General features: G+C 38.0%; 2 protein-coding genes across 3 annotated transcripts; one reads left to right on the top strand and one right to left on the bottom strand.

The window, feature by feature from the left end:
• Nucleotides 1-31,795: 31,795 nt before the first annotated feature.
• Nucleotides 31,796-32,161, bottom strand: LOC307057499 (large ribosomal subunit protein eL31-like; the record flags this gene model as incomplete). The annotated part of the gene is made up of 1 exon (XM_079710692.1): nucleotides 31,796-32,161. One exon carries the CDS (start codon nucleotides 32,159-32,161, stop codon nucleotides 31,796-31,798), a length of 366 nt encoding a protein of 121 aa, XP_079566818.1.
• A 24,077-nt stretch (nucleotides 32,162-56,238) lies between these two features.
• Nucleotides 56,239-138,481, top strand: ITGAV (integrin subunit alpha V; the record flags this gene model as incomplete). 2 transcript variants are annotated; one of them, XM_079710429.1, is made up of 30 exons in its annotated part: nucleotides 56,239-56,423; nucleotides 65,810-65,940; nucleotides 88,731-88,822; nucleotides 91,282-91,396; nucleotides 97,042-97,103; nucleotides 99,085-99,130; nucleotides 101,712-101,837; nucleotides 102,704-102,748; nucleotides 103,503-103,546; nucleotides 103,634-103,690; nucleotides 106,158-106,210; nucleotides 106,611-106,813; nucleotides 111,590-111,781; nucleotides 113,281-113,326; nucleotides 114,908-115,015; nucleotides 117,653-117,711; nucleotides 119,248-119,402; nucleotides 122,570-122,707; nucleotides 126,205-126,272; nucleotides 126,880-127,027; nucleotides 127,555-127,647; nucleotides 129,958-130,037; nucleotides 130,416-130,496; nucleotides 131,007-131,112; nucleotides 131,750-131,908; nucleotides 132,870-132,983; nucleotides 137,022-137,135; nucleotides 137,238-137,345; nucleotides 137,962-138,084; nucleotides 138,345-138,481. In XM_079710429.1, 30 exons carry the CDS (start codon nucleotides 56,239-56,241, stop codon nucleotides 138,438-138,440), a joined length of 3,147 nt encoding a protein of 1,048 aa, XP_079566555.1. In that variant the 3' UTR covers nucleotides 138,441-138,481. The 2 variants fall into 2 exon arrangements, with proteins under 2 accessions (XP_079566555.1, XP_079566556.1); XM_079710430.1 differs by lacking the exons at nucleotides 97,042-97,103; nucleotides 99,085-99,130.
• Nucleotides 138,482-144,179: the final 5,698 nt, after the last annotated feature.

The raw sequence follows: 144,179 nt of genomic DNA, 5'->3' as shown, positions 1-144,179 counted from the left end.
AGTCCTGAGGTACTGAGGGGGCTTGTGCAGGGGAATGAAGCCTACAGTGAGCCTTTACACCTGAGATAGTTAGAGAAAGAGCCCACACAGTAAAGAGCTCATCACCTCCTGCTTCTTAAAATGGCTGAAAAATTTTTGCTGCCTACTGAGTCCTGAATATTACCAGAGATAGTCATCTCCTTTAGCAGTCAATTTAATCAAACCCAAGCAGTAGCCAAGTTAATTCTACTATGTTATGCCATCAAAGAGCCGGGTTTTGGGGCTTCCCTGGTGGCGCAGTGGTTGAGAGTCCGCCTGCCGATGCAGGGGACACGGGTTTGTGCCCCTGTCCGAGAAGATCCCACATGCCGCGGAGCGGCTGGGCCCGTGAGCCATGGCCGCTGAGCCTGCGCGTCTGGAGCCTGTGCTCCGCAACGGGAGAGGCCACAACAGTGAGAGGCCCGCGTACCGCAAAGAAAAAAAAAAAGCCAGGTTTTGATCTCCAAATTGTGGACTTTCCCCCTTACTTGCATATCCCACTCACCCCAGTTTCCTCCAGTTCTTAATGAATTACTCAAAAATAACTTTCAAGTATAGTTTTATTAATGTCTCGGTCTAATATGTTTATAATTCAATAGACATTAGCCCATTTAGAGCATAAATTAGATTTGATTTAATTACATTGACCAAATTCTCTAATATTTATTGAATTAGATAACCCAGAAAAAAAGAATTAAATAATCTCTAATTAACGTGATAAATGAAAAATTTGAAATAATGGATTAAGTTATACATGTCTGGTATTAATATACAAAATTTATTCTTGAATTCCTTCATATATTCAATATTAAAATGAAAAAAATTTATTTTCAGAGTTTACCCAAATTTCAAGTTAGTTTCTATCAACTGTGTAAGTCTTTCAACAATTCCCTTAGGTTTTTCTTTCTGAAAAATAGCAAAATAACACATTGGAGCTTAATATTTCCTGCAAATTGGAAGGTGTTACTATACATATGTTTTGGAGTCCCACGTTTGAACATAAAAAGAAGAAATGTTTCTCTCTCCTTACACAACTCCATCCTTGGCCCCCATACTTATGCACAAGACCACAAACTGACAAAAGTTGTATATCCCAAAACTGGATAAAGAAGAAAGAAGAAGCTTACCTAGAAGTCATGATTCCTTGCTTCTTAGGGTCCCTGAAAATTACCTCATGTCTAAGCACATTCATAGCATCAGATGCCTCACCCAATGGCCAGAAACCATGTAAGCAAGGCATGGTTGCCAGCACTAGTAAGGATTTCTTGAATCTGGACCCAAAGTGGGTTGAAGAGTACAGAAGTGTAGGCACAAGGGCCCTCTTGGTCTCAGAAGTAAAAATTCATAGCCAGTGTGTCATCCCTCCTCCTCCCCCAGCTGTATTGGAGTCTTGTTTGCCAAGTGTTTTTCCCATCTGTTTACAGACACTGCTGTATATGTGTATTGAAAGGTGTGGCTGATTTGGACTTGAATAAACTTTTTCTTGGAATCTTCTAATTGTATGATATAACACCATGAACAACTTCTTTGTTATATGAAAGGAAAGCATGATAACACACTGGTGGCCCCAGATGGAGATTGGCTGCTATTGCAGATTGTTGGGAGAGCAGAAACAAACAAATGTTTTATAGATTAAAATATTATTTTAATTGGCACAGTATAAAATGCTCATGGGGATGAGGACATCTTTAGCAACAAATGAACTGAACATTGACTCTAAAAGGAAAGTAGATATCAAATTAATACAGCTAGAATATCAACCATAAACCTTGGTAGAACAGCTGTCCCAACAAAAACCCCAAATGTAGAGTTTTAAAATATATATGTATTCACAAGCAGTATTGGAAAACTTTTGTATCCATTTCTCAGTATCTCAATACTGGGAATATGTAATGTATTTTGGCATAGATTCAAAGAATAGCAATAAAAATATGTGAGACAGATTAATTTAGAAGACATCTAAAGGATTAAATGGAAGTTGATTATGAAACGGATTGACAAAGAATACCCTGCCCTTATTTCCGTTCTCCTTGTTCCATGAAGGAGGTGAACTGGCCAACCATTTAAATGACTACTTTGTGCCCGGGATATAGCACATCCCAAATAGCTTTTGCATTGCTAACTCACAAAAGAGAAAAAGAAGAAGGATTCCTCAAGGGTTTCTAGGGGCTGTGGACTAGTTTGAGTACACCGTGCTCTCTTTGTACTTAGTATCCAGCAGAGTTCAGAACACAAATAGGCACTAAATAAATAATGTTGACTTGAATGGATTAACTAGGTTTTTTACTGTAGTTTAAAATCAGTCTCTTTTGGGACAAATATCAAATTATCTTTCTTTAAATGTTTCTAATGTTATACTATTTAAATCACAGTGTAAAAGTAAATAATCATAAGTTATATTTATTTATGGCTGTGTTGGGTCTTCACTGCTGCACGTGGGCTTTCTCTAGTTGTGGCAAGCGGGGGGCTACTCTTTGTTGTGGTGCACAGACTTCTCATTGCGGTGGCTTCTCTTGTTGCAGAGCACAGGCTCTAGGCGCGCAGGCTTCAGTAGTTGTGGCACGTGGGCTCAGTAGTTGTGGCACACGGGCTTAGTTGCTTCGCCGTATGTGGGATCTTCCCGGAGCAGGGCTTGAACCCCTGTCCCCTGCATTGGCAGGCAGATTCTTAACCACTGTGCCACCAGGGAAGTCCAATAATCATAATTTCTTAAATGTATGCTATTCAAAAAAACTTGCTCACTGGAAAGCAAGCTCAGAGGCACCCTTAAACCAACCCTTGCCCTAGATACTAAATTTCACTGCATCCGGTAAGAACAGATGAGCCGATATATTCTATTTATAGTTGATTCATATCCTTCTCCGTCATTGAATGGGTTCCAGGAGATAAGTGGGATGGTGTCACTATGTGCAGTAACATTTTATCATTCTCTAGTTCATTAGAAGTGCTGATGGGTAATTTCTTCCTCATACTTCTACAAAGCCTGAGTTGAAAGATTTTAAGCCCAATGGTAAGAACACAGCTACATATTATCACCCTTGACATTTGCAGACTGAAGAGAATTCTTTTTTCCACTTGGTTTCTGGCTTCACTCACTGACTCAATAAACAGGACTTATTTATTGGAGAAAGATTTAAAGACCAAACCCAGCGTGGTGAAAATGGCAAGAGAACAGATTTTGGAGTAACACAGCCCTAGTCACAAATCCTGACTATTCCCCTTAATAGCTAGATGACCTTGACCTTCTAACATTCCTCATCTGTAAAATGAGGAGAAAAAGATTTGTCCTGGGGACGCTGAGTTTTTGAAGAATAAAATGCATGTGAAAAAAGCACTTAGCACAAAACTTGACAGTTTATAACTGTCAGCTCCTTCCCCTCTTTTCTCTCTTCTCTTCATGTTGTACAACATAATAATGACTCCAGAAGAAAAGATCCAGCAATACATTTCTCCATCCTTTATTTAGACAAATTAAAGTTATCCTTCTGCTAATACTCATACAATTCTACCACATTAAAATATGAACAATAAATTATGATTAAATATACTACTGATGATGATATTTTTTATGTACAACACCTTCCAAGTTATTTGCCACATATTGTAATAAGCTCTAAAGGGCATGGTTGCCTCACATAACAGCTCAGGAGTAGGGCTATCATTAGGCCAGGCTTGATCTAGATGCTCAAAGGATGTCATCAAGAACCTGGTTTTGAAGTTTTTACATAATATACAGGCTAGGTCCTCCCCTAGTGGCCCTGATGATGTGGGAGAGAGAGGGAAATTCTTTGAGAGAGATACTGGAGAAGGCACGAGGGGATGAGCAGAGACACTGAGCAGGTTACTTGGTGGAAGGACACTCCAGGCAGAGGGAAATCAAATGCAAAATTAATGGCAAAAGGCGTGTATTTGGTATATCTGGAGAAACAGCAAGGAAGCTAGTGTGCTGAAGCAGAGTGAACCACACAGAGTGGTAAGTGATGAAATCAGAGAAGCAGCAAGCAGCCAATTAATCTAGGGCCTCCCAGGCCATTGCACAGATATTGGCTTTTGCTCTGAGTAAGATGCACAGGCATTGGAGGATTTAGAATAAAGGAATGGCACGACCTGACATACATTTTAAAAGGTTCACTCTGGTTGCTGTGTTGAACTAGGCCAAAGGGAAATAAGAGAAAGCCTGGTAGACAGATCAGCAAATTTTCAATAGGGCAGGTAGAAGATAATAGTACCTCGGACAAGGATATAGTGATGAAATACTGGGAAAGTTTGAATTCTGAATATATTTTGAAGGTAGAACCCCCCGGATTTTCTCATAGTCTAAATGGGGAATATGATAGGAAGCAAGGAGTTAAAGATGTTGAGAAGGTCTACAGGAGTGAGAACTTAAGGGAGAAAAATTGGAAATTTGGTTTTAAATATGTGATGTTTGTGATGCCTAGTAGACAGCCAGCATGTTTTTAGCTGATTATATAAAGTACTTACTGTGTTCCAGACAGTTTTAAGTGCCTGTGTGCATTAACTCATTTAATCCTCATTACAACCCCATGAATTGGTTTTTTTTTGTTTTTTGAGGCATCCTCGGTTATCAATAGTATTTAAAGCCATGAGTCTGGATGAGACCACCAAGAAAGTAAGTGTAGATACAGCAAAGAAGACCAAAGACTGAGTTCAGTACACTCCAGTGTTTAGCATTTAGACATATGAGGGGAAACCAGCAAAGGAGATTAAGGAAGAGTTGCCCACAGGGGAGAAGGGGAACATTAAAAATGGACGTCCCAGGAACCAAGTGAAGGCAGTCTATTGAAAAAGATGAAATTATCACTGTGTCTACAGCTGCTCATATTTCGGGTAACATGAGGACTGAGAATTGACCACATTTCAGTGGAATAGTGAGGGCAAAAGCTTGGGAATAGATCCAAGAGAGATGGGAAGAGGGGAAATAGAGACAGCTAGCGAGTACAGGCAACTCTTTGGAGGAGTTTTTCTCTAAAGGGAGCAGAGAAATAAGGTCGCAGCTGGAAGCGAATGTAGGTCCAGGAAGGTTTTCTTATTTTTGTTTTGTTTTGCTTTTAAATTGACTTTATTTTTAGAGCACAAAATTGCAAAATTGAGCAGAAGATAGAGACGTTTCCCACATGTCTACTGAGCATAGATGTATATACAGCCTCGCCCACCATCAAAGTCCCACACAAGAGTGCTGTATTTGTTACAATTGATGAACCTATATTGACACATCAGTATCACCCAAAGTCCATAGTTTACATTAGGGTTCACTCTTGGTGTTTTACATTCTTTGGGTTTTGACATATGTATAATATGTATCCACCACTATAGTATCCACCAGTATAGTATACTATAGTATTATACCTAGTAGTTTCACTGCCCTAAAAATCCTGTGTTCCACCTGTTCATCCCTCTCTCCCCCAAACCCTCGCACCACTGATCCTTTCACCTTCTCCATAGTTTTGCCTTTTCCAGAACCAAATTCTCTAAAAATCCTCAGTGCTCTGCCTATTCATATCCTCACCCCCACCCCACCCTTGCAACAACTGATCTTTTTATGGTCTCTGTAGTTTTGCCTATTCTAGAATGGCATATAGTTAGAATCATACAATATGTAGCCTCTTCAGATTGGCTTCTTTTACTTAGTAATATGCATTTAAGATTCCTCCATGTCTTTTCATGGCTTGATAATTTATTTTTTTTAGCTCTGAATATACTCAATTGTCTAAATGTACCACAGTTTATTTATCCATTCACTTACTGAAGGACATCTTGGTTGCTTCCATGTTTTGGCAACTATGAATCAAGCTGCTGTAAACATCTTTATGTGAAAGGTTTTGTGTGGATACAACCCTTCAATTCGTTTGAGTAAATACCAAGGAGTGCAATTGTTGGATCTTATGGTGAGACATGTTTAGTTTTGACAGAAATTGCCAAACTGTCTGCCAAAGTGGCTGTACCATATTGCATTCCCACCAGCAATGACAGTTCCTATTGCTCCACGTCTTCACTAGCATTTGCTGTCATTAGTGTTTTGGATTTTGGCCCAAACTAATAGATGTATAGTGGTATCTCATTGTTATTTTAACTTGCACTTCTCTAATGACATATGATGTTGAGCATCTTTTTATATGCTTATGTGCCATCTGTATGTATTCTTTGATAGAGTGTCTGTTCAGGTCTTTGGCTCATTTTTCAATGCAGTTGTTGATTTTCTTATTGTTGAGTTTTAAGAGTTCTTTGTATATTTTGGAAAACCGTCCTTTATAGATATGTCTTTTGGAAATATTTTCTCCCACTCTAAGGCTTGTCTTCTCATTTTCTTGACATTGCCTTTTGCAGAGAAGAAGTTTTTAATTTTAATGAACTCTACCTTATAATTCTTTCTTTCATGGATCATGCCTTTGGTGTTACATCTAAAAAGTAATTGCCATATCAGAGGTCATCTAGGTTTTCTGCTATGTTATCTTCTAGGAGTTTTATAATTTTTGTATTTTACATTTCTATATGATACATTTTGAATTAATTTTTGTGAAGGTCATAATTATCCTTAAAATGTTCATGGGATATTTTGTGATGTCCCTTCTTTCAGTTCTTTCTTCTCCTCCTAGTATTCCCATTATGTGTATGTTACCCCTTTTATCATTGTCCCACAGTTCTTGGATATTCTGTTCTGGGTTTTTTTGTCTTTTTTTAAAGGCTTCTGTTTCCTTTTCAGTTTTGGAGATTTCTATTAACATATGCTCAAGCACAGAGATTCTTTTCTGAGCTGTGTCCTGTCTACCCATAAGCCCATCAAAGGCATTCCTCATTTCCATTACAGCTTTTTTATCTCTAGTATTTCCTTTTTATTCTTTCTTAGAATTTCCACCTCTCTGCTTACATTGTCCATCTGTTCTTGCATGTTGTCTACTTTATTTGTTAGAGCCCTTAGCATATTAATAATAGTTGTTTTAAATTCCTGGTCTGATTATTCCAACATCCCTGCAATATCTGAGTCTAGTTCTAGTGCTTGCTGGCTCTTCAAACTGCATGTTTTGCCTTTATAACCAGACATAATATAGTGGTTAAAAGGCACTGTGGTAAATAGACCTTTAGTAATGTGGTAGTAAGGTGTGGGGGAAGGGAAAGTGTTCTCAGGTCTCAGTCTTTCAGAGAGCCTGTGCCTCTGAACTGTGAACTTCACAAGTGTGTCTCAGTGTTTTCCCCCCAGGTGGGACAGAATTGCTAGAGGGGGGTGGAGTTAGCTACTTCCATTTCCTCTAATGGAAGGCTAAAAGGGATTGGGATTGGATATTTCCTTTCTCCCATGTGGAAAGCTAGAATGGGCTAGACTTGGGTATTTCCCTTCTGATAAAAAATCTCAGTAGTTTAGGCTCTGTAAAATAGTTTCTCTTATGGGCAGGACTTGTTAAGAAAAAAATGCTCTTACGTATTTCAAAATGATTTCTTTTCTCCTCCTCCTTCCAGAAACCCAAGCGAATTTTCCTCTGATATTCACTGCAAGAACCAGTTCAAGCTCCTGGAGATAAAACTCACAAAATTGTGGGGACCTGCTGATGACTGGGTCCCCCTGGAGTTTTTAACTCTCAGGCTTGTGCACACTGAGCCTCCAGCAATTTGTCAATTACAGTTCAGGTTTTCATATCCCAGCACTGGTTCTCATGAAGGTTTCTGCTCCAGTAAGTTGTGATTCTCTGTATTTACCTGTCTCTCCAGTTTGGGAGGTAATGGTTTGCCTATGACCTCACTTCTCTGATGGAGCTAAGAAAAATTGTTGATTTTCCGATTTGTTCAGCTTTTTACTTGCTGTTAAGACAGAATGACAATTGCCAAGCTCCTTACAGGCCAGATCAGAAACCAGAAGTCTGTTTTTGTTTTTAAGATAAGAATATTACAGAATATGTGTCTACTGATGGGAAATGATTTATGGGGGTAGGAAAATTGATGATACAGAAGAGAGGGTATATTTGAAAGAGAGAGATCCTGGAGAAGGTGAGGGGATGGGATCCAGTGCTCAATAAGGAGTTACTGGATTTAGATAAGCACACAGACATTCATCCATAGTGAAAGGTCAGGCAGAGTACATGGGGCCCAATGCAAGGAGGTCAGTAGATGTGGTGTGGAGAGTATGTGGAAGTTCTCTTCTGACTGCTTCCATTTTCTCAATGAAATGGGAAACAAGTCATTACAGAGTGAAGATTGGAGAAGTGGCAACAAAAGTTTGAAAAGAGGTAAGAGGTAAAGTAATTAAGAAATGAACTGACTGGGAAAGTAGAGTAGGCTTTCAGGGCTGTGCCAAAGCATGAATCTGAAGGGAGAATAATCAGCATGGTCATTGTCTTCGGTTATGTTCAGCTTTTTTTTTTTTTTCTTCCTGGGGTAGATATATTTATTTTGGTAACATACATTAAGCGGCACTAATTACACAGTAACTATAAGGTAACTAACATGAAACCACAGAACTGTAACTTTGCCACAGCTGCGTGGACTTGGGCCTTTCTGGCTGAGCACATTTTCAAAAACCTGGATTGCCACCCAGAGCTATGCCAATGAAATCTGTTAAAATGAGCAAAGCTCTCAAGTGGTGGCTCACCAGAGTACCTTGCAGCTGACAGATGATGGGCAGGACATGTTAGTTATAAAGCAGTTACAGCCTAATTCACAAAAGTTACCAACTGTTTCTCTTTCAGAAAGAAGCAAGAAGTTAGGAAATTCCTTGAATTAGCGCCTATAGCACCTAGTGTGTCAGGTGAGAGTGCAGAGGAAGGCTGTCAGAGCAGTGTCAGAAGGGCCCTGGTGGGTCAGGCAGGGAAGTGCAGAGTTGAATTTAACCAGAGAGGAGTTTGGCAGCAGTGCATGAAGGCGAAGAGTATACACTCTGGAGTCAGACTGATTAGATTTAAATCATGGTTCGGCCACTTGGAAGCTAGGTGGTCTTGAACAAACTGCTTACTCTCTCTGTGCTTCAGATTCCTCACCTGTAAAGTGAGTATAGTCTGTTTCCCATTTACAGAGGAACTAGGAGCATTTAGAGGAGATCTTTTACATGCTTCCACCACCCTGTCTCTCAACCTACCTGCATCTGGGCCCACGTACTCTGCCGTATACTCAGAGGGTGTTGTTGAGTGAATAGATGGACAGTTCTAAGCACTGAAAGAAGAGGAGGCAAGGGGAAGGGAGGGGAGGAGAGGGGAAGGGCACAGAGCAAACCCAACAGAAGTGCTTTATTATCTTCTAAGAGGGTAAGATGGAGGAATAAAGTAGCAAGAAAGCTGAGGATATATACAACGGAACGATTAAAGTGATGAGTGACGAGTGAGGTACTGAAATCCTGCTAGTTTAGATCTCAACAAAAGTGCAGGAAACTCCGGTTAGCTTTAGGGAAACCCCTTCATCCGAAAGAACGTTCTGGAATTTGATTTGAGCCTAAATGAAAGTGAGGCAGACTTGAAACACATGATCTCTCATAAAGTTCAATAATGAAAGGAGAAACATGTGCCAAGAAAATGACAAATTCTTAATGCAAATCAGAGAAATTCTACAGCTTTGTTGAAAATGGTCTTTCTTTTTTCTGCTGTAATTACTTTAGTGGTGTAGGATTGACTATAATCCCTGCTCAAAAGCAGCCTTAGAGCAGTTTTTATACTACCAGTTTCAGGAATCTAGAGTTACATGGCGGCTTGCCTCATATCTTAAGTATTTCATGTTCACTGGCCACAAAATAACTTCCATATTCTCATTTGTTGAAGAAAAAGCGGTCTTGATAGCTGTCCTTAAAGAGTTCCACCAGTTTCTTTATTTTCTGTTAATTCAGTGACTATATCATGTTTGTCGTGAGGACCTTTGTTTCCTAATGTATCATAAGGGAGTCTAGTGGAGAAGAAAGAACCATTTTAGGAGATAGCAAGGCATTGGGCAGTCATACAGATGAGCAAGTCAAGTGATATTTAGTGCTTAAGAGTGTGGCCTCTGAAGCCAGACTGCCCAGGATCAGTACCCACCTCTCTTCACTACTATCAGCTGTACATTCTTGGAGATTTCCCTTGGTGTTCTCATTTGTAAAATGGGCATCACAATAGGGTTAGGCGTGAAGATAAAATAAACGAATATATAAAATGTTCAGAATAGTACTTGATACAATATGCACTCAATAGATATTATATATTTCAATTAAATAAATTACACAGAAATGGATTGTAGTTTTCTGTAGTTTTCTTCCTAAGTCCCATGCCTTGGGATTGAGCATGTCCAAACCGCATTTGAATACTCCCATCCTTTTTTTGTTTTTTTGTTTTCTTTTCTCAAATAACCCCGAGCTTGTCCCTACCAAAAAAAAAGTCTGCTATCTTAAAGACAGATAGATAGATAGATAGATAGATATGGAAGAAAAAGGCAAAGCAGAGATTTTCAGGTAGGATCATGAGTTCATATATTCTACCATATACTCATTGGGTTATTGTTGAGTTAGAGTGGAGTTCATATGTGTAAAGTGCTTAAAACAATGCCTAGCTCAAGTGTTTTTTTATCTGCTAGGAGAGAAAGAGGAGGAAGAGAGTAGCAAGGGCTCTGAGGGAGATTAGCTCCAGTGATCCAAATCAATTCTAAATCCTGTCTGTTCTCCCTTAACTACCTTGGGGATGTATCCCCTTACCTCCAACGTCCCTGAACACACTGCGCCCCCTGCTGCAGGACCCTGTAGGTGCTAGTTGTTTCTGCCTGGCATGCTCTTACCACAGGCAACCCACCCCTCTTTCACTTTGTCACCCCTCTTCCTCCTTCAGATCTCTGCTCAGGTGTTGGTTCTTCCGGAGAGAAGTGGGTTTTTTGACTTCTCAGTTAGGTCTTCAGTCCTTTGTTATAAAGAAACTTATCGTTCAGCTGTAATCACGCTTGTGATCATTTGGTTAGTCTGTCTACCTGTGGTTAGCAATCTGTAAAAATCTACTGAACAGTGACTGACCGCTGCTCCCATTCTCACACTTTGAAAGTTTTCTCCTCCTTCCTAATTCCTTCACTGTTCATTCTTGGACAGTGACTTAAAGAAATAGCCAGAGGAGAAAAGGGGCTGGGGCTATATCATCTTGTGGCTACATAACTGGGGCAAAGGCAAAAAAAGCATAAAGTTCATTAAAAAGTGTAGAATACAAGAGTTGGGAGTATTCGTAGACGTTTTCTAGTCCAACTTCTTTGGTATTTGACAACATAGGGTTAAAACCCTAAAGTCAAGGACTTTAGCCAGTTATCTTCCAGACCACAGCTTCATATACAAATAAAAAATATGTTTCAAACTATAAGAGCTTAAATGTGACTCATCAACATCTGCTTCCTTTAAGTATTTTTTTCCTCAGAGACTAAAAACCGCTTACAAGGATAGAAAAAAATTCCACCAACTTAACACATGGCAAAAGAGAAGTCTTTTATGCCATTTTTCTTTTTTAATTCCCTTGTTTTCCATCTGAAATGACTATCACAGGACTCTTTCGTGAGGAATGTTTGAAAGGATTTATTGAATCATAACTGTGGAACTGCTTATTTAAGTTTGCTTTAATTAAGGAAATAATCAAAGTAGCATCTACTTTCAGTGGAAAGTTATCACATTTTGATATTGACCTAGCAAGTAACCCAAATATTAAGAGGACTCTAGCCTAAGGGGAGAAAAAAAAAATCAAGGTTTGTTTTGAGAGTATTCCCTTTTCGTCTTTCTCTTTTCTTCCTTCCTGAGAAAGAGAAAAGTTTTCTTGAAGCTACCTCCTTGCTACCCGAATCCTTCCATAAAATTTCTTCAAGCACATGAGCCATGCACTGTTTCATTCTTTACTTTCCCTGTACATCTCATTCCCTCTGATAAAAATAAATGGCGCGCTTCCCTGGTGGCACAGTGGTTGAGAGTCCGCCTGCCGATGCAGGGGACACGGGTTCGTGCCCCGTTCTGGGAAGGTCCCACATGCCGTGGAGCAGCTGGGCCCGTGAGCCATGGCCGCTGAGCTTGCGCGTCCGGAGCCTGTGCTCCGCAATGGGAGAGGCCGCAACAGTGAGAGGCACGTGTACCGCAAAAATAAATAAATAAATGGCAAAATTTAATCAGAGAGCACAATTATTGTTAATAGGCTAATATCCTGTCTCAACAAGATAATAACATTCTTCACACAGTTAAAGTCCAAGTTCCCAGAAAGTCCCTTGGGAATGACTCAGGTGGGAAAATTCGGACATGTCATCAGACTCATGGACTGAAATATATTTGAGCAGTTGAGCCTTTCTCTCCTTATCATTTAAATGACACTGTGTAGACAGCTTCCTGTACTTGACTTCGGGCAGGGTTGACCTGGAGATTAAACAACTGCATAGTTACTGCCAGTAGTACAACCTAAGAACCTTAAGAATACAAAAAATTTGTGCAAATTAAAAGTTGCTTCCTACAATAGACACCTTAAACAAAGCTAAAAGACAAAAGATAGACATAAATGGCAATCAAAGGATTGTTATATAGTATTTAGACTATATGAGGAATTTCTATAAGTGAAGAAAACATGAACAACCTAATAGAAAAGCAAGCAAAAGTTGTAAACAGGAAACTCATAGAAAATTTAGTGCAAATAATCCAAACATTTGAGAAGCTAGTCAACTTCATTTGTAACCAAGAAAATGCACACTGAAAAAGCAATGTGATAAGTTTTTCATCTGCCAGATTAACAATTATTTAAAAGTTTAATCTTATCAAACTTTGGATAGGAAGTAAGGAAATTTTTTTTGTACTACTGAGTGTGTAAAGTGGTAATGGCATTTGTAAGATTCTGCAACACTTAAAAGTTGCCCTCTGTGGAAGCAATTTGACATCTCCCTATTCATCCTGAAAAATACTTCACATATGCATAATGAGGCATCTACAAGGGTGCTCATTGCAGCATCATTTGTGCAACAAAATGTTAAATGGTATTTCTCTGTTGTCTTATTCCCCAAACTGAAATCAATAGGTGCTAGCCCTCTCACACTGTAGAGAGATCCACTAAACATCCGTCAAACTGAGTGCCTAACGGTACCTGAAACTTCAGCCATGATATTGGGGCCATGTTGAGAAATAGTCCAAGGGTACAAGCCAACAAGCAGAGAAAGCATCTGGGTCTTTCAGGATATCATTAAGCCAATGGCACTAAACTCTGGAGCAGTTCTGCCTGGGGATTTGTTGTTTTGAGGTAGTCGGTATTGTTGAAGGCATTTTTAGTTAGGCTTTCTAACCGTCCTTACCCAATCATCCACTAACCTCTAAAACCTGATACAGTGTCTTTTTCACTGACTTTAGTATTCCATCCATAGTCTTCCTCTCCACTTTAAGCTCTGTCATCCTCCCAAGGATAGACACTAAGGTATGATTCATGAAAATACTGAAAGCTAACACTAAATATTAATAAAAGTATGTTCTGAGCCCTCATCAGGTGTCAAATGTGAGATACTTGGGCCTCCCTGGTGGCGCAGTGGTTGAGAGTCCGCCTGCCGATGCAGGGGATACGGGTTCGTGCCCCGGTCCGGGAGGATCCCATATGCCGCGGAGCGGCTGGGCCCGTGAGCCACGGCCGCTAAGCCTGCGCATCCGGAGCCTGTGCCCCGCAACGGGAGAGGCCACAACAGTGAGAGGCCCGCGTACCGCAAAAAAAAAAAAAAAAAAAAAAAAAAAAAAAAAAAAAAAAATGTGAGATACTTTATATATATTATCCCATTTAGTCCTCCCAACAATTCTAAAAGTTGGGAACCAATATGACCTCCATTTTACAGATGAGAAAAGAGACGTGGAAAGGTTTAGTAACTTGCACAGGGTCACCCAACTGAAGAGTGATAGAGCTGGGACTTAGAACCCAGACCACTCTGACTGACCCACTGGATCGTATTCCTACCCAACTTTCCTCACTGCTTTCTGGACTTTGGAAGCTGAGCTCCACTCCACGAGGTGACCCCCCTGACAAGGCCCCCCTAGACTTCATCTCACTTGGTGTTGCTCCACTTCTAAGATCTTAAAACCCCTGAGAATCCACATTCTAATCTCAACTTCAATTCCTTCCATATCTTCATGATCACCTAACCTGTTTTTAATCCTGATGGTATCCATATGTGTCTTGAACTCTCTCTTTTCTTCAATATATTCTCTCTGTTCTGGGTTCATTTGTCATGTCAGTTATATACCAAGCCATGTTAGTAACTTACTATTAATTACCACATGGCATCCCTTGCCATTTTTATGTTCCCTCATTTCTGCCTCAGCATTATCAAGTTTAATATAATGCAAAATATGCTTTCCCTACTCTTCCTCCTGAAGATTGATCCTTTCTAGGGAAAGTCAATAGACTGGGTCTACAGGATATCATTAAACCAATGGCACTAAACTAATTATCTAATTTCAGCTAAGCTCTCTACTGCCCCAGAAATTATTGAATTCAGCTACAGTCGGCTCTGCACAGCAGCCTTTCCATACGGCTTTCCTTGTCCTTCAGTTCCCACCCACTTCTGGAAATCTCTCAGAAGACTGTAGTCACTTTCTTGTTTACCATTAAGATCCAAGATATCTGATGGAGACCTCTTGCAATTCCATTTGCTCCATCTTATTATCTCTTGGTAATTTTAATCTGCCTACTCCTGTGCTTTACTCTGGCCTCCAAGAGAGGCTTATGTCTCTGCTTTTACAAAGTTCAACCTAGCCTCTATTCCCATTCTTCCCTGTTTCCTCTGGGTCCCTGTTCCACCAAGGATCTCTCTTGATGATGTTTTCATTTGCTTTCCCTTTTTGAGTTTCTACAAAGATTCTCTCTCCTTATGATGATCCTTTTCTTGACCTTACTACTGCCTCAGTTACTGCCCTGTTTTTTCTTCTCTTCTTTGGAAAATATCTTTTAAAAGCAGGCTACCATTGTAGTGTTCAATTTTCCTACTACTCAGTTCCTCAGAATCTGGATTCTACTCTTGATTCTCTTTCTAAAACTGTTCTCTCAAGGTCACCAATTACCCCATAATTGGCAAAGCCTACAGTTTTTCTCAGGCTTTTATGTACCATTTAGCAATGTTGAACATCCCTGTCCTTCCTGCAGTGTTCTCCTTTCTTGGGACTGTGACGGCTATCATTCTACTTCTGCGTCACTCATCTTTTCTTATGAATCCCTTCCTGGCCTCTCTTCCTCCTCCCATCTTCAATGAGCAAACACCTGGTAAGGGTCATCAGGCCTCCTTATTCCCTATACTCCCTCAAGGTTCTCAATTATTATCTCTACGCATGTATTCTAAAATCCATACCTTAAGGCCCCAAACCCTAAGTTCCTAATACACAGAGCAAAGTGCCCTCTAGATATCTTCAATTTATATTTTAAAACATCCATCTATCTATCTATCTATCTATCTATCTATCTATTTTCTAAGTAAAATACGTATTGAGAAAATTCTTTAAAGAACCCACAATTAATAGAGAGGTAACAACCAAATATCTACCTAATGCAATGTAGTTGTAGTAGTAGTATTAGTAGTAGCAATGTAATTATAATAATAGTACCTAACATTTAGAATCTTGACTGTATGCTGAATACATTCAAGAACCTGTTGAATCTTCACAACAGCTCTGTTTGGGAGCTACAAGTGCTATCCTCTTAAGAAGTTCTATGCACAGATCATCTCATAAGTCTTTACAACAACCATAGTTGTGGTAGTTATTCTTATTATCCCCCATTTTAAAGATGAGCAAATGAAGGTTTAAAAAGATTAATCACACAGCTAGTAATGACAGAGCCAGTATTTGGACCTGACTCTGTAAGGGTGATGATGATGGTGATCGCTATCGTTTCTTAGCACCAACTACATGTTAGGACCTGTGTAAGATAGGTACATATGTTATCTAACTTCAGAAGTCTGTGACATAGGTTTTCCTTTTGCGATGTTAGGAAACTAAGGCTGAGAAGGATTAAGGTAAAAGCCCTAGGTTACAGGGCTAATACATTGTAAAATTGGTGTAGTACATTCAAGGTGGCAACAAATTCTTTGCAGAATTGGAGGTGGAGTCTATTTCCCTACCAACTGAAGGACAGAATGGAGCCAGGAGTGACTAGAGTTATTCACTTGAATGTCCCAGTAACACCTCAAACTTAGTATCTAAGTCTGAGCTCATTGTTTTATCCTTCTAACACAAATCTTTTTTTATTTGCTTTATTCGGATAAGTCAAGGCTTAGAATCATACAAATAGGGAATTGAATCTCAATTCCACCTCAGTTATTCCCATTCCCTTATCTCTGAATTGAAACTGCCTTATGTATCACTGCCTGATTCATCTTCTTTAAAAGCAACTCTAAAGTGAGTACCTTGTTCAAAAATTTTCCATGTGTTTCCACAGTATGGTCAAAGCCTGTCCAGCCTCTTCCCCAACTTACTTATACTCTAAGTTTCAGCCAGAATGAATTACTTGTTGTTTCTCCTCAGATATCTCCTTGCCACCCTCCCTCTCCTGACACACATACTCATGCTTTTCTGCCTTTATGGCATTGCTGTGTGTTTAAAATACTCTCTCCCTCCCCCATTCAATCTGTCAAAGTAATAACCACATTAAATACTATCTCTTCCATGAGTATTTTTTCCTGCTGCCTCCAGAAGGAAGTGATTTCTCCCTCCTTTGAATTGCCCACAAAATTTGCTTTTCTTTCTTATTTTATTTATTTATTTATTTATTTATTTATTTATTTATTTATTTATGGCTGCATTGAGTCTTCGCTGCTGCATGCGGGCTTTCTCTAGTTGCGGCGAGTGGGGGCTACTCTTCGTTGCCGTGCGCGGGCTTCTCATTGCAGTGGCTTTTCTTGTTGTGGATCACGGTCTCTAGGCGTGTGGGCTTCAGTAGTTGTGGCACATGGGCTCAGTAGTTGTGGTGCATGGTCTTAGTTGCTCCGTGGCATGTGGGATCTTCCCAGACCAGGGATCAAAACCGTGTCCCCTGCATTGGCAGGCAATTCTTAACCACTGCACCACCAGGGAAGTCCCCCAAATTTGCTTTTCTTATTTTAATTATTCATCCTGTGTTATAGTTACTTATGAAAAGTTATCATTCTGTTTACTAGATTTCAAGCTCCCTGAGGAAAAGAAGTTGCCTTAGTCATTAATGTATCACCTACAGAAACCTCTGCGAACCTTACACATAGTAGGTTTTTTTTTTTTTAATTAGTTTCTGCTTTATAACAAAGTGAATCAGTCATACATATACATCTGTTCCCACATCCCTTCCCTCATGCATCTCCCTCCCTCCCACCCTCCCCATCCCACCCCTCCAGGCGGTCACAAAGCACCGAGCTGATCTCCCTGTGCTCTGCGGCTGCTTCCCACTATCTATCTACCTTACGTTTGGTAGTGTATATATGTCCATGCCTCTCTTTCCCTTTGTCACAGCTTACCCTTCCCCTTCCCCATATCCTCAAGTCCATTCTCAAGTAGGTCTGTGTCTTTATTCCCGTTTTACCCCTAGGTTCTTCATGACATTTTTTTTTTTTTAAATTCCATATATATGTGTTAGCATACGGTATTTGTCTTTCTCTTTCTGACTTACTTCACTCTGTATGACAGACTCTAGGTCTATCCACCTCATTACAAATAGCTCAGTTTCATTTCTTTTTATGGCTGAGTAATATTCCATTGTATATATGTGCCACATCTTCTTTATCCATTCATCCGATGATGGACACTTAGGTTGTTTCCAGCTCCGGGCTATTGTGAATAGAGCTGCAATGAACATTTTGGTACATGTCTCTTTTTGAATTATGGTTTTCTCAGGGTATATGCCTAGTAGTGGGATTGCTGGGTCATATGGTAGTTCTATTTTTAGTTTTTTAAGGAACCTCCATACTGTTCTCCATAGTGGCTGTACCAATTCACATTCCCACCAGCAGTGCAAGAGTGTTCCCTTTTCTCCACACCCTCTCCAGCATTTATTGTTTCTAGATTTCTTGATGATGGCCATTCTGACTGGTGTGAGATGATATCTCATTGTAGTTTTGATTTGCATTTCTCTAATGATTAATGATGTTGAGCATTCTTTCATGTGTTTGTTGGCAGTCTGTATATCTTCTTTGGAGAAATGCCTATTTAAGTCTTCTGCCCATTTTTGGATTGGGTTGTTTGTTTTTTTGCTATTGAGCTGCATGAGCTGTTTATAAATTTTGGAGATTAATCCTTTGTCAGTTGCTTCATTTGCAAATATTTTCTCCCATTCTGAGGGTTGTCTTTTGGTCTTGTTTATGGTTTCCTTTGCTGTGCAAAAGCTTTGAAGTTTCATTAGGTCCCATTTGTTTATCTTTGTTTTTATTTCCATTTCTCTAGGAGGTGGGTCCAAAAGGATCTTGCTGTGATTTATGTCATAGAGTGTTCTACCTATGTTTTCCTCTAGGAGTTTGATAGTTTCTGGCCTTACATTTAGGTCTTTAATCCATTTTGAGCTTATTTTTGTGTATGGTGTTAGGGAATGATCTAATCTCATACTTTTACATGTCCCTGTCCAGTTTTCCCAGCACCACTTATTGAAGAGGCTGTCCTTTCTCCACTGTACATTCCTGCCTCCTTTATCAAAGATAAGTTGGCCATATGTGCGTGGGTTTATCTCTGGGCTTTCTATCCTGATCCACTGATCTATCTTTCTGTTTTTATGCCAGTACCACACTGTCTTAATTACTGTAGCTTTGTAGTATAGTCTGAAGTCAGGCAGCCTGATTCCTCCAGCTCCGTTTTTCGTTCTCAAGATTGCTTTGGCTATTCGGGGTCTTTTGTTTTTCCAAACAAATTTTGAAATTTTTTGTTCTACTTCTGTGAAAAATGCCAGTGGTAGTTTGATAGGGATTGCATTGAATCTGTAGATTGCTTTGGGTAGTAGAGTCATTTTGACAATATTGATTCTTCCAATCCAGGAGCATGGTATATCTCTCCATCTATTTGTATCCTCTTTAATTTCTTTCATCAGTGTCTTATAATTTTCTGCATACAGGTCTTTTGTCTCCTTAGGTAGGTTTATTCCTAGATATTTTATTCTTTTTGTTGCAATGGTAAATGGGAGTGTTTTCTTGATTTCATTTTCAGATTTTTCATCATTAGTGTACAGGAATGCCAGAGATTTCTGTGCATTAATTTTGTATCCTGCTACTTTACCAAATTCATTGATTAGCTCTAGTAGTTTTTCGGTAGCATCTTTAGGATTCTCTATGTATAGTATCATGTCATCTGCAAACAGTGACAGCTTTACTTCTTCTTTTCCAATTTGGATTCCTTTTATTTCCTTTTCTTCTCTGATTGCTGTGGCTAGAACTTCCAAAACTAGGTTGAATAAGAGTGGTGAGAGTGGGCAGCCTTGTCTTGTTCCTGATCTTAGTGGAAATGGTTTCAGTTTTTCACCATTGAGGACAATGTTGGCTGTGGGTTTGTCATATATGGCCTTTATTATGTTGAGGAAAGTTCCCTCTATGCCTACTTTCTGCAGGGTTTTTATCATAAATGGGTGTTGAATTTTGTCGAAAGCTTTCTCTGCATCTATTGAGATGATCATATGGTTTTTCTCCTTCAACTTGTTAATATGGTGTATCACATTGATTGATTTGCGTATATTGAAGAATCCTTGCATTCCTGGAATAAACCCAACTTGATCATGGTGTATGATCCTTTTAATGTGCTGTTGGATTCTGTTTGCTAGTATTTTGTTGAGGATTTTTGCATCTATGTTCATCAGTGATATTGGCCTGTAGTTTTCTTTCTTTGTGACATCCTTGCCTGGTTTTGGTATCAAGGTGATGGTGGCCTCGTAGAATGAGTTTGGGAGTGTTCCTTCCTCTGATATTGTTTGGAAGAGTTTGAGAAGGATGGGTGTTAGCTCTTCTCTAAATGTTTGATAGAATTCGCCTGTGAAGCCATCTGGTCCTGGGCTTTTGTTTGTTGGAAGATTTTTAATCACAGTTTCAATTTCAGTGCTTGTGATTGGTCTATTCATATTTTCTATTTCTTCCTGAGTCAGTCTTGGTAGGTTGTGCATTTCTAAGAATTTGTCCATTTCTTCCAGGTTGTCCATTTTATTGGCATAGAGTTGCTTATAGTAATCTCTCATGATCTTTTGTATTTCTGCAGTGTCAGTTGTTACTTCTCCTTTTTCATTTCTAATTCTACTGATTTGAGTCTTCTCCCTTCTTTTCTTGATGAGTCTGGCTAATGGTTTGTCAATTTTGTTTATCTTCTCAAAGAACCAGCTTTTAGTTTGGTTGATCTTTGCTATCGTTTCCTTCATTTCTTTTTCATTTATTTCTGATCTGATCTTTATGATTTCTTTCCTTCTGCTAACTTTGGGGGTTTTTTGTTCTTCTTTCTCTAATTGCTTTAGGTGCAGGGTCAGGTTGTTTACTCGAAATGTTTCCTGTTTCTTAAGGTGGGATTGTATTGCTATAAACTTCCCCCTTAGAACTGCTTTTGCTACGTCCCATAGGTTTTGGGTCGTCGTGTCTCCATTGTCATTTGTTTCTAGGTATTTCTTAATTTCCTCTTTGATTTCTTCAGTGATCACTTCGTTATTGAGTAGTGTATTGTTTAGCCTCCATGTGTTTGTATTTTTTACAGATCTTTTCCTGTAATTGATGTCTAGTCTCATAGCATTGTGGTCGGAAAAGATACTTGATACAATTTCAATTTTCTTAAATTTACCAAGGCTTGATTTGTGACCCAAGATATGATCTATCCTGGAGAATGTTCCATGAGCACTTGAGAAAAATGTGTATTCTGTTGTTTTTGGGTGGAATGTCCTATAAATATCAATTAAGTCCATCTTGTTTAATGTATCATTTAAAGCTTGTGTTTCCGTATTTATTTTCATTTTGGATGATCTGTCCATTGGTGAAAGTGGGGTGTTAAAGTCCCCTACTATGATTGTGTTACTGTCGATTTCCCCTTTTATGGCTGTTAGTATTTGCCTTATGTATTGAGGTGCTCCTACGTTGGGTGCATAAATATTTACAATTGTTATATCTTCTTCTTGGATCGATCCCTTTATCGTTATGTAGTGTCCTTCTTTGTCTCTTCTAATAGTCTTTATTTTAAAGTCTATTTTGTCTGATATAAGAATTGCTACTCCAGCTTTCTTTTGATTTCCATTTGCATGGAATATCTTTTTCCATCCCCTTACTTTCAATCTGTATGTGTCTCTAGGTCTGAAGTGGGTCTCTTGTAGACAGCATATATATGGGTCTTGTTTTTGTATCCATTCAGCCACTCTGTGTCTTTTGGTGGGAGCATTTAGTCCATTTACATTTAAGGTAATTATTGATATGTATGTTCCTATTCCCATTTCCTTAATGGCTTTGGGTTCGTTATTGTAGGTATAGTCCTTCTGTTGTGTTTCTTGCCTAGAGAAGTTCTTTTAGCATTTGTTGTAAAGCTGGTTTGGTGGTGCTGAACTCTCTCAGCTTTTGCTTGTCTGTAAAGGTTTTAATTTCTCCATCAAATCTGAATGAGATCCTTGCTGGGTAGAGTAATCTTGGTTGCAGGTTTCTCTCCTTCATCACTTTAATTATGTCCTGCCACTCCCTTCTGGCTTGTAGAGTTTCTGCTGAGAGATCAGCTGTTAACCTGATGGGGATTCCCTTGTGTGTTATTTGTTGTTTTTGCCTTGCTGCTTTTAATATGATTTCTTTGTGTTTAATTTTTGACAGTTTGATTAGTATGTGTCTTGGCGTATTTCTTCTTGGATTTATTCTGTATGGGACTCTCTGTGCCTCCTGGACTTGATTAACTATTTCCTTTCCCATATTAGGGAAGTTTTCAACTATAATCTCTTCAAATATTTTCTCAGTCCCTTTCTTTTTCTCTTCTTCTTCTGGAACCCCTATAATTCGAATGTTGGTGCGTTTAATGTTGTCCCAGAGGTCTCTGAGACTGTCCTCTGTTCTTTTCATTCTTTTTTCTTTATTTTTCTCTGCATCAGTTATTTCCACTATTTTATCTTCCACCTCACTTATCCGTTCTTCTGCCTCAGTTATTCTGCTATTGATCCCATCTAGAGTATTTTTCATTTCATTTATTGTGTTTTTAATCGATGCTTGATTCATCTTTAGTTCTTCTAGGTCCTTGTTAACTGTTTCTTGCATATTGTCTATTCTATTTCCAAGATTTTGGATCTGGGAAATAGAATCTTGGATCAGCTTTACTATCATTATTCTGAATTCTTTTTCAGGTAGACTGCCTATTACGTCTTCATTTGTTAGGTCTGGTAGGTTTTTATCTTGCTCCTTCACCTGCTGTGTGTTTTTCTGCTTTCTCATTTTGCTTATGTTACTGTGTTTGGGGTCTCCTTTTTGCAGGCTGCAGATTCGTAGTTCCCGTTGTTTTTGGTGTCTGTCCCCCGTGGCTAAGGTTGTTTCAGTAAGTTGTGTAGGCTTCCTGGTGGGGGGGACTAATGCCTGTGTTCTGGTGGTTGAAGCTCGATCTTGTCTTTCTGGTGGACAGGTCCACGTCTGGTGGTGTGTTTTGGGGTGTCTGTGGCCTTATTATGTTTTTAGGTAGCCTCTCTGCTAATGGGTGGGGTTGTGTTCCTGCCTTGCTAGTTGCTTGGCATAGGGTGACCAGCACTGTAGCTTGCTGGTCGTTGACTGAAGCTGGGTGCTGGTGTTGAGATGGAGATCCCTGGGAGATTTTCGCTGCTTGATATTATGTGGAGCTGGGAGGTCTCTTGTGGACCCGTGTCCTGAAGTTGGCTCTCCCACTTCAGAGGCACAGCACTAACTCCTGGCTGCAGCACCAAGAGCCTTTCATCCACCCGGCTCAGAATAACAGTGAGAAAAAGTAGAGAGAAATATTTAGTAGAAGAAAGAAAGAGAGTTTGAAAGAAAGGAAGAAGGGAAGTAAGTAAGGAAGGAAGGAAGAAAGAAAGGAGGGAGGGAGGAAGGATGGAAAGAAAGAAGGAAAGAAAGGAGGGAGGGAGGGAGGAATGAAAGCAAAAGGAAGAGTGAATGGAAGAAGAGAGGGAGGGAGGGAGGAAGGAAAGAAAGAAAGAAAGACAGGAGGGAGGGAGGGAGGGAGGAAGGAAAGAAAAAGAAAGTGGAAAGAAGAAGGGTGGGAGGGAGGGAGGGATGGAGGAAAGAAAAAGAAAGAAGGAAAGGAGGAGTGGAGGGAGGGAGGGAGGAAGGGAAGGGAGGAAAAAAAGAAAGAGCAGGTAAAGTAAAATAGAATAAAGTATGAAATATAGTAGCGTTATTAAAATTAAAAAGTAATTATTGAAAAAAAACACGGACCGAAAGAACCCTGGGACATATGGTGGAAGCAAAGCTATACAGAGAGAATCTTACACAGAAGATTACACATACACATTCACAAAAAGAGAGCAGGGGGAAAAATCAAAAATCTTGCTCTCCAAGTCCACCTCCTCGATTTGGGATAATTCGTTGTAAAAAGAGGAAAAGGGCGAAAAGTCTGAAATCTTGCTAAGTCCACCTCCTTAATTTGAGATAATTCGTTGCAAAAAGAGGAAAAAAAAGGGGGGGAAAGTCTTAAATCTTGTCCTCAAGGTCCACTTCCTCAATTTGGGATGATTCGCTGTCCATTCATGCACTCCACAGACGCAGGGCACATCAAATGGACCGTGGAGCTTTAATCCGCTGCCTCGGAGGCTGCACAGAGAGATTTCCCTGTCTCTGCTCTCACAGCTCCCGGGTCTCAGCCTTGGACCTGGCCCCGCCTCTGCGCGTAGGTCGCCGGAGGGCGTCCGTTCTTCGCTCAGACAGGACGGGTTTAAAGGGGCCGCTGATTCGGGGGCTCTGGCTCACTCAGGCAGAGGGGAGGGAGGGGAATGCCCTCTCCTCGCGCACCAGGCAACAAAAGGGAAAAAAGTCTCTTGCCTCTCCGGTAGCTCCAGACCCTTTCCCCGGACTCCCTCCGGGCTAGCGCTAACCCCTTCAGGGTCTCTTCCTGCCGCCAGCCCCAGACCTCTCCCTGCGCTCCGACTGAAAGCCGATACCCGAGCCTCAGCTCCCAGCCCCGCCCGCCCTGGCGGCCGAGCAGACAAGTCTCTCGGGCTGGTGTGTGCCTGAGGGCACCGATCCTCTGTGCCGAAATCTCTCTGCTTTGCCCTCCGCACCCCTGTTGCTGTGCTCTCCTCCGCTACTCCGAAGCTTTCCCCCTCCGCCACCTGCAGTCTCCGCCCGCGAAGGGGCTTGTAGTGTGTAGAAACCTTCCCTCCTTCACGGCTCCCTCCCACTGGTGCAGGTCCCGTCCATATCCTATTGTCTCTGTTTATTCTTTTTTTCTTTTGACCTACCCAGGTATGTGGGGAGTTTCTTGCCTTTTGGGGGGTCTGAGGTCTTCTTTCAGCGTTCAGTAGGTGTTCTGTTGGAGTTGTTCCACGTGTAGATGAATTTCTGATGTATCTGTGGGGAGGAAGGTGATCTCCGCGTCTTACTCTTCCGCCATCTTCCTCCGGCCCGTACATAGTAGGTTTTGAGAATTTGGGGACCCAATAAATAAAATATTATTATTCTCCCTCTGAGTCAAAACCAACTGAGAAAAAGCCATCCTAGTCATATGGTGGAGAAATATAAGCTTTGTTACTGCTAAAAAGTAGATTGGAAAATAGGTCCAAATAATGGATATCATAGCTCTAAAATAGTACACTTATCATCTACCTTGTCATGGAAGAGCTAGACAAACTCACATCTTCCCCACAGGGCCAGGCCTAACTGTGGGTGGAGCGCCACACCAGAATGTATCTGGTTGACACAATGACAGATCCCCTGACCACACAGCCCAGGTCCTTCTCCCAAACCCTCTAGGGTGAGAAGTGAGTGACAAGGCAGAGACCTGAGGTATTTGGCAGTTGAAGTCCCTCCACATGACAACTTGAGGATTGGCCTTGATGAAATGATGAAAACTGAAAGGACAGTCTATCTTCAACGAACACCCAACCAGATTAGGCAGATTTATGGAATAAGGAATAGAACAAAAATGATTTAATATAGAGAAACTTAGAGAAGTACATGAAAGTAATAATAATGATAGGGCTGGGGGGCAATATATGCTGAATTTTACAATGAGTTAGGACATTTTTCCAAGCCTCTAGAAAGAATGTACTCATATTCCTCTAGAAAGAATGTACTAATATTATCTCCCCTCTACAGACAAAGAAACTGGGATATAGAGAGGTTTAAAAATTCATCCAAGCTCACACATCCAGTAAGTGGTAAAGCTGGGATTCAAACACAGTCTACCTCTAGAACCCAACTGTTTATAAGCTGAGAAATATTAACGACGCTTTTCATATTGCTGTGCTACCTAAGCCTCCCCAGCTCATACGCCACTTCCCTACCCCCAGCAATTCCAATAACTCGAAGTTTCTCTTTGTCACAGTTAGGTTATCGTTGGTTTGGTAGTCTGCAAATGAAGAATGTCTGTTATTGTGTGATCAAACCGTTAAACGGTTACATCAATAAAGAAACCCCAGATTGGTTTCCAGAATCTAGATGCCCTTCAAGTAGCAAAAGGCATCCTCCAGTCATTCTATTTTTTTACTGCCCTGGTTTTCCATTGTAAAATGTGTCTTTAAGTGATAAAATCTCTTGTCTGGAGATGCCTCCTCTTTACTCTCACTCCCATTCTCCAGCACATGAATGTGTTGGGTTTTTAGAAGTTCAGTTTACTACTAAGATACTTCGCTTAACTAAGAACACATGATAGAGACTGTGTGGCATGTAGGCATTAGCCCGGGAATGAAAAATTCCTTGCTGATTACATGCAGACCTGACAGGCTAGACTGATTGTCTCTTGGGACTTGCTGAGTTAGCGCTACTCAAGGGCAATATGCTATGAAAAGAAGTAGGTGTCCACAGCTCCCAGTTACTGAGGTCAGTTGCCTCCTGTGCTGCAACCAGTCTGAAACTCCAGAAGGACACTGGCACACAAGCCTAACACCAGATAACAAACTCTGCCCAGCATTACTGCAAGCAGGGATGTGGCTGCCTCCACTTGAGAAGTCGCAGAATACCCTAGGATGCCTGAGTAGGATCGGGTAGGGAGGGGAATCAGGGTAAGGTGAAGAGAGCAACACACCTGGACTGATTTTTTTTTTTTTTTTTTTTTTTTTGCTGTACGTGGGCCTCTCACTGCTGTGGCCTCTCCCGTTGTGGAGCACAGGCTCCGGATGCACAGGCTCAGCGGCCATGGCTAACAGGCCCAGCCGCTCCGCGGCATGTGGGATCTTCCCGGACCAGGGCACGAACCCGTATCCCCTGCATCGGCAGGCGGACTCTCAACCACTGCTCCACCAGGGAAGCCCCTGGACTCTGATTTTGCTTCCTGGCATTGTCTTGTATCACCCTGACCTCCATGTTTCCCAGACAGTTGGTCAATTTCCATATGTCTCTCCATCTCTATCTCTCTGTCTCTCAAATACACACACACAGGCTCCTGCCAGAGGATCAGAGCTCAAGTTCAGTGCCTCAGATTTAAATGGATACTTCTCAACCTTTAGATTGATGACTTTACACCTTAGTTCCAATTGAAAGGGAAAAAAATTCTCTGTCCTGCTCTGGAAAAAAATTGTCTGTGCCCAAAAGAATAATAGTATGGGCCTGCCTATCTGCTAAAAAACAGACTGGTAAATGATTAAAATTAATTACTTGAAATTTTGTTTCTATTTAAAATGGGAGTGGTGAATGAGCAATGGTTCTGTTGAAGGACTGTATACATTTTTCCAGTCAGCAGGATGTTGTTCAAATGTGTTTCTAAAGAACACGAGTTACAATGATTTCACACTTGCCAAAAAGAATTATAATTCCTGTTTTGAAGCCAGTGGAAGCTCAAACACTTCTGACTGTGTCGGATCTGACTGGAAACAGAGCCCTTAAGTGAATGAATCAGTAAATAAATCATTTATTAATACTGACATTATGTGGGGCAATCAGCTAGACCCCTGCCTTCTAGCAGCTTCCGGGGTAACAGGGAGACAAATGCGTTGATATGAACAACATCATTGACACTAAAAAGTAGTTTGAATTATATCCAATGAGTAGGATCACTCAGTACTGCTAAGACTCTCTAAACTGGAGTGTGGAACAATTACTAGTGCCCTTTAGCCTCTAAGGAAGTTTCACACTTAATGCCAAAGCAAGGGTATGTTTCTCAGGGTTCCCACTGTATATAATACAGTAGCATTTCAACAGTGCCTACAACACATGGCAAGATAAAATAATGGGTAGTGTAGTAAACATTTTTTTCTGGCTATGCACATCTATTTACGCTACCTCTGGTAACAGCCCACAATTTATGTTTGGGGATTGACCTCCCCTCCCCCCTCAGTCCATGTGGTTCCTGTGCAGATAATTCCACTTTCAACTCCGGAGGGTGTTACGTGACCCAGACTTGGCCTGAGCCAAGTTACTAATTCACAAGCAGGTCAGTCATGCTAATGAGACTCCAGGACTTTTGTTGGAGCCATCAAGGTGGCCGACTTCTTCTTTCCTGCTGGACTCTAACCAGAAGCGTTGTGAGACCGGGGCTGCTGCAGCTATCTTGTCACCAAGGGGAGACTTAGAATGGAGCATGAGCATGTCACACATGAATCTTCATATGGAGATGAAAAAGACAGAAGCCAAGAGCTTCCTACTCCTGGGTTTTTCAGTTATGCAAGCCAGTAAATTCCTTTCTTAGTTAGTTTGTGTTTGAGAATTTTGTGTTTTGGTTTTACCTAATGCAACTGGCAAGTGTGGTTTATTTTCTCTTAGGCAAACAGTGGCTGATTCAGGAGCTAGTCCTTAAGGAAACTCCCTTCGTCTCAAATCCACTGAGTCAGTGCTGTTTCTTCTCCAGAACCCATGACTCACATGGCTGCAGCCAAGGTTGTTGCTCCCCCAGAGAGGAAATTTCAAGTCAGATTTTCTTTACCACCTACTTGACCTTGGAAGTCCCCCAAGAGCCGGTATAGGTGGGATTCTGTCAGCCTCTCCCATCTTCCCCCCTCCTGGTACTGCCCCTTACTTGTTGTGGGGCCTTGGAAAACCCTCTCTTTGCCTCCCCCTTCTCCTCTCTCACTGCCAACCCTGCTGGGGTCCTTCCTCTCAGCACTGATTGTTGAGGAAGTGTCTTGCCTCCCCATGGAAAATGTGAGCATCATCTCCTAACATTCTGTTCTGTGGACAAGTAGTAACTGTTAACATATGTTGAATGCACATTAGGAGACCATGACTGCTAAAAGTTTTACATAGATTATCTCATAATCCTTTCAACAACCCTGACCTGTCAGTTTATTATTCCCACTTTACAGGTCGGCAAGTGGAGGCATAGATCAGTTAAATAAATTTTGCAAGGTCACACAACCAGTAAGCATAGAATGGGGAGGAATATCACATCCTCTTGTGAATCTTGGTGTGCTTTTCTGGACTCCACCCAGATACTGATAATTCATGTACGTCACAGGACTGGAAGGGAATGTGGGAGAAGGAGCCCAGGGTCAGGCAGAGACAAGATGATTCAATTAAGTAGAGATAAAGTAAAAGAATATATGTAAGATCTATCTGGGGTGGAAAAGAACAGAATAATAATGGAAATAACATTTCAATAATAATGGAATAACTTCCAATTTGTAATTGTTCATAGCAAAGACTATTCTGGAAAGATGTGATGCCTCACAAATTCATGTATCTTTTATCTTTGAAAGGCACCTTTCTGGAAACCTTATCTTGTTAGGTGCTCTATCAACATTCTTTTCCTATCACTGCATCCTTACGTGTTTATTTCAACTCAGCAAATGTTTGTTGCTAGTTTATTACGTACCAGGCACCACGCCAGGCATGGGGATAAAATCTCTGGCAAAAAAGGGTTAGTATGCCTGCGTTAATGGAGCTACACTGTTAATCTATATATATTATACAAATATGTATAAGCTTACGAAAGAGAGACAGATGGTCACATCTACAAGAGCCTAGGATAGGAGACGTGCCCAGTGAAGGAGGCCAAGCAAAAGAGAAAGAAAAAAGTAAAAGATATATATTTGGAGGACATTTGTTCAGGCTCTTAGTCCTCACGTTGGTTTCAGTTGAGACACTCCCCTTCATTATTTTCTTTCTTATCCTTAACTTCTTTTTTTGTTTGTTTGTTTGTTTTTTTGGTACGCAGGCCTCTCACTGTTGTGGCCTCTCCCGTTGCGGAGCACAGGCTCCGGATGCTCGGGCTCAGCGGTCATGGCTCACGGGCCCAGCCGCTCCACGGCATGTGGGTTTTTCCCGGACCGGGGCACGAACCCGCGTCCCCTGCATCGGCAGGCAGACTCTCAACCACTGCGCCACAAGGGAAGCCCATCTTATCCTTAACTTCTTAACACTTTTACATCCTCTGCACTGAACGTCCGCACTTTCCCACAACCCCACACTCACAGTGCCTGCCTTTCCATACCATTTCTCAAGCTCCAAGTCTCCAACCTTGGTCCCAATCAAAATGTATGTCTTCATGTCTTTGTCCCATCCCCCAAGGCTTTTTCTGTTTTAAAATCATGTGGTTATGTTTTAAAATCACTGTACAGATGTGGCAAAGGCTGCCAACTGCCTGGCCAATGTTCGCTGGTCCCTTCTTCTTTAGTATTAGAATTTTTACTTTATTTGATTTATTAATGTGCCTACCTGAAAATACTGTATTTCTCAGCCTCCCTTGTGTGTGGCCTTATGACTAAGTTCTAGCAAAGGAGATATAAGCAGAAAGGTTTCATGAAAGCTCCCAGAAGACTTCCTGAAAAGGCAGCAAGTGTGGGCTGTTCTGCCTCTCCTTCTTTCCTATCTCTTTCTCTTTTTTAGCTGGCTGGATTATTGATACTGTAAGTAAAGTTTTTGAAAAAACACACTCCTCTTACTCTTTCTGTGCCTCTCAACTCTCAGTGCTCTACTTAGGCACACTTAACACTTGTAACACCAGATGTGTGGGTTTTCCACATGCCGATCAGTTCTGTGACACCAGCTGTGTGTTCTAAAATATAACTCAATTCTGACACTACCCGGAGATAGCGTCACATCCCACAGGTTAAGGGTTCAGTCCCACAAGACGGCCACTCCCACACCCCCACTGATGCCAGTCGCAAGCCCAGGTTGTCATCTGTGCTTCTGACAGGCAGCTATAAATCAGAGGTTCCCACAACCCACTCCATGCGTTCAATTAATTTGCTAGAGTGACTCACAGAACTCAGACAAACAGTGTACTACTAAATTACCAGTTTATTATGAAAGGAAACACTGCAGGAACAGCCAAGTGGAAGCGATGCACAGGGCAGGTATGTGGGAAGGGGCGAAGAGCTTCCATGCCTTCTCTGGAAAGGCCACTCTCCCAGCACCTAGTCAGGGTTGGTTATCCCGGCAACCAGCTCCCATCGTTATGGGTTTTCCAAAGTCACCTCGTTAATATAAACTCTGATGGAGCTGAAAGGTGATTGTTGTGAATAACCAAAGATACCTTTATCTCTCTGATCACTTAGGAAATTCCAAAGGTTTAGGAGCTCTGTGGCAGAAACCAGGAGGAAGGCCAAATATATATATTTCTTATTATGAATCACAATATCACATGGTGGCTGGAGCTTGAGCAGCTATTTTTATCCTTGAGGTGATCTTGGAATGGAAGTCGCTAGGAGATATCCAACAAGAAAAAAAGGAGACTGAATTTTTGAGGGTGTTTTGGAGCAGAGTTGCCGTAATGACCTTAGGCTGTGTAACTCCCTAAGGAAAACAACTCTGATCCTGTTTAAGCCACTGTTGTTATGCACATCTGTTACACTTCTAGGAATACACCTTCAGAAGAGGACATATCGTTAGCATGCAGCTTTTTTGCTCTTCTTTTCTTCTACTTCTTGCCTGGAACGTGGACACCAGAGCCAAAGCATTGGCAACTATTTTAGCCAACTCTGAAGATGATAAATAGAAAGAGACAGGGTGCCTGATGACTGGAACTGCCTTGCCAGCTCTGGACTTATTTTCTGTGAGAGAAATACAAAATTCTCTCTTGCTTGAGCACTAGTATTTCAGTTCTTTAGTACTCTAGCAGCTGAATAAAATTTACAACATAAAATCTGCAATTCTGTAAAGAATCTTCTGTATCCACCTAACACAGCAAAAGCTTTCGTTTCCTTTATTTTTTATGCCTATTTTTTTTTAACTGGGGTATAGTTGCTTATGTTGTGTTAGTTTCTGCTGTACAGCAAAGTGAATCAGCTATATATATACATATATCCCCTCTTTTTTGGATTTCCTTCCCATTTAGGTCACCACAGAGCATTAAGTAGAGTTCCCTGTGCTATACAGTAAATTCTCATCAGTTATCTATTTTATACATATTAGTGTATATATGTCAATCCCAATCTCCCAATTCATCCCACCACCCTTTACCCCCTTGGTGTCCATATGTTTGTTCCCTATGTCTGTGTCTCTATTTCTGCCTTGCAAACAGGCTCATCTGTACCATTTTTCTAGATTCCACATGTATGCGTTAATATACGATATTTGTTTTGCTCTTTCTGACTTACTTCACTCTGTATAGCAGTCTCTAGGTCCATCCACATCTCCACAACTGACCCAGTTTTGTTCCTTTTTATGGCTGAGTAATATTCCATTGCATATATGTACCACATCTTCTTTATCCATTCATCTGTTGATGGCCATTTAGGTGTTTCCATGTCCTGGCTATTGTAAATAGTGCTACAATGAACATTGGGGTGCATGTGTCTTTTTGAATCATTGTTAAAAGCTTTCTTTTTTGTGGTTTTACAACTTTATTTTATAATCAGCTGTTAGTCCTCATCCACATTGGCTGTAGATATTTGACAGCGGTGATAGGTACGTAGATTACCAACGTATAGAGCTTGCTTGTTTGGTGAATCTTCATCCTCCTTACGCTTTCTGGACAACCACACATGGAAACAGTATGGGACATTCCTATTCCTTTGGCCCAGACAGCTTTGTTGAGCCTGGTGTGAAAGTGCACATCTGGAGTTCCCATCTCCTTCATGGCAAATTTCCAGATCTCTCTGAGTGCCTGAGGGCCCCACTTCTTGAAACCCACTTCGTGGATGAGCTGGTGAATGTCAAGGCTGTATCTTCTGGTCTCTACCTCCTTGATGGCAGAACCACTCTTCTTTGCCTGAGCCATTCTCCGGGCCCAGGTTGGAAAGGAAGAGAGTGAGGTATTATGGGAGAGGGAAAACATTTTTAAGTTATCGAAAATTCTTTGTGATTATTGTTGTTAATGCCAGCATCATAGTTCATTGCATAGGTGCAGCATGATTTAAATATACAGGGCCCCATTTTCAGATGTTCACAACTTTTTCTTTCATTTACTTGCCATTCTAATCCATATTTAGAAAAGTATCCTACATTCAAGTATGATTATTATACATGTCATATCCTACCAATACTCACAGTTTTCATGTTTTCAGTTTTGTCATACCAGGCTATTTCATGAAGAAAGTTAAATTGGGTCTGAATAAATGTAGGGCACCGAGAGGCACCCTCTCCACCTGCTAAGGGATGAGAACGTGGGTACCCTATTAAAAGCAACTGCATTCTACTTCAACAGCCACTCAGTGCATCTCTCTGTGATCTACTACCCGGGTGCTATTTCAAACCTTCTGGTCTAGTATTCCTGATTCCAGACTTTTTCTTGATGACTAGATTTTGTCTATTTGCCAGATTTCTTCTGATGATAACTCATTTGCACTGTCTGCCTGGATTTTCATTTTCCTTTAGACGCTGTATCTCTGTCTGCTGCATTTCTTACAGCCTGGGTGCCAGTCTCAGCCCACTCCTGTGTCCAACATGGGCCATTCCAGGTATAACATCAGGTAATCTCCCTGAGAACTCCTGTAGTATGTTTTACTTACTTGGATGAATTTTGTTCAAGTGTCTCCCATACTTGAATTTTCCAGACTCTCAGGCCTTTAACACCAAGCACGATATTTTGGGGATAGTTTCACTGTTTTCCTATTGGCTGGAGAGCCATATTCTACTTGTTCTGGTTGCTCAAAACTACTTTCCAGGGGCTGGCCTCTTTTCACACTCTGCTTTGCCTTGTTTCCAGATGACATTTCTAGAATATTTGGACTCTGTGTCCTATTTGACCATCATTTATGCTCTGCACTTTGAAAGCTTCTTTCCATTCCCCTAAACTATGACTTTGATTTGGACTTTGCATAACTGGCCTTCATGAGACCGAATCTGCAATATCCAAATTTAGCCTATGATATTTGACCCTTTATCCTGGAAACTGAAAACCTGTCCTAGTTTACCACCAATCTTGCTAGCTTTTTACTAGTTTGCCACCTTTACAGGGGAGAGGTATATTGGTAGATCCCAACCCCTGGGTCTCTCTAGTTTGCTAGGAGCAAACCATGACAACCAAAGCTGCTATTGCATCTAGCAGGGAGAGAATCACCACGGTAATGTGGTGATTTGCAGTAGCCCTGTCAAATTGTTGCTGTCATGAAGTGTCAACAGTCATGTCAGAGATCAATCCCAGGTGAATCCTGACAATACCAGTGATAGCATTCAGCCAATAAAGGTTTACATTATTCAGATTCTGCTACAGTCGGCTCTCTTCTTCTCCTCCCTAACTATTCCACCAATCCTGACAAACAGGCACTTTATAGATGATTACCCCAAACTGAACAACAAGGACAACTGAGAGTTTGCTCAGGTTTATTGCTCTAGAGGACTGTCCATAACCAGATTAAGGAAACACTGTTACTCTGTGCCATATCCAGGTCATGGAGCTAGATTTTTTTTATATCAAACTTCTCTTATGAGGTTTGTTGTATTGGACATTTAACAAATACTTCATTGTTTTCCGATAATACAGTCTCCAGTGTAAGGACCTGTAAAGGTTATTGTTAATAAAAACTTATCATTTTGCCCTTCTTGTAGATTAACATTATTTAGCAGGTATTTATCTCTGCATTCCCAGGATCTCAATGCAGCTATACTCATATTGTTCCTTCCCCACTTTTTGTTATGTCTCATGAAAGCCATCTCATGCATAAAGTGCTTAAAATGTCAGCAAACACAAAGAAGAATAGAATGTGAGAGTTATGTGGTTGATGCCGTATGGTAAACTGTAGTGAAATGAACGTGCTACATCTGTCTTTCTAACTAATCCTGATTACAGGGCAGATTGTGTCTCCTTTCTTCCAAATATGCTAGAACCTCTGAAAAGGTGTTTATTAAAATCTGAATTATGCAACTAGGGGTTTAAGTGATCTCACACAGCTAACAAGGACTGGCCTTGTGTTTTCTGCTTTTTGTATTTTGAGTGTGTGATTTGATTTTACTTTTTGTCAGGCAACCAGAACCTGGGAGAGTTAAGGGCACTAGCTTAAGCTGGGCCATCAGCGTGAAGCTGATCACACAGATAAGCAGCTCTGGAAGAATGTCTGAAGTTAGTCATCCACTAGAGAAGGCAGTTTGGTCACCCTTTCAGGCCATAATTACATTCTATTCCAGTGACCAGTGGTAATTAATTGTACTTTGTGCCCAGTGTAAAAATAGACACATACAGGAGAAAGCGCAGTGTCTGGTAAATGCCACGGGCATTCTTGGAATTCAGAATAGTTTCTTTAAATGGTGCAAATGAAGTGGAAGCCTCGCTTTCTTCCAGAATGATATCAAGTTGTAACAGGCAGCTGACCTGTAATAGTGCCCTCCCCCCACCCCCAAATGAGCCTTTAAGTTAGGTAACCTTTCATAACAAAAACAGAAGCTTTACAAAATAAAGCATTAACGTGGCTTATATTCTCTCAAAAAATGTATGAGTTGTACAGGCTACACAAAGCTTCACCTAGATAAGCACTTTGGAAGAAAGGCAAATAAATGTGCAGACCATTTCAGATACATTGAAGAAAGCTAGAATAAAAGAGCTAGAAGAAACAACTTAATTTGATCTTTTATTTCTTGATGGAGAAACTGAATTCAAGGAAGGTATTAGGACCTGCATAAGGTTAGTGGCAGAGGTTGGATCCAACCGGGAGCCTCTGAAAGTGAATCAAGAGTTCTTTCTACAATATAATACACCCTCATAGCACGGAATGAGGAATAATTAATTTTTCCATAGTCTAGAACTCTAGAATCTAGAGCCTAGGGGAATTCAAAAGCAGTTAACATTCTGTTTTCTTTAGGGTTAGACTTTTCATTTCTTCCTTGATTCAGACATTTTCAAGCAGCTAATGGAAATAAGACTGCAGAGTCTTTTTGGTTTTTTTCTTGTTTTTGTTTTTTTCTTTGCGGTACGCGGGCCTCTCACTGTTGTGGCCTCTCCCGTTGTGGAGCACAGGCTCCGGACGCGCAGGCTCAGCAGCCATGGTTCACGGGCCCAGCCGCTCTGCGGCATGTGGGATCTTCCCAGACCTGGGCACGAACCCGTGTCCCCTGCATCGGCAGGCAGACTCTCAATCACTGCGCCATCAGGGAAGCCCTTTCTTGTTGTTTTGTTTAAAGTATTCTAGACTTTAGCCATCACAGTACTAATGGCATGATTTTTGACATATCTGCATATCAACTCTACTATGTACTTTTTAAAAAAAGTATTTAAATTTTATTATAAGAGGATATATATCCCTACCATAAATGGAAAACAAAAGGAAAGAAAACAGAATCACTTGCCATAAGTAGAAGGCAACATTAGAAATGAATACAAAGCAATGTTACTAAATTCTCAGTAGATACTGTTGTCTCCCCTAGTCCAAGGCCTGCCTTTTTTGTTAATAAAGGAAAATTAATACAAATTAGCACCAATCTGAGACTTAACTTTTTTTATAATCAGAAAGACTGAAAAAAAATTGAAAAGGGAGTAAAATTCTTACTGTGATTCACTTAGATAACACTTCAAATAACCTCTTTAACCATTGGTTTAGTTTGGAGAAAACTACTACAGTAAATGCATTTACTACCATTAATACTTAAAATTAAGGTCCTTTAGGATTCTATTATTCCCTGCAAGAACTATAAGAGGCAGTATCACATAGTGGAGTCCCTGGATATATTTAAATACTTGGTAGCTAAGGTATATGCAGGGTTTCACCTCTAATTTGATTTGTTTGGCTTCATATCCTGGCTTTACTACCAATTATCTGTGTGACCATGGACAAGTCATTGTTCTCTAAGCTTTAGTTTCTTCATCTTTAAAATTGGAGTAGTGGGCTTCCCTGGTGGCGCAGTGGTTGAGAGTCCGCCTGCCGATGCAGGGGACATGGGTTCGTGCCCCAGTCCGGGAAGATTCCACATGCCACGGAGCGGCTGGGCCCGTGAGCCATGGCCGCTGAGCCTGTGCATCCGGAGCCTGTGCTCTGCAACGGGAGAGGCCACAACAGTGAGAGGCCCGCATACCGCAAAAAAAAAAAAAAAAAATTGGAGTAGTGATAGTATTTGTTGGGGTGGTTACAAAGCTTTAAAGGTCGAATGCATATAAAAACACATAGTGAGTGCTTAATAAATGTTAGCTTAGTTATTATTGTATTGTACACTGCAATGCTATACTGTGGGCTCCAGTAAGAAAATGTATATAAGCCTTTCATGGCAGAAAGAGTAAATTACCATAATTTAGAACAAAAACATTGTTAGGTAGCTACTTTGTATGCAGGACAGATCAGGTTAACTTCCTCCTCTTCATGGGAGACTTCTGCTGCCTAAGAGCCACTTTCCACCTTTCCCTCCCCAGGCAAAAGTTCTCTGAAAGGGCACACCAAGAACCCACAGTTAAATGTTTGCACAGCAATTTGCCACCACCCGATAACTGTCTTGTTGTACTTCTTCTGAGCCAACTTTTCATCTCGGCAGATGGGCCCACCCAGGGTCATGGGCATGTGTGGGCTTCTTAAGGTTGTTTCCCCGGGCATGGTGATGACTGCTGGAGCTGGTGAGGGATGCAGGTCAAGTAAAGGTCTGTTCACAGATTCTAGAATGTTTGGGCCCAAGGGAAGGAATGGAGCAGAGAAGTGATGGAGGGTGTAAGCTAGGCATGAACAAGAGAAAAGGATGCATGATGAATCAAGTGGACCAAAACAACCCAACAACAACAACAAAAAGCAAAAACAAAAAAAACCCACCAGGATAAAGTTTTAAAAGGAAAAAAAAAATCTGTCAGTAAACAATTCAGTGTAAGGTACAAGAAATCCAAAAAGCATTCTTGGAGCTAAACAATACTGCAGAAAAGATCGTGATTTAAGGAAGGTGGCATAAAAATTGATGACACTAAAATGACATAATTAGAAGAAAAAAGAGGAGGGTGTTTGGTTAAGAAGCAAGGCTTTTTATAGACATTTTCCACAGCTAACTTTATGTCAGCACCTGTCTGTTTTGTGTAAACATGTGTTATATCCATGCTATATTCTTAGTAGTAGCTGTGAAGGCATGCTTTTATTTTTGTTGACATCTTTGTGTGAAAAACAACAAGAACTTAAAGATTTGTAAAGATTTGATTTTCTTCCCTAAGTCACATTTCCTGACTCTAGCCAAGCCTCACAAAAAGTAATGGACTATAAATTCCAGTTTTTTTCCAAGCCAGACTGACTCTGAGGTGGTGGCTGTTTGGTTTCCATTAGAAACATTAAGAGAAATAAATTATTTTGGACTCATGGGAAAATGTGTGTTACAGATATAAAATTTCCAAATTTGGAAAATATTTGGTGATCTAATAGTTAAAATAATAAAATCTATTGCTCTCCTCAGTTGCTTAGAAAGCATAACTGAAAGTGGACACATTGAAAAGACTGTGGTGACAATCCTTCCACACATCAGTCTCTCAAGATTACAGTTAATGTGTAATAAAGCACCATGTCAATTTAAAATAAAAAAAAGCTTTGCCTTCCAGGTAGTTGATAATAAACATTAACCAACATCAAAGTGGATGCATTAGACAGTGGTTCTCAACACTGGCTGCACACTGGAAGCAACTGAGGAGCTTTAAAAAATACTGACACGTGGCTCCCACCACCCACAATTCGGATTTAACTTGGATGGGATACAGTTTGGGCATCAAGAGTTTTCAAATCTCCTCAGCTGATTCTAATGTGCAGCAAAGTTTGAGAAACACTGAAAACTTTGCCACTGTGGGCCCAGGGACCAGCTATCATCTGCGAGCTTGTTAGAAATGCAGAATGTCAGGCCCACCCCAGGCTGCTGAACTAGAATCTGAATTTTGCCAAGATCCCCACATGGCCTAAATGTACAATAAAGTCTGAGAATCAATGCTCGAAGGAACTCTTGTCTTTGATAATTTTTTTCTTTCTATAATGTTAGACAGTAATTACATGATTCATAAAAGATGAAAGAAAAATGGCTCAACTTTTCTTCTCAAAAACTCAGGAAACAGACTTTCATATCTCTGACATTCTGCGGATAATAAAATGTGGATGATATGAAGTAAGATCCATGTTTGTAGGGTTGCCAGATAAAATCTAGGGTGCCTAGTTAAACGTGAATTTCAGATAAGCAATGTTTTTTTTTCAAGTGAAAGTGGGTTACAGATATTGCATGGAATATACATATGCTAAAAAAGTATTCATTGTTTATCTGAAATCCAGTTTTACCCGGACATCCTGTATTTTTATTTGCTAAAGCCGGTAACATGACAGATATTCCCAGGAGTGTCTCTTTGCTCTCTAGGCTCTCAGTAATAAAGGGGAAATGATACCATAAATGGCCAAGTGGCTGTCTAGACTGATTGACTGTAATGTTGTTTCTCATCCCGCCCAGACAGCCAGGACTGTGACATCCCTAAACTGGACTGATGACTCACCCAACTGGGAGAGTAATGGGAAATTTACTTGCTGATTCAGGAAGACATAAAACTTGGCAAACTTTTCCTTCAACCTAAACCAAAAGAAAAAGATTTCCAAAGCAAATGTTAAATACAGTACAATACATAAAACACTTTAACTGGAGGCAGCAGCAAATTCAAGGGCTTGTAATAGCATGTTTTCCATTCGTTGACTAAAAGACATTTTCATGGTTTGTTCCACCATTGCACTCAGAGTTTGGTATTTTTCTTTAGAATGACTGCTACTTAAGCCCCCTCAGAGGCCACTCTCCAAGAATACATTTTAGATCCGTTTTCTCAATACTGCATGTAGTTTGCAAATAAAGTAGCACATTTTTGAGCAGAGATGGGGGTGTGGATCTGATGGCTACTCTCCCTTTGTCACTGACTCACAACAGGCTTTGCAACTATAGGCAAAGCTGATATATCAGTCCTTCCTCCTGGAATGATTATTTAGTTTTACACTCTGTACCTAATTTCTCAGGTTGTCTTTAATCCTTCTCTATTCTGTCCTATAGTTTTACTATTTTAAATTAAGACCACTTGTTATCAAAATCACTGAAAGATTAGCTTTGGTAGAAGAGGAAACTAAATTTATGTTAGCCAATTCTGACCTTTTGGTTTTTAATTTGGAAAAATTTTGATCAGAAAAGTCTGAATAAAATAGCTGTGAAAAATATGCAATATTAATGATTTTTAAAAAATAATTCCATTGTTGATTTTGAGTAGGTTGAAAACATGAGTGTAGATACCAACACTTTTTTTTGACAATCCTAGTTTCAGGACCTGAAAGCAAATCAACATTTTTCTAGCAAATGCAGGCAGAAACTTCCATTTAAAAGCAAAGCCCAAGAATAACATATTCCCGAAGTTTCAATCTCTGCAGACATGATGAGGAAGGCTGAAAGTATGAAGTACCTCAAATATACTTAGCAATACACTATGGTGTGTTGGGGAATATAGCTATAAATGCTTTGCAACTCTTCTATCAAAAAATGAAATCAATTTCCCATGCTTTGAACCTGGTCTGGCCTTGTAACTTGCTTTGACTAACAGAAGTGGCAGAAATGATGTGCCAGGAAAGCCTAGGCCTCAGGAGAGCTTGCAGCTTCCACTTGTGCCCTCTTGGAACACTGCCTTGAGAATGCCATGTAAAGAAGCCACCCCTAGTTTGAGGAGCCACAAGAAAAGAGAACTGAGGCACCCCACTGACAGCCAGTGCCAACTGACAAATATGTGAGTGAGGCCATTTTGGACCTTCCAGGCTAAAGTGATGTTGCATGAGTGAGCCCAGGAGAAACTGCTGGTCAACGCACATAGACTCACGAGAAGTAATAAATCATTGCTTTAATCCACTATGTTTGGGGGGAGGGGGAGGATTGCTACTTAACAGTAAGTAACTAAAACTCCCAAAGGAAATTGTTAAAAAGGCACATCCCAGGTCTCCTTTCCAGAAATTCTGATTTAGTAGGCCTGGCTTGGGATTCTGATCACACTTTTCACACAAGGACCCCAGATGGAGGTGATCCTCAGACCAGCCTTTGAGAGAATGTCCTGGTGAGATTTTCTTCAGCACAGAGCAGGCCTGAGGCAGGTGGCCACACAAATGTGCGTCAGCCCTGCACATGGTGCTGTTGCCTTTGTGCAGTGCACATTTACATCAACACATGCGATGGCCAGGTGCAGATAGAAACTTTTTTTTAATGTTTGCATAAAAAGATACACACTATATATATGGCTATATATACATATATTTGTTATATATATAACATAAAATAGAAATCAAAAATGTTATTTTTAAGCTTCCCCATTTGCCTAATATGGATTGATTGAGGAGGGGCTTGAATAGGGAAGCAGTAATAGCACAGACCTCCCGGGGGAACAAAAATTTAGTGGGAGATTTTTGAATGAAATTGATATGGGCTAAAGTCTTGAAGTAAGAGGGTAGGTATTTTTTAAAAAGCAGCAAAATTGAGGCAGAAAGAGAAAAAGAGTGTGCAGTTTTCTTAGAGCGTCGTGAAAGGAGGAGGCAGGAGAATAAGAAAGACAGATGCTCAGGGGAGTGAGGGGCAAGACCAGCTTCAGATGAACATCCTGAAGCTGCTCTAGAAAGACAAAGGCCAATCTACTAGACAGAAACAGCTGAGTCTTTTGCTTATGTGTACGTCCCGCGATGGGTGCATCATGAGCCCTAGCAGGTGTGAGTCTTTAAAGCCTTAGCTTTATTCGGTTGTGCTAGATGATGGTGATCCTCAGAGCATCTGGGTCCTGCTTTTATCCGTCTCATATATGTGATTTCTGCTAACGTGCCATTGGAAGAAAGGGTTCCACTGCCAGGAAACATTTGAAAACCAAGGAGTTAAAGCATGAAGGCAATGTTATTTAATTGAAGAGAAAGTATCAGACCAGTGATCTTTTCGTTTCTGACATCGCTGCTTCTCAGTGGCAGATATAGTCAAATTCAGTCTTCTTATGGTTCTCTTTTGTTCTCAGGAGGTGAGGGGAACCCATAAAACCTTCAACAACTGCCATCTGCCCGGGTCCTGTGGTGAGTTCAACCTGCATTTTCTTTGCCACAGTGAGAGTGAAATAACTTGTGGTGAAAACCCCAATTTCTTGTGTAGTAACATAACTTCTCCTCAGAAGTCTCCCTTTTTAGCAGCTGTTTGTGAAACTTAAGTTGCTGAAATAGAGTAAGAAAAAAATCATAGATACGTACAGAAAGTTGTCATTGAAGATCCTTCCTGGCTTTTTATGGGCTTGAAGGCTCTCTGACACTCACCAAATTATGATTTTTTCCCCCTTTCTCTTGGGAAAAAAGTAAAATTAACTGTCACTCTTAGGAAATCACATAAACATACGTGTGTGTTTGCCTAGAACATAAATTATACATATTGTAATAAGGGAAAATATATAGTATTTGTGTAATTACAGTGAGAATCTTTTTGTTTATAAATTATGATAACTTGCAACTTAACACATCTCTATTTATCAGGATTGGCTAGGATATATTTCAGTATCAAATTAACTCACAAATCTCAGTGACTTAACCCAGCAAAAGCTTGTATTTCACTCTATTGCATGAGACACATTTAGTAAAAATATGATACAAACATCAGGTTTTTTATTTCTTTCTATATACCAAGATAGCATGAGTAGAAAATAACACAAATTATGCTTTCTAGCCAATAAAATGCCTTTGAAAATAATGGTAAGTTTTTCTGTCAAGTCTAAAACAAATTGTCTCTAAATATAGTAGCAACCAATGTGTGGTGAGGACAAGAAACAATTTTCAAGCCATCATGACCACAAAACTAAGATTAACTGAGGAAATGACTTGTTAGATTGACATAGTTTTCACAGTGTCTAAAGACAAATTTGTCATTTATCATATAAAGAAAAAGTTTTAAACCAACATTGCCTTTGACCACCACAAAAATATTATTTGTTATTAAAACTAACAAAGCCAGATTTATATAACAATAAGGACTGGGGGAATATTTAAATTTTATAATTGAGATAACTGATTAATATTGGAATTAAAAATTGGGGGCACATGTGGGGATATTTTCCCGTATATAAATACTAAGATTTATATGGGACAAACTCCTTAAGGACAAGACTTGTTACTTATCAATCCACAGTGGGCAGATGTATTTATATGCTTGGTTGTATCCCTTTCTTTGCAGAACTACCCTTCCTCCATCCTGAATCATTAAGAACATCCTATCTACTACAGTGCTATGCCACATCCTTGCTACAGGAGTGATTACGTGACCCAGGCATGGCCGATCCTAATATCTCACTCCTCTGAACACAGTGATTGGTTCAGGGGTAAGTAATTATTATAAACAGAGCCAATAAGAATCATTGCTTGGAGTTGATATACTGGTTTGAGAAGTAGGCAGTTTTTTTACCTAGGATGGGATTGCTAAACTATGACACATAGTCTGAGATCGTGGGTAACTATCTTCCCTCATCAACTGGGGAGCCTGAAGCAGTAGGAGAGGAGAAGACTAAAACAAAGAAGGAAGTAGAGCTGGAAAAGGAAGAGGCAGAAAAAAGGGAGGGTGGGGTGCAGGGAAAACACCACATTCCCTGGGAATTGTGTTGTGTTTGAAGCCAGAACCAACCCTGAGCTTCCTGTTATGTGAACCAATCCATTTTCTTTCTGCTTTGGCTCATGTGAGCTGGATTATTGTCACTTGCAGTTGAAATGGTCCTGCCAAACACTTGATTTTTAGAAGCCCTGTAGGATCTGCCATGTGGCCATGGTATTTTACATATAGTGCTGTGTCAGTAAAGGTTTTAACTCAATGAAAGCATCGATGAATCTATCTTCCGGCATCATTGAAAGGTGTGGTAGGTGCCATCACATAATTTTGTGAAAATAATTATTGTTGTCTACTTGCTTCTTTAACTCAACTTCAAGAAAAAAAATTATTTTCTTCTTTAAAGTTCCATTTCCTTGGTGTAACATTGGATCCTCACAGTGTAACTGAATTCTTTTTTTTTTTTACTTTTTATTGGAGTATAGTTGATTTACAATGTTGTGTTAGTTTCAGGCGTACAGCAAAGTGCATCAGTTATACATATACATATATCTTGAATTCTTAATTAATGTACCCATGGGAAATAGCAAAAGTATGGTCGGTCTCTCTCTCTCTCTCTCCCCGTCTCTCTCTCTATGTGTGTGTATATATATATATATATATATATATATATATATATATATATACACATGTATATATATATATCTCAAGCTATTTTCAATCACTTTTAAAATCTGTACAGTTTTCATTTTTATATGATTTTTCCCCCCAAATGTCTGTGTCTGTCATGCCATTTTCTAGTGCTCATGAACTTTTCCGATTGGAGACCACATTGTAAGTGGTTGTGAGATTCTCATACATGTTTATAAAATCTTATTTAACCCATATTGTTTATGGCTATAATTTAGTGGAAGGATAAATTCTCTTCAAGATTTTTGCCTTCTAGTCGCCATAACACCTTTTATTAATTTTACGACCATGGCCAAGTCTTTTCTGAAACTACTTTATAGTAATATACAGTTATATAGTATATGTAGTTATATGAAAAAGAGAAAATTTTACTTCAAAATGTGGAAGTAGAATCCTTTTTTAGGGTAAGAAGTTTTTTATACTTACTTTTTTATTTGAAATTTTGAGTCTGGCAATATAAATCCCAAACATCTGAAAAATTAGGGCAAAACAGAGAAGACTGAACTGCTCAGAATGAAAAAATGAGGGAGATTTACACATGGCCTTGGCCCAGAGTGAAGAAATGGTGGTTTGGGAGTGAGGCGAAGAGAAAGAAGAGGGCCTGGTGGAGGTGGGTGCAAACATGATGGGAGGTTGGGAATCTGAGAAGGGGACACAGGTAGGAAGAAGCTACAGTAGGAATGCTGAGGGCTTTAAAGAACAGGGTTATTTAATGTTCACCTGTAACACAGTCCCTTCCACTGTTACCCTCCAACTTTCTACAGAATTCTGCTACATGTAACTACCTTGCATTTAGGTTGCTGTGTGGAATCAATGTAAAAGGGACTGTGTTCCATGTTTGCGTGTATATGCAGGGTTGAATGAATGAACAGAACAGATGCAGGACTGAGGTACAAGTGAGACTGAGAACTCCATGTAGGCTGAAACTCCTTTGAGAATCCTGGGAAACACTGGGAAAGAGGCTGGCAATAGTAGGAATTACCTATAGCTCACCAGATGCACGTCTCACGTGTGCACGTGATATCACTTTACTTTAAAATCGACTTGAATCTGATTCAGAACCATTATTGCTCCTGCATGACACCATCAATTCCTGTGGCTTTGCTCCATCCAAGCAGAGAGATCTCTGGTAAATCTGGAAGTTCCAGCATTTAGGTATGGTCTCCACAGCCTGCTACCTAGACATCATATTTGAAGACTAGAGAGGTGTCCCAGAAGGGAAGGGTTATTGAAGGTAGTAAGAGGAAAATCAAGAAGGTTGGAAATATTAATGCCAGAGCAGATTCAGGTTTTTTTTTTTTTCACTGCATTTGGCACACTGTAGTTCTGCAATGACTAAATTAATGCCTTGGTTAATTCCAGATATTAGAAACAGGGAAATTTTGGTGCAGAATGGAGAAGAAAACTGAGAAGAAATAAAGTTTAACTGCTCATTTTTGCAGCTATTGCGATATAAAGTTGGAAGGGAGTTTAGAATCCATCAAATTCAATTCTTTCACCTCCGTGAATACCATCTATAACTACACTATCCAGTTCGGGAGCCATTAGCTACATGTGGCTATTACAATTAAATAAAATTTGAAATTTAACTTCTCAGTCATACTAGCCACATTTCAAGCGTTCAGTAGTCACATGTGGCTAATGTAAGTATTTGAGACAGTAGAGATACAGAATATTTCCATAATTGCAGAAAGGTCGAATATTTCCATAATTGCAGAAAGGTCTATTATATCCCTATCAAATGATCATCCAGCCTTAGCTTAAATTCTTTTTACGAATATCATTCACTATTGCATTTTGGGTCAGACATAATCGTTAGGTTGTCCTTGAAGTTTTCTTCCATATATTTATCCTAGATATTTTACATGTATGAACATATTTATTCTCTATAGGAAGCATTTATTACAATAACTGTTCAAAATTTTTGTTAATGATAAGGATATTCTGAACTGAAATAGAATAACTAACATGAACTATTTAGAATAAAAAAGTTAACTCAGTTTCTTAAAGAATCTCATTGCTGCTTAAAGAGTAGCATCATCATAACTATCTCCTTAATAGTAGTTTATTTTTTCGAAACTCAAAAGAAAAACTAACTATGGAAATGCCTTTATGCTTCACAAAAATGCTGAACATGTACCAAAGCTTTTATTTAATTATTTTATGTTTCTATGAGCTAAACCTAATACAATTATGTGATTAAGAGCTCTGCATCTAACTCCTTTCTGAATGCAGTCATTTCCTATTAAATCCAGATATTTAACATTTCATGAAAATCCCCTGGCACATTTCTGTAATGACTGAAAGGTGGAAATCTTTAATTAGTCTTCAAGTTTTTAGAGGAAGTATGAGTAGAGAGTTTAGAAAAACCCTCAAATGACTCATTTAAAAAGAACAAAATAGGTGAGGGCACCAGCCCATCTAAAAGAGTATTGCTCACAAGAACTTAGTTCATACTTGTTTTATTAATACCAACAGTTGAACGAGCTTCCACAGGGCATACAAAACTCTATTAGGCACTAAAAAAGTGAACAAACCCTGCTTTCTATAAATAATAATAACCTTGTATCATCAAGAAAGCTGTCAATGCTTTTGTTTTAGTTACTTTAAAAAGTAGGAAGAGTGGTCAATATATCTAGAACAATTTCTGTCAAAATAGGGTAAGAATCCAAATGTTTGATACTCAAAATTTAAATCTGTTGTTTGAGGAATTAATGTGGGTATATCAGTTAGGATTAGGTTAATCACAGTATAACTGAAAACCCTTGTAATATCTATTTAAACAAAGATAGAGGCATATTTTTTCTCTCATGTAATAGAGCGGTTTACTCTCTAAGACAGAAATGATGGGTCCGTGATTATCAGAAACCCAGACTTTCTGCTCTGTAATTCTTAAATCATGACCTTCATTACCAAATATACCTCCTCTTGTTTGCAGTGAGGCTGCTGCAGCTCCAACCAGCACACCCATGTCCCAGGCATCAGCTGTAAAGAAACTGTAGAGGAAAAAGGCTCCTGATAGTTAAGCTAGCCCTCTTCTAAGAGGTTTCCTAGTAGCTCCACATGACAACTCCTACTGACATCTTCTGGTCATCTATAAGGGAGGTGGGAAATGCAGGGTTTTTTGTCTTTGTTTTTCCCAGTTAGACACATTATTGCCATCACACAATATAGGAGTATTACCAAAGGGGACAACGAATATTTGGTAGGTAGATAGTGGTCTCTGCTGGAGCAGGTGGTTTATCCCTTCCCTGTGCTATACTTCCATTGTTGAATAGGTCACACTTTATCCAGTTATTTATATAGGAGACAGAGTTGTGTTGCAGTAAAGAGCATAGATTGTAACTAGACGGATCCTGTGTCCCAGTTTGCCCTAGATAGTTCTGGTGCGTAGCTGTTGAACCAGTATAATTATTATCACTATCCCCATTACTCTCTAAAAAGTGTCCCTGTTTGACAATAAATTCTATGATTACTTTAACTATAACTGACTGGCTGAAACACCTCTAACACTTCCTAGCTCTGTGACCTTAGCAAATTACTAACTTCTCTAAACTCTGTGTCTTAGTTATCTATTGCTGAGTAACAAATGTATTGGCTCAAAGCAGCAAATATTTATTATCTCACAGTTTCTGTGGGTTAGTAATTATACCACAGCTTAGATGGATAGTTTCTGGCTCAGGGTCTCTCTTCAGGTTAGATGTTGGCAGGGGCTGCTGGCATCTGAAGAATTTGACTGGGAAGAAGGAGCCACTTTGAAGGTGACTCACTCACATGGCTGTTGGGAAGAGGCCTCAGGTTCTTACCATGTGGTCTTCTCCATAGGGCAACTTGTAAGTTCCCACCACAAGGCATCTGGTTTCCCATCTGGAAGAGCAAAAGGACACTGTTTATGACCTAGTCGACAAAGTTGCACGGTCACTTTTTTTTTATCCTATTCATTGAAAACAATTCACAAGATTCAGACCACACTCAAGGGATGGGGTATTAGGCTCCACCTCCTGAAGGGAACATACTTTAACATCGCCACCCTTGTTTTGCTCTGTAAAATTGGGTAAAATTACCCACATGCAGTAATCGTATTGTTATGAAGAGGTGCAATCCATATAAAACATTTTAATACAGCACTTGGCAAGTTGTGAAATATGTCCCTTAATTGTTAGCTAACTTAATTTACTTGAGTATTTGCCTAATTAAACTGTAGGTTCCTGGCAGGGGGGTTCATGTCTGTTTTGTTTTGGTAATTCAAGCTCCAATTGCAGTGTTGGGCATATAGAGGGCACTTAATAATAAATATTTGATGAATAAATGAATGATTAACTAGTCTTTAATAAGACTAGTTGGGGCTTCCCTGGTGGCGCAGTGGTTGCAAGTCCGCCTGCCGATGCAGGGAGCGCGGGTTCCTGCCCCGGTCTGGGAAGATCCCGCGTGCCGCGGAGTGGCTGGGCCCGTGAGCCGTGGCCACTGGGCCTGCGCGTCCGGAGCCTGTGCTCCGCAACGGGAGAGGCCACGGCAGTGAGAGGCCCGCGTACCGCAAAAAAAAAAAAAAAAAAAAATAAGACTAGTTAAGTGGAATGTTTCTGAAAGTGGAAAGAAAATACAATAGTCATGTGAATGAATTTATGTTTTATTTGTGTTAAAAATCAGATTTTCATAGCTGTTTATATAATAGAACATGAAAAAGTGCATACTAACGTAGTGTGTACTGTTACATAATTTTAATATTATTCACTAATATAAAATGCTATTGTAGCGGGAGTTTCCTGGCAGTCCATTGGCTAAGACTTGGTGCTTTCACTGCCGTGGGCCTGGGTTCGATCCCTGGTTGGGGAACTAAGATCCCACAAGCTGTGTGGTGTGGCCAAAAAAAAATTAAAAAATTAAAAACAAAAAATGCTATTGTAGGATTACCTTCTTATGTGTTTGATATTAAAGTTTCTTCTGCAAAATTGTGTTATGTAGACATATGTCTAGCTATGTCTTTTAGTGACATGGAGATGATTTTTTTTTCGTTATTTTGGAGATAATTTTTAATAAGAAAATAACAATCATTTAGATGACATTACTAAACAATAGTAGAATTAAATCATGTATCTAAGGAAAAGAATTTCAGGACCTATACATACATATGTATTATACAAATACTGTGTTTTGTCATTAATGACACATGTTTTTGCCATTTTTTCCAAGAAATAAACATATGCGTGACTTTGTAGACTTTATTTTTTAAAGATCTTCTGATTATGATTGTTTAAATTTATCATAAATCTGATGGAAAAAAGAATTAGAGGTTTTGGGAATTCCCTGGCGGGCCCTGGTTCAATCCCTGGTCGGGGAACCAAGATCCCACAAGCTGCATGGCACAGCCCCCAAAAAAAGCAAAAAAAGAATTAGAGGTTTTGGTTTATAATCTCCATTAAAGTAAGGCTACATTTATACTAAATGTTTAGTAGGAGGAAAGCATTAGCAATCATCTATCAAGGGCCAAAAACATTTAAACTTATACCACGATTCCTTCTATGACTCATGACATTAAAAAAAATGGTGATTTATCAAAAATTCTATGGTTTTTATGTGTTATTTTTTAAAAATATGTTTGCTAATTCTGAATATACTACAAACACTTTGCTCTCTATATCTAAGCCTCTAATTTGACTTTCCAATGATTGAAGAGTAGCAGACAGCATTACCCTCTTCCACACATGGATTTTTTTTCTTGTATTATATGTGCTGTCCTGAGAAGTGTGATCTATTTCTCAGCACACATCAGAGTACACATCAACACTTTAAGCCTTAAAAAAAAATTAAATCCCCTTAAGTAGTTATAATGTAAGAGGAGTCTGTAATATTTAATTAGTTTAAATGGAATAATATGCACGATCTTCCTTTTACATTTTTACATGTTGATCATTTGAAGGGAAATTCTGAAAACCATCAGGCGTGTCCTTGGAGTAAAGAATGCGTATCATGAAAGTAAAGTGGTTTTTCACAAAGAGATGCAGAGAACTCCAAGAGTGCACAGGACGTTTCTTGCTATTCATGATTAATTTTTATCTCCTTCATAAGCTCCATATCCTAATTCCAAACTGCAACAAGGAATGAAAAACAGCTACTCTTCTAGATGAAGTTAGTAGCTTAATCCCATTTCCTTGCTACTTATAAAATGAATCTATTAGATATCCTTGGACTTTCCTACTTCTTGAAAAGTACATCATTCATTCATTTATGCAAGACTATTTATTGACTTATTACCTTCGTGTGTTCAATTTAAGGTCACAATTCCTTTTTTATTCACACTTTCATTCATTTATCCTTCAACAAATACTTCTTGGTTTCTTTCTATTCAATAAGAACTGTGCTGGGCACTGGGCATTTAATGATGGGTAAGGTCAGCATAGTCATTGCAATTTTATTTGTCAAGTATACCTCAATAAAGCTGGGGGGAAAAAGATCAACATGTCTGCTTCTCCCATGGAATTTACAGACAAAATTCATCAACAGGTTCTTTGTGATTTTTTTGAAATATAAATTCAGCACCGTATTCAATGTTATAGAAGAATATATAAATTATGAAAGCATAGCTATTTTTAAGGAACTGATCATCTCACTAGGAAGAATCTAAGATGCCTGAATATATCAAGAATTAATATTAAATAGAATTATATTCAAATACTGTCAAAAATACCAGGAAATTAACACAGGAATAATTAAATGCTAAGTTGTGAGTGGATTAGACTTGGAAATACAAGCCATTTTAAAGAAAAGGGAGACAATGAAGCCATGTAAAGCTCCCTGGAGAAGTCTTGCGCTGAATGCTGAAGTTTGGGTGGAACTGCGTTAGGAGAGCAGGTGAAAGAATGATATTCCAGGGTGAGGAAAACAGAACCTCAGGAACAGAGGCACAGAGCAAGGGGTGAGTGTGGCATATATAAGACTGGAGGAGATCTGCACAGGTGCGCACCGACCGTACTGGTGCCGAAGCTTCCTGCCCAAAGTTCTCTGCTCCCTTCAGGCACAGAACAAGAGCTTGTTCTGTCCACAGGCATGAAAGTTACCTGTTTTGTGATTTCGATTTTGGTGCTTTGAATCTCCGTTTTCTAGGATATCTTCTATCATAGGTTATTCAAACCCTGAAAGTTGTTTGAGAAAGGACTCTTAAGGCAATAGAACCAGGAAAAAGGTGCTCAATAAATATGCATTTTCAGGAGGAAATATGGCTGGATATTTTATTTTATTTTTTTAAATTTATTTTATTTATTTTTGCTGTGTTGGGTCTTCGTTTCTGTGCGAGGGCTTTCTCCAGTTGTGGCAAGTGGGGGCCACTCTTCATCGCGGTGCGCGGGCCTCTCACTATCGTGGCCTCTCTTGTTGCGGAGCACAGGATCCAGACGTGCAGGCTCAGCAGTTGTGGCTCACGGGCCTAGTTGCTCTGTGGCATGTGGGATCCTCCCAGACCAGGGCTCGAACCCGTGTCCCCTGCATTAGCAGGCAGATTCTCAACCACTGCGCCACCAGGGAAGCCCCCTGGCTGGATATTTTAAATCTAAGTTTGAATCTAATAGAAACCATATGCTTTATGTATAGTTTCTTAATCCATTCACTAACTTTCTCTTCACACTTGAGATTATGTAGTGATGTCATTATTCTCAATTTTGGCATTCATACATGTACATTCTTAGGATTTTTATACAAAAGTAATCAATATGGTCTTTTCAGTTTGACCTTTAAGTCCCATGATATTAAAAAGATGAAAATTTAAAAACCAGATTGCATAAGTGAGATGAATAAACTAAATGCATGTTGGAGAGAAAAGAAATATATAGATGGTGAAATGTTACCTATTAATCAGGCCAGATCTTAATCTTTTGACAATACATATTTTCTTTGGCTTACCAACATACTCAGTCCTGAGTGGAAAAAATCCAAAGAAGTTTCCTGTATAGCAAATATTTCTATTAAGCAATAGTCCATTTAAGTTAAATCCATTAAAAAAAAAAGAGTTTAGAGAAGAGCTGCATTTTTTTTTTGAAACTTCGAAAGATTAGTTATCCATGTCTTGTTCTTTAAACAAGGGAATGAAGATATTTCCACATTTTTCCCAGCATTTATCTCAAACTTCTCAAGTTTGTAACTAAGTTTTCCTAGTACATGGAAAAAGTGTTCTAAATGCCACAAATAATTGATTTCCTACTGTTATGAAAATATAAATATATTACTTATAGATGAGGATGAGAAACAATTCTCCTCCTTGATATTCATGGATGTGAGCCAATTTCTCCTTAGTGGACATCATTATTCTGCCTAGTGTGGGGGAAGGAGATTTGAATGAGACCAGATGACTTTGTTCCATGGGGGCTGTCAACAGCCACCCTAGTTACTCTGGGGAGGTCACTGAGGCCCCAGGTTCTCAGGGGTGGGGAGGACCTTGGAGATCATCACCAGTGCCCTTCCTTGACCACAAGGATATGGAGGTCAGAAGACGTGAAGAGATTAGAAGATGGAATATACATACAAAATTGTCTCTTCTCTTTCATATTAACATCACAAAAAATTCACTTAACAACTATTTTCTTCATAATAAAACTTTAATAGATTAAGACGATTTCTAGTCTTTACTACCATTGTTCAGTTACTCTTTTATAAGTTCTTCTTAGACAAGCCTTGCCAAGTTAGTGATGAATACAACCAATGATAAAGTTTGATTAAAATATTTTCTTGGTAAACATGCTACAGCATAGATTAAGGGTAAAGATAATTTAAGTAAACTTTCAGATCACTTTGAATATATTACTCTTTTATCTTTGTTATCCTCGTATTGTTATATTGTGTATCTTTATACCGTAAGAGGCAACTTAGTGCTAATGGGTGTGAGCTTGGAGTCTGACCATCATGCATTCAAAATCTGCCTCTGCCACACTACCTTTGTGGCCTTGGAAAAATTATTCGATCTAGTAGAGAATCAGTTTCTTCGTCTTTAAATTGGGCATATTAATAGTAACTACCTAACAAATGACTTAATATATACACAAAATACTTAGCACAGTTCCCAGTACATAATGAATATACTTAATAAAAATGTTAGTTATTATTGTCTCTGAACAATGGAATTAATTCCATTGCTGTGCTCAGTGTTGAGCTCAGAGGATACAAAAGCAAAGGCATGGTTCCTGATAGAAGGCTTCCTAGAGGACATGATGATGCCTGATACACATCTTGAAAGAGGAGTAAGAAATAGCCAGGTAGGGCCTCCCTGGTGGCGTGGTGGTTGAGAGTCCGCCTGCCGATGCAGGGGACACGGGTTTGTGCCCCGGTCCAGGAAGATCCCACATGCCACGGAGCGGTTGGGCCCGTGAGCCATGGTCACTGGGCCTGTGCTTCCGGAGCCTGTGCTCCGCAACGGGAGAAGCCACAACAGTGAGAGGCCCGGGTACTGCAAAAAAAAAAAAAAAAAAAAAAGAAATAGCCAGGTAGAGGGCATTGTGTAGGTTTGTATGTGGCAGAAGGATGAAGGCTGATTGAGCGGGAGGGCTAATGTTTTCTAGGAAGATAGAGACCTGTGAACAGAGATGGCATTCTGGGGACACTGTAAATAAATAATTTAATATGTAATTGATTTAATATGGCTAAAAGTACTTTGTGACGTGGGGAGTGGTAAGGGCATGACAATGAGTAAGATCATGCTGGGGATGTGTCGGATGAGAAATGCAGTGAATCAAACACAGACACCAGGACAACCCTAACACTGAAGGAGTAGATTAGGAAACAAAGCCCAGAAAGGAGACAAGTTTTCTGCCTTCCTTCTCTTCTCTTCCACACACCCAAGGGCTGGCTGGGGATCTTTTGTGACAGAGAGGAAAAGGCAGCTCTCTGGAGGGTACACAGAAGTAGAAATATAATTTTGTACCCATGAAACTTATATAATGTAATAAACCAATGTTATCTCAATAAAAGTAAATATAAAAAAGAAAGGCAGTACTGGGGGTGATGTGGCCAAGTAAATCTCCCTAATAAATAGCTGGGAGAGGAGAGGCAAGCAAGAGTTGGACAAAAAAGCAATGCAACAAACACTGTAGGGTCTGTTGGGTTTAGTGGATTAAGGGCTCTAGAGAAATGGAGAGTGGAAAAAGGGGATTTCAGAAGGGTTTCTGTGGATTATGAACTGAATCCTCCTTGGTGTTAGCTGAAAAATAAAAATTTGAAATTCCTCTTAAATTATTTTATGGTAACTAGACTGAGCTCCTTTGATAAGAAAACTGAGGCACATAATGATTGGAGTCATTTGCCTAGGGTCACATAACTAATTGAACTCAGGCATTTGAATTTATAGAAATCAGTAGAATCAAGATTTTAATCATAGGATAAAGCAGTAGGGGGTAAAATTCAAAGTCAAAATCCTTTTACTATTTACTATTTTATTTTCTCTGTAAAAAAGTGATTATACTTAATGTCAATATATTATATAGCTGTCTGAAATTGGAAAATTGTTATAATGTAGTTTAAAGAGGGCCATGGGAATGGGGGAGGGGCACAGGTTTTCATCTGTAGCATAAAATACACTCTTTCCCTCTCCTATGCATAGAGTACCCAGCACATTGTGGATTCTGAATAAGCGCTGGCTGAATTGACATGTACTGTAATAAACTTCCTCAATTTGCAAGGTGCTGGATAGATGACTGCTCAAGCCTGACTACTCTGTTACAAAAATGCCTGCATTTACAACCCTGGGTGCCTTAAGATACTGGCTTATCCTGGTTCACAGTCTCCTCATAGAAATGTGGTCCTCATTCACTCAAGTTTCAGGGGGCACATGCATGTTGCCATGGCTTTGGCTTTTTCCTTTTCCTGGTTTTCTCATTTCTTCCCTCCACTCCTCTGGTCTGTTGGACCTCTATCCTGGATCAGATGTTGAGGAGTGAGAGGGCTTACTGGGTCCAGCCAGCGTTCAAACACTCTTCTGCCCTCCCTATCTGGGTGGATTTCCAAGGGGATTGGTTCTCAGGCTTTTAAGGCATAAATAACCCTTTGGGTTTGTGTGCACATACCCGTGGCCTCTCCGTGTACCACAGAACATGGTGAGGACAAAGGTACACTTGTATTTATGTGTAAGTATTTGTGTAGGGTTGCCTGTCTCACATGGTAATTTCCTTTAGGCAAGTGCTGGACCATATCTTGTAAAACATGCCTGAGGTTTTGCTGCATATCTTTTAGTCACATTTAAAAATCAAAATATATGATGCAATGAAGTACTATATATTCAAATTAGAGGCTTCAATTTACATACATATCCCTTCACAGGATTAAACTCAATTAATGTGCATTGTAACTGAGTGTTAATAGTTACATTCGAAATTACTGTTCTAATACTTGTAAGTTTTTAAGATCCAAAAAGTGCCATTTATACTGTTTTGTTCACCAAATTCTTTAGCACGTGATACACAATATGGGGAAGTCACTTCTCTGGGCAAAGTTTACTCATCATTTCATCTCCATTCATTCATTCAACATTTTAATGATTGCTTACTGTCTGCCCAGCAAGGTGCTAGCACTTGTGAATATAAAGGAAAAGATTAAGGTTCCTTCCTCAGTCCCGCTGGCGGGAGCCTGGGCGGCGTGGAAAACACCAGCAGCAAGCAAGCCCCAAGGGACCCCAAGGTGCATATTCCTTCTTCCAACCCTAGAATCGTATTTCTACCCAAATGTCCTAAATCAACCAGTTAGTTATCCGAATCATGCGACTTCCTCTAATAAACTAGGAATAAGGTTTCGATTAATCTGATGTGCTTTAAAACGATTTCTGCTGATTCTTTGCCTTGCCCATCCTTTCGTGGACGGCTGAAGTTCAGCTTTAATACAACTTGCCTGGAAGAGGCTGTGCTAGCATTCTGAAAGTTTATAATTAAGTTCAGTGTTTGCGTGTGGGCTAGAGTGGGGAGGAAAACGACCATAATTATAGAGTTTCGGTTGTGAGTGCCTGCCAGGCTTTTAAGTAGCAGAAACACGAGAAACGGATAAAGCTTTCCTCACTTTTAAATAAAAGTCGCACAGGAGTTGCCGGCGGCATTCGGGTGCCCTTGGCGCTCTGTTGGACGCGGGCGGGTTGGAACGTTTGAGCATCTCCCCCCACCCCGCCACCTCCCTCCTCCCGGTCCTGGGCCTGAGGCCCTAGTCCAGGAGTGCTCCCAGAGGGCTCTGAGGGTCTGGGGCCTCGGTCCAGGAGCTCCGTTCTTGGGACAGGAGGCGACAGCGCGCACGGAAGTGCGCTTGACTTGCCCCAGGCCGAGGCCGACTCTCCTCCCCCACTTCCTCCTGCGCTTTGGCTCAGCCTCCGGGGCGGCTCCTCCTCCTGCTTTGCCTCCTCCCACTGGCCGCGGCAGCGCTCTGGCTGGGGGTGCGGCGCCCAGCCCTGCAGTCCCGAGCCCGAGGTGCGGCGCTGAGCGGCCGACCGAGAGAGAGACGAGGGGCCGCCCGCGCTGCTGTCCCCGCCCCGCGCGCCCTGCGCCCCACTTCCCGGGCGGCTGCTTGGGAGCTCAGCCCTCCTGCCTCCCCCGGCGCTGTCCGGGACTCGCCGGGAAGCGAGCAGCTGGCAAGTTTCGACGCGCGCAGGCGGCGGGCCGCGGGCACCGTGCGCTCCGGGCGGGGTGGCCGCGTCTCCGGGCTCGGCGCCCCGCGCGCACTTCGGCGATGGCTTCCCTGCCGCGGCGGCGGCTGCGCCTTCGCCCCCGCCGCCTCCTGCTCCTTCTCCCCGGATTCCTGCTGCCTCTTTGCGGCGCCTTCAATCTAGATGTGGACAGTCCTGCGGAATACTCTGGCCCCGAGGGAAGTTACTTCGGCTTCGCGGTTGATTTCTTCGTGCCCAGCGCGTCTTCGTAAGTGGCCGCACTTGGAAGGGGAGTCGGCCCCCTCCCCCATCGCGCGCACCCACCCTGCGATTTCCCACAGGGAGAGATCTCTGCAAGAGATCCCGGTGCCTTTCTATACGTTCCCTCTAACCCTCCCTCCCCCCACTGGGCGATTTAGGGTCTGGGGGGATGAAATGCTTGGGGGAGGTGAACCCGCGCGCCTCCCACCACCCAGTTCCGCCTTCTCCTCTCCTCAGAGGGAGCGCTTTGAAGCAGACCTGTGCTTGAAATTAGGGGAAAGTGGGAAACCAACAAAGGCTGGTCTGGCTGGACACCGCGCCGCCTTTGCCGGTGTCCGGGACTTGGTCAATTTCATTCCCGAACTTCTTTTTCTCCCGTACCAGAGACTCCCTGGAGTCTTTTTGTTTTTTGGCTTCACAGACTTAAACACCCATGTTTTTCGCTCTCCCTAAACAAGCCTTCCCCCATTCTTTACGCCTCTCAGTCTGATTCTGTTTCTCCTCATCTCCTTTTCCAGACATTCTGATGACTAAAATGACCATTCTGTCATAGTAAATTCATTGTGTCTTATCTCTGAGACTGTCAAACCTTTGCACATTTGAGGGTGAACAGATGAATTGGATGTGTCATCTGTTCTTTTTATACTGATTCATTATTTAGGTCATTGTTCAGAAAGAACAAGCATGTTTGCTGAGTTTTCACTCACTAAAGGTCATTTGAATACTGTAGTATTTAAGAATTCAGTTATGTTTCAAATTGCCAGCGTTTCGCGTTGCACGTTGCACAGGATTTGGAACAGAGTTATTGTCATTATTGGATTAAAAGTTGTCTCTGACCTTACCGAACGCTGACGTCATTCTCACCACACCACCCCCTTTTTTAGCGTTAGAAATACTGATTTAATGTGTTCCCTGGATGTCTTCTGATGTTTAAATCTTGTTTCCAAGAGGGAGAACTGTTCTTAGAGTTCTTTCTAAGCTCTTAGAAATTGTAACAACGTATTTTTGTTTTTAATTTTTTTCTATACTTTAAAGTATTGTTTTTTTGGGGGGAGAGGGAGGATAATTTTAATGGTCAGTACTTTTAGTACTATTTTTCCTGTTCATACATGCCTAATTTGAGGATGATCTAAATATTTTTCCATGACTGTTAAAACATTCGGCAGGATGTATGCCTTTATAGTGCAGAGGATTTTAGTTGCTTCCAAGGGTGCTCTTTCGGATTTAATTTCTACAGAAATTCTAATAATTTTGAAAATATATATTGTCTTTTGTCAAGAGTTGGTACTTAGAGTAGCCAGAGTAGCACTTAAATACTTCCAAGTTGATGGAGTGGTTTGCAAATGTTGCTCTTAATTCGGTGGCAACCCTCTGAGTTCTGTAGTGTAAAGATACATGACAAAATGATAAACTTTAAGTGTTTTTACTATGGAAAATGCAGTAATACTGAGCTGTTAGCATGAGATATTTCCTATTTTTGGTTGCGAGGCTGGATGGCTAATTTGTGATTAGTCATTGTGGTTGTTGAATATACTATGACCTCACAGGTTTGTTTACATGACCTCCCACGTGGGCCTTTAATGGTAAGGTAAAATTGAACTTGGTTTGGTTTCATATAACATTTTGAAACTTTATTCAGTGACTTTGTTACTGATACACTAGTGAGGTCTAGGTATAGCCTAAGATAAAAAATATAAATCAACTTTGAGATTAAAAAACCCCGAAATATATGTAAACAAAGGTTTCTACTTCTGAGCTTTTCAGATTTAACAAAGATTAATACAAACTTATGCTTAATTTTGTAAAAGGGTACTTTTAAAGTTAACAAGCATTGGAATCCAGGGTGCATGGGGATGCCATTTACAATATTACCAGCTGCATTTATTGTTGTTGTTTGGTGTGATAATAAACTTCTAAAGGGAAAAAAAATTCACATAATAGAAAAGTGCTAATTAAAGTTTCCTTTCTTCGGAAGGAAGAGTGCCTGCATTAATGAGGAAGCAAGAGTAATGAGGTCTCCTGCTGCTTCCGGTTTCTATAGGTGTCTAAATACCTCTGGCAAGCTATAGAACTGTTTTCTGTCTCATTTTTCTTGTTACAGAAAATTGTTATTGAATTATCTCCATATTGTTGTGAAAACGAATGAATCAATGTTAATTAAAAAGAAGGAAAAAGAAAGTACTAAGCAAAAATATTAAGGTGACTCCACAATAAAATTCCTCCAGAAATGAGTCTTAGGTTTGAAGTGAAAAGTCACAAAAATTATGATTTGAAAAATATAGAAAACAAACATGGTTACCAAAGAAGAAAAGTGGGGGGGGAGGGCTAAATTAGGATTTGGAGATTAGAAGATACAAACTACTATATATAAAATAAATAAACAACAAGGATTTACTGTATAGCACAGGAAACTATATTCAATATCCTGTAATAAGCTATAATGGAAAAGAATATGAAAAAGAACATATATATGTATATGAATATGTATGTATAACTGAATCACTTTGCTGTACACCAGAAACTAACACAACACTGTAAATTAGCTATACTTAAAAAAGGAAAAAAATTGTGAAAAATAAAACATTAGCACTCCCTATTATTTTTCCTGTATGAATTAATTTATGGTGACTATATTGCCAAACTTACATAAAATTTAAATACTGTATACAGGCAAAGAAGTAAAGGCATGTTTTTCTTGTGGAGAATAATTGGAGAAATTAAAAATTACACCCTAGGCTTAGTTATAACAATGATATCTTACATTGCTTGACCTATTTTATAATTTACAAAGCACTTTTACTTATGATATCTCATTTTACTGTACACCACAGACCATCAGGGGAAATAGGGAAGCAGATAAATTCACTCTTACAGAACAGGAAACTGAGGCCAGAAGAGTTTGCAGCCTTTAGTTGTTTGAGTGGGATGGTGTGGGGTAAGGGAAAAGATGGGAACAAAGCGCAGAGGAAATGAAATTCAAATTCCGTTTAATTTTTGTATTCAAATTTTAAAATTTTAAGAAGAAAATGAATAATTTTCTTACTCTTAAGATATGTTATACAGTTCTCATTTTACGTATATATTTATTTTAAAATAATGCTATAGTGAGCAGCACTGGATTACAAGGCTTGCTTTTTCCCCTGTTAAACACTATTGGAGCCTTATTTACAGTTACTTCATGTCATATGACCCCAAAGACAAGGTGTGGGTGAGTGTGCCCTGGTCTCAGAAGGTCCCACAGAACATACAATGGTTCTCAATCCTAACTTCCTATTTGCAACACTTGGAGAGCTTTTAAAACGATACTGCTGCCCTGGCTTCATCTTCGATCTAAAAGTAGAGCTCTAACTATATTCAACAGCCTGTGGATCATTTCTTCTTGACCAGCCTGTCTTACCTCAGTTTGACAAAAAATGAACTCTTTCACCAAGTGATGTCAGTTGTACCTCTGTTTCTATTAATGGTACCATCATTTTCTCTGTCGCCCTGGAAATAATTTCATATTCCTCCCTGTCATTTTCTATTTTTCTTTGTCTCTCCTACTGGACACCCCTAATATTAGTCAGTGATTAGTCACCAGGCAGAAGGTCCTAGAAATTCTTCCTTGTTAATGTTTCTTTTTTTTTTTTATTAATTAATTTATTATTTATTTTTGGCTGCATTGGGGCTTTGTTGCTGGGTGCAGCTTTCTCTAGTTGCAGCGAGCGGGGGCTACTCTTCGTTGTGGTGCGCGGGCTTCTCATTGCAGTGGCTTCTCTTGTTGCGGAGCACAGGCTCTAGGCACGCGGGCTTCAGTAGTTGTGGCTCGAGGGCTCTAGAGCACAGGCTCAGTAGTTGTGGCGCACGGGCTTAGTTGCTCCGCGGCATGTGGGATCTTCCCGGACCAGGGCTCGAACCTGTATCCCCTGCACTGGCAGGCAGATTCTTAACCACTGTGCCACCAGGGAAGCCCTTGTTAATGTTTCTTGCATCCATCTCTGCTTTCCACTTGTAGTTTGACCAGTCGTTACAAGCGTAGTCTGTGGCACTCAGGTCATCACCCCTCTGCCCATCATTTAGCTCTCAGACCTGCAAAACGTCTTACATGTTTCTAATTGTTTTATCTTTCTGAAGCATCTTTTGATCATGGTATTCTGCTGCTAAAATTTCCTCGAAAATGTTCTCATGTCCAGAGATAAAGTCCAAACTGCTTAAACTGGATGAAGGCCCCTTTCAGTCTGTCCCGGTCTGCATCTACTTTTAAAAGCTTATGTCCCGTTTCTCTCTTCACCTTTGTAACTATCTTCACAACCCTTTACAAGGCGACACCAGCTTATTTTACTGTGGCTCTGGCTATATTGGTTCTTCTTTCTTTTTTTTTTAAAATTTATTTATTTATTTTTGCCTGCGTTGGGTCTTCATTGCTACGCGCAGGCTTTCTCAAGTTGTGGAGAACGGGGGCTTCTCTTAGTTGCGCTGCTGGGCTTCTCATTGTGGTGGCTTCTCTTGTTGTGGAGCACGGGGTCTAGGCACATGGGCTCCGGTAGTTGTGGCTTGTGGGCTCAGTAGTTGTGGTGCACGGGCTTAGTTGCTCTGCGGCATGTGGGATCTTCCCGGACCAGGGATCGAACCCGTGTCCCCTGCATTGGCAGGCGGATTCTTAACCACTGCACCACCAGGGAAGCCCCTGGTTCTTTTTTCTTATCATAAATAATATATATGCATAGATTCTATCATCATTATATATTTAGAAGGCAAATCCTAGGTTGATTTCTCCTGCTTAAGGCCCAAGGTTTATAGGATATTATACAAGAGAAGGGAAAATGTATAGGATTTATAGTTAATGCATCTGTTTTACATCACATAAATGTTGACTGTAGCTTTTGTTTTTTTAGTGAAAGGTAAATGAGACGAATTATAGCTCTTAAGTAATATTCAGTAACACGTTTCTTTCTATATACGTATATGATAATTTTTCAGAATTTCCTTTTGGTGAAGCCTCACTGGTCAGCCAGAGTCAGCCAAAATATATTAACCATGCTTTATCTTGGAAAAGTCAGTGCCGAAAGCAGCCAAATAACTTAGTTCATTTGGAGAGTTTAAAAAATGTACTTGTCATTGTTTGGCTGGTTGTCTCTCCTTGGTAGTCAAGGTCATGTTCCCTGAAGCAGCTGCCCTTAAAGTACACTTTGGTTGAAAGTGCATCCGAAGGGCATCCTCCTGGTTGGCTTTTTGAATCCTCCTGTCTCTCCCATCCTCTTCCCCCTCCTCCCCCTCTCCCTTACCACCTCCCCTTTCTTCTCTCCTTCCCCCTCCCTTGCCCTTGCTCCTCTACCTCTCCTCCCTCCATCATTCTGTCCCTCCCTCTCTCCCTTCTCCCCCACTTTCCCTCCCTCCCTCTTTCTTCTTCTCTTACCCCCTCTTCCCCCAAACACACGTTGCTACTCTTTATCTTTCAGAATTTCTTGGCATGATATTAACGGCTTGCTCATATATGTAAACCTTAATTTTAAAGTCATTTAATGAAAATGATTCGAATCATTTAAAAAGAATGGTGAGGATGGGGATCCTGATATTGTTCTTGGGCAAACTTTTTGGAAGGGAGATGGATTCTGTCAGGAGGAAGTTGCAAGCATATGAAACTAAGTTGCTCAGCTTCAGATTTTTGCTGCGTCCCAGAGAAATCTCTGTCAGCCTCAGCTAACTCTGTATATCTTCCCCAACTCTCCACCATTGTCAGGAAATGTTGCAAGCCAACTATTACCTATCCTTTTTTTTTTTTTTTTTTCTTTCTTGAGAGCTTGCGTTTGGGTTAATTAATGGCCCTTGAAAACAGATTTTAACTTTTATTCCTACTTTATTAAGGAGTATTTTATTGTTTTTAGTTCTGCTGTCATCATCTAGTATTTTTATGATGCGTTCACATTTTCTAAGTTTACTTTTATCTATACTATCCACATTCAGAAATTTTCTTTTTTAAGTAATTATAGTGGGCATTGTTATTTCCATTCAATAGAACAGGAAACTGAGGCTCAGAGATTTAAAGTGGCTTTCTCAATTGATTTATATGGTGACTGGAACCTTTAGTCCCAAACTGCCTATTAGACAATGCTGCTTATATTGGGAAATTTTTTCTGGTCTGTCACTTCTTTTACTTTAATTAAGCTGTTGTAGACATTCATCAGACATTCCTAGATGAACTTCAAGTCGTAATGATTTAATATTTTTGTAAGGCGTTTCATTAACAGGCTGTTTTTTGCTATTGTGGCAGAAAGACACAAGACATAAAATTCACCCTCCCAACACATTAACAGGCTTTTGTTTTCTGTAATATGTGTTGCTTTTATAGCCCTTAATTTTCTCATATAGCATCTTTTACCATTCTGTACTCTTTAATCTCTACAAATACTTAATTTTTCTCTCCACACCTCCCTCTTAGGACTTAACATTTGTCTAAGCAGTCTTACTGTCTTTATCTCTCCATTTTTCTCTTTTAAAACTTTCTGTAACACTCGTAAAAGGAGCTTAAATATCATGTTGACACTTCACACGAAGAACTTTATTTCTCAGCTTTTCCCCTCATTAACCTATAGCACTTCGAAACTGAGAATGCTCACACATTCCTTTTATATTATTCTACCATTTCTGTGGCATTTCACCAATGTGCAAGACTGCACATGAAGGTATGCTTAGGAAAACTTGATGAACACCCATATTAGTACATCTAATTACCATCATTTCATGCCTATAATGTGCAAATGGTCTGATGAAAAGCAGCAGCCTTGTTCCTGATCCTGTCCAAGGAACTAGAGCTCTGTGCTGCCAATAGTGAGTGCACTTTCCATTCAGAACTCTCCCGCGACGCCCTTTTTTCTGTCTTTGCTGAAGTCTGTGTCCCCTAATAACTTTCCAGCCCTCTCTGTCTTTAGTGCCAAGTAAAGAAAGTATCTGAAATCCAAAATTAAGAAGAGAAACGTTACAGAAAGAAATTATTTTAAGGATAATTTAAATAATCAGATGTTTATTAGAGGATGATTTCTGCGTTCTACAGGGGTTGGTGGTAGTGGAGATGGCTTTTTATGTATGGCTGGTTTTTTTTCTTTTTTTGCGGTACGCGGGCCTCTCACCGCTGTGGCCTCTCCCGTTGCGGAGCACAGGCTCCAGACGCGCAGGCTCAGCGGCCATGGCTCACGGGCCCAGCCGCTCCGCGGCATGTGGGATCTTCCCAGACCGGGGCACGAACCTGTGTCCCCTGTATCGGCAGGCGGACTCTCAACCACTGTGCCACCAGGGAAGCCCCTATGTATGGCTGTTTTGATTGAGACTTATAACTATCAAATTTACTTGCTACTCAGTTGTCAATTTAAAAAGCTTTTCTTGAGTGCTTGTTATGTGGCAGCACAAAGATGACTGAGGGTCCCCTCCATTCAAGGAAGCAGTTTATCATAAGGTAGGAAGAAGTACTTTGACAAAAAATTATTAAAGATTCTGTAGTGTGCTATGTGAGGACAGTCCAGAAATGAGTTTGCTTGTAGGTTTCTAGGCAAATTCTGAGAATCAGCTCCTCTGTCCTGATCTTCTAGAACTGGCCGTTATCCACAATATGAAAATCATACACATGCCTGTGCTCGTATTACCCTTATTAGGGCTATTGCAGGAATGAGCCTATGTCTCTTCAGATGTAGACCTGAAAAGTATACTTATCTGAAATATTTTTTTTTTGCCTATCATGTACTAAAAAATCATTTAATCCAGATGAGAAGGGGCAGTTTTGTGATTTTGTGGCCAAATTTTTGACCTGTTGAAAAAGGTAAATTTCATATATGTGTGTGTGTGTATGTGTGTGTGTGTGTATGTGTGTATAATTTAGCTGTTAACTAGCTCTGCTGTTCTCTTATTCATGGGGGCTGAGGGCTGTCTTACTCAGCTTTATTTTCTTTCTTGCTGAATGAAAACTAAGTTGGCTATGAGGAGAAAGAGCCAGCATTGGTGTTTTACTGATGCCAACTATGACTGCATAAAGCTTTATTAAACAGGGTGTGGTTTGGTTGGGAGTTTTGTCTTTATTTTGAGTATGGAGTTTTAAGATAAGTGTACGAAAACAGGGTTCCAGCATTTCATGCAGCCATCTTTCGACTGGTCTAAATATGATTTAGCAGATACATCCAGAAGAAATGAAATTGATAAATAAAAGTTAAAACGAAAGCATTCCATATTTAAGATGTAGGTTTGTTCATAACTTCACAAAAAAGTGAAAAGCAATTATGAGTGTTTTGTTTGCTAGAAGAATGTAAGTGGCTTAGTGTTTAACAAGGAAATGAAATGATAATGGTGATAGCATTTATTGAGGGCCTTCTGTGTCTGTCTGTATCCTGCTTTCTTCTCCTATGTTTCAGTTACCTTCTTCTCAGCCTCTTTTTCTCTATCCTCTTTCTCTGACTCTTAAATGTTGTTGCTTCCTCTCTTTCCTCCCCTTCTCTCTGAAGCCTCTCCCTGTGTGGACCCATCCATTCCAAGTTGACATTCTCAACACGTTATCTCTCAGGGCAGAACTCTGCTCAGAGCAACAGATCACCAGTGAGGTGTCTCACAGGTATTTCAAGCTAACATGTTGGGAACTGAACTCTTGGTTTTCCTGTAAATACTTAGTCTGCCTTCTGCTTCCCTACTCTCTGGGCTTTTCTAGCACAGTAAGTGGTTCTCCCATCCCTGCACTCCAGAAAGAAACCTAGGTGACGTGCTTTGTTCTAATCTTCCCTTTCTGCCTCATTCAAGCGTCCAGCTGTTCCTGTTCATTCTACTCCAGATATTTCCCCAATCTGCCCATCCATCTCTTTCCCCATCTGTCCTCCCAACCTAGTTTACTGATGATTTTATCCACAAATATTCTTTAAAAACCACCTAGTTTACCGTCACCTCCTCTCTCAGGTGCTCAAAGTCTCTCGCTTTTCTTTTTTTTTTTTCCTTTGCGGTACGCGGGCCTCTCACCTTTGTGGCCTCTCCCGTTGTGGAGCACAGGCTCCGGACGCGCAGGCTCAGCGGCCATGGCTCACGGGCCCAGCCGCTCTGCAGCATGTGGGATCTTCCCGGACCGGGGCATGAACCCATGTCCCCTGCATCAACAGGTGGACTTTCAACCACTGCGCCACCAGGGAAGCCCCAGCATAAATTTTTAAATGACATGTAACCCTGAAGTTGACTTATAATGTGTTACTAGGATGAGTAAACTATATTGAATAATGTATGTATGTAAAAGAGCACCAAATGAATAATGAAGGTGGATTATGCTCTTAGTGAGTGGTTTTTAAAGAATATTTGTGGATAAAATCAAGAGAATGATTGCTCTTCCTAAATCATAAGATATTGTTTATGCTTTGTGTCGCTTAAAGTCTTGTCTTGCCTTTTGTATTTTAGCAGGATGTTTCTTCTGGTGGGAGCTCCCAAAGCAAACACTACCCAGCCTGGGATCGTGGAAGGAGGGCAAGTCCTCAAGTGTGACTGGTCTTCTCACCGTGGGTGCCAGCCGATTGAATTTGATGCCACAGGTAAATGTTGATGCAGTGGTCCCTTTTCTTAATTTCTGTTATTTGATATTTTCCCCCTACCTTTGCCTCTCCCCATTTGAATAGAATTTTATTTTTTTAATAAATTTATTTATTTATTTATTTTTGGCTGTGTTGGGTCTTCGTTGTGGTGCAGTGTGCGGGCTTCTCATTGCAGTAGCTTCTCTTGTGGAGCACAGGCTCTAGGCTTGTGGGCTTCAATAGTTGTGGCACGTGGGCTCAGTAGTTGTGCTCGCAGGCTCTAGAGCACAGGCTCAGTAGTTGTGGTGCACGGGCTTAGCCGCTCCGCAGCATGTGGGATCTTCCCAGAGCAGGGCTTGAACCCGTGTCCCGTGCATTGGCGGGCAGATTGTTAACCACTGCGCCACCAGGGAAGTCCCTCCCCATTTGATATGTTTCAAAATATGATTTAATTTTTGAAAGTGCTTGCTTTAGCTTAAATGTAACAATTTAGTGAAATAATATGTATAAGCACTTCAGATCCCCAGAGAAAGTTATATAAAGACAAATGACTTATTATATGATTTTTTGGTACAGTTTCGTGGCATATAAAAGCCTTAAAAGTATATTGTGTTTCCACACTGCTTTGGATGTCTTCAACTTCCCTGATAATGTCAATCTGCAAAAGTCTGGGGAAAATCTGTTAAAATGTTTTTGCACCTCTTCTGAGAAAGGCTTTTGTCCTTTCTCTTGTCAGCAAAATTGACTCACTGACTCCTTAATTGTGAAATAATCTAAAGTCTTGGGTTGTGCTGTCAAAACCAGTTGAGGGGGCCTCCCTGGTGGCGCAGTGGTTGGGAGTCCGCCTGCCGATGCAGGGGATGCGGGTTCGTGCCCCGGTCTGGGAGGATCCCGTGTGCCGCGGAGCGGCTGGGCCCGTGAGCCATGGCTGCTGAGCCTGCGCATCCGGAGCCTGTGCTCCGCAACGGGAGAGGCCACGGCAGTGAGAGGCCCGCATACCACAAAAAAAAAAAAAAAAAAAAAAAAAAAAAAAAAAAAAAACCAGTTGAGGAATATTTTGTATTCAAGTAGATTTGGTTGACTTAAAAAACAAATTCTTATCCAAAATTTATTGGGAAAATAATATGTTATGGTTCTGATAACATTGAAGTTTTATCTAACAGAGACAAATTCCAGTGTCAGATTGTGGTGGTAAGGAGGAAAATAGCATAAGGAAGATAAGAAATAAGAAATAAGTTTTACATTTACATCAGTAAAATAAAATATATGTAATCCTGTATACGTTTGTATTGATATATTTATCTACATTTGTGAAAGTTTAGAGACTCCTCAAAGAAATAGTGTGACATTCTTCTGGTACAATAGTTCTGCAAAATTTTTTACCAGTTTTGATTTGCTGGCTTTGACAAAATATTTTAAGATAAGCCTGAAGAAAATTAATATTTTTTTCCATATTGTTATTTCCTGCTAGTTCTAAAACATATTCATTCTGGGAATTATAATACCAGTGAAACAGAAATCATGTTGTGGACTGTTGTGGACAGTTGATATCATGACCAGTACCAAAATGAGTGTTGTTAAGCCAGTTTTTCATAGGGGTTGGGTCACATGTTTGCTTTTTTCCATTTGAAACTATCTACATTAAACTTTGTTGTTTTTTCCATATATGGCCGGCATTTGGAAAACCCCAAGAGAATGTAAATAGGCTCAATTTTACCACAAATAGAGAAATATACCTGTGATTCAGGATATTATGGGTCAGGGCATTTATATCTTCTAACAACATGTGTACACTAATAAAAAAAATGTTGAACTGTTCAGATATATTTCTGTATTCAATACCACAGATTTTGCGCAGTACCAGATAATTTATTACTGGTCTTTTTTGAAATTTGGCTTTAGTATTATTTTTATTGAAAAAATTTCAGACAGTCCAAGAGGGTAGACAATGAAAAAATAGGACTTGCTCACATTAGCCTGCTTAGAGGCAATCACTTTAAATAGTTTCTTTGATCTTCCTAGAATTTTCTTATTCCTATATATCTGTATATCCTTAAAAAAAAAAACAACTCACAAATAGGAATATACTAAATATTACTATTAGGTACCTGACTCAGCCCCCGCCCCTCCCTGCCCAATATAATCTCTCGTAGACATATATAGATTTACCTCATTCTTTGAAAACCACTGATAGTATTCTGTTTTATAGTATATATAGCCTAAATTATTTAACTCATATTTCCTGTTGATGGACATTTAGATTGTTTCTGGGTTTTTTGTAATTTTAAACACTGCTATAGTGAAAATCTTATACACAGGTATTTGTGCAAGTGTGTGAATATGTATGATAAAGTCCTAGCAGGATCTTTAGATCAAAGTATATGTATTGTTTTAATACTACAAAGCTACAGTAATCAAAACAGTGTGGTATTGGTACAAAAACAGACATGGATCAATGGAACAGAATAGAGAGCCCAGAAATAAACCCACACACCTACAGTTAATTAATCTTCGACAAAGGTGGCAAGAATGTAAAATGGGAAAAAGACAGTCTCTTCAGCAAGTGTTGCTGGGAAAGTTGGACAGCTGCATGTAAATCAATGAAGTTAAAACACACCCTCAACAGATATATATGTATGACTGATTCACTTTGTTATAAAGCAGAAACTAATAAAAACAAAAACAAAAAAAAAACCACACCCTAAAACCATGCACAAAAATAAACTCAAAATGGCTTAAAGACTTAAGCATAAGACATGACACCATAAAACCCCTAGAAGAGAGCATAGGCAAAACATTCTCTGACATAAATCGTACCAGTGTTTTCTTAGGTCAGTCTCCCAAGGCAATATAAGTAAAAACAAAAATAAACAAATGGGACCTAATCAAACTTACAAGCTTTTGCATAGCAAAGGAAACCATAAAAAAAAAAAAAAGACAACCTACAGAATAGGAGAAAATATTTGCAAATGATGCGACAACAAGGGCCTAATCTCCAAAATATACAAACAGCTCATACAACTCAACAACAAAAAAACAAACAACCCAATTGAAAAATGGACAGAAGACCTTAATAGACATTTCTCCAGAGAAGATATACAGATGGCTAGTAGGCACATGAAAAGATGCTCAACATTATTAATTATTAGAGAAATGCAAATCAAAACTACAATGAGGTACCACCTCACACTGGTCAGATTGGCCATCATTAAAAAGTCTACAAATAACAAATGCTGGAGAGGGTGTGGAGAAAAAGGAAACCTCCTACACTGTTGGTGGGAATGTAAGTTGGTGCAGCCACTATGGAAAGCAGTGTGGAGGTTCCTCAGAAAACCAAAAATAGAATTACCATATGATCCAGCAATCCCACTCCTGGGCATATACCTGGACAAAACTTTAATTCAAAAAGATACATCCCCCCCATGTTCATAGCAGTACTATTCTTAATAGCCAAAACATGGAAACAACCTAAATGTCCATCAACAGATGAATGGATAAAGAAGATGTGGTACACATATACAATGGAATACTACTCAGCCATGAAAAAGAATGAAATAATAACATTTGCAGCAAGATGGATGCAACTAGAGATTATGATACTAAGTGAAGTTAAGTCAGAAGGAGAAAGACCAATACCATATGATATCACTTTTATGTGGAATTTAAAATATGGCACAAATGAACCTATCTACAAAACAGAAACAGACTCATAGACATAGAGAACAGACTTGTGGTTGCCAAGGGGGAGGGGGCTGGGGGAGGGAAGGACTGGGAGTGTGGGATTAGCAGGTGTAAACTGTTATATATAGGATGGATAAACAACAAGGCCCTACTGTATAACACAGGGAACTGTATTCGTTATCCTGTGATAAACCATAATGGGAAAGAATATAAAAAAAGGAATGTCTACATGTGTAGAACTGAGTCACTTTGCTGTATGTATAGTAGAGATTGGCACAACACTGTAAATCAGCTATACTTCAATGAAAAAAGAAGTATATGTACTGTTTTGATAGAAATTGCAAATTATTTTTCACAGAAGTTTACACCCCTCCAGTGTTTTCTGACATCCATGCCAATACCATTTATCACCATATTTTTTATCTTTGTCAATTTTATATTATATATATCATTATTCTATGTATTATATATGTATAATTTATATATGTAATGTATTATTATATTATTTTATATTATATTAATTTGTATTCCTTTAATTAACAGTAAGACTTATCATCTTTGCATTTGTTTGTAAGCCATAGTATTCCTTTTCCTCTGAGCCACTTTTAATATATTTGCACGTATTTTCTGTTGATTAGTGGATTAAAAAAAATGAATCTCAGTTGATGGCACTCCATCCTTTTGGTTAGTTAGGCCAAAATTTGGAGTCATGCTTGACATAAAATCTCAGCAAGTCAAAGTCTAACTGCTTCTTTGTCCTTCTGCTGCTAACATCCTAGTTCAAGTCACCATTGTCTTTCACCTGGACTGTTGCCCTGGGCTCCTGAATTAGTAAAGGAAAGAGATGGCACACTTAAATTGGGATAGTTTGAGGAGCTTTTAATAAGGGGACTATTTACAAAGTAAGTGGGCACTAGTTAAAATTTGGCCTCTGAGCCTGAAGGGAGAAAGGGAAGGGGGCAGTTACCAGAATCCAGGCAGTGGGGAGAGCCACGTGAGGGAACTGTGGCTTTTGTCAGAGGACAGTAGCCAGCCCAAGGTGACTGGAAGGAACATGGGAATAAAACCCTGGCCTCACTCTCCTTCCTCCCTTTCATCTCTGTGCGTGCTCCCCACTGGCTGAATCCAAGTGGGAGCCAGCGGGCCCGGCTGCCCATGAGTTCACACTGGTCAGCGTCCTGGGCAAAGAGCAGGGTGGGGAACAGTGGAGAGGAGACCTGGAGGGGCAGAGGGACGAGAGCCGGCACCCCCCTCGCAGTTCTCCCCGATTCTGCCCTGGGTACCCCCTGCTGTTTGTTCTCTGGAGCAGCCAGAGTGATTCTTTTAAAATATTCAGATTATGACACTCCCATTCAGATTCCCCTAATATCTCCCCATCTGTCCCGCAGTAGCCGAGAGGACTGAGTATTCCAGCCCACCATTTCTGTCTTTACCTTCATCTTCCAGTGTTCCCCCCTCCTTCATGCTCTTCCAGCCTCACTGGACCTCTTTGCAGTGGCTTGTGAACAGTAGGCACATTCCCACCTCGCCTTGCCCTGGACTGTTCCCAGTGCCTGGAGCATTGACTGCCCCCCCGCCCCCGCCGTGGGAATTACTCAAGCGTCATCTTCTTAGTAATGCTCTGACCAGCTTATTTAAAATGCCAGTTCCCCCTTTCCCACTTTGTGCTTCCATCCACTTTTCAGCTTTATTTTTTCCTTAGTATTCACTTTACTATAGAAGTTATTTATTTTTAGTTAATGCCTCTTTCTTTCAATTAGGATATGTATTCCACCAGGATAGTTTTTATCTGTTTTGTTCACTGCTGAAATCCCAGGGCCTAGAACAATGCCCGGTGCCTGGCACAAGTGGTACCCAATAAATTGAATAGATGGATGAATGAATCATAAGAGCTTTTTCTATAGTGAGGAAATAACTAAAGTCCTTTCGTTATATGTTTACAAATACGGATTTTTTGTTCTATTCTCTTTTTGTCCTTGCTTATGATATTTCTCTAATCATTTTGTATAACCTCTGAGACTTCTCTTATGAAAAGAATATACAAATTGACTGCATTTTTTACATTGGATTTTTTTATCCAAATAGTGTTTGAATTTAAGAGGAGAATATAGTTTTCAATAATCTAGTCATGAACATGTACATATATCTGGACACAGCACCATTAGACTGTGTCTTGACTGTGGAAGAAATGATTACAACTTACAGAATCCACCTGAACTTTTCTCACACCTCTGTCCCATCTGAGCCCAAACACATAAACATCTCTGCCCCACTGATGCCTTTTATCTTCTCAGTTATCTCGAGGGAGATAGTGGCTTTTCCCTCTTTCTCTCCCTCACCCCTGTCTTGTGTTGGGAGACAGTAGCTGAGTGGATAAATGTGGTTTCTGAAGGCAAGCTGCCTGGGACTTAAGCCCCAGCCCTGTCCTTTACAGCTGTTTAACTTGCACAAGTTACTAACAGGTTACTACCCTCTCCCTGACTGACGCATCAACCCTGCTCCATAGGAATGCGTTAAATGGAATGAGTTGATTTACATGTGTTAAGACATGTAAAGTGCTTAGTGTAGGGACTGGCACACTATCATGGCTCACTTAGTATAAGCTGTTTTTTTTGTGTGTGTGTTTGGTACGCGGGCCTCTCACCTTTGTGGCCTCTCCCGTTGCGGAGCACAGGCTCCGGACGCACAGGCTCAGCGGCCATGGCTCACGGGCCCAGCCGCTCCGCCGCATGTGGGATCTTCCCGGACCGGGGCACGAACCTGTGTCCCCTGCATCGGCAGGCGGACTCTCAACCACTGCGCCACCAGGGAAGCCCCCTCCCAACCTTTTAAAAAAAATTTTTATTGAAGTTTAGTTGATTTACGATATTGTGTTAATTTCTTCTGTACAGCAAAGTGACCCAGTTATACATATGTATGTATTCTTTTTCATAATTCTTTTCCATTATGGTTTGTCACAGGATATTGAATATAGTTCCCTGCCTCCTAACCTTCTTGATACTCTTGTGGAGTTTACCTTTTAACTCTTCTTTCTTCATTCACTCCATCCATATTTGCTATGCATTGTTGTGTCATGAAAAAGAAATAGGCCATGGAGTCACACAGGCCTGAGTTCAAATCCAGACTCTGCCATTCTTCCAATGTTACCTTGGGAAAATTACCTACCTTTTCACAGCTGTACTACATTCCAAGGGTGATAATGAAAAGTTTCAATTAGTTATTTTATTTTCTCTACTTTATTGTGTTTCTGAGTCCAGAGGAGACTTTAGTGCTTAAAAGGGCTCCATCCTTATGTTTTTAGTATTTGGGAAGTAAAATTTATAAAATTATTTTATTTAAATTAGCTCTTACATGATATGGTAGATATTACAACTATTCATTAGTATCATATTTCTAGGAATAACCTCAAATTTAGGTAAGCCCCTGTGACTTTTTCTAGCCAATGAAACATGAGCAGAAGTGTGTCATTTATGGGTGGAGGTGTTTAGGAGTTGGGGCATTGTTCTGCTTCTTCTCTTACCAGATGCCATGTGAGTAGTGATAGTGTAAATAATAGAACCTCCCTCAGCCTGGGTCCCTGAGTGAGGAAGACATGAAGGTTAGACTCTTACTGACCCACAATGTATTTGCATAAAATAATCCTTTGTTATTTTTGACTAATAGATATTGGGGATGCTTGTTACTATAGTGTAATGCAGCCTAACTGAATAATACTCATAGGGATATTAAAGTTGAGTAAAATTATCAGTAGTCAGCTTTTGGAAAATGGTTATTAAAACCCTTTCCTATTCTGTATGCCAACTCGATCTTCTGTTAAGTTTCTTGTTCTGTTTTACCGGCCAACTCGATCTTCTGTTAAGTTTCTTGTTCTGTTTTACCGGGTCCTGAGTGGCTAAGTGACTAGGTATCATTGCTTATGCTAAGAATAAGCCCCTGGTTGGTATATTGCATTTAGACTGGAAGAAACTGTAAATAGACTAATAAATACCTGATGGGGAAGCCATAGCTTTGGAGTTCCCTGAGTGCAGTGACTCTTACAACTGGCATGTCCTTTGCGGGAACTCTAAAAGCTCTGGCTATGGGGTCATTACAAGAGATACCATTCCTTTGGGGCAGGAGGCTTTGAAGCATGGGTAGCTGCTGTACCCACCAGGTCTTGTTTCTGCATATCTGAGCTGTCTCCTGATGAGGCAGAGAGAAGAGCTCTGGACAGCTGTGTGTACTGCTGCACAGGGAAGTTCATGTAAGGACTCTCATCAGGGAGGTTTATGCCTGGTTCTGTCCTATAGCCTCTAAATAGACTGGTGCTGTGTGTGGCCTTTGGTAGTTTTGTGAGTCTGAAAGTTTAGTTGAGCCCCGAGAAGCCTTCCTGATAGTTGTTGCATCAACATTTGAAGTTTGTAACTGTTCGAAGTACTGCTCTAGGCTCATTTGTTTCTTGGGCTATTTCTCTTTAGAAAAAACAGAATAATGACTTTATCCCTTCCTGTAAAAAGAACAAACTTCAGCTAGCTCCAGGATCACAATAAAATTTTTTACAGTAAGGTACTTTTTGGAGATACTATAAATGCTTGGCGTTAAATAGTGTATTATCAATGTCCTTTCCCATTTCCTTCTTCTTCCTTTTAGATCGGGTTCTGCTATACAGGCTGTCAGTGCACTAAGTACAGCTCTTTTTCTTCATGTAGCTGAAATTTATACTTGTTTTCTTTTCTTTTTTTTTTTTTTTTCTGGTTATCTTATGATGTGTTTGTTTTCCTGATTAGACTGTAAACTCTCCAGGGAGGGAACAGATGTGTTTCTGCTCACCATTGTGTGCTAGTGTATGGAGAAGTGCCTGGCATATGGTAGGTTGTATATGTGTGTTTATTGCATGCAGGTGTTGGGTTCTTCGTGCAAAGCAATAAAAAGTGACTTTGGCTAAATTTTGCTGAATAGGAATATATTGGCAGGATATTGGTAACTCGATAGCTTTCTGAAAAATGGGCAAGAGAAGCTAACAGAGGAACCAGTAGTGTAGGGTTTTATTGCTATTGGAATTGCTGTTACTGACTATGGGGCAACACCATGGGAATAATTTCTTACCCACCCCTGGCTCTCTGCATCACTTGCTAGAGATTCAAAGCTTTTATGGTAGTATCTGACTGAGTCTAAGCCATATGCCTGTGAAAGTCAGAGAAAGTCTATCTTATCTGGCACAGCTAAGAAATGATAGATTAGAGCTTGTTTAGAGAACTAAAACTTAGGGTCCTTCAAAAGAAGAAAATGAATAGTAGTAAGAGAGTACCTTTTTCTCTTTTGGGCTGGAAAAAAAGATAATAGTCAGAAGACATCCTTTACAAATCCAGTGTGTATCTGTTACTGATCAATAATTCATGGACCAATTTTATGTTCTGTTTACCAAAGATATACCTAGATATTAGACAATGTATAATTTATTAGGCCATTGTACTGTGGGTCGTCACATGCATTAAGACATGTAGTAGTAGCTAAGGAAGAAAGTCTGGATTTTGGTATTAGGATAGTGTAACACTTAGTTTCTTAGCTCTTAAAGAGGAAAGATGAATACTTTCAGTGTGCTTTTCTTCTGACTCCAGGGCATGATTTTGGGTAGAGGGAGAGGAAGGAAGATTTCAGAAATATGTTTGGAAGACCAATCTAAATTTACTTCATTTTAACTCTGAGAAGTAGACACAAATAGATTTATACCAAAATAAAGGAGGCATACCTGGAAAGTATCTAACTCTGCTTGGGGCCTTTGAGGAAGGCTTCCCAGATTGGTTGGTGATATTTTAGGTAGCTAATAAAAGATGAGGTAGAATTCACCAGATGTGGAAGAGGGTTCCAGGCAGAGGAAACAATGTATGCATAGATTAGTAGAAGATGTTTATGAAGGAAAATCAATAATTCCATGTGACCTACATATATGCATCTACCTATAAGATTTATATGTGCAATGTGAGGGAGTTGAGAGCATGTTGAGAAATGAAGCTGGAAGTAAACTGAGGGAAGATCTAAATGAACTTTAAAGAGATATTCTAAACCAGCAGTCCAATCAAATAAATTCACCGTCAAGCCTAACGCACATAAGAGCATTGTATTAAAAATAAAAGGATCTAGAGCTCTGGGTAGATCTTGGTTCCTTGCCATGCTAAGTAGATTTGATGCGACCGTTACAGAGAAAGTAACACTTTCAGTACCCATTCTATTAATTTTCTTAGTCATTATTTTTGGTAGAATTATGCAAGTTACATGAAATAATGAATATTATCATATGGATATCTCCAAAATATTGTAGACATGCCTTTTAAACAATTAAGGGAAAATGTAGGGTTCTGCGACGAACAGTTTAATTTAGCAGAAAATTCAATCCAAGATGGTAAGCTTACTTAGTGCTTTGATGTTTGAATGGTATTTGTGCATTACTGAGTCTGCAGGAACAAAAGGAAACCTCAGTCTAAAATTTCTTATTTCATGGATTTGTGAAACTTAGTTCCCAGACATACTCTTTGTTAATTTTCTTTCAAGCTTTTGACTTTTGCTTATCTTCTTTGTTTTGTTTTGTTAACTTCTAAACATAAACTTTATTATATTTCTAGTTGTGTCCTTTTGTGTGACTTGTCTTCTTTTTCTTTTTCCTGCTTTCTTGATGTAATGTGTACAGAAAACCACAACTAGGATGTAAAAAGGAAAACCTAGTGTCTTATTTTACATGCCTGTATAGTGATTGAAATATTATATGTTGCTTCAAAATACTAGTTGCCCACTTGGATTTTTAAACCCCTTCATCTAGTGACTCCACAAAATTTGTAGGTTTTAACCAAGGTTTGCATAATGGCTGAAAACTGATTTTCCCCTAAATTGACAGAATAATCTGAACTTGGAAACATTGTTGAATTAGTGAAAATTAAAAGGTCATTTTAGAGTATGATTTGTTTGTTTTGTACTATGATGATTTTTTTTAAAAACATTAAGGTATAGTTGATTTACAATATTATATATGTTTCGGGTGTATAACAGTGATTCACAATTTTTAAAGATCATACTCCATTTATAGTCATTATAAAATATTGGCAATATTCACCGTGCTGTACAGTATATCCTTATAGCTTATTTATTTTATACATAGTTGATTGTATCATATTTCCCCTACTCCTAAAAAAAAAGATGATTGTCATGTAGAAAACACAATTTATCTGAATGTAGATGTGGAAAAGTAGAACTTAAGCAAATCTGCTTTAGTTTAAGGATTAATGATCTATGTATTTTAGGAAGTAAAAGTATTCTAAAACTGTATTATGTTGGTATGCAAAACAATATCAAGAATATTTATGTAGCAGGCTAGGGGTAGTCTGTTATCTCAATTTTGTCTTCATGCCTCAATTAGTTTCTTATTGTTGTCATAACAAGTTACTATAATCTTGGAGGCTTAAAAACAACACAAATTTATTATCTTCAGTTCTGAATGTCAGCTGTCTCATTGGGCCAAAATCAAGATGTCTGCAGTGCTGCATTCCTCTTGGGGTCTCTAGGGAAGAATCTGTTTTCATGCCTTTTCTAACTTCTAGAGGCCACCCACCTTCCTTGGCTTGTAGCCCCTTCCTCTGTTGTTAAAGCCAGCAGTAGCTGGTTGAATCTTTCTCAGGCTACACCACTCTGACACTGACTCTTCTGCCTCCCTGTTGTGACTATATGAGACCTCCCGAGAAAATCTGGAGTAACCTTCCATTTCAAGCCCCTTAATTTAATCCCACCTGCAATGTCCCTCTTGCCATGTAAGGTCACATATTCAAATGTAAGTTTCCAGGGGTTAGGACTTGGACATCTTTGGGTGGCGGGGTGGGGGGGGATTATTCTGTTACCACGGTGCTCTTTTAAATATTTTGTTTGATATTGGTTATACTATAAGCTACTTTAGGCACAACCATGCTTATGTAAGTCGGCCTTGTTCCCTCTCTTGTTGTTTTTGCTTTGGTTCTGTGGTTATGGGGAATGCAAACTAGAAGGTGAAGGCTCAGATTCAAGCTCTGACACGTACTAGATGCGACCTTGGGCAAGTGATTTAAGTTTGGCAGCCTCACTTTTTCCCATTTGTCAAATAAGCATAATACCTACCCTTCAAGTTTGTCATGTGCATTTAATGAGATAATGTCTATGAAGGTACTTTATAAGCGATGAAGCTGTGTACAAATGAAGAAAGGATAGTTTACATCATGCCCGTACTACAGTTGTGGGGAAGTGAATGATTATGGAAAAGGAAAAAAACTAAAGATAATTGTGGATATTCTTAAATGGATTATATCTTGGTTTGTGTTGTAACCTCTGTTATGGTAGCATTTGGGAAAATCTTCTCCTTGCAGCATGCTTTCCTTTTTTAGGGAGCAGATGTTCCTAACAGACTGACCATTGCCCAGTTTTCTTAATAGTAAGTCTTTTCTCAAAAGGTAGACTGATGATGTGCACTGACAGAGAACATGTAGCACCTGGCACGGTCAAAGTCTCTTTGTGTAGAAAGACGGGCTTGCCTGCATGATTGTTAAATATGTCCCTTAATAAAAGGAGAAGCACCTATGTTTATGTTCCAAATTCAGTGAATGGATGTCCCTTCTCTCCCACAATATCTGTTCTAGAGAAGGTCAGAAGTCAGATCACTGCCCTGCCACCCAAATGGCTTGCTGGAACACTTATTACCTGTTCCCCTAAGGGCTTGGCCATAGGCTGGGCAAACCCTGGCCATGCCAATTTTCCAGTCAAGAAAAATACTGTGGAGTATTTTCTGGATATTACTGCGCTTTGTATTTAATAGAAAATAGAAAACTTAGCTGCTCTCTGGCCTCTCTGCCATACAGTTGCCAGCTCATTGCAATTAAAACAATCAGACCATCTCAAAAACAGCCTCCGAAGTTTGCTTTTGTCCTCTAGGTGAATTTTCTGTCTTTCAGAGTGGTGTCTAGATATCTGTCCAGTTGCAACAGTCCTGCAAATTAGAAAGTTAAAGAACACAGAGAAAAATAGTCTCCCTTCCCTTGTTAATACAAAATAAATTTATACTGAAGAATTATATATATGTGTGCTTTTTTAATGAAACTGTTTCTCCTGATATAATCTGTTGTTCCCCAGTAGAGAATTATACAATTGGAGAACTGGCAGGCAACCTAGAAATCAGTTAATCCAATTCCTTTATTACTAGTTAGTTGTTATTTTAACTCATGCAGTTAGTTGGTATTTTAACATTTTAAATGTTTTACCAACACTGAGTTCATATATTCCTTTAAACTCATCCTCTTCCTGGCCCATTTTGACCTGACTCACACCCATTATTTTAAGACTTAACATTGACTTGGGTTTTGTTTTTTTTTCAACTTTAGTAAAGAGTTTTTGTTTTAAAATGTTAGATGCTTTCAGGATCATTTCCTTCTCATCACTAGGAGGAAACAAACCAGCATTGATGGAGCAGTGAGTGTTTTCAAAGGGCCTGTATTCTTTGTGCTGGCTCCATGAGAAGCATCAGAATTGCTCACGGAAGGAGAGGGAGATTTTGATTCTCTGTTCCCTGTGGTGGTAATAATTCAGTAAATAAATAAATGCCAGTCCCTAGTGAAATGAGCTTCATCATATTTTCTTCTGGCTCTACTTTTCTGACTCTTCTTGTTTGCTTTTAGAAAACAGTTATATCTAATTTTATATAAAAGATGTCCTTTATCTCTTATTTTAAGTCAATGCAATTATGTTTCTAGAGACATTTAAAGACACTTTAAAGTTATACAGCAAATCATCGTTGCATTAATACTGATACCTAACCACTGCATATTGTCTTTCAGAGTTTCTTAAATTAAGAAACTGTATTTTCTTACTAAGTCAAAGAAGTTATTAACCTCCATTTTGATCTTCAGTAATATCTGGAATTTTGATTTTTTTAATGAATTATTTTTCACAGTATTCTACTCTAGTAGTTTGAGTACTGGGAAGTATAATGCTTATTGAATATAGGAAGAATAATGCTTATAAAAATTGCTAGGAGGAGCATGCTCAATTTAAATGTTCTTGAATTTCATGAACTAAAACTCTTTTATGTGTGGGAGATGAAAATGTAAACAGAGTTAATTAAGAGGGGATGAGGAAGCTCATAACTAAGCTTTTGTATGTGAAGATTATTGGATACGTATCCACACTACTTTTTTTTTTACCTTTTAAAACATGCAAATAATGCATATTCATTGATTGAAAAAATGAGAAAACTTCGAGGGGCCAAAAGGAAATAAAAATCTCCCAAATCCCATCACCCAGGAAATCAATGGCCATAGGATATATTTGGATGGGTGTGTATAACGTGTTTATGCACGTACCTTGTGGCCTTTGTATATACTGTTTGTGTGTGTGTGTGCGTCTGTGTGTACAAATATGTAAAATTATAATTTACTCAATTTATGTCCTATTGTGTTGGAGATAGATTTTTTTTTGCTGTTTTTAAAATCTATTATAACAGTGCTTTGAACATGTTTATTAAGTGTTTGTTCATATTTTAAATTATTAGGATTAATTTCTAAAAATGAAATTTGGAAGTCAAAGGGATGTGTGTTTTTTAACGTACATTTGATAGATATTTGCGAAGTAGGAAAACATTGATACAACCTATCTCTGAACCAAACTTGATATAATCTTTCTTAGTTTGGCGGGTGAAACATTTATCTTGTCTTAACTTGCATTTCTGATTTCTAATGAGGTTAAGTCTTTTCTCATATGTTTATCAGTTCTTTCTGTGTTTTTGTTTTATATTGTCTATTTGTATTCTTGGTCTATTTCCCTTCTGAATGCATGTGTTTATTTTTTTTGTTAATTTTGAAAAAGTCGTTATTATATACATGCATTTCTGTTATGTGGCAGCTACTTTTCTACCTGACAAGTTTGTCATTTTTTAAAAACAGTTTTATTGAGATATAATTTATCATAATATTCACCTGTTTTAAGGGTACATAATTATAGAGGTTTGCAGATATTATTATAATCTAATTCCAGAGCATTTCTATCACTCTCTAAAAAGAAACCTCATGTTCAATGCCAGCCACTACCCAATTACACCCCCACTGATGTTAAAATGTGCTATTTAGGTACTACTGAAAAATGCTGCTAGTTATAATTATGTCACCATTGACTGTAATACACATTCATATTTCAAAGATGTTGATATCTGAATATTTGCAGCTGAGTCAATGAAATACATTATTTCACAATAGCATTATGTTACAAATACATGATACTAGCAGCTGTCTGACTACTTTTTCATTTTCTCTCATATTTCTTTTATAGTATTTGTAACTCTCTGAAAATATCTTATGTAATTGTTTATTATTTCTCTCCCTTGAAAGCAGGGACCTTATCTGTCTCATTGAACTGCTATATTCCATTCATTTAGACATAGGAGTTACCCATGATTTATTTATTTAAATGAATGATCAAAGAGATTTCTTTCTCTGTCCTGTTAATTTTCACATAAATAAGTAAACCACATTGGGAGAGTTTTCTTTCAGGCAAATTTGTTATAGGAAGTGTGACTGAGCAAAAGTGATGTTTGAGGTAAAAAGCTGCTTAAGGAAGACTGCAAATTGTCTATTTTATTAAAGGGTGAATATGGGATGGCATTTTTTTTTAATTGAGGTATAATTGACATACTAGTTTCAGGTATACAACATCATGATTTGATATTTATATATATTGCAATATGATGAGCACAATAAGTCAATTAACATCTATCATCGTACATAGTTACAAAATATTTTTTTCTTGTGGTGAGAACTTTTGAGATCTGCTCTCAGCCACTTTCAAATATGCAATACAGTATTATTAACTATAGTCACCATGCTGTACATTACATCATTTTAATAGCCACTTCTTGGGGGCAAAATATAAGCCCTTTGAGGACCTACATCATTATTTGTAAAGTAACAAATGGGAGCTGAATGACTAAATACACAGGTCACTTCCAAATAAAAGTTTACTGTTTTGCTTTTCTAATGTTTTGGCATTCTTCTGGCCTTTGGCCTTTTCAAAAAAGGTGACATAGTCTTGTTGTTCCCAAGGATACTCTTTGTTTTTTTTTTTTTGCGGTACGCGGGCCTCTCACTGCTGTGACCTCTCCCGTTGTGGAGCACAGGCTCCGGACGCGCAGGCTCAGCGGCCATGGCTCACGGGCCCAGCCGCTTCGCGGCATGTGGGATCTTCCCGGACCGGGGCACGAACCCGCGTCCCCTGCATCGGCAGGCGGACTCTCAACCACTGTGCCACCAGGGAAGCCCCCAAGGATATTCTTTAGGCATGAAAAGAAGAAATTTAAAAAATGTAGCTTTAGGGTGATAAGTTAACTTTGTCTTAAAAATAAGCACCTCCTGTAATTCTCCAGCAAGTTGAATGTTCAACAGTATCTTTTCAAACACTTGGAGGAAATGAGAAAAAAATGAGAGGAGCTGGTCACTAATCAGCGGACAGAGTCTAAAGCTAAGACAGTTTGCGTTATCCAATATGCTTCTGTCCTGAAGCCTTCAACCATGGGAGTCTGATAAAGTTCAGCTGGCAAGTTTAAAAGCCGACCAAAATAGGTGTTAAATTTTCAAGTCTCTGGTGATGTACTTGCTAATTAACTTTAAGATTCTCTAGCAGCATTTTCTTCTATGAATTTCCGAAAGTGCTAGTATGGAGTCTTATGTTAATTTACGTAATACGGGGCAATTTCTTCTCATTTTTGCCATTGTGTGAGACACTCTTTTTCCTTTTAATTTACTTGGGAGATCAGAGCTAATATTTCAAGGTGTTTTACAGAATTATGGACAGAAGTCGTTGCTCTTTCTTGACTGTTCCCTGAGGAAGCATTTCCTTCAGCACTGGAATTTCTGCAGTTGTCTGTATTCTGTATCCCTTTCAAGGTTGGTGGCGTGGTCCAAGCAGCCTGGGGAGTTCCGGCATCACTCGAAATGGTGACTCAGGGCTGTGACTCAAAATATTTACTTCCGTCATTTGCCCTGGATTAGCCGCCAGTTTCAGCCAGGTCATGAATGAACTTCTTGTCAGTGTGTTTGGAGAACAGGCTTTCCTTTTCTTTCTCCCCACCCACCTCTATTCACACTTCCTCTGAGTGAAACTTCTGCCTGAGGTTGAATTGGGTATTTTAAGACTTGGTCTCTGGAAAAAAAGTTCTGATTGGTAAAGAAGAACTTCCCATTGAGCAAACTTCTTAAAAAGATGGTAATTTGAGGTTGTGACCCTGTTGAAGCTGAAGGCGTTCAAAGCAATGGGTGATGACATATTTTTTGGAAAACTGTTGACTAAGTTTTGGATGCCAATATATGCCAATGTGTTATAGCCAAATACATTTGACTTCTTGTGTTTGTTAATGTAATTGAAAACACCTTTAATCACTTGATGCTATAAGATATGGCTGTTGTCTTGGTTTTTCAAATGTACTTTTTAATCAAAAAGAGCCATATTGCCTGGTGCTTTTTCACCTTTGACTGGTGCTGCTTCATTTTTCTTAAATGCTGTGGGTAAATTGCTTGCCATATTGGAAAGAACTATGGATTTTTGTGCTCCATAATACTTGATGATAAAAATAAAACCAAAATATATGTAAAATTTCTACTTATTTTCCAGGACAGTTTTTTAGCTTAAGCTAAACCTGATGTCCACAAAGGCAGATAACCATAATCATAATGGTAGGGGATGTTTTTGATGCTTTTTTTTTAAAAAAACAGGACATAGAACATGGTAGCAATGAGAAGCACATAGTACTTGACCATGCCTAGCAGCGTCCTATGCCACCACTTACAGATTTAGAGAAAAGTCCATTTGTTTAGGAAAAAAAAAAAAATCTATGGAATCAGTTTTTCAAAGTAGTAGGAAGAGAATGGGATAACATTTTACAGAGGAAACTTCTCTTCCTCCTTTCAGAAACATAACTGAAGAAAAATTGCTTAGCATAGAGGGCAATTCAGAAATGCCATGAAGTCCACTCTTAGCGTTGCATGAAAGCTCTTGACCACTGTTCCCCTCTAGACCCTTTTCTCTAGTCACAGTGACAGCTCACAAGTCTCTAAAAAATCCACTAATATCCACTCCTTTGTTTCTTTGCACAGGATCTTCTCTTGGCCCAGAAAGCATTCCCTCACTTGTACTCTGCCACCCTTTTTCCATTACTCTTTACACTGTCCTCTACCATTGCTCCACTGTAATTACTTGTTCCCATGACTGTCCGTTGTATCAGATATTTCCTTCAGGGGCAGACTACCATTTCATCATGCATTAGGGTCATGGACAGCTACACCTGACTTTTCAGTTAGGGTTTGGATCAAACATGGAAGCAATAAGGTTTTCGAGGTCAGAGGCCCTTGGGTACAGAGGCCTACAGGTGGGAATGAGCAGGGCTTGTGTAAGGGACTGGGGACTCAGGGTAAGGGAACTCTTACATATAGAAATAAGTTTATCTTGGAACGTTGATTAAAATTTAGCCATTAGAATAATATTCTTTATTACATACCATTTTCCAGAAGGTTTATCATCTTCATTTAGCAAAGAGCTCATGCTCAGATAGCTTATGATGAACTTCCGTGTATATTGGAAGAGGAAGTAGATGTGACTTTGAGGGAATATGTAAGTCTCTTAAATCAAAATAGAAATATTCCTAAACTTGAAACTGAAGGAGATACAGGGGGTTGATTAAATAAACTGCTCTACAGCTGTGTAATGTTGTACTCAACGACAATGAAAACGGTGCTGTAGGTCTACTCTTACTGACATATTGTTACAGGGAAAAAAGTATATACATTTATATATATAGTAATAGCTTGAATTTTTGTTAATATTGGCTTAAAATATCTACTTTGCATAAAAGGATATGCATGTATTCCTAAAACAAGTGTTTAAGAATAGACACCAAAATGTGAGCAGAGAATATTTCTTTATGGTGCGATGGTGGTATTTAGATTCATCTTTACATATGGCTTTATTTTATGTTTTCATTTGTTTTGTAATATTTTTAATGATTATTATTAGAGTAAGTATAATAAAGAGTGCAAATAAAGAGAAATAGAAGATATTCTGTTGTTGGCCTTATAGTACATAATATCTGTACTTGCTAACTGCTGTACTTTTATCTTGAAAAATTTTAAACTTACAGAAAATTTGAAACTGTAATACAATGAACAATATACCCTTCACCTAGATTCAAGTGTTCTTGCAGACATTGTGAAACTTTCCCTCAAAACACTTCAGCAGGCAGTTCCTCATAACTGGGACTTCCCCTTATATAACCACAGTACTATCATCATCACATACTAGAAATATGTCATTATTACAATATTGTTATCTAATAAAGTCCATTGTAACTTGAAAAATTTCTTCAGACACAAGATTCAATCGAGGATCACATCTTGCATTGGGTTGCCATAGATTGTTCTCTTTTAATTGTGAATCTTACTTTTTTTGTCTTTCATGACATTGATATTTTTGAGGAAACTATACCAGGTGTCTTGTAGGCAGGAATATTGTATTTGCAAGAATATAGTGATGTTGGGTCTGCGTGTCTTTTTTTTTTTTAAACAAATTTATTTATTTATTTATTTATTTATTTATTTATTTATTTATTTATTTATTTATGGCTGTGTTGGGTCTTCATTGTTGTGCACGGGCTCTCTCTAGTTGCAGCAAGCGGGGGCTCCTCTTCGTTGTGGTGCATGGGCTTCTGATTGCGGTGGCTTCTCTTGTTGCGGAGCACGGGCTCCAGGTGTGCAGGCTTCAGTAGTTGCAGCATGTGGGCTCAGTAGTTGCGGCACGCGGGCTCTAGAGTGCAGGGTCAGTAGTTGTGGTGCATGGGCTTAGTTGCTCCACGGCATGTGGGATCTTGCCAGACCAGGGATAGAACCCATGTGCCCTGCATTGGCAGGTGGATTCTTAACCACTGTGCCACCAGGGAAGTCCCTACATCTCTCTCTCTTTTTTCTGAATCGAAGTTTTAGAGTATGAGGAAATACATGGAGTCTTAAATTAGTTTGAGTACCACCTCTCTAATATGGTACTTTCGTTCATGGAAGATTTCCTCTAATGTAGAAAAGTTTTGCTTCTGCTTTGACATCTTTAGGGTCTTGCTGAAAAGGCTGTTTTAAATGAAAGCAGAAGCAGGAGGTAGCAGTTGTGATAATGCTGTACTTTTTGTTCAGATACATTAGATCATAAAGTCAGTTCCCTCAGGCTAAGCTTACCTGAGTTTATCATGATGCTTATGGTCTCAAGGGACAATGAATAGAAGTGAATCCCTCCAAGCACCGGCTGTTTCACTGTATTTCTCCTGCTTCATTAATGTAAGGGGGGAAAATGCCTTTATTTCCTTTGTAGAAAAGAATAGAATAGAAAGCCAGTAACACAGTGAGAGAACACAGTTAGCTTGCAGTGGAATTTTTTAAAAATCCTATTAAATAACTTGTAAGCATATATTTTATGGCTAAAATCCTTGAAAAAACTATTAATTGAATCCAATTCTTCCAAGGGCTGAGCTTCTTTGTAGTTGTAGATTAGTCCATTTTGGATATAGCATTTTGTTTTTAGAACATATATTACTCAAACTGTGCTAGGCTATACTGCAGTAGCAACATGGTTTTGTTTTGTTTTTTAATATACAAACAAATACCCAGATCTCAATCACTTAAAAAAGGATAATTTCTTGCTCATGTCATCATCTTGTGTGGGTCATTTGGCTATTCTTGGTGGTTTAGAAACTTGGACTGAGGCTACTTCCATTAAGGGATTCCACACCATCTATTCTTTCAACCTCATGGCTGGGAGAAAGAAAACATGGAGAATACGTATCCACTGTTTTTGTTTTATTTTGTTTTTTAAAATGAAATTACAATTTGAGATTTCACATGTAAGTGATATAATGAAGTGTTTGTCTTTCTGTGTCTGGCTTATTTCACTTAGCATAATGTCTTCTAGGTCCATCCATGTTGGTGCACATGGTAGGATTTCTTTTCTTAAGGTTGAATAATATTCCATTTTAATTATATACCACATTTTCTTTTTTTCATTCAGTTGACCATAGACATTTAGGTTGCTTCACACCTTGACTATTGTGAATAATGCTTCAGTGAACATGGTAGTACAGAGATCTCTTCAAGGTAGTGGTATCATTTCCTTCAGATATATACCTGGAGTGGGATTGCTGGATCATACAATAGTTCTGTCTTTAATTTCTTGAGTAGCCTCCCTACTGTTTTCCATAATGGCTGCACCAATTTACATTGCCAGCCAACAGTGTATCAGGATTCCCTTTTCTCCACATCTTCTGATAATAGCCTTCTTAATTGATATGAGATGATATCTTACTGTGGTTTTGATTTGCATTTCCTTGATGACTACTGAACTCATATCCACTCTTAACTGACTTGAATTGGAAGGGAGACATGCCACTTCTGCTCTTAGCAGAACTCATTTTATTGATAAAAATGAGTTATGTGGCTTTAACCTAACTATGGGAGGATGGGAAATGTAAGGGAGCACGTGAACTGTTAGGTGATCTATAGGTCACTGATGTGTGAGGTCGGCATGTGAACACAGGCTTCAAAGGCAAGCCAGCTACTGTTGGGAAACCTTGATTCACATGGTAAAAGGCATGTACTAGCTAGTTTGTTCCTCCTTCCTCCCTCCCTTTACTAGTAAATGGTGCCTTTGTGACCACTGACAAAAAAACAGTGAGTGGTGTTTAGACTACAGATAGAGGACTTTGGAAATAGACATGTTAAAATTTTTTTGCAAAACAATGAAAATGTTCAAAGAATAGCACAACTAATATGTTAACACCTTGCATCTTGCCTAGATGACGTCTGGCATTATTGAAATGATCATTAATTATGTATAACTCTTTAATTGGTCTTAAGTCCTCAGAATGGAAATGAATAACCATAAGCACTTCCTTAGATGGGTGGGGTTTAGGGAGTAGATTTAACCAAACCTTTTGATGATATTAACATGTTGGCTGGCATTCTTAAAATTGACACTTGTCTGATGTATTTGTCCAATACAGTTATTGAAATATATGTTTATAAGGAATGATTATTATAAACAGATTTTAAGAGGAACAGACTGGACTTTAAAAATAGTCTCTCCTTCCCCAAATACTTTATGCATATATTTCTGTAATTTTTTCATTGACCAGATCAAGAGCTTTCTCATGGAAAAGATTTTTTTTTTTTTTTTGCGGCACGCGGGCCTCTCACTGTTGTGGCCTCTCCCGTTGCGGAGCACAGGCTCCGGACGTGCAGGCTCAGCGGCCATGGCTCACGGACCCAGCTGCTCCACGGCACGTGGGATCCTCCCGGACCGGGGCACGAACCCGTGTCCCCTGCATCGGCAGGCGGACTCTCAACCACTGTGCCACCAGAGAAGCCCTGGAAAAGATTTTTATCTTTATCTTTTTAAATCTACAGTGCTTTACATGAGTACCTGGTATATCAGGAATAATTTCCTCAATAATGTAGGCTGAAAAATAAATGTTTGCATGTAGTGTGCCAAATCGAATTCTTTTTCCAACCAGCCAAATCATGTCTTCTGGATTCTGACTCACGTTATAATGTCATTGGTAAGATCTTAGTCTTTTACTAAGTGTTAGTGTAGTGTTAGCTAAGTGTTTTACTAAGTCTTTAGTCTTTTACTAATGTTAGCTAGTGTTCTGTAAAGGTGTTTCATAGCCTTCTATTTTTGTAAATATCTTCATGCCACAGAAAGAACTTCTGGGAGTACAGAAGGTAATCATAAGTGTTTGTTTAATAGTTAATTTTCTTACAATTTAGCAACTGGAAAATTTCACATACTCTTTCACTTCTGCATTATGATAATTGGTAGTATTAATAACAAATCTGAGACACTTCTAAGTCATCCTGTACTTTATTTTTTCTGATTAGTTGAAAATCCCCAATGTGTGTAAAGTATATGAGATAAATAGCCAGTGTACTATTTGATTAATCAAAGGCACACTAGTCATAAACCCAGTTGGATTGAAAGAAACTATGTTATACTAAGTAAGAATATTTTGTTTCTCACCCCTCACAGTTTTTTTTTAAATTATTTTTTAACTTAATTTAATTTTATTTTAGGCAATAGAGATTATGCCAAGGATGATCCGTTGGAGTTTAAGTCCCATCAGTGGTTTGGAGCATCTGTGAGGTCAAAACAGGATAAAATTTTGGTAAGTGTTTTAGATATTTAATAAGTTAACTTTAGTCAATTTATGTGGGAACACAGGAAGTTTTATGCTTGAAAGCTGATAGTAAAATTCAGTGTGCTAAAGGGCAGAGAGTTTAATCAGATAACTTAGCTCTGATCAAAGGCCACCCCTTCTAAGGATACCCTCTCTCTCACCCTTCACAGACTTGGCTTTTGCTACTTTCACCTTCATTCCTACATTGTCCTTTTTTTTTTTTTTGCCCTACTCGATGGTTCCCATCAGTTTGTTTCTATCCAGCCAGGTTTAGGAATAGTGTGCCTTTGTTAATCAAGTGCCCTAGTACCTCCTCTTCTTACGAATAAAACACCCCTGCCTTTGCCTCATCGCCCCTCTGCTATAGTCCCCTTCCTTTGCTCCCCTTTTCAAACACTTGTTGAAAGTGGTTTTTATAGTAACCATCTCCACTTCCTCACTTCCCATCTTCTTCCCAACCCCTCCTGTCAGGCTCAGGTAGGCATGGGCAAGGTCGTCCTTGACTTGCAGGTCAAGAATACTTTTCTTGCCCCCTCAAAACCGTTCAACAAGGTCATTTGACCCATGCTTTTTGAAATACTTTTCTTTCCTTGCCTCCTGGGACTCTGTACTTTTTTGGTTTTCCCCTTTACCGCTGGTTGCTCTTTTGCCATCTCCTTTAATAGCTCTACTGCTCAGCTTCTAAATGTTGAGGTGTCTCTGAGCTTTGTTCTGGGCCCTTGTCTTCTTCAACTACACCTTTTACCTAGCTACTCCTATCCTATCCTGTGGCTCTGAATAAAATCTATATATCATAATTCCCAAATCTATAGCTCTAGCTGTTAATTCTCCTTGGATCTTTAGAAGTTTTATTTCCAAACTACCAATTTGACATTTCCATTTGTGTATCTCATATATGATTCAAAATGAATGTGGACCAAAATGGAACTATTACCCTCCATCATAAAGGAAAAACCACAAAAATAAGTAGTTCCATATAAACTTCCCCGTCTTAGAGGCACGACTGTACCCCAAACACCAGCAAGCCCTGTCAGTTCTGTCTCCAGCTTCCGGAATATATCCCACGGCCCTCAGTAAACCATCATCTCCACTATTTCTACCCTGTACCAAGCCATCGTTCCTCACCTGGGTCAGTGCAGTGGCTGTTCTCATCTCTCTGCTTCCTCTCTTGCCCCAGGTACAACCCATTCTTTATAGAAGGACCAGAGTGAACCAGAGCATTTCACCTACCTGATTCAAACAGTCAAGCAGCTTTTCATCACTCTCAGGGTACAGATCTCATGCTCATCCTGGTTTTTATAAGCATCTGCGTAATCCAGTCACCAGCTGCTGTCTCTTTGGTATCATCTCACTCCACCTCACATGCGTAGCTATACTAGTCTTTTTATTCCTTCCATGCCAAGTCATTTCAGTTAGATCCTTAGTGTTTGTCCCTCTGCCTATCTTATGCTCATCTTACTGCTTTTCACTTGGGCTGGCTCCTTGTCATTCTGATTTCAGCTCTACTTTCATTTCCTCAGAGAGCCCTTTCCTATTTTAACTACTTGCATAGTATTTATTATTTTCTTCTTTTTTCCATCGGATTGTGGGGCATCAGGGAAGGATTTGTTTAAGAAGTGAAATTTCGGCAGAGCTTCAAACGATGTGTCAAATTTTAGCAATTGGAGGTGAGGGGAGAGGTTGAGAATGGTGGCATTCTGGGCAGAAGGAGGTACAAAGAAGCAAAAATATGCAGAAGTGGCAAATACTCCACTCTGGAACATCAGGTACATGTAGAGAAGTGGCAGTGATTTCTTACTTTTAGTTTTTAGGGTAAATATAAAATAGCCCAGTGTTATCTGCGTGTTTGTATTAAAATGTTTTGCTTCAAAGCATATTATAGAGAATTCATGGATTTTTTTCCAGCAAATTAAATCGTTATACTTTGGTAGATTACTATGCTGTTAAAAAACATGCATTCTACCACTTTTACATGGTGTTGAAGTCTATAACTCTGAAAGTAAAAAGATCATAGTTTATTTGGAAAGTAAATAAAATAAGCACTGCAAATTCTTTTACTCTCTTCTTACTTGATAAATTATTTGCTTTATAAGTTAGGGATATACTCTACACACATGAGAGTGTTATTTAGTTAAAATATTGATTTGGTCTGTGCCCTTCAGTTTAGCACCTAACGTCAAGAAGGGTGCTACTCAAAATAATGATTTTGCTATTTTGAAAAAAAAAAAATACCTAGACTACAAATATGGCCTTTAGAAGCACATGAGAAGAGTGCTTTAAAAATCTTTATCCACTACTGTGATAAGGAATTTAAGGTAAAGGATAGATTTGATTAATTTTTATAAATGTTTATAAAGGGATATTGTAATCTGAGGTAGTATAGATTATATGAAACACTAATTTTTTTCAGAGAATTTTTATGTGTGGACTACCCCCTTTGATTTCAGGCCTGTGCCCCACTGTACCACTGGAGGACTGAAATGAAACAGGAGAGAGAGCCTGTTGGAACATGCTTTCTTCAGGATGGTGCAAAGACTGTTGAGTATGCTCCATGCAGATCAAGTATGTATAGGAAATTGACCAGCTTTTACAAAGAGGTTTGGGAAGCCTAGGCTGTTAAAAAAGTGTGTGTGTGTGTGTGTGTGTGTGCGCATTAAAATTTGTAGACATACAGTGCTGTTTGATGACAGCAAAATGAAGGCAATTTTATTAATGTAAAGAAATTTAGAATATGCAGTCAACAGGCTTATCTTTCTCCCTAAGAACTAGTTTTCATCTTCCTTGGTCAGTAATAATTAATATTTGATTTTGGAAATCTGCATTTTTAGTCACTATTAGTCAGAAGGTGCTCCCTTGAGCTTCTCTGACAGAGATGCAGACCTCACAGCTAACGATTCTGATTCAGCAGGTCTGGGTCAGGCCTAGCTACCTTCATTTTTAACAGACTCTACAAGGTAATTCTGATGGATACCAAAATTTGAGAACTGCAGCTCTATATTAATAATGATGTTAAAAGTAAAAAATAATTGTCATAAGGAGCCAGAGTTTTTATAGGAAGGTGAAACATTGGGCTCAGGAGTCGGAGTCTGAATTTCCTTGCTTTTAACCTGTCTCTTTGTCAGTCTGTCGACTAAGCTCACTCCTCTTGATCTAAAAGATCTCACCCTGTTCTCTAATATTATTTGAAATTTCCAATGAAATTTATATTGTGACTAAAGATGATTTTGAGCACTTGTAATTCTGTTTAAGCTTTTCCAAACTCTGTATACTTTTTCCTTCTTGGAGATTGCAGTCCTTTTGCTTCTCCACTATTGTTGAATTGGCCACCACTCCAGATCCTCTTTATATCAGAAACATAAAAATAGCTTCTTGAAATGCAGTGTGGTGTTTATACCTGGAGCACTTTTTAGGCCATTACTTTTTCTGTTCCACTGGTCAACAGGTAGTGTAGTAGAGAGAATTAATAACAAAAGTACAACATGTAAGACTCTTATTGCTAGACTTTTTTTCCATGTTAGGCAACTTGTGACACCAAAGGATCTATTTAGTCTTCAAAATTCTAAGCAGTTGAACCTCTGAGAAATTACAAAATGATTTCATTAAACACTTATTTCTTAGCCCACTGCCCTGGCCCTACTTGTTGTAAGTGGGAGGTAGATATGAAAAGAATGATACGTACCCATAACCACTTTATTAGAGTAGGTCAGAAAGCACACCCTGCGAGAAGGGAGGAGGTGGGCAGCTGTATCCTTGGTGTCTGACCACACCACCTTCTGTTGGTGTTTTTCTCATAGTACTGTTGTCTTTGGTGGCATGTGGAAAATGTGAGGACTAAATTTGTGTTTTTAATTTCTGTATTGCAAAAATGTTCCTATGGTGAGAAGATAATTTCGTAGCTCTGAAGGATGAGCTAACCCTTGTGTGCCAGGCTTGTAACCTATTGTTTATGTGATGGACACACCTGTAAAATCACCTTTATTCTTTTCTGATACATGTGGGAACTGAGATCCAGACAATTGAAGTCATTTTTTCCCCTACATCTTATGGTAGTGAGTGATCGAATGAGGATTTTAACCCAGGTCTGTCTTATTCCAAAGGAATCTTTTCCCTGTATTACTAACAATAGAAAATGTTTTCCATTTCTATTTACTCTGTATTAAGCACAACTTTTCTACAGAGAATACTGCTTTCAAAAGTGCAGGTTTGGGGCTTCCCTGGTGGTGCAGTGGTTGAGAATCTGCCTGCCAATGCAGGGGACACGGGTTCGAGCCCTGGTCTGGGAAGATCCCACATGCCGCGGAGCAACTGGGACCGTGAGCCACAACTACTGAGCCTGCGCGTCTGGAGCCTGTGCTCCGCAACAAGAGAGGCCGAGATAGTGAGAGGCCCGCGCACCGCGATTAAGACTGGCCCCTGCTCGCCGCAACTAGAGAGGGCCCTCGCACAGAAACGAAGACCCAACACAGCCAAAAATAAATAAATAAATAAATAAATTTATTTATTAAAAAAAAAATAGTCACAGGACAAGGCAGCTCCCATTTTACCATTTAACAGCTTAGAATACTATTCACATGTCATGAAAATTGCTAAACATTAAAAGGGAAACACTTTAAAAAAAAAAAGAAAAGAAAAAAGTGCAGGTTTGGATAATTCCTGATGTAAGAGGACAAGAACCCTTCTGAAAACAAGCATTCTAACGATGATCCCTTGAGGATATACTGCCATGTTCAGCTAGTAGTTTTCATCATTTTGCCTCTTCAGTAACGACCAGTTCTCTTCTTAACATGTATTTAAAGGATTAAGACTGCGTGATGTAGCTGCTCATAATGCTTTCACTTATTTGGTTTAAGCACAGACATTTTAACCTTATTTTCTGAAGTATTTAACATCCAAATCAGATCAGCAAACTATGGCTTGTGAGTCTGTTTTTGTAAATAAAGTTTTATTGGAACATAGCCACACCCATTTGTTTACATGTTATCTATAAAGGGAGAGTTGAGTCCTTGCCACAGAGACTGTATAGCCCCTAAGCCTAAAACATTTATTACCTGGCCCTTTACAGAAGATGTTTGCTGATCCCTGATCTCAATAGTAATACCTCGAATATTAGAAAAAGCAGAGAGAACAATCTTAAAAAAATCAAAGTGAATGCCTTTCTTCCTAATAAGCTGGCTTTCGATATCTCTTGATCATTGTATGTACTTTAGGGCTCAACCTTTGAAGTATTAAGCTACCTGCAGGCCCAAAGTGCAAGGGGAAACCTGCCCAGAGGAGAACACCCAAGAGTGGGAATCTCAGAACTTGGGTTATATTCTTGCACTCTGCCAGCAACCTGTATATCTATAGTCATGGGTGATTCATCACTGGTAAAACGCTGATTTAGGCAAAAGACTTCAGAGATGCAATTTTTGTATTTTATGTCTTCTTCATACTTCAATAAATTGTGTAACCCAATGGCTGATTTTACACGAGGCTGCCAGTTTTGTAGGGCTACCTTGCCAACTTCTTGATAACTGCTTGTTTTGGTGGTGGTAGTTTGTGGGTTTTGTTGTTCATTTGTCTGTTGTTTGCTTTCCTTTTTTTAACACCTTTATTGGAGTATAATTGCTTTACAATGGTGTGTTAAGTTCTGCTTTATAACAAAATAAATCAGCTATACATATACATATACATATATCCCCATATCTCCTCCCTCTTGCGTCTCCCTCCCACCCTCCCTATCGCTCTAGGTGGTCACAGAGCACTGAACTGATCTCCCTGTGCTATGCAGCTGCTTCCCACTAGCTATCTATTTTACGTTTAGTAGTATATATAAGTCCATGCCACTCTCTCATTTCATCTCAGCTTGCCCTTACCCCTCCCCGTGTCCTCAAGTCCATTCTCTACGTCTGTGTCTTAATTCCTGTCCTGCCCCTAGGTTCTTCATAACCAATTTTTTTTTTTTTAGATTCCATATATATGTGTCAGCATACGGTATTTGTTTTTCTCTTTCTGACTTAACTTCACTCTGTATGACAGACTCTGGGTCCATCCACCTCGTGCTTTTGTTTTTAATGTGACCTATATGGATCTGTGGAACATCACTCTATAAAAATTTACCTTATTACTGATTATGTTTGCTTTTGGCTTCTCATTACTGTATCTATGACCATTCTTGGCATTATACAATAGGCTAAATGTCTTTCTGTTCTAAAAGCGCCTGAACCACAAATCATATGATTTAAATACTCTTTCATCTCCATGCTCAGACTGAGTCTTTGTTCTTTCTGTCTACTTTCTGATGATAATGTTATTTGCACGTAGATTTTTCTCAGTTGTGATTTCTAGTTTGTTTTTTCTTCCCCCTGATGGTTGCTTAGGGAATTATAAATGCACTGCTGGCTTGAGATAGTGCAGCCTAGTTTTGTAGACACTCCTCACCTCAGATCCATGCTCTTTTGTTTACTAGGTGGTTTACCATAGTCAAGTTCCTTAATTTCTGTGAGCCTCAGTTTTCTTATATGTAAATTGTGACTAATAATAGTATCTCTCATAGAATTGCTGTATAGATTTTAAAAGATTTTAAGTGCTTTAGTACGGTACTGGGCTCACAGTAAGGGCTTAATAAACATTAGCTGCTCTTACTATCATAACCAATAACATTATTTATAATATTGCCAGGCTTAACAAATAGCAGAAATATTAATTGTCCATAGAAATAAAAACAAAAGCCTTCACTGAAATAGATTATAGTCAACATAAGAGTCTTTACATTTGCACTGTTTAATAGGTACCTGTTAAAATTTTAAAGGACAGTTGTGTTTCTAGCTGGATGTTCTGGGAAACCAAATAAAGTAGATAATTGTACAGTATGATAATCAAAAAAGGATGTCTTTATAAATAGCTTGAAATAGTTCCCCAGAGGCAACTCGAATAAAGGAAATAAACGGCTGACTTGAGGTCAGAGCAGAATTCCTTAGTATGATTCACCAGACACTGGAAGCCCCAGCCCTGCATTTTCCCATTGCCTCTTGGTTAGAAAAATTTACATTGGGGTAGCATTATACTCTTGAGGCTATTTTCTAAAAAAAATTCTAAATTTAGATATTAAGTGTGTAATCTTGGGGCAGTTCCCAGGTTTTAAAATGGGTTCAAAATTTTAGATGGGAGTATTTGACAAAAATTCTTGCAAGTTGTCCTCATGACTGAAAGTAGATATTTTTGGTTCCTGTATTTGGGTGGCAAATACAGGAATACTATAGCAAAATTATTTCGATATTGTGACATTGACTACAAGAATTCCTTGATGACTGAAGAGCAGCTGCTTTTCACTGTTGCTTATTATCCTCAAAATAAAACGGAGAAGAGTCTTCAGGCTCACTGTTACTTCTAGGTACAGTATTACTCATGATTAGAGTTAATTTATTATTAATTAGAGTTAATTATTATTGGCCAATTTAATAATTGAGTATAAAGGAGTAAAACAATTGAGTCTGTTATCATTTGGAGAATACTTAAAAGTGTCATGTTTAAAAAAGTTGACTTTCTAAATGTGTTGTGAGAGTAGTTTTCATATTTTGCTCATTGCAGAATATTAAATTAGGGTCTGGCCATCTCCCCAAATTCTGAACTACTTTTTTTCAGGTTTGTTGTTGTTGTTGGATATAAATGTATATATAGGAAATGTATGTATCAGGAATGTAGGTATCTCCTTATAAGTATTCATAATAACTTAGTGAAGACCTAACAACTGTAGGAGAGTAATAGTAAGAAATAGAAATTTCAGATTGGAGTTTTTAACTCAAAGATTACAACTCATCATTGTTTTATGAAATCAAAGTATGAGTCATAACCAGTAATTTTTAAAAAATGGAATGAAATGTGTGTATGTTGGGTTGTACGGGCTATGATATAAACTATAATCTTGTGGGTTGTGGTTAAAAATAAAAAGTTTGAAATCCACCATCTTAGGTGATCTTTCTGTCCCCTGCTGACTGGTCCAGGTACTTTCATCTCTCTCTGTTGCCATTTCTGATTAATGGGTGCTGGTAAACATGCATACTAACTTTTTTAGAATGTGTTAATAACTCATTAAGTGCCTGAGTGAATGAACACTCTCAGAGGCCAGTACATTAGCTTACAGTTACAGTGATATCAGATTTTTCTCATATTTTGTTTTGTGTTGTTTGTTTTGGGGTTTGTGTATATTTCCAATCTTTTTATTTTAGAAAATATTGATGCTGATGGACAGGGATTTTGTCAAGGAGGATTCAGCATTGATTTTACTAAAGTAAGTTCTCATTTAAGACTGAATGAGATTCAGATCTACCTTATTATCTAATTACATGGTTAAAAATTAACTGGTTACTACTTCAGATTCTCTATAACTTTTACCTGTTTTATGAAAACAGCTAATAAAAATGACCCATGCATTTTGATATCCATTGCTTTATATTATTCTCTCCCTAGGAGACATTGCTTGTTTGAAATAGACATCAAAATGGAATGAAAGACAGTAGAAAATCTCCTGAGTAGAAGATAGATAGCTGTTATGACTTAATATTAATATTAGAATTTCCAGTTGGATAAATTTATAGACTATTAAACCTTTCTATTTTTGACTGAAATTGAGTTTTTGTAAAAGCTAGCAATGGGAACTTTCTTACAAAATCAGAGTTTAGTTATATAAAAGTTGAAAAACATGCTTATTTGCCATCTATTATGTGCCTACAGGCAACAAGTTGAAGCAATTTAATTATTGTAAGAGATCTCATATGCAGGGCTCTGTGTATTTTTAACTACACTGATATGTTCTCTAGAGTTGATAGTTTTTAATCTATTTTTTAAAAATAAGAATTCCATTTATATTTTCAAAGGAAATTTTTCTTAAGTACTTTTCTTTATGTAATTTTCTTTTGTGTGTGGGTTTTTTTGTGGGATATATGAACATTTTGAATATCAAATTGAAACTATTAATTACTCCTAGAGAAGTCTCAAAAATACATTGCTTGGTTAAAAGTAGAGCTTCCTTAGAAAGCTTAATATGGCATTCTTAGAAAATGCAAACAGAAGTGCCTTAAATTTATTAAAACAACAGAAACTATAATCATGATTCAGAAAAACTAATAAAGCATTTTATTTTTTTAAATTTGTATTTTATCTCTATTAAAATTTTTTTTCTAGATTAGGTACTGGTAATTATAGTTGACTCTCCTTATTAAGTAATTGATTTTAATTCACTCAATTTGAAATTCATAATTCAAAACTTATTCATAATTATAATTTAAAATTTAAGGAAGCAAAACAAAGAGAGGTAAAGTATATTAATGCATATTAGGTTTCAACTCATATGATGTGTTTTCAAATAGGTGTTGTATTAAAGCAAAAAGTGTCCTTATTTTCTGTACTTATGCCAGTACAACTATAACCCCAGAAATATTCCCATACTGTGAACAGTCATTGCTATATTAACTGTTTGCTTTCTTCAACTCATTTCTGAAAAATGGTGTCATTTTAAAGCAGACAACTTAGAAATATCTTTTACATAGCCATGGCCAGAGGTTGTTGAAAACTTGAAAGGCTATATGTCCATTTGGAGAGAGAAAAATTTTCTCTTACCTCCAGCAAGAGGAAATTTTAAAAATATTATGTTCAAACACTAACTACCTTGAATTAGATACTTATAATTTGTTACAGATGTAAGAAATGCTAGTCAAGTATAATTTGTATATATAATATACCCTGAAAAATTTACCCTCTAACCTCACTCTTGTTTAGATATGCAGGACACTAAAATTTTTCCTTTAGCTGAAAAATTTTTAATGATTATTAGAAAGGAAATTTGCCTATGTAGTCACAAAGGTAATGTACAGAATTAAGGAGTGACTTTTTTTCTTACTGTAACCAATAATACTGTGCTGATGGCACTTCATACCGAGTGTGTGAAGCAGCCAAGATCTACACTTCTATATGTATATATATGTTTGTATATTTTCACATATTAAGTGAACAAATTATAAGTTTCCTTTTTGATATTTATTGCATTGTGTTTTAGAAAAAGTATAGTGAAAATTACTGAATTAGATGAGTTTAAGACTTATCATTTTGTTTGCTTTAATATATACATGTTTAATATATGCATATAATATTTGCATATATATGTCATATATACATATATACTTGTATATGTAGCTTTTATGTTTATTACATTGCTCTCCATTTTTAAAGCTACCTGTTTTAAAATATGTATCTTTTTGTTTGATTTAATCTAGGCTGACAGAGTACTTCTTGGTGGTCCCGGTAGCTTTTATTGGCAAGGTAGGTTAATCTTTTAAAAACTACCCAATAATGACTGTGTTTCAGACTCATCTGGCTTATCATGTGCCTATGAGACTTTTCAAATTATTTTAAATAAAGAAATGGAAAAATAAAATTTAAATGTATAATCACTATCTTTGTATAAATTGTATAAAAATTGTATACAGTTTTTTTTTAAAAGGACTATAACATCATATAAGGTGTATGTAAAATATATAAATATATAACATAATATATAACATATATTATATATATATATTCCTAGTAGAAAATAAACTGAATAGTTTAAAAGTAAATTATAAAGTAAATTAATAAAATAATTTATTTTTATTGTTTATGATATGTACTTTTTCATCTCTGTACTTTAGAGGAAACGATGTAATTAAGCATTAGGAAGTGTGTGAAACTGATTTGTAATAGGTAAATTGTGGCCTTCCAAAAGCTCATGGTTTTAAACTTAATTTGAATTTGCACATTAAAATATTTATATGGTTATTTTCTCATTAATCACTGACATCAAGAATGATTTCTTTGTGTTTGGGGAGTTTTTAAAATAGAGGATCTTATTAAGTTTCAAAAGAATATATTAAACTGGCATTGACGATTGATATAAAGATAAAACACTACATTCTTTAGTCATTTTCTGAGGACTAATAAAATTACCATTTGAACAAATGTATAACAGATCATTATTTTCTGACAGTTTGAAAATAGGTAACTATATCTGCTTATTTTCTTAGTTTATGATTCATTTATCATTAGAGACACATTTATTTAATCAATATAGTCACATGTTTATTTTCTGCTAAAAAGTGCCATTTACCAGATTCTGTTATTCAAGCATTGGCAATATTTGGAAGAACTGGCAAATCTATGACTATATTGATTTGCAAGTACTTTCTGATTCTGAATTTTACTTCTGTATTCTGCACTCTGCTTTCTTTACTTGCTTCCTTGTAGGAAAACCCGTGCTTTTGCTTTATAGAAAGGGAAACTAAAAAAAGAGATTTGCTGAAGGAAAACAGGATGGAAGGAAAATACAAAGGAATGAGAAATGGGAATAAGTGAAAAACTGGAAGGGATGGCAAAGGAGAAAAAGAAAAATCAGGCAAAGAGGATCAGTATGAGAAACATACTAAAACTGAAAATTTTGAATTTCTATGAATTGTACCTCTATTGGAAAATGAAATGATTTAGGAAAATTATACTTGAGTTTTACAGTTTTACAATAAAAATTAAAATAGCAGTTCTGACTCTGTGTAAGAAAATAGATATTAATACTTTCTAATTAGCTATAAAACATGGATTTATTTTTCTTCTTTACTGCTAGGTACGTCATTCAGTGGAAGGGAGGGAAGTGTCTGATGAGCATGTGAGGGAACCAAAGATAGATTTTGTGATTCTCAGTCAGGACTCCTTGTTAACTCTGCCTTTTTAAGAGACACAGCTGTGAACATGTTTAAATGACTTGTTCTTTTAATACCTTGAGTATGCACAATGTATGCATTCCTGTTTATTATAAATTAGGACAGATACTATTAATATTTTATTCACTAGAGATTTATTATAAATGGTATATAATATGTAACTGAAAACTCAGTGACTGGGCGGAGAATATTTTGTTTTAATAAGATTAAAATCAGCACGTTTCACCGTGAATAGGTAAGATATTAGGATGAATTTTTCTATAGATCTCAGAATTGTCTCTGTAAGAATAGAGAAAATGATAATGGTGTTTTATTCCAAAGACATGATAAATTTTCCTGTGTTCTTTGATTCAAGAAATATTTAATGAATCCCTCCTATGTGTTAGGTACTGTTTAGGCACACAGGGTAAAGTAGTGACCCAGACAGAAAGTGTTTCTGTCCTACAAACTCGGCTTATGTGACTGGAAAAATTGGAACAAGATTAATATCTTTAGCTATTATGATTTTCTTTCTGAAATAGCAGAAATGAAGAGATTATTTTTCATATGTTATGGAGATGGCATTTGATAAATCAACCTTTCTTGGGGCAGGGAGGCAGTCGATTTTTATGTAGTTGTCTGGATTTCTTGTGTACTTAATAACTTAAGGTTGGGAAGAAAAGTGAACTCACTCATTCAGGCTGCTTTCATAAAAGTGTCCAAATAACTTGTTAAAAAAATCAGTTTAACAAATTATTATGAAGGTAAAAGTGATTATTTCAGTAGATTTTTCAAGTTCTAATTTGGTTTGGAAATAATCTTTGATTTTATGATTCCATTTATTGATTGATTGATTGATTGATTGATTTTTTTGAGTGAGTTAAAACTAATTCTGCCTTTATAAATTTTTGTTTTTTAGCAGAGATTAATTTTAAGTACTAGCTTGAATAGAAATAATTGTGACTTAAAAAATAATCAAATTTCAGTTTTAGTATTATGAAAAGAGTTATTTAAGGCTAATAATTAGAAAGACATATCTAATCTATTTTCTTTCATGCGGGTGCTATCCATCATCTGCGTTATAAAGTTCCCATTAGAAACTTGTCATTTATTTTATATATTTTTTTCAGGTCCACACATTTCACATTATAATTTATTTTATGTATTTATTTCAGGTCAGCTCATTTCAGATCAAATAGCAGAAATTGTATCTAAATATGACCCTAAAGTTTATAGCATCAAGTATAATAACCAGTTAGCAACTCGGACTGCACAAGCTATTTTTGATGACAGTTACTTGGGTAGGTAAAATCAAAATATGGATTCATTTTCTGGTGTTGTGGTGGATTTGTCCTGTATTTACATATGCTGCTTTCAGTAGGAAAATCTTTTATGTGAAATAGATTAAGATTTTCTTAAAATATAAGGAACATATTTGTTATGAGTACTTAGGTTATATTGTATGTCAGTAACTGAAATTTAAGAGCATGATTATTAACACAATGATAATAATAATAGATAACCTTTAAGATATGCTTGGTCCATCCTGGGCATTGTTCTAAGTGCTTACTTGTATTAACTCATTTAATCCTCACAACAGGTCTATGAAAGTGTACTACTGTTTTACTCCCATTTTATAGATAAAGAAACAGGCACAGAGAGGCAAAATAATTTGCCTAAAGCCCCTCATTTGTAACTTGCTTTTCTGAGATTCCAACCCAGGCAGTCTGACTCCTGAACTTTTATTCACTATGTTAAACTACAGTTTGGTTTAGGATTTATTAACTTTTGTTCTCTCTCTTTAAATTTCTCATATTCATTAAACCAAATATACATGACAGAAGTAGTATTTTGCTGATTGAGAAAACCTGTTATTTGTTGCTTCTTTATGATGAATGCAGATTTACCCTGTTTTTAACTGACTCCTTTGTAAAGTTGATAAAACAGGTTTATATTTCTAACAGAGATATACTGTTTAAGTATTTAACTCCATTATTTTCTTTAAGATGTATTTATCATACACATATGAATCTATTACTTCTAGAGGACAAAATGTTACATAATTAAAGGAATTACTTGAAGATATTTTCCAGGAAAGCTTAGTCAGCAAGTACGCTGAAGATAACCAGTCCTGCCCTGATGGTGTCTTACCTTTGGTTCCCCTTAGGTTACTCAGTGGCCGTCGGAGATTTCAACGGTGATGGCATAGATGGTATGACGCACTTGAACTATATTTAATCCTCTTTTAAAAAATTAGATTAAGCATTTGAAACAAGTGGCATAGAAAAATTTCAGCAATTAAAGAGTTTTGAAATTGAGCTTGTTCTCTGGTAAACTTTCTCTAGCAGCCAAGGGGGCTGAGGGCCTCAGTGACCTCTTGTCTGCTCCTTTCCAGCCCTCAGCACTTCAGTTATTTCTTCAGCTCCTTCATTCTTGATTTCAGCAGATTCAGTTCTCTTGGAGAGGCATAGTTTAATAGTTTCTTCTTTCTTCAGGCCCATAATTTGTATCCTTCCAAGCTCTGTCAGTGAGGCTGTTACCCCATCCTCTCTCTGTTCATCTTCAGAGCTCAATCTGGGGATCCTAGACTCTACCTGATTTTAATCACATTTCTGTGCCACCTCTACCCTGTTTCACTTTGCTCTGAATTATCTTTCATTACTGTATGTTTAGCTTTTCTTCATTCTTAAGCCCTTTTCTCTTGTCTCTTCTCTTTCACAAGGCTGTGAATGCCTTGAGGGCACACATGTATTTATTTGAGGTTCTCAAGAATCTTTCCATGTTTCGTAAAGATTTGATTTTGTGGTTAAAAAATGCTGGGGTCATTTATTATGGAGTACCAAGTTTTTAAAATCTCTTGCTCATTGTCTACTGAAATAACACTTAAAGCTTTCTGACATAACCACTTATTCCTGCAGTTGCCAATACTGGCCTTAAAAATGAGTAATTAAGTTTTTTCTTTTCAGACTTTGTTTCAGGAGTTCCAAGAGCAGCAAGGACTTTGGGAATGGTAGGAAAGTTAAAAGGTGTTTTCTAAAAATATCTGGGTTGTTTTATATTTTACTCTATTTCATATGCTTTTGTTTTTCCTGCGCAGGTTTACATTTATGATGGGAAAAACATGTCCTCCTTACACAATTTTACTGGAGAACAGGTATGCTTTTAAAGTGTTGTGTTGTGTTTTGTTTTGTTTTCTCACTTAACATTTTAACACCAGCACTTCCTAATGTGTTTAAAACTTTTCCTGGTAATATTCTGATGGTTTAATAGTCAATATATAGTACCTGTTTAATATTTGATATTATAGATGTAAAATAAGCTTTAAATATTTCTCCTTTGTTTTAACCGAAGTGATTTGTTGAGGTAAAGACTTTTGTAATTGCCCTAGTAGCTTTTTTTTTTTAAAAGGAAATGCAGAATCAAATTGCACACATACAAAACCAAAAAATTCCTTTTTCCTTGCTGATGACATTAAATTCTCTTTTAAAGAATGATCTATGCCTTTTAATTTTATTAGATGTAAAACAAAGCATGGCCCAGATGTGTTTACTATAGATATTACAAGTAAACTTCATTTGTGCTACAAGAAATAAAACATTCTTCAGTTAAAACTTAGTACTAGACATTCTCTACAATTACAGGCATTTTATAATATTCTGTATTGTATGACTCAAAGATTGAAGTGGTAAATTAGTAAAGACATACCTTGTTTTATTGCGTTTCGTTTTATTACACTTCATAGATTCTGCATTTTTTACAAATTGAAGGTTTGTGGCAGCCCTGAGTGGTCAGATGATGGTTAGTATTTTTTAGCAATAAAGTATTTTTAAATTAAGATATGTACATTGTTTTTTAGACATCATGCTATTGCACACTTAACAGACTATATAGTATAGTGTAAATGTAAATTTTATATGTATGGGAAACCAAAAAATTTGTGTGACTCACTTTATTAGGCTATTTGATGTGTTGTGGTGGTCTGGAACTGAACCTGCAATATCTCTGAGGTACACCTGTAATGATAAAGGAAAAATTAATCAATAGGTAGAGAAAAAAGTCTCCTAGTTTGCGGATCTGGGATTTAAGCCCACTTCTTGTTCAGTTGACTCTGTTGGGCTTTGTGAGAGGATTGATAGGATGGGAAACTAGACCCGAGGTCCCCAGTAAACCTCTTCCCGTTTGTGTGGTGGTCAGGGTTGACACCTGCAGTTGACAGCCATTAGGCTTGTGGCAGGGGTGGCTGTCCCTTTGTGCTGTTGTGACTTCTTCATCTCAAGCAGCTTCTCCTGTCAGATGACCACTTGTGTCTCTGGATCTCATTGTACTTGATCCTTTCTCTGTTCCTCCTCAGCTCTTTTGTGGGGGGAAGCGCGGGCTTTCCATTAGGACAGACCTGGCCTCTCACTACTCACTGCTACATTGGGCAAGGTGTCTCCCACTGTAAATCTGGTGGCTCATGTATAAAAATAGGGATACTGGTACCTTGCTCATGGGGTTGTGGTGAGAATCAAAGGAAAATATTTTAGTGATAATACCCAGGCCAAGACTTGGCTCAGTAAATGCCATCCTTTCTTTACAGTTTCAGGCCTGATGCCCTGAGAGCCCAAGGCCCAAGAATAGTATTCTGTTAAATTCCAGTCAGCACTTCATCATGGTACCCCAAATAGAATGCACTTGATTACCTTGTGATTGAACACAGATTGCACTTTTCATTTTCTCAATTACACTGTATAAATTCAAAATAGATTAACATATTAATCTCCCATATCATTCCCTCCTGATAGCTCAGCTAATCAGATTTTGGAAGCTTTGCTAACTTTACTTTTTTTGTTTTGTTGACTCATCCTTCATTTTAGTTTGTCTTTAATCTGTCACCTCTCCTAGTTTTGTATGTCAGAGTCTCTTTAGAACTTTCCTTTTTCACGTGTATTTCCAGCCAGGCTGCTCTGTCTGTGATGGCCAGCAGTCTCCTGTGGTGGGGAGAGGACATTCTTTCTCCCTCTGCAAAACAAGCCCAGGATAAAACCAAGTACATTTGTACTGTGTGTAATTCAAAAGCAAAACCACTGGCACATAGTTGATTGAGATGTGAAACAAAAATGAATTCCAGTCTCTATCCTTCCGAACAGTAATTTCTTTAGAGTTGTAGTGGTTTCACATAGGAAGAACCATTTATGACCTATTAATAATTATTATTTATTATTTTTACTGCATAGGCTTCATTTATAACTTCTTGGGTTCAGTTGAAACGTCTGTTTGTGACTGTCTCTCTTTCCGGTAGTGTGTTTGTCTGGAGCGCTTTGGGTAAGTGGAGAGGAAGGGAGACAGTAGGTGGGGCCCTGGAAGGAGGCTTGATTGTACTTGGACTTAAATGGCATGTGCTGAAGACACCGAAATGATATCCATGGGCTATGTCTTGCCAGTAAATCTAGGAGAGTATACAAGCCTCATTAACTTATTGTCATTGTTTTGGTAGGATAAACAAAAGAAGAAATTTAGATTGAAGCACTATATGCAGAGAAAAAAAATAAACCGTTCTATTTGATAAATATACAACAAATATTAACTGTCTCAACGAGTTGGATGAAATGTAAACATTTCATTTTCATCTTATTATCCAGATGGCCGCATATTTTGGATTTTCTGTCGCTGCCACTGACATTAATGGGGATGAGTAAGTTTAACAAAATGTTTCCAGAAACAGTTTCCTCTGTGTTTATGAGCTTTACTAAAACTAAACATTTTTTCTTCTGTTTCTTGCTCCCCTTCCTGCTAAGCTTTCTATTTAAGGAACCGATTTGAAGCAACCTTAATCACGAATACTAGAAAACCTTTATGTTGTTAATAATTTCTTTCAATAGCTTTTATAATATGAAGGAATAAAGTAACTTTATAAACTACTCATAGTTTCTTAAAAGAGCTGAAGGCAGGTTTGAATTAGAAATGATCATTTCAAGTGTGGCTATGCGAGCTGTAGAAAGAGGAAAACCTGAGTTTTAATAAGAAAGAAAATGATTATTAGTAGTCACATGGAATTCGATCTTGCTTTTGGTGAAACAGATTATGTTTTTTAGTTACGCAGACGTATTTATTGGAGCGCCTCTCTTCATGGATCGTGGTTCCGATGGCAAACTCCAGGAGGTGGGGCAGGTCTCAGTGTCCCTCCAAAGAGCTTCGGGAGACTTCCAGACAACCAAACTGAATGGGTTTGAGGTCTTTGCAAGGTTCGGCAGTGCCATAGCCCCTTTGGGAGATCTGGACCAGGACGGCTTCAATGGTAAGGTCAAAGTTTATAACATCTGTGTGTCCTGATTTTCTGTGTCCGCCTGGAAAAGTCCTGTACCCCACCCGTAGAAGTTCACATGAGCAAACCTCCTTCCTGGAAAGAGGGATTTGAGTGACACACCAGGTTCAATGACAAGTTGCTCGTTTTCCTTAAAAATCAGAGCAAAAGGGCTTCCCTGGTGGTGCAGTGGTTGAGAGTCCGCCTGCCGATGTAGGGGACACGGGTTCGTGCCCCGGTCCGGGAGGATCCCACATGCCGCGGAGCGGCTGGGCCCGTGAGCCATGGCCACTGAGCCTGTGCGTCCGGAGCCTGTGCTCCGCAACGGGAGAGGCCACAACAGTGAGAGGCCCGCGTACTGCAAAAAAAAAAAAAAAAAAAAAAATCAGAGCAAACTTTTCAAAAATTGATTCTCATGAGTTATTATTCATGCAGCCTCAAATTAGAGCATCAGAATGGTTAATTTAAAAAAATTTTTTTATTGGAGTATAATTGATTTACAATGTTGTGTTAATTTCTGCTGTACAGCAAAGTGAATCAGTTATACATATACATATATGCACTCTTTTTTAGATTCTTTTCCCATATAGTTCATTACAGAGTATTGAGTAGAGTTCCCTGTGCTATATAGTAGGTCCTTATTAGTTATCTATTATATATATAGTAGTGTGTATATGTCAATCCCAATCTCCCAGTTTATCAAAGTGTTTCATTTTAGAAAGGAGCTTGCATTCCCAGGGAGCCCAGTGTGAGCTGGTGATTTTCTGTGTCTCTGTCCTGCTTAGCGGCAGTGCCCTCTGCTGTCCATTTGGATACAAGTGTAAAAAATGCTCCCAGGCATATTGTCAAGGCAATGCTGACCCTAATGCATCCCTCAAAGGTATTATTTGCCACTAATATTTTATTGTTGTGGCTGTCCAGAATATTCTGAGGGAGGTTATATCTCCCTTCATGGGGACAAGTAAAAAGGTATAAGCTCAGTGTTTTATAATAGTCCCATTTAAAAATTTAATTAATAGCTGTAGATATCTTTAAAAATCAAAGTTGGCTTCTACGATAGAGTGAAATATAGATTACAAATTACCAAGTTTTTTTTTTTAAAAGATTACCAAGTTGTTTTTTTTTTTAAAAGAATACTGCTAAAAGCCTTTCTAGAGGTCACAAAATGAAGAATTGAACTGTTGGTGTGTTTGTATAATCAACAATATATAGGGATATGCCCCTGAAAATGTAAAGAAAGTTATAAATTAAGATGAAAGCTTCAGAAATGCAGATGACTCTCAAATCTCCCAGTTAGTAGTAGAAAAGGGAAATGTTTGTTTGGTCTCGAGACCCCACTCCTGCCTTGTGGGTAGTTTTATGTCACACTAGATGTGTCATCTCTCACCCTAGAAGTTTTCATTGTTAGTGAAAAACTACTCAAGGGGACATTTTGCTTCCTAAAATAGTCTTAAAGATTTTTTACCACCAAGAGAACTTAACATAAATCAAATGGAATTCTGGTATAAAGTTCAACATAGAACTGTAAAAGAATACTATAGAACAGACCAAATCACTACTTATTGATAACAAAGACTACCTAGAAAACACAGGGCCAGATTCGAGGTTCTACCTTGAACACATTTGAGTTTGTTGCTATAGCTGGGCCTGTCTCCAGGTGTTTTGGTAAAGCCTGGACGTGTTTGCTGTCACCTTGTCTTGAGGATATTCCACACACTTTAAAGAATGTTTCTTTAATATCAGGATCCAGATAACATCTCATCCTGTTTTCCCTATTTCTATTAAAATGTATTATCTGTGAACACAAAAATTATAAGCAATGACAGCTAAAAAATATCGAAGTTTTACAACGATTTTACAAAGAGATTTTACTTTTAGAGATAGATACCATAGAGGATGATTTTATTCTCCCAAAGTGTCTCCTGGGGTCTTATTGTCCCAAAGAGTAGATTGTGAATGACAGTGTCTTCAGGAGAAAATGATCTGAGCTGTTATTTATATAACTATATTTATATAGTTTATATGTGTATATATATGTATTTGTAGTTTATATGTATATATAGTTTATATATACATATAATGAAGTATTGGTTGTAACCTGGATCTTTTCCTTGTTCAGACCTGATGACATTGACTCTCTGTTATGTCTTTGCTGCTGTTTTCCTCCCTTTCCACTTACACCCACTGGAAAAACCCTAGATATCATCAAGAGGGTTGCCGAAAACAAAACAATAAAATTATGTTCCACAATTATGTGGAGTTTTTGTCAATACTTCTCCAGAAAGGCAGAGGGAAAAAACACAGAAAAGAGAAACTAAAATGATCAAAGGAAGAGACTGATGACATGGAAAAGTAGGGCTCTCCAGACTAGACAGATACCAGCCAAGAGAAAAGATGATTAGAATGTACAAAATAATGAAAGGTTTAGAAAAGGTAAGGAGAATTTTTTAAAACCATCTCTCAACAGTAGAGCCATATTCTGTTGGAAAGTTGTATTTTAATAAAAACTTTCTTAATGCACATGTCAATTTAGAAGTTATATTTATCTTTTGAAACTTGAAAAAGATAAGGAAGGACTCTTACATAATTTAAATACTACTTTTTATTTAAGGATAACAAATTCTTAGTTGGCGCTTACTGCAGGCCAAGCACTGTTCTAACTGCCAAAAATGAGAGGATAACTTAGAGCCCATCCATGTCCTTAAGGAATTTAGCATGAGTAGGAGCAAATTTAATGTGAACAAGTAAACACTGGAATGTAGTCATCACAGTGTTTGAGATATTCTTGGGCATAATGGTCTTAAAGAAAAGATGAGTGACCAAGGTATGTTTGATGTCTCAGGGGTTGCAGCATTGAGGGGCTGAAAACATTTCGGGTATATTAAGTAAATTGAGTCAGTTTGGAATGGCTGGTACATAGGGGCTGTCATAGGCAAGATGGACACATCCTTGCTCTCATGAAATTTATGTTTTGTGGAGGAGCCATAGAGTAAACACATCAAGGGGAAATTCAGATAGTGATAAAGGCTGTGGGTTTAAACAAAAAAAGGCAAGGTAACATGATAGAGAGTACCTAGATGGAGAGGGGAGAGTGCATTGCTCCATAGCGTGGCCAGGGAAGACCTCTCTGACAAGATGACATTTGAACTGTGATTTGGACAAACAGAAGGAGCAAAGCTTGAAAAGCTCTGGAGCAAAAACTGTTAAGGCAGAGGGAACAGCAAGTATAAATCCAGAGATGTGGACTCGCTTGCTGAGTTTAAGAAACAGAGAAAAGGGCCGGGATTGGTAGGAAGAGTGAGTGAGGGTAGACTTGGGGTTGGGAGTGAGGTGATGAATGGACAAACCAGGTAACACGTAAATGCTTTGGGAAATAAGGATTTTAAGAAGGAAGATAACATGATATTAACATTTGGCAGGGGTTTTTTTTGTTTGTTTGTTTTTGTTTTTTGTTTTTTTTGCAGTACGCGGGCCTCTCACTGTTGTGGCCTCTCCCGTTGCGGAGTGCAGGCTCCGGACACGCAGGCTCAGTGGCCATGGCTCATGGGCCCAGCTGCTCCGCGGCACGTGGGATCTTCCTGGACCGGGGCACGAACCCGCGTCCCCTACATCGGCAGACGGACTCTCAACCACTGTGCCACCAGGGAAACCCAACATTTGGCAGTTTTGAAGAGAATGGATTATAGGGGCAAGAGGAGAAGTGGGAGGCCCCTTAGGCTGCTTTAGGGGTCCAGGCAAAGAATGAGAATGGCTTGTCCAGGGTGGGACCAGCAAAGATAGAAGGAAGTGGGCATAGTTATTTGTAATATATTCTAGAGTTAGGAAAGATCATAGTGACTATTTGGTGTACTGTTTTGTTTTTAAAGCATTTCAAACTTTTTATTTGTTTATTTCATTTCAGTGTAAGTTGAGCAAGATAGAGATGAAATCATAACTTTCAACTTTCTGAGTCAGGTTGACTTCTCAAAAAAACCTGAAAACCATGTCCAACTAAATTAACTAGAATTTTAAGAGCTAGAATGAGCCTTAGATGAATCTTTTTACATGTCCCTTCCACTCTATTTTAAGGATGAGGCATTTGAGGTCCAGAAAGTTTAAGTGATTTGTCCAAGGTCATACCCGGAATATCTGGCTCCAAATTTTAATGTCATTTCCATACAGTTTTGCTTGAATCTCCTTGAATTTGGTTGTTGCTTTTGAATTAAGAGTACCCTACTGCCACCACGCATGGCTGCTTTGCCTGAAGTAGAGAGCCTGGCTGCCCAGAGGACTCATTCCTTCTTGGAGGGCTTCCTACTTTGAGTAGCAGGCTGTCATCTTGGACAGCACCACATGAGGGTGCCGTGGGACCACAGCTGCCTCTGCTTCCCATGCAACTCCCCGCCGCAGGAAGTCTCCTAGGTCCCATGGGGTAGCCCAGCCAAAGGGAGAGGAGAGAATGGCCAGGATGTGTCCTGGAATGGGGAATGGGAAAAGTTCTTTTCCAGAAAGAGAAGAGAATTGTACATGCGATCCCCGTGGAAATAAAGGCTTTATGGCATTGGTTAAAAAAAAAAAAGAGTACCCTACTGAACTTGGAATTGATAAACATGATACATGGGTTCTAAAGATGTTAAGATCTTTTCCACAGAAATAATGACGAGCACTAAGACTTCCTTCCCTCCATCCTTGCCCCCCTCCCTCCCACTCTGCTTTCCTTCTTTATTCCTTACCTTCTCCCCTCCCTCATTTCCCTCTCCTCCCTCTTCCCCTCTTCCTTTTCCCCCTCAGATATTGCAATCGCTGCTCCATATGGGGGTGAAGATAAAAAAGGAATTGTTTATATTTTCAATGGAAGACCCACAGGCTTGAATGCGGTACCATCTCAGATCCTTGAAGGGAAGTGGGCTGCTCGGAGCATGCCACCAAGCTTCGGCTATTCAATGAAAGGAGCCACGGATATAGACAAGAATGGATATCCAGGTGCTTTCCTAGAAATACAAAGAGCGTCTTAGATTTTTCGGTCCTAATAGCAAGTAGTATTAGTTACTGCTCTCTTGATTTCTGTTATAAATCATTTAAATTCAATATTTCAACTACTGTTCAAGCCCTTGCCGTTGTTCAAGGCACTGTTCTCGTCATTGAGGGGATACAAAGCACAGACAGCTGTTTCCTGGGAGCTTCCAATATAAAGCACGTACTCGTAGTTCTTCTTTTATTGTCTTGAAGTCTGTAATGAAATGTCAGAATGTGGAAGCTATAAACAAAAGCTCAGTCTAAGTTTTCGAATGTCAGCCATCTCTTTTTGTTTTTAATGGTCTAGCAGTTTTATGGACTTGACTAATCATCATGATTTTTATGAAATATTTTATCTCAGTAAATTCTCACAATAAGGCTTGTTTACTTGCATATATATATTTACTTTTGTGAATTTCCTTTCTACATCTTTTTTTCTCCATTTCTATTGGAATGTTGTTTTTCTTTCATTCGTTTTTTTTTAACTTGTGGCAGTTCCTTAAATATTGAGGGTTTTACGTGTATTTCTCAGTTTTGTCATGTTTTCTTTTTGGGCATAAAGAAATTCTTAATTTTTATGTAATCCATTGTACCTGTCTTTATGGTTTCTCATGTACTTTTCTGCTTAGAAAGGGCTTCGTCAAATTTAGCTTGGGTATACTGAGAGAGAGTGTTCTGATTTCATTTTTTCCTAATTGTGAACCAGTGGTACCAGCTACGTATAAAAACTAATGCATTCTATTTTTGTTGATTTGGATGCTATCTGCTGTCATTCTAAGCATTCTAAGTACAGTTGACCCTTGGACAACGTGAGGGTTAGGGGTGCCAACCTTCTGCACAGTCAAAAATCCACATATAACTAACTGTACACTTGGTCCTCTGTATCCACAGTTCCACCTCTGCGGATTCAGCCAACCTCAGGTTGTGTAGTGCTATAGTATGTATTCAGTGGGGAAAAAAGTCCACTTATAAGTAGACCCACTCAGTTCTAGACCCACGCAGTTCAGACCTATGTTGTTCAAGGATTAAGTGTATATGTATTGTGCTTTTTTTGTTTTGTTTTGTTTTTGAAACAAAATAAGTAAATGAAAAAAAAGAGAGAAATTTTACAATGAAATTGTAAAATCCACAGGCATCTATAAAGCTTTTTCCTTTGGGGATGTGTGTGTTTGCATGGTATACACTTCCTTATTGTTGCTGATTTTTACTATGTATCCATTAAAAAGAGTCTTGTCTACCTGGATGGATGAAAAAATTAGTTTTATGATGAGTGTTTGCCATTGATGATAGCATATTTAAAGTTTTCATATACATTTTAGCCTTTTAGGTGTTGTCTTACAACCACTTAATGAAGAATAGTTTTGAGACTATGTCTATATCTTTATTATACGCATTGAGAGCTTTATGGAATGATATGTGAATTAAAAAATAATTATTATTAACATATTTTTCTGCTCTCTTTTAAGACTTAATTGTAGGAGCTTTTGGTGTAGATAGAGCTGTATTATACAGGTAAGCATTTCCATATCTGGTAATATAGGAATATTATGAATTATATGAAAGTTTTATAGTTAAGTACCAGTATTTGAATTTCAGTTTAATTTTCTTGAAGTAATGATAAAATTTGTTCTTTCTATTCAAGATTTGCTTCAGGCAAGTAGTAATGATACAAGGAGATCCCAAAGTAGAGAAAGCTATAGATTTTTTTTTTTTCTTTTTTCTGTGGTACGCGGGCCTCTCACTGTTGTGGCCTCTCCCGTTGCGGAGCACAGGCTCCAGACGCGCAGGCTCAGAGGCCATGGCTCACGGACCCAGCCGCTCTGCGGCATGTGGGATCTTCCCGGACCAGGGCACGAACCCGTGTCCCCTGCATCCGCAGGCAGACTCTCAACCACTTGCGCCACCAGGGAAGCCCTAGATTTTTTTATTTAGGAAAGCATTCAGAATTTTCCCTTTTTGTTCTTTAAATTATGTTCAAAGATGCTCTCCTGTGTTTTAGATTATATGAGTTTAAAATTATAGGAGTTTACATTTTCCTCTAAGAGACAAGAACTTGGTGTTTGTGCCACAGCATTCTGTGACCACAAGGGCAGTATGTAATGATGACCCAAATGAATATTTTTATTAGAGCAATATGTATAAATCCCCATATCTCCATTTCCCAGGTTCATACATAATCCCAGTATTTATCTGAATTTCATCAATTCCTCATGCCTTACAATATCAACTAACATCCCAAGTAGATTAAGATGTTTACACCTCTATGGACTGTGCTTGTACATGGCAGGAAAACTAACACTGGTACTGTGTAGTGGAGGTTGTGATGGGTCAACTTGATTGTGCCTCTCGGGGCAGCTTGTGTCTGTACAGATTCCAGGATTTATCATGATTGAGACAAATACACTGCCCTGAGGCTACTGTATTTTTGTACAGAGCGTAAACCTGTGCATCTGAACTTTGGAAACTATTTTAATTTATTGTTTCAGTTTTTAAAATTGCTATTAACAAAGTAATACATACATGTGGTAAAAATTCAAGCAATGTAAAAAGGGCATACAATAAGAGAAATATACTTCCTCTCACACCAGTTACTAGTTTTATTAGTATATCCTATCAGAAATATTCTGTGCACTAAAAAATTATGTGTGTGTGTGTATACATCCTTTGTACATGGTGTTTTTTTTCCTCTCATTATGTCTTGGCTAACATCATCCTATATTAGCACAGATGGCTTTACAGCACTCATTTCCCCCACTGTATTGCACTGCATTAGGTAGATATCCCACAACTTGTTTAACCATCTTGCTTTAGTGGGCTGCATTCAGATAGGTTGTGACCAGTGGTCCTGCTTTGCCTGGAACTGAGGGGAATTTACCAGGTCATGGGACTTTCACTGATAAAAGTCAAGACAGTCCTGGGCAAACTGGAATATTTGGTCATGCTAAGTTTAGGTTGTTTCTATTCTTTTTGCTATTATAAACACTGCTTTAGTGAACATCACACTGTGTATGCAATGAATGTGAACCTGAAATGCTTAGATCAATCTAACATTTTAAATAACTTTTTTTTTTCTTTTCTTTTTTTTTAAACCAGGGCCAGGCCAGTTATCACTGTAAACGCTGGCCTTGAAGTGTATCCTAGCATTCTAAATCAAGACAATAAAACCTGCCCACTGCCTGGGACAGATCTCAAAGTTTCCTGGTAAGGATGTTTGTTTAGTAATAGTTATTATTGTGATTGTTGGTTCAGTCATTATAAAAACAATTGAAAATGGAGGGGGAGGCTGAAATATTGCTAAAGCAGTTTCTGTGGGTACACCCTATTTTCTTGTCATAGACTGAATTATAGAAATACTGTTCCAAAGAAGATATGTAGAAGGCTCTAGAAATATGCTCTAAACTAGTATAAAACTAATTTTAAAAAATTATGCATGCTCAGTGAATATATTCAAAAATAAAGCCAGTAAGATTTTAGAACTCATATTTAATGCTAAACAAGCCTGTGAACATTTTGATTTTAATTTTTAAAAACTAATGGTCATTTTTAGATTTAATATCTGTGACTAGCTGTACGAAAAAAACAGTTTGCTTTAACATATTGGTCTTCTATTTGTTCTTTTACTAGTTTCTAAAGAAAAATATAGTTTTTGTAAGCTTCAGGTCTGAATTCTTCTCTAGTCCAGTATTTAAGTTTCCATTATTTGTATGTTACTTTTCTCTATGTTGTATGATTTTTTGCTATGTTTTCATTCTCCCTGTATTTATAATTTTCTTAAAGCTTTTTTCTTTAAACTGACTCGTGATTTACTTTAAAACATATTAAAATAAAATAGAGAAACCAGTGTCTTTCTCATACGTGTTAAAATAAACATAAAGTTAATAATGAAAAGTCTTAACCCATATATAAACTCACCATGGGGAATTCCCTGGTGGTCCAGTGGTTAGGACTCTGCGCTTTCACTGCCACGGGCCCTGGTTCAATCCCTGCTCGGGGAACTAAGATCCCGCAAGCCGCATGGTGGAAACACTGTTCACTTCATGTTCCTTGCTCACATAGAAAAATCAGAGAGAATTTACATAAGAAGGGTAAAATGATTGGAAGCTGGGAAAATTTTCCTTCAGAAGAGCTAATGAAAAGATATTTTTCTGATTTTGTTTTTGAATTATGTATTATTGTTATTAAAATCATTTTTCAAAATTTTGTTTATAATAATATATATTAAATAAAAAACATGTATATAATAAAAATTTTATTTCTTTCATTGGATTGCATTAAAAATTCAGTAATATTTAGTCTTCATTTTCATTGACTGGCAGTGAAGTTGTTTTCAAGATTTTGTAAGTTTTACTGACTTTCATCCCTTCACTCACCCTTTGTGTCCTGGTGAAGTTGCTGCACATTGCTGATGATGTGCTTATGATTATGGCAACAAGGTGAAGGCTTCGAATACACTAACTAGAGCAGTAGCTTTCATATGTTTTCGAATATGGCGTGTAGGATGAAATACATTTTACATCATAATCCAGTAAACACATGCATGTAATTAAAAGAAAAGTTTCATGAAATCTTACCCTTGATACTTAAGTCAATTTTACATATTCATTTTTTTAAGATGCTGGACACACCCATTAAACTGATGTCATAACCTAGTAATAAATTGTGAAAATACTGTTCTAGAGGAGCTTGCTAATTAAAGGTAGCTTTATGGGGTTTTTTGTTTTTGTTTTTGTTTTTTTTTTTTGCGGTACTCGGGCCTATCACTGCTGTGCCCTCTCCTGTTGTGGAGCACAGGCTCCGGACGCGCAGGCTCAGCGGCCATGGCTCACGGGCCCAGCCGCTCCGCGGCACGTGGGATCCTCCCAGACCGGGGCACGAACCCGCGTCCCCTGCATCAGCAGGCGGACTCCCAACCACTGCGCCACCAGGGAAGCCCTATGGGGGTTTTTCATAAGTGAGACATTTATTTTAAATCTGGACTGTCATTTCCCCCATTTAAATTTATCAAAAGATTCTGTAAGCTTGAGAGGAGGTTAGGAAATTCTTTTCTTTCTCTCTTTTTTTTTGTCTCATTCCTTTCCATGAAAGGAAACATGCCTAAATTACTGAAGGATGAATTAGATTATTCTGTATAGCTTCATGTTTTAAAAATAATATTAAGACATAAAGATATAAGGCTTCACAATGTGAACTAAGTATTAGAAATATGAGATTTAAAAAAAAAGAAATGTGAGATTTAGGTGATAATAAAAAAATGTCTAGCTAAATAAATATTATCAGTGTAACAAAAGTGTAACAACAACAAAAGTTTTAGAATCGTACAGACCAGAGTTTGTATTCGAATTCTGTTCAATATGTGTTCCATGAAAATGGGAAAATTAATACCATCCAAGCCTCAGTTTTTCAATCTGTAATATAGGGATGATAGCTTATCTAATAGGTTATTATGAAGAATGAGAGTGTATTAGGTATCCTAAACTGGCATAGTGTAAATATTTAATTTTTTAAGCAATATACTATAATTTCATCTACCTTGTATATTTTGGGGGGAAAGGGAGAAACTGTTACATGGTAATATCAGATTATGTCACCTATAGTGAGTTTTTCAAATAATAAATAAGAGAATAAGAGAGGCATAGATAATCTCTTTTACTGTCTTTTTAAAAAAATTAATTGTAGGCATTGTGATGAGACTTTTTGGTATTTTAAAGTTCGAATTGTAATTCCAATTCCAAGATAAATAAATAAACAACCAAACAAATAAATAAATAATGCTATATAAATGGGAAAAATGTCTAACCTGGATTATGGGATTTGTATGTATTTTTTATTTTTCTACAGTTTTAATGTCAGGTTCTGCTTGAAGGCAGATGGCAAAGGAGCACTTCCCACGAAACTTAGTAAGTGTTCTATGGAAAAATTATATTATTTTAATGATGCTGCATACACAGCACTTAAAAAATGTTTTAGGACATTTGAATAGCTATTCAAATAGTTGTTATTGCTTTTTTATTTGAACGTTTATGCTTAAAGACATTTAATATTGCAACATAATTATTGTGTTTGGCAACTCAAGCCAATTCAGAAATAATACATTTATTGACATTGTGAACAATTAGTGGTAAATATGGCCTTCACAAAGATAAACAGTTATCATTGTGAGACAGATGAACTCTAGGAGAAATAAGTATCATTGTTTATAAGTCAATGACCTACTGAAAAGTTTATACTTTATGTCTTAGAGAAGCCCCAGTAATCTCCAGAGTAGAGGTGGTTTAGAAATAGAGAGAAGGAAAGTTAGACCACTAAATTTAGCACACGCAGCAAATTCTAACTTGACTCTTCCATTCCAGAAAATGGTTTATGTGATTCTGGGATCAAGGTAGGAGAATTAAGTAACTGTTGTGGAGATTTGTCGGTATATGTGCTAAGGAATAACAGTAAAGCTCCGGACAGAGGACTGAGTCTGCTGGGGGTGTGTTTGTGCATGAAAGTTCACATAGAGTAGCAAGAAAGGGTCTCTCTGGAAGGTAACTTTTCAGTAAAGACCTGAAGGAAATGAAGGAGCTAAGCGATGTCTGGAGGAGTATTTTGCACAGGCGAAATGGCAATTTCAAGAGGCCAGAAGCAGGAGCTTGCTGTTTCTCACAGGGTGGGTGGAACAGAACGAGAAGCAAAATGACCCTGGCTTTTCACTCAAATTTGACATGAAGTTCAACATTTAGAGAAACTTAGAGATTTGTGGTTTTAAAGATCTGCACTCGTATCTCCTTTGAAGAAGCTATTTAAAGAAGAACTGATGTTAGAAGGCAGTAGTCTAGCAACTGTGCTTCAGACTGTTCACTGGCTGCACATTCATTTTAAGGTGATTCTTGACCCAGTCAGCTATATTTGGTCATTTGCTTCATGAGGGACATATTTACCTGATAGTTTGATACAGTAGCTTCATTAGAAGTAGGAGTTGCAAGTGATGCAAACCGCTCATTCGTCGTAATGGTGAATGTAATGGTATGGGGTATGGGTGCATATTAGTAAACATTTCTTAATCACAGTCAGCAAGAGTCCTGCTACCTGCATTAGTGATAAAAGTCTTAATTCATACATTTTATTTCTGAACTTCCTCCTCTCAGCTTAAATTAAAAGAAAAAATTTCCCCTCTATCTGATAGTTGTTTTATTACCATCATTATCTATTGTCTCAATTTAATAGATGACATTAATTTGGGGATAGTTGGATCAGTTATTTAATTATTAAATATTTATTCAGAATTAATATGTTGTCCTCTCACTACAATGTATAGACATTTTTAATGAATTAGAAGCAGATTACTTCTTAAGGGATAAATGTGTATCTCTGTTTAAATGAAAACTTGAGATATTAGGACAGATAGGTGTCCATAAAGATTATGTTGGTTATAAATCCTTTGGTTTGTATAGACTTCCAGGTGGAGCTTCTTTTGGATAAACTCAAGCAAAAAGGAGCCATTCGACGAGCACTGTTTCTCCATAACAGGTCCCCGGGTCACTCCAAGAACATGACCATCTCAAGGGGGGGACAGATGCAATGTGAAGAACTAATAGCATATCTGCGGGTAAGAGATTATCCATTATCTCTTCTTTCTACTTATTATTTTTTCTTTTCATCTAAATGATTTTCACTTTCTGTAAATTTTTTTGGTAGTAAATCAAAAAGAAGACAGAGAAATGCATTTGAGGAAGTTGGGCTTTTTAAAGAGTCAAACTTGAGTAATGGACTTCTACGCTTGTCAGACTGGATATTGCACGTGGCCTTTCCACAACAATGCTACTGAATAAATTATGACAAACATATTTCTTAAATATTGCTGGACTCTCAAGACAGTAAAAGAAATCCACCCCATCCCCCCGCCCCCCACCATAAGCAATCAATGAAAAAACTACATTGGCTAAACCTGACTTGTGAGTTGTAAACAAGTGTGTGAGCCAGGATGGCTAGGGAGGGAGGGATGGAGCCTGGGCGGAGGGTGAGCTGTACTTGCAGACACCAGCACAGGGGTTCAGGCTCGCCTGGGGCCTTCTGCAAACCAGGAGTCTGACCTGAGCCTCCTGCATTAGGTCCAGAGTCTTCCACAAGGCTAAAGTGTTCCCAAAACAAAGATGCGCCCTGACTCCTGCAAGAGTAAATACAAGGTCTCACTGGAGCAATCTAGTATGGGTCCCATAGGTTAAGTTCAATCAAATAGGAATTCATTTCTAAAAAAAGTACTAAACATACAAGGAAATAAGCCATTAGAAGACACAGCAAATAAATCTTAGTCCTGCAAAAGCTTGAGATGTTAGAATTATCAGTTACAAAATATGTGTGTATAAAATGTTTAATGAAATGAAGGATGAAATTTTTTTTAAAAGACAAAAACATCAGGACTTCTCTGGTGGTCCAGTGGTTAACACTTCATGCTTCCACTGCAGGGGGCGCAGGTTCGATCCCTGGTTGGGGAACTAAGATCCTGCATGCCCCATGGTATGGCCAAAAAAAAAGAAAAAAAAAAACCAAAAACATCAGTAAAGATTTAGAAAACTCAACATAATTAACAAGCTCGATTTAGTAGACCTATATACCTGTATAGAACTTGACATCCAACAATTAGAGAATATAAAATTTCCCCATATATACATATAAAGGAAGTCTGAACAAATCTGAAACAATTGGAATCATAGAAAATACGCTATTTGATTACAGTGCAATTTTTAGAAATCAATAACAAAGATAAGTTGGGAATTAGGAATTGTGATTTTAAGTAACTTATGGATCAAAAAAGAGATCATATTAGGAATTCACTTAGAAGTAAATTATAATGAAAATACTACATATCAAAATGTGTAGGATGTCCCAGAAGCAGAATGTAAAGGTAAATGTATAGCCTTAAATGCTATTTAATTTAAATGAAAGATTGAGAAAAAGATGAAGGAAAAACAAACCCCCAGAAACCTCCACAAAACTAGGAATTGAAAAAGGATGTACCTATAGATAATGGAGAAATTAAAGTAATAAAATATTATGAATAACCTTGTGCTAAGACATAGAAAAACTGAGAGAAAGCAGACATTCTTAGAAAAACACAACACAGCTGTCATTTGAAGAACCCGAACAATTCATTTAACCATATAAGCCATTAAAAAAAATTGAACTGGCAGTTAAAAATCTTTACACAAAGGAATCACAAGACCTAGATGGTTTTATAGGCAACATCTACCAAACTGTCAAGAATGAGACATTCCAATGTTAAACTCTTAGAATAGAAAAATAAAATATATTTCCAGCTTATTCTGTGAAGGTAGTGTAACTGATACCCAGACTGACTGAGGCTAGTATAAGCAAGGAGAATTCATGACAGTGTTATACAAAGGCATAGATGTAAAATTACTAACCAAATATGAGCAAACTAAATCCTAGGAGTTTATAAAAAAGATTAAAAAACAGACCAACTTGGATGTATCCTAGGGTGGGTTAATATTGAAAGTACAGAAATGTAACTTTACACATGAATAGACTGAAAACATGGCCATCTTACTTAAGTGCAGGGAAAGGTTTTTGATGAAATTAAATATCTATTCATGATGTGAGCAAACAAGACAAATACCTCAAGTTACAGTTATGAAGAAATACCATTTTACACTCAAAGTCTGCCAGTACCTATTGCTTGGTCAAGATGTGAGTAATCAGAATTCTTACACATTGCTCATGGCAGTGTAAATTGCCAATATGAAGAATTTGGAAAATAATATTGTATCTTACAGAGCTGACAAATCTCCTTGCCACTATGTAGAACAATACATTACAACATTTTTTTTTGTAATAGCAAAAATAAACCAAAAACCCAAAGCAGTCCAAATAACCTTTGACAGAAGAATTGATAAATAAATTGTAAATAAATTATTATATGATAAATATTACTCAACAGTAAAAATTAACTTCACTACATGCAACAGCATGAATGAATCTTAAAAAGTGTTGAACAGAGAGAGCAAATGACAGAAGAATACGTATGGTCTCATTTTAAAATAAACAGGAATGGGCTTCCCTGGTGGCGCAGTGGTTGAGAGCCCGCCTGCCGATGTGGGGGACACAGGTTCGTGCCCTGGTCTGGGAAGCTCCCACATGCCGCGGAGCAGCTGGGCCCGTGAGCCATGGCTGCTGAGCCTGTGTGTCCAGAGCCTGTGCTCCGCAATGGGAGAGACCACAACAGTGAGAGGCCTGCATACCGCAAAAAAAAAAAAAAATGGGGATGGCCAAGGCTAATCTCATGTGAGAAATCAATTAAAATAAACAGGAAAAGCAATCTGAAGAACATATTGTTCAGGGACACACACACTAGAGTAAAACTGCTGAAAGCAAGCAAGGGAATGGTTACCTCTGGAAGGAAGACAAAGGGATGAAAAGAGAAAAGAGCATGTGGGTAGCTTTAGCAATATAAGTTATGTCCTAGTTATTATTTATATTGGGTGTGTGTTTGAGTGCTCATTTTATTAACATGCCTCATATATTTTTGTGTGAATCAAGTATTATAAAACAAAGTTGATTAAGGGTTCTCACTGGATAATGATAATCTTCTTTTTGGATATTCTATTCTTATGTAAGTGTAGTTTTTCAAAGAGTTTTTGTAGAATTTGATCAAGGGGTGAATACAACTGGCTTTGTATTGTGCACTTATGGATTTCTCCAGATAGCTTGATGTCATAGGTTGATGTCAACATTAATTCAAAGCTTTTCCATTTTTAGGATGAATCTGAATTTAGAGACAAACTCACTCCAATTACTATTTTTATGGAGTATCGGTTGGATTATAGAACAGCTGCTGATGCGACAGGCTTGCAGCCTATTCTTAACCAATTCACTCCTGCCAATATTAGTCGACAGGTACTGTACTTTATTAATTTATCATTAATTTTATACTTTTATCTTTTTTAAAGTCTTACAGTTCATATTGTTAAATAGCATAAGGGATTGCTTTTATAATGTTGGGTCAGAGAAGTCAGAGGAGAAGGAATCTGGATTTTCAGGTCAAAGACATTTAAAGCCACCCAGAACTTAGAGATATGCAGAGGAAGACAGGGTCGCATTTCATACACATAAAACAGTAAAATAATTCAAGGAAGACAACAAAATGCCAATTTATTTACATAGTATTTTATATTTTACTAAACAAGTTTCTTTATATTACCTTTGACTTATATTTTAATTGTAAAAAATAGTATATGTACACACATATGCATATATAGTACATAAATCATTCTTTTCATAAAACCAAATATAGGAACATAAAATTTTATAAAGACTATATTAAAATATTTTTAGAAAATCCTATGTAAAACCCATGCATTCAAATATTATTGTATTTCCTATTTTTTCCTCTTTTATTACATATTCATATTTTTAGATTAATATTTCTGCTGTCATAGAATGCTTTACCCTACATTTAGGTTGTTACTTCTTTGTCTAACTTGCTAAGATCTCATAAACTATTTTTTTTTTCGTAATTTGAGAAGACTATACATGACAGCAGCATAAGGCAAATTAAAATTTTTTTAAGTCTTTTGTAATTTTTATATTTTAACAATTTATTTTATATTTCACTTTGCACATGAATAGTATACATGCTACTTTCTACTACCTATTAATATAGAACTTTAAAACATAGCTCTGTGTTTATATTTCTTACATTTTTTATTTTTAGGGGATATACAATATTATGTTGATTAATAATTTAATAATGAACAGCCAAGCCTCTTAGAGTCTGTCATTCAATTTTACATTTTTTAGAAAAGTTAATTGTTACTTGTCCTTTTACATTATGTGTTTTGTTATAGGAGTTATGATTATTTTCTTTATAATTTTAGAATTTTTTGGAAACTATTTATTAGTGTTAACATTACTTTAGTTTACTGAGATCACCAATCTCTTTAATACCAATACAGTTTAAAGCCAGCTAATCAAATTGGTTAACTTTTGAAACCACTTTGAGGGAATAATAACTTCAGTAATATTTGGTTTTCTTCCCTGTCCCCACCCCACTTTCTTCATTATTTGAATCTTTGTTTCCTTTGTGTTCTACATTTGTTTCAGCACTGACATTACCTACTCTTAGGCATCTTTTTTTCTGTTTTCTTAGCTTTATTATGTACTCTCATTTCGATGTTAATTACCTATCCCATCATTCTTATTTACTTCTCTCTAAAATGGCCCTTTATTTCACTGGTCATATTACAAACTTTTTTACTGTACTCTCTCTACGAAGTACTGCTGTCTGTTAGAAATATAATGTTAGCCACATTTGTAATTTTAAATATACTGGTCAGTAACATTAAAAAAAACATAGAAAACTGGTGACATTAATTTTAATAATATATCTGTATTAGTTTGCTAGGACTGCCATAACAAAATACTACAGGTGGCTTAAATAATAGAAATTTATTTTCTCACAATTCTGGAGGCTTAAAGTCTGAGATGAAGGTGTCTGCAGGGTTGGTTTCCTCTGAGGCCTCTCCCATTGGCTTGTAGGTGGTCATCTTCTCCCTGTGTCTTCACATCGTTTCCCCTCTGTGTCTATGTCCTGATCTCCTTATGAAGTGACAGTCGTATTGGATTAGGGCCCGCCCTAATGATGTCATTTTAACTTAATTACTTCTTTAAGACCATATTTCCAAATAGTCATATTTTCTGTGAAATTTTTTAAGTTCTGTTTTTTACGGTCTTCAGAATCCAGAGTGTATTATATACTTACAACACATCTCAATTCAGACAATTCAGATGCTAAAGCTTCATCAGAAATATTTTTTCTGTATTTAGAACTCATATAATTTATAATTGAAGAAGTAGATTCACATAGCCAAGTTGTTCTAAACATACTAAAAGTTTTTCAGTAGCAGAATCAAGTATCAGTTTTTAAATTTAAATTAATTAATATTAAATGAAATATAAAACTCAGTTCCCCAGTGGCGTTAGATACATTTCAAGTGCTCAAAAGCCACATGTCCTCACTAGTGGCTACTATATCAGACAGGGCAGCTTTTGAGTTTCCCTTTCTGTACCCTAATCCTTTGGAGTTAGAGATTTCATGCTTCCTGAAGAAAGAGAGTTTTGTTTTTCCCACCCTCCATTTATTCATTCAAATTTGTATTAAGTTCTTACTCTGTACAAGATATTAAGTATGTAACTGTAGAGATTTAGTTCTCTGTGAATGGAAGACATTGCTTTGTCTTTTCCATCTCTGAAACTATCTTTCCTGATAGCATATTGTAAGGCTATAGCTGCACCAATGCCAGTTTAATCCTCTCTCTTCAATGTAGAGTGGTAGTTAGTCAAATATCCCTTTAGCATAGTTTATTAATATTTCATAATAAAGGGTAAGCTGGGAGAAAGTGAGAGAGTTGTGTTGACATATATACACAAAAGCTCAGTGATTTGTGTTCACCTAGAGGGGTGGGATAGGGAGGGTGGGAGGGAGACACAGAGGGAGGGGATATGGGGATATATGTATAGCTGATTCACTTTGTTGTACAGCAGAAACTAACACACCATTGTAAAGCAATTATACTCCAATAAAGATGTTGAAAAAAAATATTTCAAAATACTTTTCACTCAAAACTTCAGATGCTCATCATTCTAACTGGGACTTTTAACACACACCATATCACATATCATTAAATCCGTTCTTTGTTCATGAACTAAATTAGCAGTGATTGTATTTGGTATCACTTATGGAGTCACCTCAGATTTCTTCTACTGGTCCTGGCCTTTCCCCACATCTTCTTGAAGCGCATAGCAACTGTTTACATCTAGGTCATTGAATTAGTTTACGTGTACTGTTGGGTTTCATCCCAATTAAAGTGACAGTTAAGATCTCTACCATACAATTCTATTCTGGGGAGCTGTGCCTCCCTTGTGACTTGGAAACATACAGTTTTTGTTTTGTTCTGTTTTGTTTTTTAAGAAAGCCTGTCACTGTTTTTTCCCTTTAAGATCCCTCTTGATCCCTCTAAGATCACACAGCTTAGCTAGCAGCAGCTGAGTAAAGTAGAACCCTCATTTCTTGAATATTACTTTCTCTTCTATACTTCATTCCAAAATCATAACAGCTTAATTTGAGGTAGAACTAAAAGGTTCCAACTAATTGTATTATACCCTATAAATCTTTTCCTTCCTTTTCATTCTTACTAGCTAAGACTGACCTATTTAAAAACAGGCAGCCATGATCCCTTTTGAATTCAGGTATATATACAATTAGAGTATATATAAATATATACATGTGTGCATAAATATATATTCATATACATCCACACGTATATTGGTATACACTGCATGTGTGACCTGTACTGGTATTTATCCATGTAGAGAAAAATAAAATTTTTTTCTAGGCTCATATTCTGCTTGACTGTGGTGAAGACAATGTCTGTAAACCCAAACTGGAAGTTTCTGTAGATAGGTAAGTTTTGCTCCAAATAATAGACTGTGTAATAAGAAATTTAAATGAAAGAACACATTTTTCTATTAAAGTAATAGTAATGAGAATTAGTTATGTTGGAGGATAATGCATGGTTTTCAGTAAAGCTATAAATATTGAGCTTTAAAAAAATAGGTGCTATGTTTTCACCAGCTACCTAGGTTAACAGATCTCTTCCTATTCAGCATTGAGTAGCGTCACAAAGTAACATTATATCCTCTTAAAGATACTCTTAACTAAAGGACTCATTACCATTTTATATGATGTATAAATTATAGCGAATATTGTTGAGTATCATGACAAAGGATTAATTCAACCTTTAGAAAAAAATCAGGGGATTAATAAGTACAAAGGGATATAAAATTACTTCCTTAATACATATGAGAGATAGTGATATGCTAAAGGCATCAGTGTTCTTTTACTGGGAGAAGCATTGGATTTGCACCCAGTGTGCTATTTCCAGTTTTCTGTTGAGCTGTAGAGTAGTCTTAACAAATCTCGAGACACTGTTGAACATGTCAGTGCTTTGAATAGTCATGCTCTCGCCGTGCAGTCCTTTTTCATTGTCTAGATTTGTATTAACTCGTAGTGATCAAAAGAAGATCTGTATTGGGGACGACAACCCTCTGACCTTGATTGTTAAGGCTCAGAATCAGGGGGAAGGTGCCTATGAAGCTGAGCTCATCGTTTCCATCCCACCGCAGGCTGATTTCATCGGGGTGGTCCGCAACAGTGAAGTAAGCAAGCTGCCTCTTCAAAAATCGAAATGCACTCATAGTTCTCAGTAACATTAATGAGCTGCTCCCCCATTTAGTGTCGTACAAGCTGAGCCGTTCTACCTAAGGCTAAATTGCTAGACAATAGAGTGCCTATCTTACATAATTCCTTTCAAGCCTAATAACTTTGCATAATGCATTGATAGGACATTTAAAAAACTGCTAGCTACGTGCCTGAAACAGGGTCAGATGGATAAAGTGTCTAAGCCTGGCCATCAGATAATTTTTCAGAGGTAATATGGTTATGTATCTGTGTCCTCTAGGGATCGTTCAGAAACACTTGGACTTTACATGTGGTAACTGTACACAATTCTGGTTTCCCCTGTACCCCTCGTTGCTCAAATAGATGCATTTGCTTTGTAAAGCGAGAAACCTAAACATCCAACTGCATGATATTGTCTAGGAACTTTAAAGTCTTATTATGGCTTCTGCATTTTTTTGGTCATTAATTTATTTTCCTTTCATTCCTTTTTCTTTGTCTATCAAAGGCTTTAGCAAGACTTTCCTGTGCCTTTAAGACAGAAAACCAAACCCGCCAGGTGGTGTGTGACCTTGGAAACCCAATGAAGGCTGGAACTCAAGTAAGACATTTAATAAAATGGATTTTTTTTCTTTTATAGAGAATAGCATATTTTTCTGTGGGTTTGTCCATAGAAATTTTTTTTTTTTTTTGCGGTACGCGGGCCTCTCACTGTTGTGGCCTCTCCCGTTGCGGAGCACAGGCTCCGGACGTACAGGCTCAGTGGCCATGGCTCACGGGCCCAGCCGCTCTGCGGCATGTGGGATCTTCCCGGACCGGGGCACGAACCCGTGTCCCCTGCATCGGCAGGCGGACTCTCAACCACTGCGCCACCAGGGAAGCCCCATAGTAATTTTTTTATAAGCACTTCAAAATAGCGTCTAAACTGGCTTTGATTTAGAATGTAATGATTATCAGAGTTTAGTTTTGATTAAGATACTAAAGTAATGGGTTGTGTTATTACCTGTATTCAGTCAGCTACTCTTCACCTTCAATTTGGTGAATGGATGAGAACCTGGTTGAAACTAAGGACTGAGATTGTAACTTTGATGTTTTCAACTAACACTTTAATGCATCCTCAAAGCTACTCTGACAGATACCAAGACTGTCATTCTTAAGTGAGTTAGAATGATCTCATTAACTTGAAACCTATATGGTCACCCCAATAGGATCCAAGAGCACAGTGGTTGGATCAGGCTCCCCTTCGGGGGTGGAGAAGGGAGCCCAGGAGCTTGAGAAGAAGCACTCAGTGCGTTGCTTCCCAAATCCTCTAAAAAGGAAACAAAAATATACCTTGTAGAATTCCTATTATCAAGGGAAAAAAAAAAAAACAGCAGTATATTTCATGTTACCTTTTTTTTTTTTTTTTTTTTTTTTTTTGCGGTAGGCGGGCCTCTCACTGTTGTGGCCTCTCCCCTTGCGGAGCACAGGCTCCGGAGCACAGGCTCAGTGGCCATGGCTCACGGGCCCAGCCGCTCCGCGGCATGTGGGATCTTCCCAGACCGGGGCACGAACCCGTGTCCCCTGCATCGGCAGGCGGACTCTCAACCACTGCGCCACCAGGGAAGCCCTCATGTTACCTTTTCAATAGAATTTAATTTAATAAGCACATAGATATTAGTAATTTGAAGATCTATGATAATATGGGGCTGAATATCCCATATCTACCCATATAAACAACATCTCTCCTATTAGATGTTGTTTAAGGGTACAGACTTGCAAGTGAGTCTAAAGCTCTAATGTGCAGTATAGTGATTATAGACAACAGTAACATATTATAATCATCAAACTTGCAAGAGACTAGGTCTTAATAATTCCAACCAGAAAAAAGAAATGATAATTATGTAATGTGACAGAGGTGCAATTATTGCCACAGTGGCAATCATATAACAGTGTATAAATGTATCAAATCAACCTTAAATTTACAGTGTTATATGTCAAATATATTTCAATAAAAATAAATATTTCATATTTCTTTAAATATGTTTTGCATTAAAAGTCATTATTATTTCTAGATATAAGGTCTCTTAGGGAAAAGGGCTTGAACAAAGTACCCAGAGTTGCATTTTTTCACATGTATTTAACACAGTGTTTAACTACAATGTTTCATTAACAAGTGAGCATGCTTTTTATTTCCTTATATTCTCGTTCTCTCTATCTTTCTCACTCACTGCTCACTCAGTATAGATAATTCCAGGTTGATTCTTGTGGCCGGCTCCAAACTTTGTAAAGTGGGAGGCAGTTTCACAAGGTCCCCTAGAAGGGCCATTTTTAGATGTCATTTATGTGACCCCCCAAGAAGGCTGCTTTCCCTTACCTTGTAGCTCAGTTTTTTCTTTAAAATAACAGTTTTCCTCCTGCAGAAGTTAAGATGTTTGTTATTGATGGAGTTGTGGGTGACGTGGAGAAATTCTGCTTCTGGCCCCACATCTGTCCTTTTTAGCCAAGTTCTCTCACTCTTGTAAGCCATCTGTTTCTTCCTTCCTGCCCCATTAACACAAGTTCATGTGTTAACTTCCTGTCACCAAATTATTGTGCATAACTTCTATACTGTCATTGGGTCAACAAGCAATTCCTCTTGCATTTTTCAGAAAGTTAATATTAGTTAATATAATAAGGAGATAATTAGTTAATATTATAAGGAGGTATAATTATGGTTGATCATTGTTAAACAGGCTCCATTATGGATTGGCCCAAGTATCTGAAATAATAGAGATTTGATAGAAGATCAGACTTAATTACCTTTGCTAGAGTACTTTCAGTTTTATTGTAAGTTCAGAGAAACACTTTTCTTTTTTCTTTGGATGCTGGATTTGGAATTTCACGAATTTGACACTGTTCTAACTAACATTGCCATCTTTCCCTCCTTCAGCTCCTAGCTGGTCTTCGTTTCAGTGTGCACCAGCAATCAGAGATGGATACTTCCGTGAAATTTGACTTACAAATCCAAAGGTATGAAAACAACTTTTTTCCGTTTATAATAACTATGGAGGAAATATTATTCGTTATAAATATATTATGCAATATACTTAAATATTCTGGAATAGGATAGACTAAAATTTTAGTACTTAATTATAGCGTTTTAAAATCAATATTTACATCATAAGAATAATTTATGTTGCTTTTGAGTTTGTAAAACAAAACTAAAACTTAAATAAAAATCATCTTCTTGGAATTAAATGCTAATGAAAATAATTATTTTGATTTTTAGTTTGTCATTTCTTTACTGCTTTTAATTTGTTTACTTTTAGTTTCACTGCATTTGCCTCTGTATGCTATTGATGACCATTATGCTCAAGTCAGTCCTAAATATAATTTTTTCTTTTTCAGCTCCAATCTTTTTGACAAAGTAAGCCCGGTTGTATCTTACAAAGTTGACCTTGCTGTTTTAGCTGCTGTTGAGATAAGAGGGTCAGTATGATTACCCAGTTGAGTATCTCATTCTCATGATTTAAACTACTTTAAAAGTAGTTACTTCTTAAAAGTAAGTCCTAGGGCCCCTAGCTTCTTTTGGATAGTAGACACTCCATGTTTCAGTGTCGTTTTACTAGAGCTGTAGCTTCTGTAGAAAGAAGAAGGTCCTGGGTGTATTCCAAAGCTCCAAATATTTATTTGATAATCCTTTGGAAATAAACCAGACATGGCAAAAGTGGCACAAAATAAATTTATTGAACTTTTATGCAAAAGTTCACCTGTTATCAATTCACCTATTACATTAGATTCAATAAAGAGTAGTTTGTGTGTCCATCTGTGCATGTACACATACAAGTATAGTTTCTGTTTTTGTTTTGTCTGTTAAATGTATGGTGTTTTTTTTTTAATTAATTCTGATTTTATTCATTTGGACACTAGGTACTTTTGAAAATGAACTGACCATATCATTTTGATATTCATGGTAGGTTTTCTTTGGTCATTGTTTAGAGTCTCAAGTCCTGATCATATCTTTCTTCCGATTCCAAATTGGGAGCACAAGGAGAACCCTGAGACTGAAGAAGACGTTGGGCCAGTTGTTCAGCACATCTACGAGGTTTGCAGCTGTTGGATTTAACTGATACCTGGTAGACAGCCAACAAAGAGAGGAATAGATAGGCTCTTTTTAAAAAACAAGTCTATTTAACTTTTATGTAAACTCTGCATAATTTAAGTATGTACCAGAGATTTCTTTGAATTTTTTCCCTATTCTTAAGTTCATTTTTATTAGACAAGTAGCTTCCAGTAGTAAAAGAAAGCTGTTTATACAAATTGTTGCTTAAAACCAATTAGTAAAAAAAAAATAATAAAAATTAACTTAAAAGTAATTTTATTATTATTATTTTAATAATAAAATAAAACCAGTTAGTTCTACTTGAGTAAAAGGAATAGGTCACTGAGTAAAATTTTGGTTCTGTAGGAAGAAAATTTTCTATGCCACTTATCAGTAACTTTTTCACGTTTTCCTCTTTTGTTTATATATTCATCCTGACTTATACTGCCCTACGCAGAGGCAGATGTTGAGTTTGATTCTTTTGCATAATAATGATCATGTTGTAATATTAGAGTAACTATGGAAACTGTTATTCAAACTGTTATTCAAATCGTGTTGCTTAATGATTCCTAAAGTTGTAGGGGAAGGATTATAGAATAGATTTTTGCCCTAAGTATTTACATTTCCTTCTCCTCATTAGCTGAGAAATAACGGTCCGAGTTCATTCAGCAAGGCAATGCTAAATCTTCAGTGGCCTTACAAATATAACAATAACACTTTGTTGTACATCCTTCAATATGATATTGATGGGCCAATGAACTGCACTTCAGATATGGAGATCAACCCTTTGAGAATTAAGGTAATGTACTTAATAGCAACCATTTATTATGATGATATTTTATTGCTTTTCTTTCTAAATCTATAAAAGAAATGCATGAAATAAACAATTGTTTTAATAATAAATCTATTCTGCAAAAATATTTTAGTTCATAACCAGTACACTATGAATTAAATTGTTTATTTGTGTAGTGAGTAAGGATGAATTCTGTGAAGTCCTAGTAAACCATTTATTTATGTAGTGTTTAGTGAGCCTCCGGAGATACTCTTTGTTTTTTTTTCTGGCCGTGTCTCGCAGCTTGCGGGTTCTTAGTTCCCTGACCAGGGATCGAACCCACGCTCTCGGCAGTGAAAGCATGGAGTCCTAACCACTGGACCGCCAGGGAATTCCCATCCGGAGATATTCTTAAGTGACCCAATTTGACTTTGGTTTTATCGCAGAGTGGTTTATCCACACGTAATATGTGTCAAGGGTGTTTGGATGTGAAATTTTTGTCTTTGGGATAAAATATAACATTTTACTCTTGGCTCTTTTGACTTGACCTAGAAGAATGTCATTTTATGGAATTCTACTTGGATATAGTCTTCTCCATCCTAGCACATATGTTTGGATAAGAAGCTATTCACAGTTCGGAGTAAGGAAAGTTAAGAAAACAAAGCAAAAAATGTATACTAATGATTGACATACATCACAGATGTATACTGTGAAATTTCAAGCTGTTTCTCAGTATTTTATCAGTTTCCCCTCTAGCTATGCAAGGGGAGAAAATGATGGCTAGGTAGAGGTAATTTTTTTCCCACATATTAAGGACTCTAATCTTTATTTCCTTTGCTTAGTTTTAGCCATATATTAAGTGGTGAATTTTCTGTCATACCAAATTTTTAGTCACTATATTTTAATCATGTATAACAGTTTATGCCAAAATGTCAGTGCAAAATATTTTCCATTGTTATTTACCACCAGTTTATTTATGTAATCCTAGATCTCAAATTCGCAAACAACTGAAAAGAATGACACAATTGGTGGGCAAGGTGACCGGAACCATCTCATCACTAAGCGGGATCTCACCCTCAGTGAAGGAGATGTGCACACTTTGGTAAGTGGAGTTTCAACAACAAGCACTTTAAATATTTTAAAATATGTGATTATAGAACTGATGCCAAAAAACATATCAAAAGTAACAACAGCTGTGCTGGAAAGAACTCCGTATATTTTTATACCATTCACTCCTCTTACTTTCCTTGTTCCTAATTGAATTAATGCCACATTTTCTTCACATGATCTGTCTTTGTGTAGATTACTAATAAAAATATTTTATGTTCTAACTTATTTCTCTGACTGCACTCCTTTAACTGACCTCTTTCTTGGTCTCACCCTAACCTTTGAAGCTTATGTTCAATATTGCAGAAAAAAACAGAAGGGCTCAACAGAAATATAAGAATAATTAGCATTATGATCAACTTTTGTTGAGTCAGCCTATCTAATGACTATAATGTTATAAAGAGGTTTGTCACTTAAGTTTTTAAAATTTAACAGATCTGCAAACCATCAACTAACAGAGAACCTGGTATAGTGTTTATGTTCATTAGTGATCACCAGTTACTTTCACATCTCCAGATTCCATGGTTCTTCTTAGTTCTCATTCAGTTCAACTGCACAGTGACTTTTTAGCACAATTAATCACTTCCTCCTTTGTGAAACACTCCTCTCTCACTTCTCGGGCACTACTCTCTTGGTTGTCCACCTACCACAACTGGCTACTTTGTCTCAATCTCCATTTCCAGACCTTTAAGCTCTAGAGAGTATTCCAGGGCTCAGATCTGAGTTCTCATCTGCTCCACCTACGATCATTCATTAGATCTGTGCAGTCCAGTGTTGTAGACACCAGCTACATTTCAAGTATTCAGTAGCCACATGTGGCTAGTGGCTACCACTTCAGGAAGCACAGGTATCTCCACACTGATGATTTCTGTCATTGTAGAAGGTCTGTCTGACAGTGCCATATGAGATGATCTTAATCATTTGTATGGCTGGTAAGTATCATTTCTATGTAGATGACTTTGATTAATATTTCCAACCCGATCCTCTGCATTGAACTCCAGACTCCATTATCCTCTGGAACTCCTCTTAAATATTTAATAGGAATCTTAAACTTAATTCTAAGAACATATCCTTGAGTTTTCTCAACTCTGATCTTTCTATGGTGTTCCTTATTTTAGTAAATATCAACTCTGTTCTCTGTCCCAAACCTTGGCATGGGGCTTGACTCTCCTCTTTCTCTCAAACTTCATAATCCTACATATCAGCAAATTCTGTCATTATCTACTTTCAAAATAGCCAGAATGTGGCCCCTTCTTGCCGTCTCTACCACTGCCACGACCTAACCTAGACCACCTTCCTCTCTCACTTGAACTATTGCCAAACCTCCAGTTGGACTCCATATTTCTTCCCCTGTCACCACGACAGACTGTTTGCCACATAGAAGCCATAATGATCCTTTTAAAAGTAGGTCAGGTCATGTCACTCCAGTGTCTTCCTGTCTAGCTCAGAGAGAAAACCAGAGCCTGCAAAGCCTTCAAGCCCAACAGGTCGCAAGCCTTTTTTGTAGTCATCCTCATCGGAGTGAAGTAGCATCTCATTGTAGTTTTATTTGGATTTCCCTAATGACTAATGATGGTGAGCGTCTTTTGATTTGTATATCTTCTTTCGAAAAATCTCTATTCAAACCTTTTGCCCATATTTAAATTGGGTCGTTTGCCTTTTGTTGTTGAGTCATGAGGAGTTCTTTATACATTCTGGATACTGCCTTTATCAGAGCTGTTACTGCACATATTTTCTCTCATTCTGTAAGTTGTCTTTTTTACTTTCTTGATAGTATTTGTTGATGGAAAAAAGGTTTTAAATTTAAAGAAGTCCAAATTTCTTTTCTCAAGTCTGTCTCTTCTTGTGTTGCTTATATTTTTACTGTCATATTTTAAAATCCATTGCCTAACCCAAAGTCCTGGAGATTTACACACAAGTTTTCTGTTTTTCTAAGTTTTTTTTTTTTAATATTTATTTATTTATTTGGCTAGGCTGCGTCTTAGTTGTGCACGCGCAATCTTCGTTGCCGTGTGCGGGATCTTCATTGCTGCATGCAGGATCTTTTAGTTGTGCCGTGTGGGATCTTTAGTTGTGGCATGCAGGATCTTTAGTTGTGGCATGTGGGCTCTAGTTCCCTGACCAAAGATCAAACCCCAGGCCCCCTGCATTGGGAGCATGGAGTCTTAACTACTGGACCACCAGGGAAGTCCCTGGTTTTCTAAGTTTTATACTTTTAGCTCTTACTTTTATATCTCTGATCCATATAGAGTTAATTTTTGTATATGGTGTGAAGTAGAGGCCCAGATTCATTCTTTTGCATGTGGTTTTCTAGTTCTCCCTGCATCATTTGTTGGAAAGACCTGTCTCTTCCCTTTAAATGGTCCTGGCTCCGTTGTTGAAAATGAATTGACTGTGAATGTATGGGTTTATTTCTGGACTCTCAGTTCTATTCCATTGATCTATACATGCATCCTAATTTTTTTGATTTTGTCCTTCTGCAGTAAGTTTTGAAACTGGGGAGTGTGAGCCCTGCAGTGTTTTCATCTTTTTCAAAATTGTTTTGGCTAGTTGGGGTTCCTGGCAATTCCATATGAATTTTAGGATTAGCTTGTCCATTTCTACAAAAATGGTAGTTGGAATTTTTTTTTTTTTTGGAATTTTGATAGCAATTTTATTGGATCTGTCTATCATTTTGGTAATATTGCCATCTTAATATTAAGTCTTTCGGTCCTTGAACATGAGCTGTCTTCTGTTTATTTAGGTCTTCTTTAATTTCTTTCAAAAACATTTTGTAGTTTTCAGTGCACAAGTCATGCACTTCCTTAGTTACGTATTTTATTCTTGTTAAATGCTATTTAAAATAGAATTGTTTTTTAAATTTCATTTTCATATTTTTCATTGCTAATGTATAGAAAAACAATTCATATTTGTATACTGATCTTGTATTTTATACCTTTTCTGTACTTGTTTATTAGCTTTAATAGTTTTATTGTGGATTCTTTAAAGTTTTCTGTAAGTAAGACTGTATCATCTTTGAATAGAGATAGCTTTACTTCTTTCTTTCCAATCTGGATACCGTTTATTTAATTTTTTTCTTGCTTAATTGCACTGGCTAGAACCTTCTGAACACTGTAGAATAGAAGTGTCATGAGTGGGCACTGTTGTCCAGTTCCTGATCTTAGGAGAAAAGCATCCATTCTTTCACCAGTAAGGATGATGTTAGCTGTGGGCTTTTCATAGATGCCCCTTACCAGGTCAAGGGAGTTCACTTCTATTCCTATTCATCAACTGGAGGTATCACTTACTGGATAACACTGTTGTGAGGTATATGCATATGACATGTCTAATGCAGTTTGACCAGCACGTAGAAGGTGGTGAATATTTATTACTTTTGACTGTCTGCCTTCAGGTTACTGATAAAAACACTCATGCCAGGGCTTCCCTGGTGGCGCAGTGGTTGAGAGTCCGCCTGCCAATGCAGGGGACACGGGTTCGTGACCCGGTCCGGGAAGATCCCACATGCCGCGGAGCGGCTGGGCCCGTTAGCCATGGCCGCTGAGCCTGCGCGTCCGGAGCCTGTGCTCCGCAGTGGGAGAGGCCACAGCAGTGAGAGGCCCGCGTAACGAAAAAAAAAAAAAAACCATGCATGCCACTTGATTTCTACAGGTCTGACATGGAATAGCTATTAAAGATTCACTCTGTTTCTTTTTCTTTTCCACAGGCATATTGTGATCTGATTTTCATGTATTACTAAAATCACCATGCTCTGGGTTTGCCTAAAGAATGTTGATTTCTAGCTATAACAATAAATATTTTAATATTGTAGCACTTATCCTTCCATAACAAATCACATTAAAACCAACCCCTTCATAACAAGAAGCATTCATAGATTCAACTATTAGCCTACTCATTTTAAACGTTACTGCTGTTAAGGCAAAAGAATCTAGATCATCTCTTTAGCCTTCACATAAAACAAGTCAATTGTCTGCTTTTCATATGTTGAAGAGATGATAGAATGATCTTTTCTTTTAAGTAAGTAATTTTTTGGCAGGGTTGTGGAATTGCTGAATGCTTGAAGATTGTCTGCCAGGTGGGGCGACTGGACAGAGGAAAGAGTGCAATCCTGTATGTAAAGTCTCTGCTGTGGACTGAGACCTTTATGAATGTAAGTGGGCAGATGCAGCATTCAGCGAACTTATCCATTTTTTTCGAAGAAATTAAAAAGGCCTGACATATAGAAAATCATTTTATTGTTATTCCCATATAGAAGGAAAACCAGAATCATTCATATTCTCTGAAGTCATCTGCTTCATTTAATGTCATAGAGTTTCCTTATAAGAACCTTCCAATTGAGGACCTCTTCAACTCCACATTGGTAAGTCATTGATTTGGGGAAATGGAATAAATGCACTCAGTTCAATACCATAGATATTTTTATTTTATTTTAAATAATGGCAGTTAATTATTTTGATAATTTAAAGTAACTTGAGTTATTTGAATGGATTATAACCTAGTATAAACTAGTTTAATATTACTATTTTCCTCCCCCCATCCCAGAATTATTAGAGGTAGACCTTTTACTTTAGCATCTTGTCCTATGTAAGATACTTAGCATCACTAAATTTCATGAGGGAAAATTTTGGGAATTTCTCCCCACAGAGTTAGAAAGTTGGAAATTAACTGCAGTAAGTGAGGGCATTTTATAAATCTTTAATTTGAGGATTAAAATGGGATCAACACATCATAAACCAGGTTGGATTATTTAAAAATCATTTCAGAGTCAGTCAGAGGTTAACCTGTTGAGAGTTTCATGTGTGTGTGTGTGTGTGTGTGTGTATGCTATTGATACCAAATGTGTAATCATAAATTATCATGTACTAGAAAACAAAATAATGTGAGTAACATTGACATAAAATATAGTAGACATTCAGATATTTGTTGAATGATTCAGTGAACTATTTTTAAAACTCAAGAACTTTTTCCCCCAACAGGTTACCACTAATGTCACCTGGGGCATTCAGCCAGCACCCATGCCTGTACCTGTGTGGGTGATCATTTTAGCAGTTCTAGCAGGATTGTTGTTACTGGCTGTTTTGGTGTTTGTAATGTACAGGGTAAGTGATGGACTTAGGAAGAGAGGGAGGGAGGGGAAGCAGAAAAAAAGGAGAAGGGAGGGAGCAAAAGAAGGGAGGGAAAGAAGAAAGGGACCTTTAATGATGATGCATGATGAGCACTCCTTATCATTTGAAGGAAGAAAAATTCAACTAAGTGCCATTTAAATTTTCTTGGTCATAATATGGTCACTCAGAATACTTTCAGTATTCTTCATTGATGTGGCAGTAATGTGAGTTTTGTTTTTTTTTTCAACTGGCAGATGGGCTTCTTTAAACGTGTCCGGCCACCTCAAGAAGAACAAGAAAGGGAACAGCTTCAACCTCATGAAAATGGTGAAGGAAACTCAGAAACTTAACTGTGATTTTCAAGTTGTGCTACATCCTGTCCCATTAGAAGTACCAACTTCACTATAGATTTTAAAATTTCCTTCATGAGGAATAAAGTTCCAAGACTGTACTGCTGATGGTACCCATTGGTGTTAACCACAAAGTGAGAGCAATATTTGTCAACCTTTTCATTATAATTAAGTTCAGACATACATTTAATACACATCCACTGACTTGTATTTTTAGGTATTTAAATAATAACATTTCAAGTGATAGATCTTCTTCAATGTACATAAGACAGGTAGTGCCTGAGTTACCACTTTATCTAAAATAGTACCTCCTACAATTATTGTTTCTGATTTTGTACGTTGGATTTTGTTTGTTGTTGTTTTTGTTGTTTTAAAGCAATCCAAATTTGGACCTTAGGATCCACATCTTTTGTAGAGATACTTACTGTTAATACACATTACACTACAGTTGAGTTTTCAAGCTAACTTTATAACTGCATAAACTTGGATTTTAATATTACCTATATGGTAGAACTTTAAAAAAAGAAAAAAGCAGGATCCCATCAAAACTCTTTTCTGTAATAGCAACGGTACAGTTTTTTGTTTTAATCTGAAGATTGAGTACATGCTATTAAAGTTTTATTTATATTTTTATCCACAGTCCATTTGATTACATTTTATTTTGTATAAGTTTAAGTTCTATTTCGAATCCTTTAAGTCACCTTATACTAAAAATTAGTTTTATAATCAAAAATGCCTCTTCTGTGTAGTCGTTTAATTTCTGGTAAACATCATGATGCTTGAAGCCATATGCAGTTGGAAGTCATTTCCAAAGTACATTTATTCCATTGCATTAGTCTGGCTATATACAATACAATACAAAAGAAGAAAAAGGAGCATTTAAATTAAAAGACTATGTTTATAGTTCTTTGACAGAGTTGCTTATTAATAGTTTGTTCTTAGATTAAAGCAAGAGTTTTTAGTTGGGATTAATTTATTTTCCTCCTATATATGTATTTTTCCTTACGTTTCCAAAACTGTTACTGAGAATGTGTCAAGATCAATGAGGAATCTTTACAACTTAGAGGAACCTGCACTCAACCTCCCAACCCTGCAAGAAATGCTTGGAATTGAAAGTCTTAAAGTAGCTCACTGGTTTACTTCTAGCAATAGTGTGGTGCTGCTCAGATGGATATTACCTCAGTTGAAGCCAGGTGTAACACGTAAAACCAGTCTCAGCTATCAAAATGACTTCTTAGAGGTTATTTTATAAGCAATTCAAGTTATTGGGAACCTTTTTAAACTTTCTTAGGTTTATTAATATAAATTACTTTTCTAGGATTTTTAAATAAAAGCTACACAGGTGGCAAGTTGTAGTTTTATAAGTCCGTAGGGTGATGAATCTTCTAGAGGAATATGTGAATTATTCACAGTTCCTCCAGGCCTGGGGATAACTATTAGTTATACCTATTTTTGTGCAATTACATCATGTTGTACATTAGAAATTGAGAGTTTGATAGCTTTTTAACTACTGTCTTCATTAGGCAATGATAAATATTTCACTTAAATAACTGAATATTTTTCTGTGTTTTAAAAATAATTGAAATTTATCTTGCCATGTCTTGTGTTATAACTCCCTCACAAGTGCCTACGCTAGAATATATTCATAAAATAGAGGCATATGTAGGTGAGTTATACAAATTAGAACGTTGACAAGACCCGATATTTAGCTTTAGTGATTTTCAAAATTAATAGGTGTTGTAATATAGATTTTATTAGTAGCTCAAAAGATCTTAGTCATATGCAGTAAGTATTTTTATTACCAATAAATTTAAAGTTTTTTAAGAAAAAAATATTTTTATCCTAGGGCCTGCCACCAGACAGTCACTGAGTTGGTCTAGAACAATGTTCACCTTACTTGTTTTCCCACCTAATAGCAGTCATTCCTGAAACTATCTGTTGGGTAGAAAGTCACTCTTTTAAAAAAATGTTACTATTCGCTTTTGCACAGTCTGTTGCTTTTATGGCCTCTTATCTCAAGGTATAATCTTTTACCGGAGATTGAAGGAGGAGCCAAAATAGCTCAGTTGGGAGAGCATGAGACTGGAGGAGATTGAAGGGTGTTGTCATGGAAATTAACGTGATGCTTTAAATTGCCCTTATGGAATGTAGTTTAAAGCAATAGTATTTTCTTTAAGAAAAATGAAGATTTATATCGGTGCAAAAATATGGTAGGGGTATAATTTAAAACCTTGTCCTTGAGGAAAATATTTGGGAAATGCTGAGTTTCTTTTTACCCTAAAGTAGCATGTGAATGTTTTAGTTAAAATGTCAAAAAATAATCACTGCTGTGTTTGTGATTTATTGAGAATTGAAAGCGATTTTGAGTGTAAAGTTCTTATAATCTGATTCAGTTTAAGAAAATACACATGGTTGGGGTTGAGAATATTTAAAACATTGGATATTGGTAAGAAATATTGATGCTGTTGTTGATTTCTTAAATAGGCATTTATTTCAGACTTGATATTTTGAGAAACATTTGTGTGAGGGAGGCGCTTTCCTTTTCTTCCCTTTACCTTTTTCTTGTAATTGGTGATTATTGTAATTCTGATCAAGTTCTTAATGCTGAATTGTAAAACAATTAATCAAAATATTAGTGCCACAATTCTACCTGTTATGAAACTACTTAGTCATAGTCAATTCTCATTGATACTTTATATAAAGAGAAAATTCAAGTATTAGAGACTATACTGGCTTCCTTAAGAGGATGTGAAAGATTTTTCGTAGTGAATCATGACCCTAAGAGAGATGTATGTGGCAAAAGTGTAGTATATAATAAATAGATCTGCTGGTTTTTTATAAGGCAAACAACTGTAAGTTGATTGATGTTCCTGTGTTACAGAATGTAGTGTTGAGCTTAGCAAAGAATAAGTCATTCGTGGAATACTTGTGTATGACTGTTCCTTATCTCAGTGTCACTGTGTTAGTGCTCTTGGATAGCTTGTATATGTGATAGTTTGATTAATAAGAAAAAAGTATAAAATTTGAAAAGCGAATATAGGATCCAAAATGGTGAATGAAATGACTTAATACTCAGTGTTTTGGAGAGTATTTCTTTTAACCTGTTGGTAGGCTAGTTTGAACGATGAACCTGTGGACATGTAGCATGCATATATGCTTGTATTTCATTGTAATTTCTGATATATAATGAATTTCTTGGGAGAGGTACTGAATCTTTGATTTTTCTTGTCATTCTTCTCAAGTGCAATATAACAATGTAACCAAACCTAGATATTTCAAAGTCATTATTAACTTAGTAAACCTAATCAAAACAGAGATTTATTAGTATTTTTGTTAGCAGGAAGGAATGATTCTGAGATGGATATACAAATGAAGTTATTTACCCCTAAAAGGTCCATTTTACACTTTATTTCAGGCTGGACGTGAACTATTCCCCGCTAGTTTTGAAACACTTTGCAATATCTTAAAGTAACTTGGAAGCTGTGTATATCAGTTAATTTCCTACCTGAGTAACATAGAAAGTAATTTTCTTTATTTAGCTCTCTTGTGATCACCCACATTGGGTGAGACATAAAATGAGTGTCTTCTAAAATTTGTCATTTGCTAACTTGATTTGAGTTAGTGAAAACTGGTACAGTGTTCTGCTTATTAGTCTCCAGTGTGTAACTTGTGTCTGTTCAATAAACTTGAGCATATGGTGCCACTTATGTGCAAGAACTTTATATTTTCCTTCTATTATGTTGTTTTGTTTTTTGATCACATGAGCTAGCAGTAGTGCACTAAAAGGATGACCTTAAAGAGGTGACATACCTCTTTAAAAGTCCGCATTCTTGGGAGTGTTAGTTATTTGAAAAAAGGTGTCACAAACAGAGCAAAAGGAAACTAATGTTAAAATACACCAATTACAAATCATAGTATCATAGACATTTAAAATTTTAAAGGGGCTTCCAATTTCAATAATGGCAAAGTAGCTTGTATCAGGTAACAATGAATGAAATGAGGAATAAGAAGCAAAAAAGAAACCTTTAAAGACACTGCAGATACTAAAAGCAGGCAGAAACTGGAGGGAATTGGTCTCAAGGAAGGGAACCACACTTTTCCCTGAGTTTACTCTCTGTTGTGTGGATGGAATGCAAGCGGAAAAGTGCCCCCTCATTTCCTAGAATGATGGGACTGCCATCATGGCTAGGAATTGAGGGATGGGGGGAGGGAGAAGCCACTTTGTGGGAAAGGGGAACATTTTCCCCTCAAAGCCTTGGCTGACCCTGACTCTGCTCTGGTGAGGGCCCAAAAGGAAAACAGCAGATGGAAGTTTGAAAGAACTGAGCAGTTATTCCAGCTACTGTCCAATGCAGGAGAAACAAGAGACTGGAGTTCAAGTCTTACCCAGTGACAGAGTCTTGGAAACACCCCAGTCTTTCCATTGAAACCCCAGAGGATCTATTCCTTGGGAATAAATACTACATCCCAAGGTTGATTGATTCACCCTAGGATGAAGGATAAAACCAGTGTCCCACCCTAACAAAGCATGTAACCAAGCTTCCACAAGTTTAAGGTGATCCACCTGAAATTTAACTGCCTTTAGCAGTTAGTTTCAGAGGAAAGTAACACAACCAAAAGACTGCAGTGTATCATTCATAAGGTCGTGTGTGTGTGTAAATGGAAAGAAAGGAAAATGTGATGCTTGGCTTTGAGAAGAAATAGTCAATAGAAACAGACCCACAAACAATTTAGCAGGTATGACTTTAAATAACTATGATAAATATGTTAAAGAGTCTATAGGAACACATGAAAATTATGGATGAAAAGACAGGCATTTCAAGAGAGGTTTGGAAACTAACAAAAGAGACTCAAGTGGAAATCTTTAGACTGAAAAAATATATCTGAAGTCAGAAATTCATTGGAGGGGGGTTACAAGTAGATTGGGTAGGACAGAAGAAAGGATCAATGAACTTAGATCAATAGGACTTATCCAAACTGAAGCACAGATGGCAAAAAACACCAAAAAACCAAAAAACAGCCTCAGTGATCTGTGGGACAAATCTAGGTGCAAAAGGAGTCTTGGAGAGGAGAGAGAAAAATAGGACAGACAAAATATTCGAAGCCAAAAAGTTTCCAAATTTCATCAAAAAGAGCAACCTGCAATTCAACAAACCCTAAACAGGACAATTGCAGAAAACACCATCTATGCAGGTCATGGTCAGATTGCTAAAAAGCACACATTGGAAGGGGTTTACCTCACTCCCTTCGTACTGTTAACCATGCCCAGAGGGTTCATTACTTGTCTAAAGAAGTTACCGCAGGATTGGGACTAAAGCTTGCATATTCAAACACCTAGTACGTTATGCATTCTGCTGTGCAACACTGCCTGAACTACTAGTCACGGTTTATAAAATAGATTTGTTATTATCTAGGGGATAGGTTGGGATGCCTGACTATCAGTTGATGCACCACCAGTGCTTTTCCAATTACAGCTGACTCCTGAGCAACAGGATTTGAACTGCATGGTTCCACCTCTACATGGGTATTTTCAATAGTAAATACTGTTGTACTGCCTGATCCTTGGTTGGTTGAATCCCCAAATGTGGAACTTTGGATATGGAGGAACCACAGATACAGAGCACTGACTATAAATTATACTTGATTTTCGCAGAGAGTCGTAGCCCCTAACCCCTGTGTTCAAGGGTCAACCGGAATATTTTTACTCATTTTCTAATCTGTCCTGAATTGCCTAGAGAA

This window comes from Hyperoodon ampullatus (genome assembly GCF_949752795.1).
Source record: "Hyperoodon ampullatus genome assembly, chromosome: 8".
NCBI classification, from domain to species: domain Eukaryota; kingdom Metazoa; phylum Chordata; class Mammalia; order Artiodactyla; family Ziphiidae; genus Hyperoodon; species Hyperoodon ampullatus.
Note: the sequence above shows the minus strand (reverse complement) of the source record. Positions and strands in the feature narration are given on the sequence as shown.